This window comes from Eleutherodactylus coqui, chromosome 8, assembly GCF_035609145.1.
Source record: "Eleutherodactylus coqui strain aEleCoq1 chromosome 8, aEleCoq1.hap1, whole genome shotgun sequence".
In the NCBI taxonomy this organism is placed as follows: domain Eukaryota; kingdom Metazoa; phylum Chordata; class Amphibia; order Anura; family Eleutherodactylidae; genus Eleutherodactylus; species Eleutherodactylus coqui.
In genome coordinates, this window is record NC_089844.1 from 135202791 (window position 1) to 135329348 (window position 126558).

The 126558-nt window shown below is 45.4% G+C and overlaps 2 protein-coding genes across 2 annotated transcripts; one reads left to right on the forward strand and one right to left on the reverse strand.

The window, feature by feature from the left end:
- Window positions 1-7912: 7912 nt before the first annotated feature.
- IFT140 (intraflagellar transport 140) lies at window positions 7913-104325 on the reverse strand. The gene is made up of 30 exons (XM_066576472.1): window positions 104233-104325; window positions 98459-98626; window positions 98077-98295; window positions 96425-96546; window positions 91869-91990; window positions 88774-88949; window positions 86343-86434; window positions 84027-84133; window positions 83713-83858; window positions 82237-82440; window positions 80937-81009; window positions 77811-77902; window positions 74027-74154; window positions 73018-73135; window positions 62962-63080; window positions 60735-60897; window positions 59391-59522; window positions 53170-53372; window positions 23718-23895; window positions 23256-23446; window positions 22658-22753; window positions 20612-20744; window positions 20346-20489; window positions 19823-19951; window positions 18483-18665; window positions 15194-15400; window positions 14501-14713; window positions 14257-14423; window positions 11231-11372; window positions 7913-10102 (listed from the first exon to the last, which is right to left on the reverse strand). Exons 2-30 carry the CDS (start codon window positions 98603-98605, stop codon window positions 9902-9904), a joined length of 4347 nt encoding a protein of 1448 aa, XP_066432569.1. The 5' UTR covers window positions 98606-98626; window positions 104233-104325; the 3' UTR covers window positions 7913-9901.
- On the forward strand, window positions 33092-49162 carry TMEM204 (transmembrane protein 204). The gene is made up of 3 exons (XM_066576471.1): window positions 33092-33950; window positions 42104-42259; window positions 48321-49162. Exons 1-3 carry the CDS (start codon window positions 33689-33691, stop codon window positions 48563-48565), a joined length of 663 nt encoding a protein of 220 aa, XP_066432568.1. The 5' UTR covers window positions 33092-33688; the 3' UTR covers window positions 48566-49162.
- Window positions 104326-126558: the final 22233 nt, after the last annotated feature.

A 126558-nucleotide genomic window follows, 5' to 3' on the forward strand; every position in this document is an offset into this window, starting at 1 on the left:
GGATGCATTGCGGATGATCTTAAGAATGATTTTATAACGGGTCATCACGGATTGTGTGCTTTCATCTCCCATAGGGATGAATGGAGCCATATCTGCATGGGATCTGCGATAAAATGGAGCATGCTGCGATTTTAGATCTACGTGGGGCATGCGCAAAGCACCTAAAAATCAAATCCACAGGGTTTAATTCAGTTGCGGACGCCCCATTGTTTCCTATGGGCGGCTAGAGCTGCAGATTAAATTAATCAAATCCGCATGTGGACTTTGGGCCTAAGGGAATGCTTAAACCACACATCGTCTCTTTATGATTTCCATCATCTCCAGACCCTCATCTATGCTCAATGTGGCCCTGCTCTCATCAGGGAAGAGAATGGGGCACCAATGATGGACTTGTAACTTCTGGTGTTCCCTGGCAAATTCCAATCAACCTGCCCGGTGTTGGGTTGTGAGCCCAGGTCCTATTACCGGACATTGGGCGCTCATGCCACCGTTATGGAGTCTGTTTCTGACAGTTGGGGGGGGGGGGGGGGGGTCAGTAGGATTGTGTGACTATTGGCAGCCGTGGGTGGATGGCGTTTCAGCTACAAGCGGGTTTTGCTGCATGGGAACGCAGCCATACTGTGATAGTTATGTTATCAGTATCCCTAGGAGGAGCAGCAGGAAGAACCTAATTATCATGAAATTCTTTGGTGTATTAATTAGAACGGTTGTTCAGAATCAGACAAAGGATCTACTTCTTTTTATTTGTCAGAAACGGCGCCACTCTCACCCATTCGCTGTGTCTGGTATTGCAGTAAACAACTCTGCCACCATGTGGTGATCTGCCTGCTGGACACCCCACACTGCCTAGAGCAGACAGCTGTTCAGCGTCTTACCTGAGTTGTATACTGCAATACCAGACAAAGCCAGTGGACAAGAGAGGCGCCATTTTTTGCTAAGGGGAAGAGCAGAAGCTTCTAATTCCTGCCAATGCCCATGAATACCCCTCAGGGAATCCGCACACGGCGTCTGTTTTATGACCGTCTGTATGTGCTAGGCAGAATACAGGCTGCTGTAATGGTCTATAGTGTACTGACTGGCAACAGCATTGTGAATGGCAATTCGTATCTCTCCAGTGTTTTATATGTGATATCTTGCTGTTGTGATATTTTATGGAGAAATTATTAAATGGTCTTGAAAAGAGTTTGGCCAACCACAAACACTGAGGACATATAATAATCTTTATTTGTATAGTGCCAACTTCGAGGCACAGAAGAGCTCAATCGAGACAAAATAAATGTTGGACAGGATGGGGTAGTACAGGAGGTACGGGGGCAGGAAATATACATGATAGGTGTATTATAGGGGCGGAGGACTAGATCAGGAAATGTGAAATGCCGTGCCTCATGGATTGTCTGGATGTCTTTGGGTAGAGCGTTCCATAGGGTCGGTGCTGCTCTGGTGAAGTTCTGCAGGTGAGCACATGAGGTTTGTATTAGAGGGGCATCTAGTCTAAATGTGTTGGAGGAGCTGCGCCCGGGATGGATGATGTACAATGGCGTGGTGCCATGGAGAGCTTTGTGGGTGAGTGCTTCAGCTTCTTCCCTAAAGTTCCCCAGAAATGGGGCTGAGTTGTAATTCTCTATATTGCCTCTGGTCGCTTCATTCTAGGATATTCTCTGCAGTCAGGCCCCCACCAATCAGAGACTAATTACGTATCGACTTCATATGTCCTAGGTCAGTGATGGCGAACCTTTTAGAGACCGAGTGCCCAAACTGCAACCTAAAACCCACTTATTTACCGCAAAGTGCCAACATCTCAGGGGGCGGGGCTTATCACGACGTATGATTTTACCCCGTCGTTCTAAAAAGGACAGGGCCGCTTCAAAATAGACAGGGTGAGGATTTTGACTGCTTTTTGGATGCGGAAATACTGCAGAATGTCCTCCGCAGAAATTTCTGTGGAAAATTCTGCAGCATTTCTGCATCCAAAAAGTAGTCAGAATCTGCACCCTGTCTATTTTGAAACAGCCCTGCCCATTTCCGCCACGTGTAAACATACCCCAGTGGTAATAGTGACACCCCCCCAGCAGCCCCAGCGGTAATAGTGACCCCCACCACACAGCAGCCCCAGCAGTAATAGTGACCCCCACCCCCAGCAGTAATAGTGACCCCCACCCCCCAGCAATAATAGTGACCCCCACATCACAGCGGCCCCAGTGGTGATAGTGACCCCCACAGCGGCCCCAGCGGTGATAGTGACCCCCCACCCCACAGCGGCCCCAGCAGTAATAGTGTCCCCCACCCCACAGCGATAATAGTGACCCCCCCCAGCGGCCCCCAGTGCATTAGGGACACCCCCCCCAACGGCTCCCCAGTGCAGTAGTGACACCCCCCAGTGTGATAGACATGATGATTAGTTAGTATAAAATGTCTATCGATTTGTACTAAACTAGACGTATTATGTGTGTTTTGTGACTTCAGCATAATGTGGAACTCTGCTGCATAAGGAAAGAGTTAAATCACAGTGTTATGTTATTGCTTGTATTCAATACTGAGTGTTTTCCCAGTCCTCCCCATCCCCCACACAGAATCTTCTTCAACAAAGCGATATCTACTTTCAGTTTCAGATTTGAGCACATGTTTGTAAGACAAAGACTTGCTTATACATTGGAGTTGAGAGAAGGTGGGCAGGAAGGAGGGGGGATTCTATATGATCTGACAAATGAGAATTCTATATGTTACTGATGTAATCTGTTGCACGCCCATTAAAGGGCAGGTGTTATGCTTTACAATAAAAGGGGCTGTCTGGGTGTTTCTGACCAGAGAGCCATTTTGGATATGAGATTGATAGCTTGTGTCTGATCTGCTCGATGATGTGTGCACACTATACAATTTGGAAGCTACAAAATACCCCGAAACCTGCTGGAGAAAACCATATCCGGTTCACCAGCGGCCCCCCAGTGCAGCAGTGACACCCCCCAGCGGCCACCTAGTGCAGCAGTGACACCCCCTAGCGGCCCCCCAGTGCAGTAGTGACACCCCACAGTGCCCCTCCCGAGACCCACATACTTACCTCCTCCTCCTCCTGGAAGCTTAGCTTCTCTTCTGGTCCCGGCATGCATATTAACTTTTTCTTACCCACTTCTGCCTCAATAGGTAATTCCCAGCAACCTGATTGGTTCTTTGGTGAATCAGCCAACCCAAACAACCAATCAGGTTGCTAGGAATTGCTGATTGCTGCAGAAGTGGGGAAGAAAGTGTTAATATGCTCCCGTCACACACTCTGACACACACGCTGCTGGACGCCTCCCCCCTCCCGACGGAACCAAGTAGCAGGAGACGTCGGGGCAGTGGGGAGAGGGATTCCAGCTGCAGACTGAAATCAGTGTGTGCCGAGATCAGCACGGCTAGCAGTGCCGTTTGTGAATGCCGGCAGGGGAGCCGCGGCCCCTGCTGGTATTCACAAGTGGTGAGCGGCCGATGGTTGCGCCTGCCAGTGGGGAGGGCTCTGCGTACCGCCTCTGGCACGCGTGCCATAGGTTCGCCACCACTGTCCTAGGTAATGGTAGATACAGGGAAACTCCTTTAACCACCCAACCCTAGGGTTTGCATGGAGTGAGATCAGCACTCACATGGAATATGGCTGTTTACTCTTTAACACCAGCGTTCAAGAAGCCTGAACGGCCTCTTCGTGATGAGATCATGAAATGCCTTCAGTTGTCATGGCAGCCAGGGAGCACCCATGAATGATTGCCTATCAAGGTGTGCCTGTGGCATGTCTTAATAGACTGCCTCTAAAAATACAGTATAATGCAAGATAATGCATAATATCAAAAAATCATAAGTTCAAATCCCCTTAGGGGACTAATAAAACTTTTTCTTGTGTTTTTCTTTTATTATTAAAAAATAAAAATATATATATTTGGTATTGCCGCATCCATAAAAATCTGATCAAAATAATGTATTATTTATCTTGAACAGTGAATGTCCTCATTGATCAACAATCCTGTCCTGTGAAAAAGGGATAACTTTCTATCTTTGTAGTCTCTATAGATCAGTGGTCTTCAACCTGTCAGGGTATGCTGGGAGCTGTAGTTTTCCAATAGCTGGAGAACCATAGGTTGGGGACCTCTGATGCCAAAACTCATCTATCGCAACCAATCAGATTACACATAACATCATGCAGTCCGTGTTCAGTCAGCTCCAATAATTTACCATAATTCTAGCTAAGGTGTCTCCCAATTGCGTGTATGCCAGGAAAAGCCGCCCAGTGTGCAGAGTCGTGAGAAGATGATCCCACTGAGTATTTTTAGCTTTTTTCTTTTTTTTTTTTGCACGGGATCAGCCCAGCTTAATATAGTGTGTCCTCTGTGTGACTCTTCATCTGCCAGTTCCTCTTTCCTTCCCCGGGACTTTTTGTTCAGGATGTAGAATTCAGTCAAACAACATGAAAAGGGAAGTTTGGTTTCCTACGAACAGCAAACATGGCTGCTGCTCCCATCGCTGCTTCTGTGGGGCAGAAACTATATGAGATGTTCTCTGTACCGCACAACAACATGAGGGGTCCCTGAAACAACCCTTTAAATGGTACAAACTGTATATATCAGGGAGATAGAAAATTGCCCACAGACAAGACTATTTTTCTGCAGGTCCCTCTAATATGGAAGGGTTGGATTGCTGACTATGGTCAGGAGTGACAAACACCACTCAAATAACTTAGGGCTACATTCACACGGGTGCAGTTTGGATGTGGCAAAAACTGTATCAAAAACTGCACTGGCAAAATCATGTGCAAGTTTGTCACAGTTCTGCGGTAAAAAGACACAAGGTTATGCCAACATGGTTTTTACTAGCTACAAACGGCACCCATGTGAAAGTACCCTAAGGGAACACTTAAAGGGGTGGTCTCGCGAAACCAAGTGGGGTTATACACTTCCGTATGGCCATATTAATGCACTTTGTAATGTACATCGTGCATTAAATATGAGCCATACAGAAGTTATTCCACTTACCTGCTCCGTTGCTAGCGTCCTCGTCTCCATGGTTCCGTCTAAATTCGCTGGCAGCTTGCTTTTTTAGACGCGCTTGCGCAGTCCGGTCTTCTGCTCCCCGCGAGCCGCTTCAGTGTGTTAGACGCTACAGCTCTTCTGCGCATGCGCAGACGAGCTGTAACCTCTCGGGAGCGCGCTGGAGCGGCCATTCTGTACCTTCCTCTGTTACAGAAAGGTGCAGAAAGTTAAGCAGCCGAGCGGAGACGAGAAGCCCAGCCGAGAAGCCGCCCATGTAAGTCGCCGGCCCCCGGAGCCCACCGCCTGCCCCCGGAGCCCACCGCCTGCCCCCGGAGCCCACCGCCTGTCCCCCGAGCTCACCGCCTGTCCCCCGAGCTCACCGCCTGTTCCCGGAGCCCACCGCCTGCCCCCGGAGCCCACCGCCTGCCCCCGGAGCCCACCGCCTGCCCCCCGAGCTCACCGCCTGTCCCCCGAGCTCACCGCCTGTCCCCCGAGCTCACCGCCTGTTCCCGGAGCTCACCGCCTGCCACCGGAGCCCACCGCCGTGCTGCCCGAGCCTGCCGCCGTGCCCCCGAGCCTGCCGCCATGCCCCCGATGCTGCCCGAGCCTCCCGCCGCCGTGCCCCCGATGCTGCCCGAGCCTCCCGCCGCCGTGCCCCCAATGCTGCCCGAGCCTCCCGCCGCCATGCCCCCGATGCTGCTCCCGATGCTGCCCGAGCCTCCCGCCGCCGTGCCCCCGATGCTGCCCGAGCCTCCCGCCGCCATGCCCCCGATGCTGCTCGAGCCTCCCGCCGCCATGCCCCCCGCCGCCGTGCCCCCGACGCTGCCCGAGCCTCCCGCCGCCGGGACACACAGACAGACAGACAGACATATATATAGACAGACACACACATATATATACACATATATACACACACACACATATATATATAATATATACACACACACACACACATATATATATATATATATATATATATATATATATATGTGTGTGTGTGTGTGTGTATATATATATATATATATATATATATATATATATATATATATATATACACACACATATACAAACACGTGTGGGTATATATATATATATGTGTGTATATATATATATATATAATGTGTGTGTATATATACACTCACGAATACGCGTATGCGTATACTCGTACACACGTATACTATATATATATCTATATATAGATATATAGAGATATATATATAAAAGATGTGTACACGCATATATACACACACACATTATATATATATATATCTATATATATCTATATATACACATACACATATATACACACGCATATAAAAAAAACACGTGTGTGTATGTGTATCTATCTATCTATCTATCTATCTATGTGTGTGTGTATATACACTCACGAATACGCGTATGCGTATACTCATACACACGTATACTATATATATCTATCTATATATATATATAGATATATATATAAAATGTGTACACGCATATATACACACACATATATATTTAGGTGAAAAAACTATTTCATCTAAAACAGTGGAAAGTGAATTGCAGGGAGGCATTACAGTACCTTCTGCTGAGAATTCAGCACTGGACAGCTCCCTGCTATTACGAAGCCTGGGTTACTTGTGCAGGGGGAAAGGATCAGCACTGGACAGCTCCCTGCTAATACGAAGCGTGACCGGCGTCTCGGGAGCGAGCACGTCGGGCTGAAGCAAGCGCAGGGAGAAGAAGCGGCGGCCATCTTTGGGAAACTTTTTATAAGTTCATGAAACGCCAGAACTGTAAGTAGGAACCGGCTTTAAAAGCCATTTACATTGGTACTTAGTAATGTATGCTGAAGAAGGGGGACTGGGCAAAAAAAATATTTCACTGCTGCCTCGAGACATCTCCTTTAAGCATCACAGTATATCCCCAAGTACCACAATATATCCCCAAGTCACTTAAAGGGGTTTTCTCATTACTTAAAATTGCGCCACAGCCACTCTGTATTTCCTGGTTGCTGCTGACCGGGACATGTGACTACTGCAGCCAATCACCAACCACAGCAGAGACCCTCTATAGGCAGTGATTGCCTGCAGCAGTCACATGTCCTGGACAGCAGCGACGACCCCAAAGAGGCACTGGAGACAATTCCTCTCCTTATCCTTCCTGGCTGATTCTTCTCTAGTTTTGCCTTTTGCTGATGTCCCTGTCACTACCGGTACATGAGGAGTACCTGCAGCCGGTAGTCCTGTCCTCCAGGATGGCACATCCATAAGTGCCATCACAAGAAGTATGCTATGTCCCCAGCACAATCTCAAGAGCATGGAGCCGGTACCAGGACACAGACTGTTACATGAGGAGTACCTGCAGCCCAATCAGGTTGTACCGATAGTCCTGTCCTCTGGGATGGTACATCCATAAGTGCCGTCACAAGAAGTATGCTATGTCTCCAGCACAATCTCAAGAGCATGGAGCCGGTACCAGGACCCAGACTGTTACACAAGGAGAGCTGGACAGGACTGTAGAAGTGCATCAACCCAGCATCAGGACCAGATGAAAAGGAGCACTGCCAGAGCCACTTGGTGCAGATTTTCCGCTGCTGAGTACCTCAAAGAATCCACAATGTGTGACCATACACTGAGCGACCCTACCTCAATGAACACAGAATTATACCAGGATGCCTGTACATGTAGTGGTTTTTGCTGCAGTTTTACTACAAACGCCTACTTTTGATGTGCTTCACTTGTCCAACCGCATGGCCAAAAGTTTACTTTGCAAAATCATGGTTAAAAAAAACTTCATGTAGAGGCACCTTAGTAGGGTAAAATCGGAGAACCCCTTTAAAGTTCAGTATATTGTACTTCCGCAGTCCTGTGCTATATCTTGGTCTATGTCCATGTTGTACATATAGTCATACCAGCTTACACCAGAGAATACAGTACAACAGATAATAAAGTCATTTTTATATACACATATAGAAACAGACAATAAAAAATAATTTACTTATATATATATAAAAAACAAAAACATTTCTCAGTTTTTTTCCTTTTGTTGTGAATCTTCTATAAAAGTTAAGAGCAGGCCGGTGATCTCGTTCCTGTGGTTTGGGGGACATGGTAGAACTTGTTACTGCAGATCATTTACACTCCACTGACAGAGAAAAGAGCTGATGGCCTCTGGCCATATACCCGTCACTGGGGACCAACTGATGTCATCAAGGCTTGTGTGAAGCTCCTCCCCTGCCCATATCACATTTAAGAGAAGTTATCGAGGTTTTAAAAAAATGAGGATAGAACATTAATTTCTGAAATTGGTGGGGAGACGAACCCCGGCAACCCCACTGATCAGCCGTTTGAAGGGCCTGCGGTATTTACCTTTAAAGGGATAATGCTGCAATACTCATAACAGTACAACGTACTGATGGCTGAATACACTGCAGCACCTGCATGAGTGCTGCAACCCCCTCAAACAGCTGCTGGGTGGGAGCGTCCCACGATCAGATGTTTTAAAACCTATCTAACCCCTATAATGGCTTGTAGAGTTTTGCAACCTTTTTTCATTGCTTCAATACATCTAAAGTGAAAAAAGAAGTCATTTGTTTTGATTAAAAATCTCCTACCGTTTTGTGTATACAGCTCTTATGCAGAGGTCAGTGTCTCCATGGTGACAGACTACAAGCAAAACCTAGTGTGGTCGGATCCAGCAGTCATGTCTAAGGGAGCGTTCCCACAGTGGTTTTCACCACACTGTGGGATTCCGTCTGGGGGTAACACACAGGGGCCAAAAACAGCAACTGTGACAGAACCCCTGAATGGAAACGAACGGAACCATTCACATTTAGTGAAATGAACACAACTTTGGTGTCTGATTGACAGGGTTTCCGTTCAATGGTTCTGTAACAATGCAGTTTTCAGCACCTCTGGCATAACCCTCAGACAGAATCCTATAGTGAAAAACGCTGTGGGAACGCTCCCAAATTCTCTTCCATCTGTCTGGGGGGCAGAACAGCGGCTCAGCGCTTGGATCAAATCCGACCAAGGACAATATCTGCATGGAGTTTGTATGTTCTCTCTGTGTTTATGTGGGTTTCCTTTGGGTACACCGATTACTCCAAAAATATACTAACAGGTGATTCTAGAATGTGAGCCCTAATGAGGACACAGCCCAATATCAATTGGGGATAATCTCTTTACAGCGCTGCAAAATATGTATGTGCTATACATGTTTTCTCCTCCACTATCTGTAGTGTGCAAGAAGATAGGGAATGAGGGAGTGAACAATCACACAACTGCAAGGCTAAACTATACAAGTTTTGTTTTGTGGTATATTACCATGGAGACGCATAGGTCTGCATAGGTGCTGTATACACAAAATTGTAAGGACCCATTCTTACATGCATATGCAAGGTGCAGGCTCAAGTCACAACAGACAGCACATGGATGCGCATATGTGCAGCGGACATAGCATGTCCTACTCTTGTCTGTGACACAGAACAGAACAGGACATGCAGCATTTTTTCATGTGAACCATTGGTGTGTGTGAATAAGTGCTCTTGTGAATTGCCTAATTGGCTATGATGGGTCCGTGGGCTGTCTGTGAAATATATACACGGATGGGATATATGCCGGTCTGAATGGGCCCTAAGGCTGTATGCAGAAGTGTTTATTTCTTAAGATGCATTCCAGCAAGAAATAAAACTTTGTTGCAAAATGATGCATATTATAAATGCATGCTTTATGGTGTGGCCAATGATTTTCTTACATAGCAGGATACCATGAGTTATGTTACCCTATTGGTGGTGTCATATGTTGTGTGATTCAGGGGAGGCAGCAGTACTGGGACAGATGCAAAGGCCACCCGTGTATTGTAAGGATACATGTCACACATGCTAACCATGAAACAAAAGACAGGAATTCGTGACAGGTAAAGGGTTAACCGTTATAGTCTATGTCAGGCGCTTCTTCCACCTCCTCGCCGTCTTCTACGCTGTTGTGTCGCACATGCTCAGTAGACTGGTGTGTGAGTGGGATGGAGAGGGCGCGATACACGGCTTCCACTGTGCTCTGTGATACGTAGTAGCTGAGGTTGACAGAGGGCATCTTGGATCTCATTTCTTCTAGGCAGCGGTACGCCTGGTGAGAAAGGACAGCATGAAGATGGGCACCACAAGAAAGAAATACACATCCAAACAACATAATGCCAGGTGATCAGTACAAGGTAGGAATGCTGCAGACCGCCTACACCCCTTTCTGACCCCATAGCGTAAATATACGTCATGGGGTCATGAAGGGTGTATGGAGTGGGCTTGGGAGCCGAGTTATAACTGCATACCCAGTGGCAAACAGCTGTCTCTGACAGCCACCAGCAACTGCCGCAATCAGTCAGCTCTAATCACGGAAGTTAAGGCCGGCCTCACACAGGCGGATTCCAATTACAGAATCCACGATCGGCGTCTGCTTGGAAGATTCGTGGCCAAATGTGGGCATTGAAAAGCATGTACTTACGCTTTTTCGCTCACACTCGCAGATACGAATTGCATATTCCGCGAGCATAGGAAACATTGCAAAATGCTCTATTTTGCCGCGGATGGAGGCCATCCGACCCACAGCCCAGCTTAGCTGTTTAATTAAATGTCTAAACAGTCAGCGGGAGGGTGGGATCCCTTCCTGCACCCCAACAACACCCCCTCGCAATGCAAGATCAGGGGTTGCTAATGGTCTAGCATGGCAGCCCAAAGCCTACTGAAAGCTCCTTACCATACATAGGTGCCTATTCAAGCCCTGCCCATGTCAGGTTTTTGTAGGCAACATTAAAACATGTCATATACAGCAATATTGAAGTATTATAGTATGCAGTACAAATGATCAAATAATCGCAAGTTCAAATCTGCTGTGGGCACTAAATAAAAGATTAAAAAAAGGCAAAAATATTTTTTAATTATAAAAAAAAAGTAAAATACTAAGAGTTAAAAAAAAAATTCCCATAAGATCTAAACATTTAAAAAGCTGACATATTTGGTATCACCAAATACATAAAAGTCGGAACTATTAATATCACAATATTTATTCTTCATGGTGAAAATATAACTCATTCCGCAAAAAACAAGTGTTCATACGTCTATGTTAGTAGGAAATTAAAAAATTATGGCTCTTGGAAGGCTGGGACAGAAAACAAAAAAGAAAAGGAAAATATCTAGTCCTGAAGGGGTTAAAGTGGTAATAGAAAGGAAGACAATGAACAAAGTTTGAGGTCTACGGTACCTTCTGAAAGTCTCCCTGCTGCGTGTAATGTTCCACCAGAAACCCGTACACATCACCAATGCGGACGGCACCCTCCAAATCGGGCTCTTCCAGGAGCAGCTCACACTGTCTGACGGCCTCCGGCTTGTCTGTGGAGTATGCCCTGTGACAACAAGGGGCAGAATGAAGCACTCAGGCTGTGCGGTACTGCTCCTGGGCAGCAATATTCATGGCCTGTCCTTATGAGAGGCCATCAATAGCTGATCAGGGGTGGTCTAACTCCTGCCGATCTGCTGCCTAAAAGGGACTGCAGCACCCCAGCCAGTCCCGTGCCCCCTTCATTGTTTACCAGACACCACTGCATACTCTTGGTAAGAGCTGTTCCTGGCACTACCGCTCACTGCTGCTCGCTCTGACACAAGCGCCACAATCTGACACTACTAAGTTCCAGTGCTGCAGTCCTTTCAGTCAGCTAGTCAAGCGGGATACTAAATGTCAGACCCCCTCCAATCTGAGATTAATTGCCTATTCTAAGGAGATTGTAGTCCTCTTTAAAAGCTTTGCGCCAAGTTATCACCTATGCACATAATAGGAGATGACTTAATGATCGGTATGGGTCCAACCACTGGGAGCTCCACCAGTCCCGAGAAAGGGGGTCCTGTCAGTTCCAGAGTGAATGGAGCAGCCATAACATAGGAACATTGCTACTCCATTCACTTCAATGAGAAGCTGGGGATTACCGAGTTCAAGAACTTCGGAAATCTCGGGTGCTGTCATTAAAGACAATGGATCAGCAGTGCACCTGTACGACCTTGGCTCCATTCACTCGGGGACCAACAGAACCCTCATTCTCAGGATCAGTGGGGGTCTGCCGATCATAACGCTTTCACCTATCCTGTAGGATATGTTATTTTTGTAGTATATGGGTCAAATAGCATTATTTTCGGGAACGATATGAAAGTGTTATCTGGGTAGTGTACAGCGCTGTTAGGATGAATTCAGACATGGGGAACTGATTGCATGGTCTACAAATCCACATAGAAATCCACCATGAAGATTTGCTTTTAGGTGCGGAAAATGATGTGGATTTCATTATGCTGCTTATAGTAAAGACCTTTTATCCCCACTGAAGTCAATTCCACAGCAAATCTGCAATGAAAACTACATCAGAAATGACATCTGCGGATTGCATTGCAAATTTTGACTCCCCATTAAAGTCAATAGAGAAATTTCTCAACAAAGCCACAGAAAATCTGCAACAGAATGAGTAAGCTGCTGAACCTGAAAACCGCTCCGCAGGCTGCAGTGTCTGCAAAAGAAATGGCAAAGAATTTAACCCCATTGTGAAAGCAATACTCCTTTTAACCCTTTGCAATCCAATTTTGGATTTAGGGTTTCCTAGGGGGCTTTCTCTTTCTGCCATTATACAATGGCGCCATCTGCTGACTAGAGCCAGTACTGCGGTATTGGACATGCTGGAGAGGCCCCCGACAACAGAGCGGCCAGTAATATAGAGTAAGAATACCCTGCCAGACGTCTTCCAACATCAGAGCTGTACAGTCTTCAGTCAAAATGTCTTCAGACGTCAGACAGTGGATTGGAAAGGGTTAACTGACCTCACTAATGGGCTTTAAACCTGCAGATACATCTTTTCAAGGCGGTGGCTTGACTGACTATTGACAGCCAGAAACGGAGAAACCTCAGATCCTGGCAGCAATATTCGGACATGCTGAAATCAATAGCAACTACAGTATGTAAGCAGATAACAGGGGGAGGAGGCTCTTTTGTTACCTATTGGCATCCCGCAGTGTGATCGCAAGGTACCAATTGGTGCCCATGGCAGCTAGAAGCCTCACAAAGGCCTCTTTGTCTGCCATGTAACTCAGCCAATTAGGACTTGCCTCCGGCAGGCTGCTGTCGTAGGCTTAGTAAAATGAATGACATAAGTAATGCAGTGTACTATTCTAGCAATCGAATGGTTGCATCTTCAAGTTCCCTTCAGGGGCTAAAAAATACTGTTAAAAAAAAACATAAAAAGCAACATGTACCAAGTATGACCGCTTTCTTAACGACCCAGACAATGAAAATATTTTGTTATTTTTCACATACAGTTAAGGAAATAAGTATTTGAACCCTTGCTGATTTTGTAAGTTTGCCCACTGTCAAAGACATGAACAGTCTATAATTTTTAGGGTAGGTTAATTTTAACAGTGAGAGATAGAATATCCCAAAAAAATCCAGAGAATCACATTGTCTACATTATGCATATTTATTTGCATTTTGCACAGAGAAATAAGTATTTGATCCCTCTGGCAAACAAGACTTAATACTTGGTGGCAAAACCCTTGTTGCCAAGCACAGCAGTCAGACGGTTTTTGTAGTTGATGAGGTTTGCGCACGTCAGAAAGAATTTTGGTCCACTCCTCTTTGCAGATCATCTCTAAATCATTAAGGAGTAGGCACTGTACATTGGTCATTCTGTATAACAGTACACTATATGGGGGTCACCAACAACAGATACAGCAGAGCACCTTTCATGATAAGGCCCACTAGCGTATGTGGGTCCGTGTGCTGTCCGTGTTAATTCACAGACAGCACATGGACATGTTCTATCTTATGGGGCTATTCACACTCCTGGCTTTTATCTATATGACAGACGAGAAGTAGGACATGTCAATGCGTAGGCAGTCCATATATCAGACAGCACACGGACAGATGGTGTCTGATGCAAGTTGTGCACAAACCTGTTGGACACAACTCGCACACACGGTAAGTGTGCACCCGCCCTAAGGCCAACCCCGGCTACATCCAGCCGATGTAACCATTTTGTAGGTGGTTCCTATCATAGTGGATATTCTAAAAATGACTGATTGGGTGGAGTAGGTTGTAGTACCCTCTTTCCAGTCCCAAGTATAGGCAGATATCTATCACAGGAGAAGGGGTAATGTATACACAGCATCTGTCTATTGAAATGAATGGGATTATGAAAATATCAGTTTTCCATTGGCACTAGGACTTCGACACCTCCTGCAGTATGGATACATTACCTACGAGCCTGGATAAATCTCTTGACCAGAGTAATTTTGTTCTGGATATCAGACTGCCGTCTTTCTTGTTCCTCTGGGCTCCGCATCTTGGCTTTAGACAAACACTTGTAAGCCTCAGTCAGCGCTCCGATGGCCTTCTCGTAATTCTGATATTCGTCAATCTCCAACTAAGACAGAGAAGAGGTCAGAAAAAAGGCAATGGGGACTTACAATTTACGGAGAAGTCCCGGTATCGATCACTCACCTGAGCACAGGCATCGTAAAAACCAGCCAGAAGGTCAAGGGCTCTTCCTTTGGTGTAGAAGTTAATAATGTTATTGACTATATTGGGATCTTGTCGCCAATCTAGAGACTGTAGATAATTGGCGGCCATTATGTAGATTTCCTTCTGTCGGGAGACTCCAGCAAAGAACACAATCTTCTCAGTGTCACCCGACTTCAATAAAGATCTCATGGCCTGGTAAAAAGAGACATAAGTCACAATCGTATGGAGAGACCTCCTGCTTGTTTCTGCCTCTGCACTGGTGAAACTCCGACTGCACTGGAAATACATTAACCTCAATAGAAGGGTTCTATACTATACTGATATAGGCTAGGGCCACACAGCGGCATCTCAGAAAAGCCTTGTCTTGTCTTTGACTTGCTGTTGTGCGATTATTAAAAAAAACAGCCAAGTCGAAGACAAGTTGAAGGCAAATCGCATGAAACTTACATTGATGTTTATGGTGGAAAAGTTGCTTGAGGCCAAAATCCAACCAATTTGGATTTCCCAAGACTGTCGTGTCGCAGTAAGTCGCAATGCAACCCATTTGCCAATCATTACATGCAACATTGCACATGACACTGAAAGCTTTATGTCGTGCAACACATGTGACCATGCAGCCTTGGCCTTGTATCAGGATGGAATGAATGCTTCCACCCAAATGTCAGATCTTACCTTTAACTTGTTCCCAGCCTGAGTGTATTTCTTGGTTGCAAGGTGATAATTCCCTTGTCGCATGCAACAGTCAGCAATTCGTTCCAGCAGTTCCCGTCTTGCTTCCTCACTAAGCTCCTTGGAGTTTTTGGATACAGTCATCTTTTCCGCCATGTCTTCGGTGATGATGAGATTCTGCTCCAGGCACAGCTGCAGAGCATCGTAGTACTGCAGGACAAGTATACAGCAAAGAATGGCAAATAAGTTATACATACACACAACCATGTGACTGCAATGTATGATGGCTCTAGTGTGGTACTCTATGGGGGACATTATCAAATGTGAGCACCAAAGGTCCCCCCCGCATGTGTTACTGTATGTAATGTGTGATGTACCAAACACCCAGGCAGCACAGTGGCCCTGTAGTTAGCGCTGTTTTCTTGCAGCACTGGGATCAAATCTGACTAAGTCCCCCAGCGCACCAGTGTATTTGGCACCTAGGCTTCAAGCAATGGAGTTTGTTTGTTCTTCTTGTGTTTGTGTGAGTTTCCTAACAGATGTATTTTAGATTATGAAGCCGCCATGTGTACAGGGCCGAATGTACAATAATGTAGATCTCTGTAGAGTGCTGTTCAATATGTATGTGCTATATAAGGCTAATTACAGGGTTAATCCTGAATATAGCTATGAAAGCCCTGGTGCACAGACAGAGCACATTCATTTTGTGGAGCACAGAGTGAGCACATATATTTTGTGGGGGCGCAGAGTGAGCATATATACTTTGTGGGGCGCAGAGTGAGCACATATACTTTATGGGGGCGCAGAGTGAGCACATATACTTTATGGGGGCGCAGAGTGAACACAAATACTTTGTGGGGGCGCAGAGTGAGCACATATACTTTGTGGGGGCGCAGAGTGAGCACATATACTTTGTGGGGGCACAGAGTGAGCACATATACTTTGTGGGGGCGCAGAGCGAGCACATATACGTTGTTGGGGCACCGAATGAGCACATATACTTTGTGGGGCACAGAGTGAGCACATATACTTTGTTGGGGCACAGAGTGAGCACATATACGTTGTGGGGGGGGGCGCTCCCTCAAAGTACATGCACTCACTGTGCGCCCCCACAAAGTATATGTGCTCACTCTGTGCCCCCACAAAGTATATGTGCTCACTCTGTGCCCCAACAAAGTATATGTGCTCACTCTGTGCCCCACAAAGTATATGTGCTCACTCTACGCTTCCACAAAGTATATGTGCTCACTCTACGCTTCCACAAAGTATATGTGCTCACTCTACGCTTCCACAAAGTATATGCGCTCACTCTGTTCCCCACAAAGTATATGTGCTAACTGCCCCCCCCCCCAAACTATATGTGCTCTGTCTGTGCACCACCACAGTAAATGTGTCCCCTTCTGTACCCCTACAATATAAATGTGCACCTGAAATATCGAGTGCTACAATAACTATATTAAATAGTCTCAAACTATCACAGCACAACAGCTTGTGTAGCCCAACTCCATCCCCATTTCTTCTGTTTAGTGCTTCAGTGATTTTTGGGAGATAGAGGAACTCAATGAACTGCGGTCCTGTGACAGGCTGCAGTGTGAGACTTGGGGATCATTCATGTAAATACAATTTTGTTCTGTAAAAAAAAAAAAAAAAAAAAAGCGCACCATCCTTACTGCCTATGTGTGCGTTACCTGCGTTTTTACTACATATGTGTGTTTTTTGTATCTGTTGCATTGTCAACTGTTTTTTATACTGCTAACACCAGTAACCTTATAATACTAGTGATAGGGTAAACATTGTATAATTATTATAGCAGTAATCTGGTAACTTTATAAGCAATCTAAAAGTGATAGAATATGATAATAGTGATATCATAATAGTATAATGACAATACTAGTGATATGATAAAACAGGGATAGTAAAATAATAGTGGAATAATAATAGTGATATGCTAGTAGTATATAATAAAAATAAATGATAACATTAGCACTATAACCTGTATGCGCTCTCATTTTTTCTACTAAAAAAAGAAAGTACATGTATGAGATTTGGATGAAAGGTACTTTTTTGGTGAAACTGTGCCAGTCTTGTACGATATGTTGCATCTGGTATCACAGCTCATGCCAAGTCAGACCCTATATTCCCATCTCATACAAACTTTTATTCTAAAGAGTCTACATATATGTTATAGATCTTGTTTAATTCTGCAGCAAATGAACTGTATCAACATTTACATTTTGACCCATTATTAAGGCCTTCATTCCTTTAGAGTAAATGGGGCCCCATATAGAAATCTAAGTAGGGCCACCTAACTGCAAGTGCATTCATTCCCTGTCAGTATCCTCAGAGCTTCTCTATCCAGCTAAAAAGGACTGACAGATATGGAAACCATGTGAAATGGAGAGCAAAGAGGTGTCCATCTCACATACTGAGCCCTATAGTTCTGTCCCGCTTCCATCCTGCTTTCGGCCCCAATGCAGTTTTCTCCACTGAAGACGTAAACCTCGGATGGAACCGGCTCTGGACAAGAAAGCATAATGTGAAAAGAGCCTAAAGCTCAGTGCCATTTCTTTCTGTCAAAGGACTCAATTGACAGCAAATAATACTGGCAGCCATTATGGGGGTTGGGCTTACACTTGTGGGTGGGGTTTACCTATTAAAAAAAAGACCTAGTGTCCGGTAAATGATTCTTAAACCCTAAAAGGACGTGGCCATTTTTTTTTGTCTTCTCCTCGCCACTTTTCAAAAACCATAGATTGATAGAGCTAACATACTGTAGCAGTTGCAATCTACTGACTGATCGTATATATAGTAGAGAGCGTATATAGAAACGGATAGAGGTCTGCTGGCTGGATACACGCTGCACCTGGCTGAGGTTGGAAAGCCTAGGCATTAGTCCCTGCAGTTTTGAATATATATATATATTAGATAGGGCCCCTAATGAGATTTTTGTTGAAACGTGTAGGGTCTTTACGGACGATTGTTGGTTGTAGTACAGTAACAGAACTGTGGCATTTATCAAGCATCCATCCAGGCTTGAAAATGAATTTTTTTCTGAATGTTTTACTTGTATTAATAAATGTGCAGTTTTACATATTAACATAGTATGTAAGTCAGAAAAAAGGCATCTGAACATCCGGTTCAGCCTATTAGCCTGCAATGTTAATCCAGGGGAAGGCAAGCCCCCACAACTTCCACCCTCCATGAGTTGAAAACCAAGCCAAATTGCTTTATTAAGCCTTTTTTTTAAAGCTCATAGGCTATTTTCTATAAAAAGAGAAAAAATTGATGGTACCTTCTTAGCTGCTAATAGTAATTCCACGGCCTTATCAAACTGGTTGTGCTGGATGAAGAAATCAGAACATCGAGCAAGGAGGGCTGGATCAGACTTCTCATCTAAGTCCTCGGCTATTAGCTGAAGAGCTCCAAACTGTTCAGTAGCAAACGCCAACTCCAACGCCTTGGAGAGATGACCTGACTAAAGGAAATTTGGAAGAAAATAAAAAACGTGGTAATACTTAAAGGAAATCTGTCATGTACTTTTTTGCGGTCATCACTGACGGCGGCATAAAGTTGTGACAGCTATACAGTTATGTCAATTTCAGTGGTTTGCACCCATTCAAATCAATGGGGGCATAAAAGGATCAGTTTATTTCAATTTCTGTTCTGTTCCGGAATCAGACCTGCCACCACCCAGACACCCATACTCACCTGTCCAGATCCGCCGCGAGTGTCTCACTGCGGAAATATCGCGGGACAGATGGCTTCCATTGATAGCGATTTTCCACACAGAATAGAACATGCTGCGATTCTCCCCCGGAAGCTGAAAATCACAATTGTTTTCCGCTCGTGGGCAGGGGAAAATCTTTTAACCTAGCATGTCTATGGACAGACTTTGCTATGGAATTCGTGGCAGGCGTCTACCCGCGAATTCCACAGTGAAAATCTGTCGGTGGGCATTGGGCCTTTGTGTGAATTTTGGCATCAATTCCGTGCCAAAATCCACACCCAAAATATGTTGTGTGAACAAGGCTTATTAAATCTGTCTTCAGTAAGTTCCCTCTAGTGGTAGCTGAAAGTCAGCCAGAATGCTATCATTTAACTTTATGGCTTTATGAATGGATGGAGGGGATTTGGATCTTTGTATCAGAAATATGGTGGTCCACCCCCTCTGGAGATGTACTATGAATCTAAGAACACCATTTTGGACTAATTTAGAGGACTATATTGACCTGGTTACAAACAGAGAATAAAAGCAGTTGTCCCAACCAAAAAGCTATTCCTAGTCCACAGTACTGGTGGGAGTGCAACCAATGGGACCCCCACTGATCATGAGAACTGAGGTCCTGATGGTCTATGAATGGATGGAGCAGTGATCATGCTCGCATTGTACAAGCACACACCTATCTCTGGTAGACCCAATGAAATGAATGGAGCAATAATGCACACACATGACCCCCTGTTCCATTCATTCAAGGACCTCTCGAATTCCTGTTATTATGATCAATAGGGGTCCCATCAGCTGGACCCCAATGGATCAGTTAGTTACCCCTATCCTGTGGGCAGGAGTTAACTTTTTTGATGGCACGACCCCTTTAAACCAAATAATTTTCATCCAATCGGCAGCTGTTTTACCTTGTGATACAGCATAACGGCTCTATCCATTTGTTCTCCCTTCTCTTCATAATACCGAGCTGCATCCATCATATCCTCTGGCGTGCTCAGCAATGCCAGGTTCATGAGTTGGTCATCCAGATTATTTTCCTGTATGTAAATAAGTACTCAGGTCACAACTAGAGATGAGCGAACATACTCGGATAGGCACTACTCGTCCGAGTAATGTGCCTTATCCGAGTACCGCTGTACTCGTGCTGAAAGATTCGGCACGCGCTGCGGAGCGGGGAGCTGCAGGGGAGAGCGGGGAGGAACGGAGGGGAGATCTTTCTCTCCTTCTCTCCCGGCCGCTCTGCCCCGCTCCCCGCTGCGACTCACCTGTCAGCAGCGGAGCGCCCCGAATCTTTCAGCACGAACACAGCGGTACTCGGATAAGGCACATTACTCGGACGAGTAGTGCCTATCCGAGTACGTTCGCTCATCTCTAGTCACAACCAATATTAAGATTCAGTGGATAGAAAGTTAATAAAGCGTATGCATCTACCTTGCAAAGCCTGATTGCGTTATTATAAGCCTGGGCTCTGGTATAGAAATGCACTGCCTGTTTTAGATCCCCTTGACTTTCATACTGACGTGCCAGGTGGTAGGATGCCGCTAAGTTTCCAGTTTCATTGGCGATTTCTGCAGCCTAGAAAGCAGAGTAGCTTTTATTACTTGCCCACAAGAGTGAGTTGATATAAAAGTCAATGTAATGGAAAAGGGAAATTTTACACATATTATCTATACTGCTACATAGCTGTAGTCCCATACCTTCTGAATGTTGCGTAGGAAGCAATGTACTCGCACCAGGGACAGGTAGTCTTGTGCAAGCTCATAATATTTGAGAGCAGCATCCAGGTCCGCCTGGCTCTCCAGGTACTGAGCCCACCATTTCCACAGAATTCTGTATGAGGACAACCAGAAAATAAAACGAGGTTACAGAGTTACAAATATCATGGTAGAATCCAACCGTCAATGGTAGTAATACATGGTTGGGTGTAAAATATGCAACAGTATGTGAAACCCCAGGACTAGCAAGTGCCGAAGGTAGACTGAAAAGGTAAACATTAAAGGGGATCTGTCAGCTACTTTAAGACCTATAACATCAGCTTATGGGCTCAAAGTAGCTGATCTGCTAATTCCGGGGATGTAGGTTTTTTTTTTACTTACCTTTCCCATTGTTTTCCCTGTGTCAGTGTCATTGAGAGGCGTGCTAAGTAGTCCTCCTATTCATTTATCCCTGGACTCAATAGGTCAGCTACTTTGAACCCATAAGCTTAGCTTATACGGCTCAAGGTAGCTGACAGATACCTTTTAAAGGCTAGGAACACCTTTGACATAGAAAATATTTTTGAAATCTGTAGTTTTGGACTTTTCCCAGTGATACATGCTGAATGTGAGATCTGTGCGTCCAGGATGCTGCTGCCTTCACTAGCTCTCGTGTATCAGTACAGCTTCATTCCTGGATTGCTTCCTGCCAAGAGCTCGAGGTGGATCTCTTGTGCTAACGGACAATGATGCGGAGGAGAGTGTGATTCTCCCTGAAGAGTTTGCTGTGGGTTCTCTCTTCAATCTGTACACAGATTTGCAGCCTATGTGAATCTGATCCTCCCCCTGCAAACTGCATTGTGTAAGCTTTCCTCCCTATGTGTGATCTGCCTTCCTCCATAACACTGGTCAACGTGACTTATTTTCACAAGAATCTTTAATGGCGATTCTAGTAGTATTTCACCTCCTGAATTCAAATACGTTGTTAGAATTTTTCCATCAGGCAGGTTTTCTTGTGACACTTATTTTTTTTTTCTAATTTGGGTGTTCTTTATGGTTTGCCATTGGATGAATTACCTTTATATTTAGTGTCCTATTCAGTATATGATCAATACATGTAGTGCATGCTGCTGATATGTAAGAGACATACGAAAATATGAAACTGTTGTTAGATAAAATCCAGTATGAAAAATATAACAGGAATATCTGTGGAGATTTGAAGGTTATTGCTGGGAATGCAACTTGGGTCACTAAATTCTGCTGCTACTTATGTGAATTGGACAGCAGTGATAGGAAGTCTTACTATATTTGAAAACAATGGCATAAAGACAAATTCCTGGGGCCACCCCTCGTCTTCTGCATCCTCCACTCGGAGCGCTCGGCTATATAGCAGCCGTGCACTCCCAGTGGGGAACAGCTGGATGCAAAAGACAAGCAGCCCCGCTTGTCCTCTGCATCCCCCGCTCAGAGTGCAGGGCGATCACTCAACGTCTGAGCGATCACCTTGTGCTGTAAATGGACACAATGATTATTGCTCAAAAGACATCTTTTGAGCGATAATTGTTGTGTCTTAATGGGCCTTAAGTATGTAGTGAGCACACAAACATCTTGGAAAAGGTGGAATCCTCCCGGTTTATTCACCACATGTAAAATATGTAAAATGTTTCACCTCATTTGGTAATTGAGAGCGTGTCCTCTTCTGTTAGGGATTTTTGAGGGTTTAATAGGATGAAGATCCTGCATGGGGTCGCCCTTGTCAGGGCAGGTGCTATATAGGGCATGTAGGGATTTCGTGAGGGATACATTATATTGTTCCCATACATTCCCTACCTTGATCTACTTTATATTTTGTACTCCTATTGACGCTACTCTCTGATATTATTCACCTTTTGGGTGTGTGGGCCATGGATTATACTGTATGATTACATATTGACATTTTATGTTTCAAGGGTTTCAAGGGTTCATGTTTTTCAGTAACATGTGGCTACACCTCATGACATGTCTAGTTCATGTTTCTTATATTGTCTTCCCCACAGACAATTATCTTACTTGTCTTTCTTGTTGTTAATGTAGGTCTCCAAGTTCTGTGGGTTATCTAGAAGCATCCTTGGAACCTCAAAACGGTGCGTGTCCGACTTTTCATAACTAGAGAATACAAAAAGAAAGTTCAGCAACATGTTTTTCAGATCTATGGTTCTACCTTATGATTTTTCTCAAAAGCTAATAAGAACTTCCCCGGAGTATTATTAAAGGGGTCTTCACAAAGTAAAATTCTAGGTCCCTTGCATGGGATCTCTACTTGGGCCTCTTATGATGTTCAAAGCTGCATCAAGGTTGCTTAGACTTTCCTTAAAAGGGTTTTTCTGCCCTCTTTTTCACTGATGACCTATCTTCTGGTTCTCTCCTGGTCAGGACTAGATATGATGTCCTGACCAGCAGTGAAGCAGGATGTGCCATAGTAGCGCACTTCTTGTGCTGACGGCCAATAACAATGTCTGACCGGCAGTCAACTGATGGATCAGGGTATCGAGTAGAGGACCTCAATCAATCAACTGCTGATAGCCTATCCAGAAGCTAGGTTATTATTGACAAAGAGAGCAGACAACCCCCTTATTGCAAAAACCCAATGGATCATTAGTGCACTTACTAATTGAGTGATATGCTACGGTCCCCCATAGCTTCCGAGTGCTTTGCATAGTGATAATAGGTGGTTCTCAGGTGGACCCGATCATAATTCTCCGCAGTCTCAATAGCTTTTTGCCACTGACCCCAAGCCTGGTATAGTTTATTCAGAAGATCGTAGCGTTTGCAGGTTTTGTATAGCTGCTCTGCGTCTTCCTGTAGAAGAGAACAGATGTTGTAAATACAGAATTACAGCAAACCCATCTAAACATGATCTAAGGATAGTGAACACAGCTATACAGGTTACTTCGTAATAGTAGTAATGGTGGCAGGAAGAACAAGCTTCATAAGCCACTATAGAGCCTCATACTTTTATGCAAGCCCCAACCCCGTCATGCCTTCAATATACCAATCCCTAGCTGATGTTTTGGTATGTGCCCATGGTGAATACCCAATTTGTCTTGACCAAACATGACCATTAACCCACCAGCATTCCAAGCTGTATGGCCAACATGGCCACTCTGGCTTCTATCTCTGGCTCTTGCTCCGCCTCTCGCAATGCTTTGGCACCCCTTGCATGGCCCATTTTGCCCAGGCACACTTTGGCAACATCCAGCCTTCTGGTCTTGACACACATACGCGCCATGTTTTCCCAGACCGTTTCACTACAAAAGAAATAAAAATAAGTAGTTCAATAAACATTACCACATAACAAGAAAATGCTTGATGACAACTGAAGTGGCTGCTATTACAAATTCCTCAGGGGTTGCCACCAATTTCTGAGTGGCAAATCAGTGTAGCTAAGCAGTGATACATCCTCCACCTGTAAGCTAAGCAAATCTGTTAATATTTCTGTACTGGTAGCCATATTGGATGTCCCTTGACTCTTCTACTGAAGTGAAGGAGTCTGGAGACACCATGGTAAACACAAGTTCCCTTAATTGTTTTTAGCAGTGCAGATTAGTAGATTTATACTGATAAATGTCCCGTTTCTCCATGGAGAGAAGAGATCATTCTCTGTTGGTGAATTATCTTCTGACCCTTGGCTCTTGGCATGGCCTCGTAATTATGTCTTTGTCCGGGATTCATAATAGATGGGGTAATGAGTGTTTATGAATACATCATAAAGTGAAACACAAACATGGCTCAACAAGAGAGCACGTACACAGAATCCATTCCCATCAGCAAACACCTTCCTATTCCCACCATGATGTAGTAGGAGGATTTCCTGTTCCTAAACCAAGATGAGTGTGCCCAGCCTCCAAGACCCGCTGGGCATGAATGACAGGAGGTGGCGTGTGGAATGTAAGGGAAAAAGCGAGAGAGAGGGAGGTGGGTGCATCTGGGGTAATAAAGTGTTAAATTAGAAAACATGCTTTATTGTTTAATTAGGGAATGGCCCGACGATGAGAAAACCGCATGCAGCAGAGACCTCGCCTGCCCACAGCAGCCAATGGCTGCACAGCAATATCAGTGAGAGAATACAGCCACGGGTCCCGGTGCCATCATATTGTGGTTACTGCACCTTTAGGAGAAAAGCTTCCTTTTACCTTGCAGCACCTGCATGATTAAAGTGACCCTTGATGCCTGGACAAAAATATCAGCGTTTCCTTTTTCTTTGGGTGATCCAATGCAGATTCACATCAGCCAACAATCAGCCAAACAAGCGTTCCTACAAACGCACGTGCCCAATTGTCGATCCGTGTAAAAAGGCCTTGGCATCAGTTCTTATAGATACAGTTGCACATGGTTTTTGAAGGAATTCAGCAGGGAGGTTGTTCCAAACATCTTGAAAAACTAACTGCAGATCTGCTGTGGATGCCGGCTTGCTCAAATCCTTCTGTACAGTAATTCTAGACAGACTGGATGAGGTTGAGATCAGGGTTCTGTGGGACCAGATCAGCACTTCCAGGATCCCCTGTTCTTCTATACACTTAAGATAGTTCTTAATGACATTGGCTGTATGTTGGTGGCCATGGTCCTGCTGCAGAATAAACTGGAGCCAATCAAACGCCTCCCTGATGAAATTGCATGATGGATAAGTATCTGCTCTATATTTCTCTGCATTTAGGACACCATTAATTCTGACCAAATCCCCAACTCCATTTGATAAATACCAGCCCCAAACTTGTAAAGGAGCCTTCACTGCTGCCTGCAGACACTCATTATTGTACCGCTCTCCCCAATACTTCACTGCTGCCTGCAGACACTCATTATTGTACCGCTCTCTCCCATGCTTCACTGCTGCCTGCAGACACGCATATACCATTCTCCAGGTGAATAAACTGCCTTCCATTACAGTCAATTAATTTAGATTTTAACTCAGTCCAGAGCACCTGCTGACGTTTTTCTGCACCCCAGTTCCTATGCTATTGTGCATAGTGGAGTCACTTGGCTTTGTTTCTACATAGAAAATATGGCTATTTGGCCGCAATTCCTCCACAAAGACCATTTCTGGCTATATTTCTCTGAACTGTATATGCTGTATCTGGTCCCACAGGTTTCTGCCAGTTCTGAGCTGATGGCCCTGCTGGACAGCTTCCAGTTTCGAAGGGAAGTAAGCATGATGTGTCTTTCAGCTGTCGCACTGAGTTTCCTTGGAAGATCACTACATTTACGATCTGCAATGTTGCCTGTTTCTTTCCTGCTTCTTCACAAGAGCTTGAACAGCACATCTTGAAACCCCAGTCCGCTTTGAAATCTTTGCCTGGGAGAGACCTTGCTGATGCAGTATGTGCTGAGACATTGTGTCTTGTTGCTGTGCTCAGTCTTGCTTACTTTCTAGTTCTTACTTTGCATCATTTTTTCCACCTACCTAAAACTTTTGCACAGTAATGTATGGGAATGTCCTTTATTAATGAAACACTAACACCAAAAAACACAAGCAGCACCTATTCCCACCCCTTGCTACTGCCATAAGGATCCATCGGCAAATGAAGGAATGTTTGCTGATGGGTATTACACTTCATCAGGAACAAGTGGGCTAGCTGCAAACAAAGTAAAGCCATTCTATCTTATATACTTACACAATGACTACAAGTGGCAGAAGAGTGATGATCAATTAGCTTGTTGCAAGCCTAGGACTTGTAGACCCTGGCTGGTTTACACTATGGGGCTAGGAGACGTGCGGATCTGTAACTCATGGACAGTCTCACACAGCATCAGTGTGTGACACAGAGAGGATAAGGTGTGTACCCCGGCCTTCCTCTGGACACTCATCACGTTGGTAGCTCCTGACAAGCAGCTCATGATAACATTTTCCTGCTAACAGAGTGACGCAGCTATAAGGTGGGGCCCATCCCTGTGGGTGAGACGTACGTGACTACAGGAGGGGGTTTAACAGCCTGGTAAGAGGACTTTGTCAGCTCACATGACATTTCTATTTTAGTAAAGAATTGTATCAGACGCATCTTTCTTTAAAACGCTGAATTCTGCCGTTCCTCTGTTATTCCTCCTGGAAAACGAAGAATTGATTTACAACTGGGCATTAGCAAGTGGGGCATGGGATGTCCTTACATAGTCTGATATTATCCAATCAGTGCTGTCAGTTTCAGACACACCCCTAAAATAAGGGGTATAGTAACAACCAACTTCTACAAAATTTTCAGGAGGAAAAACAGAAGAACGGCACAAAAGCAGAGTTATGGGGAAATTCATGCGGAATGTCTTGTGAAACAGACAAGTCAGGGGAAGTGATGGGTCCTCTCTAAGGGCCCTTTCACACTTGAGTTAGGGCTTCCCATCTCTCTGTTCCGTTTTTGGGGCAGAGAGACTGAATTAAAATAGAAAAAAACTGTTCCATTTTTTTGCCCTTTCTACGGTATTTCAAAGAGTTTTCAAAAAAATGGAAAACAACTGGAAAGCTTTCAGTTCTCTCTTTTTCTGGAGCGCTATTTGTTTACTTGACCCGAACCAAACGTAACGAAAGCAAACTGAAAGCTTTCCGTTTGCCTTTCGTATTTTTTTTGAAAGCCCAATGAAATCTATAGGAAAAAATTTATCAGTTTATTTCCATTTTAATTCTTGTTTCTCGGCTTCAGAGACGGAAAACCCTAACACAGGTGTAAATGGGCCCTAAAGGGATTTTCCGGGCCCTCAATATAAGGTTATCAATTTCCGATTAGTCTGCCACTCAGGATCCCCACCAACCATTTGAAGAGACCATGGAGCTTGGGTGAGCGCCACAGCCACTTAACTATCTAACAAGCACAGCGCCGTACATTTCATAGTGGCTGTGCCTGGTATAACAGGTTAGTCACATTCAATTGAATGGGACTAAGCTGTTCTTAGGCCATATGACAAATGAATCTGACTTCACTTGCCTTAGAAAGGGCCGCGGTGCTCACCTGAGTGCCACAGTCTCTTCAAACTGCTGATTGGTAGGGTCCTGAGTGGCGGGCACCCCCAATCACATAGCGATGACCAATTTTGAGGATAGGCGATCAATATTTAAGACCTGGAAAACACCTTTAAGTTCCCATTCTAGTGTTTAAAGGGCACATATCACTGGTGACTATATTGATACATTTTATTAAAATTCCAATAAGACATGTGGAAAATTGTTCATTTCTGGATAACCAGATGCTAGATGTTCACAATGTCTTTGTCTGCATAATGTGCACAGAATCAAACAAGCCATTTTCAGCAATACTTTTCCTGGGACCTGGCAGAGTACAGAGTGAGAAATCGCTCATTAGCCGTTAGTCGCTTTGTTTCAGTTCGTAGAAATGAAGCAACTAGTGAGAGACTTCTCGCTCAGCGTAAACAGACAATCCCAGAAAATGGAGGGTGGCAGCCGGAAGAGATCTCTGGGGCGCGCCACCTCCATTCAATCTAGACTATCGTTACTGTGAAACCACTGGAGACATTGGGACAACTGGCGGCTGCTTCTGTGCCGATAGGGTGGCTTTACACAGGACCACTAAGACCTACCTGTATGAACTTGTGAAATCTGCTCAGGGGTCTGACGTACTAAAATGGTCTATAAAAATAAGAAAGAAGGGCATAACCATACATATCGCTGTTTAATCAGGGGTGTATTATCACTAGTTTGCAACCTGTGGCAGCAGTATCATCATGCCCATCATCAAATACATTCATTAACCCACCCTTGTCTAATGCGCTGCTCTAATAACCAATGCAGTGACTTTTGGAAGCTCACTATGTATATATTAAAAAGGGGGACATAATACCCTGCCAGCGTATACAGATTTTAACAGCCTACAGCAGCGCTATCATGATGGATGTATTTTTATGTAAGCCCAGACCTACCTGCTGCACTGCTCTAATATTAATGCAGCAACTTATTAAAGGCTTTATCTGTCCTTGAGTTCTGGAAATAGTGAGTTCTCATTAGCGCCCTCTTTTGGGCTTGTTCCTAACTGCTAAAAATGGTTAAAAATGTACCTCTTCTATCCTCCTCCAAGTTCATCATAACAAAGGATACTCTTCAACAAAGTTTTCTTGGTCTTATAAGTGTTGTCTGATGACTGACTTTGATGCCAACTCTTAGGCTGGGTTCACATGGGGCGGAATTGCCGCAGAATTTCCGTGCAGACTTTCTGCACGGAAATTCTGCCTGCAAATTTAATCCCGAGATTAAGCAGTAAAGTAGATGAGATTTGCAAAAATCTCGTCCACACATTGCGGCCAACCCGTACTGCAACTGACATGCGGCGTGGAACTCAAAGCTGCAGCATGTTAATTGCATCGCTGTTTCCGCTGCTGGCTCTCTCTTCTCTATGGGGAAATACATGCGGACAAGCCGCTTCAAAACCCTCGCCAAAGCTGCCTCTCCACTGCAGAAATCTCGCAGAATTTCCATGCGGTCCCGTTGCGAACATTCCGTGAGATTTCCGCCCCGTATGAACCCAGCCTTACATACCATCAATCTCCAATCAATGACAGTCTAACTGCTGCCACTTAATTCTAGCAATCAGGGGGGAAAAAGTAACAGTTGGTGGAACCTCACCAATCAGATATTGATAGCAAAGCCTAGCGATACTGCACCAGTGTCTGTCCTGAGTTAGGCCAGTTTCGGAGGATCGTATTGTATACAGTGCTGGCTTCGATATTAGCTGTCATTGGTTTTATTTGCTCTTGCACAAATACTGATGCGTATTAGTCCAGTAGACAATGATAGCAATAGGTAGCAAAAACAAACAAAAATAGGTCATGCTATATATTTAAAAAATATTTAAAAAAACATCTGTGGAAATACTGCCATGTGAATACATTTATAGATTTATATATCTCGCAACGCACTCGTGTGATTTTCATGCCAGTGTGAAGGCAGCCTAAGAGTGGATTCAGACGAACGTATATCGGCTCGGTCTTCATGCCGAGCCGATATACGGTGTCCTCATCTGCAGGGGGGGGGGATGGAAGAGCCAGGAGCAGGAACTGAGCTCCCGCCCCCTCTCCGCCCCTCTGCACTATTTGCAATGAAAGGAGGCGGGGCTGGCTAAGTTTCGAGAATTAGTCCCGCCCCCATCCCGCCTCTCCTCATTGAAAATAGTGCAGAGGGGTGGAGAGGAGGCAGAGAGGGGGCAGGAGCTCAGAGCACTGCTCCTGGCTCTTCCAGCCCCCCCCCCCCCTGCAGAGAGAGATGACGTATATCGGCTCGGCGTGAAAACCCAGCCGATATACATTCGTCTGAATCCACCCTAAACGTAGGAAAGTAGGAGGAAAAGGGGCAGAAAAGGGAAAAATGAAACGGGAGGAGTGAAAGATGGTAAAAACAAAAACAATTGACACGTAGATCTCTCAAACCTTCAGTGCTTCACAGCTCAAAGTCACACAGTGTTGCGTGTCTTTGGTTAAAGAAAGCCTGAGAGTCGGCAGTATCTACAAGGGTCTAATATTGCATGTTTCTATAGGTGTAATACCTGCTACCTCACATTCAAGATATCGTGGTTTGCTTGAAAACATTCCTTTACCTGTAATCTAATACGATCTGGAAGGATATGGAGAAATGGCGTCCATATGTCATAAAATTGTTGAACACTTGTTTTCTTCTAAAAGTATTTGCAACATGGGGGCATTTGGTGTCAGACAGTTTTGCAAGATGACCTTGCGTGCCAAGGCAGATATGTGGAATTTTTTTTTACTGCCACGAGGGATGGGCGCACCAGTTGACCAAAGATAGCCCAGACCGGTGTTCATGCAATATCATGTCCAGAATGTGTTTTAGCAAAAGTGTGTATTCATCATAAATCTCCCTCAATGTGTACAGCTGCACTAAATCATGTATGATAAATATAATATAATATATATAAGGTTCATTAGTTCATATATAAGAAGCTATGGCCCTTTTACATGGGACGACAGAGGGATAAATTACTGCAGGAGCGCTGACGTCACCTCTACTGTTGTTAGCGCTCTTGCAGAGTTAGGGTGTGTTCACAAATTTCGGATTCTGACGCGTTTTTATTAGAAGATCCGCTAGCAGAAGACTGGGGCTGGTATTCAGATTTTTGCTATGAATGTGAAGCGGATCGACATGATAATTAGCTCCATTATCATCCAATGGGGCCAATCCTAGGCTTTTCCATGTGGAATACGTAGCATGCTACTCATTTCTGCTTTAGATTGTTTTTGCACACCACATCCAGAAATCCATAATTTTCTATAGCCTATGAACAGGTTTGTCGAAACCCCATTAACATGCACAGGATTGGTCAGACACAGTGGACACAGAGTCACTTAAAGGGGTTGTCCCGCGCCGAAACGGGTTTTTTTTTTTTTCAACCCCCCCCCCGTTCGGCGCGAGACAACCCCGATGCAGGGACGTACAGAAAGCTCACCGGAGCGCTTACCTTAATCCCCGCGCTCCGGTGACTTCTATACTTACCTGTGAAGATGGCCGCCGGGATCCTCTGCCTCCGTGGACCGCAGCTCTTCTGTGCGGTCCACTGCCGATTCCAGCCTCCTGATTGGCTGGAATCGGCACGTGACGGGGCGGAGCTACACGGAGCCCCATAGAGAACAGGAGAAGACCTGGACTGCGCAAGCGCGGCTAATTTGGCCATCGGAGGGCGAAAATTAGTCGGCACCATGGAGACGAGGACGCTAGCAACGGAGCAGGTAAGTATAAAACTTTTTATAACTTCTGTATGGCTCATAATTAATGCACAATGTACATTACAAAGTGCATTAATATGGCCATACAGAAGTGTATAGACCCACTTGCTGCCGCGGGACAACCCCTTTAACCACAGACTGGTCTGGGACAAATCTTGATATGAAAACTGAGGTCTCCCAGGTTTCACCCTTTAACTCCACCATTCGGGATGTGGACTTCGCTGCAGGGCCCCCAGGATGTTGGTCATGAAGTGGTCCCAGTGCTGTACTAACTGAAGCCGAAATAGGCCTAGGTGCGGTACCTGAGGATGTGAACAGGAGCATGGTCAGACAGTCTTGTTCTGGGCAGGCGGCAAACTCCAGTGGAACAAAGCCAGAGGTAGGTCACAGAGAGCAGGTTCAGTACTGAGAATCAGGCCAATGGTCAGTACAGAGCACAGACGGAAGTCAATTCAACAAGCACAGATCAGGAGCGCAGACAGAAAAGAAGTCAGAGAAGAGAAAAATGTCAAGAAACCAGAGAGACAGACAAAACTTGTAAGTGCACCTTGAGCAAATGGACCACAATATTCAGGCACCCCTCAGAGGGGAAGGACGACTGATATGCCCAGGGGCGGGGGAATGTAAAGTTTGGGTGCACTAGCCCTTTAAGACCACGACCGGGTGCACGAGCTAGCATCCAGTAAGAGGAGAGGACTGCGTGCGGCAGCCGCACATTGTAATAGGATGCAGATTGTTATCAGATTTTATGTGGACTCTAATCTGACATGTGTGAATGGACCCTTAGGTCAAGTTCACGATACATAATTTCTGCACAGATTATGTGCCCAAATTCGTACCGTATTAGCATTCTACTGAATACTAAGGAAATCCGCTCCGTAGTTCATACGGCACAGACGTTTGCAGAAAAAAGGGATTGACGTGAATTAGAAACTAGAAACTAATTTGGGCAACTACACACAAATTTGCGCCATTCACTGGTGTTAAATCCAAGGGCAGATCCGCAGGGAAATCCGCGGCAGAGCTCTGATGCTCATCCTATGGACTTCTGATGTCAGAAGAATGTCGGAAAAACACAATGTGGATCTGGATCTGATAGTTCCAAAGGCCGTGTGAACAAGGTCTTAGACTTTCAGCTTCATTGTACAATTACTTTCAGCTATGACATGCCCACAAAGGGGTAATCCCCTCCAGAATGGCAAATCTGCCAAATTGTGCATGTTATTACCCAGCTTTCCTAGAAACCTATAAACAGAAGATGATGATTCAAGAAGTCAGACTGTTTTTATGTTATTTAAAGGGGAAATACCCTAAATCCAAAACAGCCGTTTTGATTTTAAAAAATGGATAACCCAGAAGGGGGTTAGCCGCAGGTCCAATCTATTTAGATAAAATGAATGGAACGTTGGATAAATGCTTTCCTTATGTCTTGGAGGGAAGGACAGGGCCCTTTCTACTTCTTCAGCTGTGCTTCTTATAAGAAAAGGAATACATAACACACAGAGCTGGAGGGGAGGGAGGTGGTATAGGTCTTTGGACGGGGAAATCTGCCTTCCAGGAAATGCATCCTGCTTTGAGGTTCTTTGCAGAATATCTATCTACACCCAAAAAAAACCTCTCCAATGAGGAGGGGTAATGCTAGGAGGAAAGGGGGGTGGGAAACACAGCGACAAAAAAACAACCATTTCCTCTGCTCCGAGAGAGACAGTTAGGAAACAAATTAACAAAATCCCATGCCAAAAATATACATATCCGTAAAACAAAAACTTCCTATCAGCTGCTGCCTTCCCATCCCCTCTCTGTTGGGCTTGCATCGCCTGCACACACGCTAACAAGCTCTTACTGAGCGTTCATCATCCAGCAGCTTCAAGAAGAAACGCTGCTTTCTGCTTCCCAAATTTACTTTCTGAGAAAACCCTCCCCAGATTTCATTCCCTTCTTATATGGAAACTGTTGCCCCACTGCTCCTTAAGTGACTTCTTTTTGACGCCCACTTTGGTTGTGAGTGGACTGAGAAGGGCCACATCTGGAACACATCTGCCTTTTTTTTGAGCGTGGGAAGAAAAGAGTCTGATTTCCACTATTCGTGGGGGCTCTTCGCTTGGTGGGCTCCAGAAGGGAATGCTGTTGCATCTCCCAGTGCAGGAGGTGGGGGTTGCCTTGCAGGAGTGTGGATAAAGTGGAGACAGAAACATCTTGGAATTCTTTGCTGAACATCTCCCTTTCATGGGACTACCAAGCCGGCTTGCCTGGCTCTACCATTTCTGGGGGGCTTCTACCTCTCAAAATGAGCGGAGATGTCCTCTAGCTGCTCCTGACCCTGTGCGGTGCAGCAGGGCTCGTCCGGTTTAAGTGGAGGTCCAGTGGCAACAGGCGATGGGCATGCATAAACTTGTGGCTGCGGCTGTGGCGGTAGCGTTGGTATCACTTATTCTCAACAATGTGGCTGCCTTCACTCCAAACTGGGTATACCAAACGATGGAGGAAGGACGCAAGCGCAGCGTTGGTCTATGGAAGATGTGCTTGGCTGGTAGAGGAGTAAGCACCAGGCCAGGACAAGGGGATGAAAGGGTGTGCCAATCTATTGGTTGGGGGTCTGAGCCATCTGGCTTACAAGAATCCCGGAACACGGTCAAGCGTAAGTATGAGCGAAATTTTTTTTTACCTGCATGACTCGTGCCCAAAGACTATAAATGGGTAATTTACATCTTAACACTTAAGATACTTGCGTGTATTCTGTATTTAATGAACTTCAGAGCAATAGGTCTTAGAAATGACAATAATATGATAATATAATTTTGGGGGGTTTGTTTGCGCACCCAATAACTTGGGTGACTGACATCTGAGAAAAATCGGACCAGAATAGCATGTGCTACGACTATTTGTTAGTTATTTAAACAGAACATAGTTCCATGTAAAAAAAAAAAAATTCATCTCTGTATAGTCCAATTGGCTGTAATGTGTCCATGTGCTATGCGTATCTACAATGAGATGACAGCCATGTGCGGTCCATATTTCATGAATACAATGCTAAGAAATGCAGAAAAGAATTGTGTCAGATTCCTTTTGCAGACATAAAAAAAAAAAAAAAAAAATCACAAAAATGTCAATTTTTTGTTGATGCAACATGGCCAAGTTTTTACATGGATGTGAGCCTTTGGCTTTAGCTTGGTTCCCATACACCACTTGTGTTTGGTTAGTGCTTTCATGGTGGAGCCAGACATAATCAATGACATTTCGGACTTTGTGCACTGGTCCGGCATTCATAGCCAGACACAAAAGTGCTGCATGGACCCTTTCTCTGTCTGGGGTAGGGAGGCATTGGGCATCAAACCTGATGTGTAAAATGCCATGAATAACCCCCAGAGAACTACGGAAGCAGTTCTGGCATAAGGATAAAATCTGGACTGCCAGATACGGTATATGGGAACCTGCCCTTGCATATTCATTACGCAAGGTCAAGGTCTAATATTTCATTCAGATTTTCTCATTCCCATAAATGGAAAATTCCTGGTTGGTTGGTTCCTGGACTGTAGCGTAGTGTAAGACGTTTTACAGCCACAGCAATAGACTAAGTATAGCTCTGAGCGTTCATGATCAGTGGTATCTGCTCGATTATCAGCCTCTACGGTAGATACATGGCCACCTCGACAACGCTAATTGTACACGGAGGAGAAACTCGTCCTGACATCATGCTCGGGAATGTGCGATTTACTCGCTGATGTGACGTTTTTGTGTCAAATTGTCTCGCATCACGTCAGTGAAGTAGCGAATGGCAAGTGTTTCCCATTGTTTGCAATGTGGAACATCGCAATGCACCCGCGTGTACCTTGCACACCGTGCAATGTTTTTGCCAGCTCCATTAAAAACAATGGGCGATGCGTTCCGAAGGAACGTCCAAAGATAGGATGTGCCGTGATTTTTTCCTGCAGCACGATGCAATGTAGGTGAAAAATTGCTTATGTATATGACCCCATCTTACAACACACAAATTTTCTAAAACTAAGGGTGCCGTCACACTTGCGATCACGATATTGCTGCATTTTTTTTTAACGCAAATGTAAATGGGACTTTCTAATGTAAAAAAAACACATTGCACAAAAATCGCAAAGCACAAACTTGCGATTTTTGTGCAATGTGTTTTTAACATTAGAAAGTCCCATTTACATTTGCGTAAAATAACTGCAGCAATATCGTGATCGCAAGTGTGACGGCACCCTAAAACAATTAAGTAGTTTTTTGACATTTGCAGTGGATTATGTCCTACCGATCACAAGGTTTCCCCCAGTAATTTGTGAGAGAACCTAGCAGCAAGTGATCAATTTTCCAACAGCGCTTTCACAGGGCAAATAAAGTATTACACTGTTCTCATTGAAATCAATGTTGAAATGTACAGTCTGTGTGACGCACAGATGTGTTGGGTCCTCCAGGGCAAGATGCACTCTTTAAAGCTGTTGCCCAGTTTCCGAATCCAATTTTCAAATACCCCATCGGGTGATTCGGAGTTACTAGAGGGGGTCCTCTGTTCAGAATACTCCTTGGTGAGATTGAAGAGCAGCTACAAAGTGTTTCTCGCTCTTTAGAACCTGCCCTGAATTACAAAGACAAGCTATTGATATGAATTAGCACTGTGTAATACTTAATTTCCCCTGTGGAGGTGCTGTAGGAAAACAGAATACTGGATTCACATGAGCGCATGTGTATTTATGCTTGCATTTGCACCGCATTCTTGCAGAATGGGCATTGCATATTTGCACGTGCAAGTGGTTTTTATTTACTGTAACTTTGTGTGCACAAATCGTGCATATTAAGCAAAAAAACATACAATGATGCTCCCAGCCATTAAAAAGGCCAAGTAATGTAATGGGCTCAATATGTGTTCTTCCCATGCACAAATGCACAAGAAAATAGAGCATGCCACATATTTATTGCGAGACTGAAATGCGAACGCAAAATTTGCGCATGTGAACGAACCCATTGAAATAATGGGGTTGTATTCTTTGCATATTGTGCGCGTAAATACGCTCGCATGAATCTGGCCTAAGGATATGTTCAGATGGAGGAATTCAATGCAGGATTTTACAGATTTTCCACGCCTAAAAGCCACGTCAAAAGTGACAAGCCCCTACTTAACGTGAAAATGCTCCTTCAGAATTCCTCATGCAGAATTTGACGAATGACATGGTACATTCCGCATGCGGATCTGCGCCACAAAACACGAAAGACCACTGCAGGTTTTGTCATTTTTTTTTTTTAAATGGATTTTGTCACAGAAAATTCTGCCGTATCAATGTACCTTTTACTGCCAGCTTTCTCAACTGGCTTGCCGAATTCTGGTGTTCGCAACAGTAGGATATTTTGTGATCAACTCTTTGGCAAGGACCCTTCTAACAAATAGAGATTGTCTAAAGTGAAGAACCACTTTAAAATTGCACGTCACAAGAAGACTAGCTCAACGAAGGGTATTATTATTGGCCAAAGTGTATTAAGGCTCATTTACACGCAAAGACAATCTTTCAAACGATCATTTCGCATAAAGTACTAATGGGCACTAATGCCCATTAGTACTTTAGCAGCATCATTTGTGTGCAAATGAGCCTCCTGGAGCTGCTTGTAGAACTGTTAGAGATGGGGTTACCACTACGGCCGCTTGTGTCCAGATGAGGCGGAACGCTTGTCCTGGAGCTGCAGGGGCCCGGCCATATCCGAAATTTTCCTGCTCTGGCAGTTGGTCGCGGCTCTGGTCAGTGCGCGTCTACAGGGTGAGGCGACCTTGTGTTTCCCTCTGGTGTCATGTGACTTCTCCCCGCCTCTCTGGGCGGGGAGTTCTGCTTATGTACCTGGCTGGGCCAGACACTGGTTGCCAGTGTTTGGTTCTGACTCCCTGTGCCTACACCCGCATTATTGACCTTACAACCTGTGTTCTGACTTTGGGTTCTATTCTGACTCTGTTTTTTGTTTGCCCTCCTGTATTGCGCACGTGTCTTTCTGGTTTGACCCATCCTGTTTCAGGGCTTCTCTCTGGTTGCTTAGTTGTTTGCATCTTGTCGGCTACGCGGTACCCACCTGCCGGTCTCCCTGTCTCTTTTTTTTCTTGGGGTCCCTGTCCCTAGTGCAGCGCAGGGACCGTCTTCCAGTTGTCGCCCTGGGGCCTAGCCCAGGGGGGCAAGAAGGTAGGGACGTGGGAGAGGGCTGGTATAGGGACCCCTGTCCACCTGTCCCGGCCAGCCATAACAAGAACTCAGCAGGTGGTCTGAGCTCTGCAATCAGCTCCTTTGTTCTCGCATGGGCTGCAAAGAGAATACAATGTAATCTCCTGCTCCCATGGAGAACACAGTGTGCGTTCTGAAGGATGGTTTTTAAACTCACCTAAAAATCATTGTTCAGACGAAAAGTGAACGATACTAGCATTTACACACAATGACTATCGCTCATATGCCATTGTTTAACGAATTTTGAGTGATAATCGTTGAGTGTAAATGGGCCTCTAGTCTTCTTGTAGTTGGATCCAGCAAGTTACTGAGCTGCAATGACCTTTTTTTCGCAACGCAGTCATAGAGTCCCAGAAGCTTCACAAAAATGCATGGCTCCTGCTTTCTTCTCCTTATTCCCTGTCCCTCAGTAACTCCTCCTGTTAAAGATGTTGTCAGACTTAATTTTTTAATATAGTTTTAAACCTCCCTAAGCCAAAAACTATATTTTGCCAATATACTTACCGCGATGCCAGAGCGTCTTTTGGTTTTCTGGGACCATGGCATCTAACCCGTTACACTACTGGGTCTTCATGCCTGGTGACGTCCTATAAACATATCACGTGGGCTTCTATTGTAGAGGCTCATGTGAAACGCTGCTCTGTTTACGGGACTTCTCCGATGATGTCCTGTGTCAGAGCCTCCTATTGGCTGAAGCCGAAGCCAACAGAAGACCAGAGTGACAGTGGGGGAGCAGTATGGTGGTGGAGAGGGGGGTATTGTTTTTATATATAATACATTCCCTACCTGCCATCAATGTATTGGTTAATTGGAAAACACCCTTAAGTATTAGTCTTCAACATATTAATTAAAAATAAAATCATAGCATTTTAGTGTGGCATCCTGGGGAAAAATCTCCATATGCAGTTTTATGACAATAACCAGAGATTCGTTATAAACCTTGTGCAATAAAATAAAATAAAAAAAAAAGTCTAGGAACCCTTCACACTTAAGCATACAAGTTTCTTTCAAGCGTTTTCTTGCAGTTCCAAGAATTAGGATGCTCTTCTCGCCAGCATGGAAATGGTTACACAGAAAATGCGCAGTGTGTATTAGGTCACTGGTAATAAAACATTCATCATTCGCTTTCCTTCCCCCTCTGCTGTTCTCCGAAAGGTCAAATACCACATGTAGAACGCGTCGTGTAGAACAGCCTGCAGCTCTGTGAAGTGCATGTTACAGGATAGTCTGCGGCAGCGGCCAGCGCACACAGCCAATTCTCCGCCTGGATGTTCATTAACAATCCACTATAGTTTATAACTTGTGTGCTCGCGGCTCTGGAATTATTAGATCTGTGTAACATCATGTGCAGACTACAGTAACCCTCTGTAATCCCATGAATAACTAATGACATTGTCATCTGTGGTAATCCCACATGAATATAGGGCAGTGGTATACATAGAAGAGAGATGGCTGCATAAGCAAAAGTTATAGTGGGCAAACTTTTGCCACCCAAGGCGAAAAGGCTGGAGTTTGCCAACTCCCTACCTACTCTTTGTTTGCCTCTGAAGAGTTCTACACAAGTTCTCGCCACCTAAGAGCAAAACAGATGGATCAACCTGGACTGAACCCCAAACTATATGATCCAGAACCACTAAACCATTGTCTTGTACTCTTGTAGACTCAAGCCATTCATTCTCATAGGGTTGACCCTTTTTTGTGAATGACTCAGGATGAGCACAGGATAAGTTAATGTATGTAACATAGTGACTCCATCAGCAGAATAGTGAGTGCAGCTCTGGAGTATAATACAGGATATAACTCAGGATCAGTACAGGATGAGTAATATATGTACACAGTGACTCCACCAGCAGAATAGTGAGCACAGCTCTGGAGTATAATACAGGATGTAACTCAGGATCAGTACAGGATAAGTAATGTATGTACACAGTGACTCCACCAGCAGAATAGTGAGTGCAGCTCTGGAGTATAATACAGGATGTAACTCAGGATCAGTACAGGATAAGTAATGTATGTACACAGTGACTCCACCAGCAGAATAGTGAGTGCAGCTCTGGAGTATAATACAGGATAAGTAATGTATGTACATGGTAACTCCACCAGCAGAATAAAGAGTGCAGCTCTGGAGTATAATACAGGATGTAACTCAGTATCACTACAGGAGAAGTAATTTATGTACACAGTGACTCCACCAGTAGAATAGTGAGTGCAGCTCTGGAGCATAATGCAGGATGTAACTCAGGATCAGTACAGGATAAGTGAGGTATGTACACAGTGACTCCACCAGCAGAATAGTGAGTGCAGCTCTGGAGCATAATACAGGATGTAACTCAGAATCAGTACAGGATAAGTAATGTATGTACACAGTGACTCCACCAGCAGAATAGTGAGTGCAGCTCTGGAGTATAATACAGGATGTAACTCAGGATCAGTATAGGATAAGTAATGTATGTACACAGTGACTCCACCAGCAGAATAGTGAGTGCAGCTCTGGAGGATAATACAGGATAAGTAATGTATGTACATGGTAACTCCACCAGCAGAATAAAGAGTGCAGCTCTGGAGTATAATACAGGATGTAACTCAGTATCACTACAGGAGAAGTAATTTATGTACACAGTGACTCCACCAGTAGAATAGTGAGTGCAGCTCTGGAGCATAATGCAGGATGTAACTCAGGATCAGTACAGGATAAGTGAGGTATGTACACAGTGACTCCACCAGCAGAATAGTGAGTGCAGCTCTGGAGCATAATACAGGATGTAACTCAGAATCAGTACAGGATAAGTAATGTATGTACACAGTGACTCCACCAGCAGAATAGTGAGTGCAGCTCTGGAGTATAATACAGGATGTAATTAGGGATCAGTACAGGATAAGTAATGTATGTACACAGCAACTCCACCAGCAACAGAGTGCAGCTCTGGACTATTAAACAAGCTGTAACTGAGGATCAATACAAGATAAATAATGCTGGACAGGATATCCAGAACCACATGTGCAGGATACAGAACAGCATGTGCATTTTACACAAAGACTATGTAGTATACTGTACTGAGATCCTTATCATGATACAGAAGCTTTTAATAGTAGAAGTTACCATAGCAGAATGCACAACACTCATACACAACACCAGTGAAAGGACGCTACATCCGCTGTCACTAAACAGGGACCTTTAGAAATCTCTACAGTGGCTCCATCATCAGTATTCACCATATCACGGCTCCGTGTGCGACGTTAACAGACATCCATAAATCACTGGAAGCGGTGTTAGAATAAATTAGGAACTTCATACCGGTTATGCATATTATTTATATCATAATATATCTTTATAGCAGTTAAAAGAGTTCCAAAACCCTTGTTTTAGGGGAAATTTACTAAGCCTGGCATCACCGACGCTGGGCTTAGTAGGATTGTCCCTGGCACGCAATGCACTTGATACATGAAGTAGTGCATGCCTTCTGAAAAGAGTCAAGCATGCTGCGTGAGTACGGACTTTGCTGGACGACACCGCAGGAATGGGGAACCAGGTGAGTATGAATAGAGTTTCCCCTGGACTCATGTCACCTAAACTACCATGTTTCCCTGAAAATAAGACCTACCGTGAAAACAAGCTGTAGCCTGATTTGTCAGCATTTTCAAAGAGGCTTGAAAGATAAGCTCTACTCCAAAAATAAGCCCTAGCTACATTCCATAAAAATATAGAAATACATTAACCAACAGGCTTAGTCCAGGTCCCTCCTGCTGCTCTCCAGAGCCCAGGCGCAGTTCCCGCAGTTCTTGACCGCCCACACAAAATCACTTCTGGTTTGGGTATTTATGAATTCTGCCCCCATGAAGCAATGACTGTGATTGGTTCTTCGAGCGCTGCATTGATTGGCTGAGCTGTGGTGCTCAAAGAAGCAATCACAGCCATCACAACATGGAGGCGGAATTTATAAACTGGCTGAGCCGCGGCTTAGCCAATGCATAAATCCCACCTCGATGAAGCAATGGATGTGATTGGTTCATCGAGCTATGCATTGATTGACTGAGCAGTACTTGAAGAACTAATCACAGCTATCGCTTTGTGGAGACGGGATTTATGAATCCCGTAACCAGGAGGGGATCCTGTGTTGGTGGCTGAGGACTGTGGGAACCACGCCGGGGCTCTAGAGAGCAGCGGTAGGGACCTGGACCAAGTCTGCTAGGTAAGTAAAATAAGACAATCCCCCAAAATAAGCCCCGGAACCTCTTTTGGGGCAAAAATTAATATAAGACAGTGTCAGGGACAGGGAAAACATGGTATAAGCACCTTAACTTAGTTCATGGTGCTTATAATTGACAAGTTCCTATTAAAGGGTCTGTAGTAGCCAGCATAAAGCCTGGTTATGGATGCATGTTTGCTGGACAGGCTATTCCACCCTTAATGGAAACATCACATCTTTCCGTTCATGTTGGCTCCTAATGATACTATTTTAGTCCTCCTCTCCCTGAAATACTCCTTTGTAGAATTTTTTTTTTGCCTAAATTAAGAAAATTGTGTAAACATAAAATGGGCGTAGTGACATAATGTTTCCTGTTCTGTCTCTCCCTACAGTACAGTTTGACATGATGAGGGCGTGCAATCTGATTGCTACAGTGGCCTTGACTGCTGGGCAGCTCATTTTCCTCATGGGTCTAGTAGAACTGCCCATTATTACCCAGGATTCTCAGTGGTGGGAAGAAGCCATAGCTGCCGTTTTTCAACTTGCAAGTAAGTATGACATCTACAGAGTAAATTGCACATACAGTATATCTCATTAGTCACCTTTTTAATCATTAGGTAGTAATAAGAAGCAAGTAGAGTTATACCAATAGAAGCCAAATGAGCAAACCTTGCATAGACTATACTGAAAAGGTTTCTGGGACTGAACGGCTGGCTTGTTAAGAAATTTCCAGTCACACTTCAAAAGAAGTGAATATTAAATGTTATCTAACTCTAATAGGGTAAAAGTAAAGGCTCATTTAGACACACTGATTATCGCTCAAAGGCAATCTTTTGAGCGATAATCGTTGCATGCATTAACACGCTTAGAGAACTGTTATGTTCTCGGAGCGCTCAGCTGGTATCCAACTGAGCGCTTCGAGCGGGGTATGCAGAACACAGCTGGAGCGCAGTCTTCTGCATACTCCTGCTGTGTTCACGGGGTGCTCAGCTGGTATACAGCTGAGCACTCCGGGAGGGGTATACAGAAGACAGCTGGAGCACTGTTTTCTGTATACAGCTGCTGTGTTCTCAGAGCACTCAGCTGGTATACAGCTGAGCGCTCCGAGCAGAGTATGCAGAACACAGCTGGAGCACGGTCTTCTGCATACTCCTGCTGTGTTCATGGTGCGCTCAGCTGCTATACAAGTGGGCACTCCTAGTGGGTTAAACAGAAGACAACTGGAGTGCTGTCTTCTGTATACAGCTGCTGTGTTCTCAGAGCCCTCAGCTGGTATACAGCTGAGCGCTACAAGTGGGGTATGCAGAACACAGCTGGAGCGCTGTCTTCTGCTGTGTTCTTCAAGCGGGATACTAGCTGAAACAATAGTATCAGTGGTATCCCGCTGAGAACTCAGCGTGCAGTCCTAATAAGACTCATCATTGTCTTTCAGCTAGCAGAAAGACAACGATGAGCTAATCATGCATGAATAGTGCACAATGGCCACGCGTTTAGACACAACGATTATTGCTGAAAAGACGGCTTTTGAGCGAATTTTGAGCATTAATTGTTGTGTCTAAATGGGGTTTAAGATGACCAGACATCCTGAATTACGTGCTACAGTCCCACTTTGGGACCCTGGTCCCGCTTTCCCCAGTGTCTCAAGTGGGACAGCCATGTATCCCACTTTCAGGATGCAGGGTCACCATTAAAGTGATCAACCGGGGTGCTGCGGTAGTGTGCGCATCTGGAATCTTCCTCCCTCGACCTCTCCCTGAAGACCAAGAGGTGAGGGTAAGCAGGGGGTAAAAATAATATAATTATTAGGTAAAGGTTAGCAGGGGGTAATAATAATATAGGTGTCACTACTACTACTGGGGCTAACATAGGGGGTCACTATTACTACTGGTGCTAATATAGGGGGTCCCTATGACTACTGGAGCTAATATAGGGGTCACTATTACTACTGGGGCTAATATAGGGGTCACTATTACTACTGGGGATAATATAGGGTTCACAATTACTACTGGGGCCAATATAGGGGTCACTATTACTAATGGGGACAATATAGGTCACACTAATACTACTGGGGCGATATAAGGGACACTATTATTATTGAGGCCAGTCAGCAAGTGGAAGCATACCACTCCATTCTACTCTTTATACCACATATGTAGATTTATCTCTTACATCACACAAGACCGTACGGGTTTAGCTCCACCCTTCGCGCTCTTTTTTTCCTCATCCATTGTCATAGCAGGGATTTCCAACAAGTCGATTTGTTAACTCCTGCCCTGGTATGTCTAACTTTGCTAACGTGACCAGCCCCAATCATTCCAGCGTTTGCCAGGTTCTTGCCAAGTACTATCAAAATTGTTGAAAAACACAGCAAAAGTCACTTCCCTCAGAAATCATTTCACATATCATTATTTGACAGTCCATCAGTCAATGTTGTCAAAATACATAGTGGCAACAGAAGGTTTGAGGAGGAACAAAAAAGGTTTTGGAGTTCGTTAGCAATTTAGATCCAGTGAAAAAAAATCTTACAGTGTACAGTGAGATGTTACAGCCAGGTGTCTCAGGTTTTCTCTACCGTGGCCTTACCAGTGGTTATCGTCCATGTTAAAATTACAAATAATAACCCAATTCCTTGCTGAACCACTGGTGTACACCAAGGGTTACTTGGCTCTAGTCTATTCCACTTAATGACTGATTAGATATTATACCGACGGCTATATCCAAAAAACCGATCGGCTCAACAGTCAATGTGGATGTTCGAGGGGTACACCTAGCCGGAAGAGCAAGAGTTGGAATGCATAACTATATTTTTTGGCATTCTTTTAACAAGATACCGGTGGCATAATCCATCGAAAAAACAATTTACTTTTGAGAAATTCTCTCTTTCACCTACCCTGGTGTTGAATGTATTGATGGTATACGTACCTTTTGCTCCTGAGGAACTATCCAAAAAATTGGATAGGGAAACGCGTCGAGCCTATCTTTGAGCATAAGTCTACTTTCTAGACGCCACTACATGACTTTTTGGCGAACGGTTAACCGGTAGATTTCTACCTACCGTATGCCAGAGCCAATCTTGGCATTTAAAGGGTTTGTTTCTGTGGGATCTGGTTATTAATATCATCTAAGTGCACCATAACCAGACCCCGGGTAAAACAACCTTTAAAGTATTTGGCATCACTGGGGATCCAGTATATAAATAGAGGTCTTGATTGATATTTTTTCCTCAATCATTTAAGGGCATATACACACTTGGTTTGAGGATATTTCAGTGCGAACTGTGTATCTAGATCTGACGTACTGACTATCATTCATCCCTCAACAAGTTATGTCTATACTAATCCCGCAAGGTTACTCAATTATACATCATAAGGGATAAATATACTTACCTCTTTATATCATCGAAGAGCTGAATCTCCCAGTTTACTATAAACCAGGGTCTTATTCTTTGGTTTCTTCTTGTTTTTGTTTTTCACTTGTGTGTGTTTTTGTCAGTGTAAACCCATGTCCTTTTAAATAACTCAAATAAACGTTACTAATTTTTATCTATATCTGTGAAGAATAACCCATGTGCCTCTTACTTGTCTCCTGAACTTAGTAAGGCACTAATGTCCAACTTGTGGCTTTCCAGCAGTTGCAAAACGACACCTCCTGCTGCTGTCAGAGCACTGCTGAAGAGCCACAGGTTGGAGATCACCGTAGTAGAGTATTACATTAACAACAAACAGAGTTAATCGTGTTGCAAAATCAGAGAGGTTTAACCCTCAGAGCAGGCCTTTACCATCCCATGATCAGGCAGTGATCATGTACTTCACCAAAAAGGCCAGCCTCACAGTTTGACATATTCTTATCTAAGGAACTGTCTACTTCCTAAGCAATCGCTTGGGGAGGGTCCTTTCCTTGATGTTGAAGAACTTGGCTGGTGCACAGCTTTGACCCATCAAAAGACTTTCAAAATTTTAATTTGGTCTTCTTAGCATCTCACCTAAAGGCCACATTAGAGATTAGTCATCCTGGTGGGTCCAGACAACTCTCTAATGTGTATGGGGGAGTCTCAATTTTTTTCCAACAGAAGGACTAGGAATGTTGAATTTCAATACCCGATCCGTTTGTTCTCTGAAAGATAAGCCTTCACCAGAGCATTCCGGTTGCAGTTTAAAGCCCCATTTAGATGGGACGACTGTCGAGCAAATGACGCCCAACACTTGTCCCCAAATGTACTCGCTCCCATGCTGTTGCACAGAAGCGAATATCCTCGGCTCGCAGCAGGACAATCATTGTTCAGGATTTTATGCAGCTTAAAATCCTGACCGATGATCTTCAGTGTAAACAGCAGCCGTTCAGTGCTGAACGGCCGCTGTTAAAGTGAAGTGAATGGAGAGGCGCGGGGGAGAGCAAGGAGAGAAATCTCAAGCCGCCTGGCTGCGAGCCAACGATACTCGCTCCTGTGCAACAGCACGGAAGTGAGTACATGCGGGGACGAGTGTCGGGCATCGTTTGCCTGACAGTCGTCCCGTGTAAATGGGGCTTAACTCCTTAAATACACGAACATTCAGCTGAACTGTCATGCATATGGGGAAGCCGGGGTAAACGACTGTCAGAGGAATGCTTGTTCAACAGCTGTTAAAGGTGGGGTCTTTATAGTCCAATATCTACTGGACACTCACTCCAATATCTAACGGAAATACTTACCAAGAGGTTGTCATTACCCTTAATCTCCGTATTCTTTGAATGAGATGCTTGATGAGCTGGTATATAGATGTGATATTTTGCTGTCTACCTACTTTTCTACGGACTGTATCCCTAAAATGACCGCATTTGTCCTTCATGTGGAAGGCCAAAGGTTTTGGCTTCATTTGGTCAAGCAGTCATTGGTTTTTCTTGCTGGTCGGGGTAGTCACACATATTTGAGCAGTGTAACTTTAAAGGGGGTTTCTACTTTTTATATAAGCAGAAAAAAAACAAGAACACGATGTTCCACTAAATTGCCATGACATAACCCCATGAACACCTGCAGAGCTATCACAGCCCTAATAGTTTATACAGTGAAGCATTTTCCATTATCTCACATGGCATGCTACGGGACTACCCCTTTAAGCTGCTTCCTCAACAATTTTTCTCTTCCAAAGCCCCCCTTATGATTTTTCATGTCCCAAAGTTTCAAGGCCCAGTTTGCATAACAGGTAGTAACAGGCATTTCCTCCTCCTGTGAGGGGACATCCTGGCGCCCTTCAGTCTCTGTCCCTTCGCCCAATGTTCGGAGCAGACTGCAGCACAAAAAAAGGAAGCTAGGGGCAGGCTAAATATAGCGGCGGGGAGTATGCACGCCGCTGTGTGCCATGGGAGACTAAATAACAACACACTCAGCTTCCTTCCCATCCAAAGCAGGCAGAACGGCAGCGGCCACAGCAAAGAAAGATGCCGATCTCTATTGCTACCGGTTGGCATTCTTACAGTAAAGAACGGAGAGAACAGTACGGCTGATATATTCGACTACGACTAGTCATACTACCAGATATTACAGAGTAAAGTATAAGCCAGTGATTCCCAACCTATTCCTACCAACTGGGGCTGGCTCCAGAAATACAGAAAACTTCTGCCATGTATTTGCTGCAGCAAATCCACAATAAATTGTCTGCACTTCTGGTAAATTTGCAACAAATTTGCATCAAAATCTACACAAGTTCTATGCAGATTTTGCCGCAGATCTTGCCACGGATTGTACCCTTTGTATTGAAAAAGGTAGAATCCATGGGATTTCAGCAACAAAATAAGCATGGATTAGGAAATCTTCAGCATGCTCCAATTGTAGAAGCATAAATGAGGATTTACTTACTAAAAAAATTTGGTCAAGCCCCTTTTTGTTAGGGCGCCTGACAACTAAGCAGACCACAGGTTGCCCCACGACTCAGACACCTCCCAGTCATTAACCTAAAATCTGTAGGGGAACTTGGAACCAAGTGTTCAATTCCCCTACAGGGCCATCTCTCAGGAGATATGAAGCATTACACGATTCCCATTAAAATCAGTGTGCTGGTCGTGTAATGCGTTGACATGCGGGATCCTCCAGAGACAGACGCTCTATGTAGCCACTCACTGATCTGGCTAACGGAGGAGGCATATGAAGATGGAACTGGCTTATAAATTAAAATAGAAGTCATTTGTTAAAGGTGGAATCCACAGATAACAGATGTCATATCACAATGACATCAAAGGTTTCAATGGAGCGATAACCCAAGAATTTGCAGGTTTACCAAATGCTGCAGGCCATTTGCATTAAGATAGGCGAGCGTCTGACCTCAGACCTAGAAGACGCTTTTAAAGTGTACTTACAATCTAAAATCAAGTCCAAACGCTTGGCTATCTCTGGCATTCCCACTGAAGTGAATGGAGAGGCAGCGTGCATGTGCAACTGCTGGTGCCTACACTTGAGGATGCACTGGGGCCACGTTCTTTGGATTGGTAAGGGTCCTAGAAGTCAGGCTCCCACGGATCTGCAAGTAATCCCGTATTCACAGGATAGGAGATAACCTGCAATCATGGCTCAACCCCTTATAAATAATTTCCAACTATGAGACACACACTAATAAAGCTTATTCCATTCTTTTTCAGGTTTTGTTCTGGTCATAGGTCTGGTGACATTCCACCGAATTGGACCCCACACAACACTATCCTGGTCCTGTTACCTAGATATTGGTGCTTGCCTACTGGCAACCTTGGCAGCTGCTATACTGATTTGGAATATCCTTCACCGGCGAGAGGACTGTATGGCGCCCCGAGTCATTGTGATCAGTCGTACGCTAACGACCCGCTTCCGCAGAGGCCTGGACAATGATTATGTTGAATCTCCATGCTGATGAAGGCACAGAGAAAAACAACATTGATAGCCCTCATATGCTATATGAATCAACAGCAAGAAGAAGTCCATAAGTATTAGATGCGTAGAACTGTATCACACTCTTATGTACATACAGAAGGTCTGTTCAATCATTTTAGACTTTTCCTATTGATGGATCCCTCACACGGTGTATGGATACAATATGGAGGACGACCATGGCTGTACATCACTATATATAGGTTGTGCAATACAAACTGCTCAGTTCCTTGTTGGTACCAGTAAGTAGCCACAGCAGTTGCTCTATCTTGTGGCGGAGCTTCTATGAGGCTAGATTTTGGTGGGGAAAAAAGCCAACAGTTGAAAGCAGCACTTTTTAATTAAAAAATCTCACTGTGAGATTACAATATTGCAAGACCAAGTTGCTCAAGATTCTCCATGTATGAAACTAAAGGGCAACGAACAGACTAAACCAACGCTCATTCTCTTTATTATGCATCTGAGGATTTGCATAAAGACCAATTTTATATCCTATTAATGTATGAAAATAACCAACAGCAGTATATTTTAATGTTTTGTTATTTATCAGCATTTTGCATTATAAGTATATAAAAAAAGAGATTACGTTGATGTTTTTTTTATGACACCATATACATGATTCATGCATCCACCAAGCAATCTGCTGATTTCAAGACCCCCCAGCTAGGTAGTTTATTAAGTGGGAGTAAAGCTGACCAGACATTCCCCCTGCAGAAGCTTAAATGGCTTGCCAGTGATTAGAGACCCCTCTAAAGGGTTATTCCTATGCTATAACGTGATGGCATATCATTAGGATATACCATCTCTTTATTATCATGGGGGTCTGATCTCTGGGTCCCCCACTGATCCTAAGAATAAAGGAGCTACAGCACTGCTTATCTAAAGTGGCCATACATATTAAATAGAGGTAGGTCGATGGTTGTACAATTATTTCCCAGATGCAACCAACACACATATTTTAGCCCGTATTGGCTGTTACAGACCTTTAACTGGTGGTATATGTTCAATAACACTGGAAGATGGATGAACCATCTGTCTCGAAAGATTGTTCGTCCAACTATCAGCCAAAATTTCAGACATAGCTTTTCCAGACAATGAATGTCTGTCAATGATTTGCTGAAATGATTGCTCGCTGTTAAATTTCACCCAACAAACAATGATTTTGGTTAAAATCGTCCATTTTCATCAACTATAGTCTAATGTGTATGGGTACCTCAAGCACAGCGGTGCACCAAGCCACATGTTTGTGTAGAGAACTGCAGCTGGTCCCAAAGGTCAAACCCCCATAACGTGATGACATATCCTAGAGACTAGAATACCCTTTAATCAAATAAACTAAAATCACTGTAATGAGGAATTCTGAATATGATACATATGAGCATCACAACAAACTGGCCACAGCGAAAGTCACTTGGGAAGATATCAAGAAGGAAGGAAAAGGAGTTCACCATCGTCCCTTTATGTTTTAAGCTGTCCACGGGCAGATTTGATTTACGGAATCCGTGTGGGGCACCTGCGCAGAAAATCCACAACTGAAGTCGCCCATAGGGAAGCATGGGCATCTGCACCTCAATTAAAGCATGTAGATTTGTTTTCCAGATTCCGCATGCGGAGAACAAATCGCAGCATGCTCCATTTTAATGCAGATTCCGTGCGGACGGCTTCCACTGAAGTCAATGGAAGCTCTCTGATCCGTGGCCCGCCTGCAATTGACATTGTGGACGAGCCGCGGATTCCGCAGGAAAGCAGGAGTTTTTAACAAAACCAAACTATTGAACTGTGCAACTTCCACACACATTCGCAGTATAGAAAATAGAAGACCCGGACAGGTACGCAGGGTCCTTGGCCATCGACAGGGTCGGCTTCCACTACGGGCTCCCGCATGCGGAATCCGACCCGCTCGTGGCCTTAAGCTGTTACATAGTCCAATTGGGTCACTATTACAAGTTGGGCACCACAGGGGGCAGTATTGGGCACTATTCTTATTAATATAATTATTAATGACCTTGTAGAAGAATTATATTTGCAGATGATACAAAACTATGTTACAATTAACACAAAAGGACAGAATGTTGTTGCAAAAGGATCTGGATAAGTTGGGAACTTGGACAGAAAAATGTCAAATGAGGTTTAACCCTGATAAATGTAAAGTTCTGCACATGGGCAGAGGAAATACATGTCAGCATTACACACTAAATTGGAAACCACTGGAAACACTGACATGGAGAAGGGCTTGGGGATTTAGGTAACTGTAAGCTTAACTGGAGCAACCAGTGTCAGGCAGCTGCTGCCAAAGCAAATAGAATCATGGGGTGCATCAAAAGAGGTCTAGAGGCACATGATGAGAACATTGTTCTTCCTCTTTACAAGTCACTGGTCAGACCACACATGGAATATTGTGTACCGTTTTGGGCACCGGTACTCAAGGTGGACATATCAGAGCTTAAGCGGGATCAAAACCGGGCAACTCAAATACTAAATGGAATGGGCGGACTACAATACCCAGAGAGCTTATCAAAATTGGGGTTATTTAGTTTAGAAAAAAAACATCTGAGGGGCAACCTAATAATCATGTATAAATATATCAGGGGCCAATACAGAGATCTCTCCCATCATTTATTTATACCCAGGACTGTGACTGTAACAAGGGGGCCCCTTCTACGTCTAGAGGAAAAGTTTCACAAAAGAGCAGTGAGACTATGAAATTCTCTGCCTGAGGACATGGTGCTGGTAAACACGCCAAAAGAGTTTAAGACGCCTTTCTTGAGTGTAACAATATTACATATTATGGTCACTGGTTACTTCAGAGGGGTCGGTGATCATTTTTGCAGTCGTGAAGGAATTTTATCTCCCTAAAATTAGGAAAATTGGCTTCTACCTCATTGGGGTGTTTGCCTTCCTCTGGATCAACAATGGTGGGATAATAAGCTGAACTAGATGGACATGTTTCTTTTTTCAGCCTTTTTTATCGTTTGAACGAGCGATCGAGAAGATCTCTGGCAGCCTGATACATCGTTGGCTCATTTAGTCATTCCCATTTACTGTGTAAGTGAATGAGAACAACTGAACAATCAGTATTTAAACCGAACTATCAGTGAACGAGGCAACAATGATTCTTATGCCAGCATAAAATGAATGATGAAGGAAAAACGAACATTTTATCGTTCGTCATTCGATTGTTGGCTGCGTTTACACTGAATGATAATTCTCGTTCATTTTCACCCCTTTGAATAATTTTTCAAACAAAAATAGTTCCGTGTATAAGGGCCTTTACTCACAATCTTACTCAGTTTTGTAGTGTCCTAGAGGTCTCCCTTTTCTTCGTCTTGCTTCATTATTACAATCTTCTCTAGATCCTCAATACAAGCAAAAGCTACTTCCCTTTCAACTCATCCTTTACTGAGCACTTCCTAAGCGGTGTGAAAATGTCTCTATTAAAGAAATAACTTACACCATAGTGTGGACTTCCTTTTGAAGTCACAGCTTGAGTGAATTTCCTTTGTCAAGTGAGAGAAGCTTCAGTCTCCTAAACAATCCCTGTCCTCAGTGAAGAGGGTGCAAGGCCATTTCCCTTTAAATGTAATGGTGACATACTCTTTCAAGAGACATCCATGTAAATGTAACCTGTGCACTTTGTCTCAATGTGAGCTCAAACTGCTCAGCAAGCCAAAAAGTAATACTAAAAAGAGGATGCATCATATAGACATTGATAGAGAGCGGTGTCATCCCTCCTCCTTAAGGAGAGCACCCAAAAAGTGTGTGGAGACACCTAGGGGGGCGAGTGGGTCGAGGGATGGCATCGTCTCTCCCCAAGGAGGGCTCCCAGAAGGGGTGTGAGAAGACACCTGAAAAAGTGAGTGAGGAGACTTATAAGGCCATGCACGCTCCTCTGGGTAATTTATGCAAATAAGGAAGATGGAACAATACCTCCGCAGCGCCACCTATTGGATGACAGCATTCCTTCAAATCAATGTAAGACTTTTTAACAAGTCTGTAAACCAATGATTGGGAATAGGAAACCAAGCCAGAAAACCATAACCCACGTTACAGGCCTCTCACCAGCCAAGCTAGAAACCTACTGCACATAATGAGGGGCAAACACCCCGAAACAGCTGTCTGTATGGTTTTCTGGCTTGGTTTCCTATACCCAATCATTGTTTTACAGACTTGTTAAAAAGTTGTACATGGATTTAAAGAAATGCTGCCATTCTTCCTTATTTGCATAGGCATTGATGACATATCACTAGGGCATATGCCATCAATGTATGATCGAGGGAGTCCAACCACTGTGACCTCTTGGAACTTTTAGGAATATGAGCTGTGCCTGCAGTACCAAACCAGGGCACTGCAATGTTGTCAGCGCTATCTACTTCCTGCACTGTCATAGTACTGGGAATCAAATGATCGTTGGGTATTCCAAGCAGCGGACACCAACCAATCATCTATTGATGATGAATAAAGAGAGGGAAAAGAAAGTCTCGGACAACCCCTTTAAGAATGTGGCATTTCCTAACGATTAGTGGAAATTACTAGAAAAGAAACCGATGTACATGGTTTATGTAAATGTAAATATACTGTTCATCCTACCTCTTAATGAGCTTGATTGACTTGAAGGCTTCATCCATGTCTCCTACAGTAAGGTAGAAACTGAAGTTCAGCAAGGCATCTCGTGTTGCCTTCTCACAGTCCTCTAGGCCAATGAAGTCTCGCAGTGGCTTCTTGGCCACCATATGGGGGACCTGCGGTACGACCACTTCTGTACTTTCAGATTTGTCTTCATCCTCACCAGGCTATAAATGTTTAAATAAATGAAGACAAATTTCGATATTGTAACACAGTGAACAGAATGTGCATCGGGTCAAAATTACAACAAGTGTAAGGCTACGCGGCTTTTTGCACGTGAATTCACAGACATGCTTATGCGAGATAAAGTAGTGAACATGGGCACAGCATGGCAACTTCATGGCACTAGTCCACTAAAATGTAGTTGGTGTCTACCTAGCCTGGGACAGCTAATTCATCTAGTTTTATCCAAAGTGACAAGTGTACCACATCGGTCACACAAGGCCCTTTTACATGGGCTAATAAGTGGGCACAAACGTACAAACATAAGCTTGTATGTTATAGTCACTGATTACTGCAGAATAGAGATGAGCGAGCGTACTCGGATAAGCACTACTCGCTCGAGTAATTTGCTTTATCCGAGTATCGCTGTGCTCGTCCCTGAAGATTCGGGTGCCGGCACGGAGCGGGGAGCTGCAGGGGAGAGCGGGGAGGAATGGAGGGGAGATCTTTCTCTCCCTCTCTCCCGCCCGCTCTGCCCTGCTCCCCGCTGCGACTCACCTGTCAGCCGCAGCGGCACCCGAATCTTCAGGGACGAGCACAGCGATGCTCGGATAAAGCAAATTACTCGAGCGAGTAGTGCTTTTCCGAGTACGCTCACTCATCTCTACTGCAGAAGAGTTGTTGATCCGGGGTTTATTCTCATTGCCAGATTGGAGTTGGGTAGACATTATTTTCCCCTAAAATGAGGAAAATTGGCTTCTAACTTATTTGGTTTTTTTTCTATCTCCGGATCAACACTGGGGGGTGTAACAGGCTGAACTAGATGGACATACGTCTTTTTTTCAGCCTTACACACTATGTTATTATGTAATATGCTTGCAATTAGTTGGAAAATAAGCAAGGGCTGCTTGCATCATTTATGCCAGCACATCTCCCCATGCAAACAGAGAGATGTACTTCCCACTAAAGCAACCTGTATGGGAAGAACAATTGTATTAACCCTCGTTCATCCCCATACTACCGATCACATAAATGGCTATAATAAGTGATGATCAAACATGTGATATTGTCGATAGATGCTTGTCAAATGGGCAGGGAAATTACCTAAAAAGGACCTTCCTAGTTATCTCTATTCATTGCCATTGTTCTTGGCTGTTCTGTTCTTGCAGGCAATTATAATCAGCAGTGAAAAGCATCCCCTAACAGCTATACTACGTTGTATCCTGTAATGTAGCATGTCACCATCTAGCTAAACTTTACTCAGATACAAAGAAGACTGAAACTACCTCCTGGTTTTTTGAGCCATAGACCAATCCATGAGGCAATGGAAATTATGTGTCATCTACAGGATTGGGGAACGAAGTACGCACTCTTCTCTAATGTAATATAGTTATTGTGCTGACATACACACAAAACATAACCAACCTACATAACATTTAGTAGCACTCAAATCAAGAAAAAAAGACTAAAGAGCTACGTCATGGTGACATTTGTGTACTTACAACAGGCTGATAAACACAGCCTCTCCGGTATAACAACTGAAGGCAAATGGCAAAAAAATACAAAACAGAAATTAAAGATACAATGCCAAACAAACAAAAATACACAGCAACGCATAGCCAAAAGTAACAAACAAGCAAACAGACAGACACGTAGACAAGAGACTGAAGACATGAGAAAAAGAAAATGCAGGTCTTTTTGGTGTTTGTGTCCTTAACCCTTTAATTACGTGGCTCTTTTTTCCCCCTATTTATCGTTTTTCGTCCCGCTTTCAAAAAAACTCATAACGCTTTTATCTTTCCGTCGACGCAGCTGTCTTGGAGCTTGTGTTTTGCGGGACAAGTTGTATTTTTCAAGGATACTATTTAACCACTTAAGGGACGCATTTTTTAGTTATTTACGGGTTAAAAGAATGTCACTTTTTTAATTAGCAAATTAAATTCTATGATTTTTTCTGAATTTGGGAGTGTAATATTTTTAAAAATATTTAGTAAAGTTTAGGAGATATGATGCTACAGCCACTGGCCCTTCCCTGAAAATCCTCCCTAGCTTGTGTAAAAAAAATACATATACACTCACCAGTCCGTCGCTGTTCGGGTCTGGCGGGTCTTGCCGTTTGTCTCTCTGCACTGTTCTGAAGATCCTTCAGCCGGCAGGGATTTAAAATCCTCGCCTGCTGAAAGCACTGTGTCTGATTGGCTGAGCGCTCAGCCAGTCACAGGCAGCGCTCTGCCATTCATTAATAGACAGCTGAGCGCTGCTTGTGATTGGTCGCGCTCAACCAATTATAGGCAGCGCTTGGAATTCTTGTGATTGGCTGAACGCTGTGACTAATCACAGGCAGCGCTCAACTGTCATTTAATGAATGGCTGAGCGCTCAGCCAATCAGACACAACGCTTTCAGCCGGCGGCGATTTTAAATCCCCGTCGGATGAAAGATCTTCAGTACAGAGCTGGGATGCCAAGCAGCAAGACCCGCTGGAACGTGACAGCGACGGAGAGGCGAGTATGTATATTTTTTATTTTTTACACAAGTTTGGGATGATTTTCAGGAAGGGCCGCAGGGAATCCCCTCATCACTGAACACTGTGACAACACTGCGGGGGTTAAGGAATTCTTTGCCACTGCTGTTACAACAGTGGCAGTGGATAATGATCATTGCCCATTGATTTTAATGGGTCCTGAGCCGCTCTCATGCGTCGGAGGAAAATTTTTATTTTTCTCCTGAACGCATGCCTGAGAACGAAGTTAGGCAAGCGGTTAAGGTAACCATGTAATGTACTGAGAGGCTTTTAAAAATTTCTAACCAGTATAAAATGGTGGTGGTGGTGGTGGGGACATGCAATTGCACCATTTTTGGTGATGTCTTTTTTCACAACACACACACTGCGGCAAAAACTACATGATAACATTTTTCTTTGGGTCAGTATGATTGCAACAACAACAAATTTATATAGTTATTTTAAGTTGTACTACTTTTAAAAAATAACATATCTTTGGGAAAAAATGAAATTTTTTTTTGCCGCCATCTTCTGCAAGCCATAACTGTTTTACTTTCCCATCAGTATAGTTGTAGGGGGGGCTCGTTTATTGAGGGTTACCCTGTAGTTTCTATTGGTACCATTCTGGAGTTCATATAGGTGACAGTTTGAGTGATAGTTTTGAGCGAACATCTTTGCATAACTTTTAAGTAGCTAATTAGCTACTTAAAGAGTTAAATCCAGGCGGAGTGGACACCGCTGATAACTCAGAATAAAGCAGCTGTTTTGTATATGCAAAGAGCTGCTTTGTTCTTGGAGTTATCAGCAGTGTCCTGCTGAGATGATAACTCCTAGAAACAGCAGACGCTCTGACAGCTCCTTTGTTCTTGGAGCTTTCAGCTGGTATCCCGCTGGGTAGTCCCGCCTGCTGAAAAAAATCAACCTGTGGTGAGGATAAGAGTCATCGTTGATTTCTACCTTGCTAGAAATCATCGATGAACGAATAGTGCAAGAACAGTGCATGATGGCAGCACATTTAGACAGAACGATCATCGCTCAAAAGACGGCTTTTTAGCGAATTTCGAGCGATAATTGTTGTGTCTAAATGGGCCTTAAGATTTTTTGACACTTTTTATTAAATTTTTTCTTGGAGACATGGTAACCAAAAAAGCACAAACTGTGTTTTTTCTTTTCTAATAACATTCACTATGCAGAATAAATAACGCGTTCCTTTGATAGATTGGACTTTTACAGATGCAGCGATACCAAATCAGTTTCTGGTGTTTTTTGTTTTGATTTTGTTATTATAATTATAGGAAAGGTTTTTTGTTTTTTTTTTACTCTTGTTAACTTCTACTTTTTCTTATAATTATTAAAAAAAATTTCACTCATTTAAAAGAAAAATTTCCATGGGGGACTTGAACTTTTATTTGTTTGATCGCTCATTCAATATAATGCAATACCATAGTACTATACCACATTCTGATAGGCAGTCTATTAAGACAGTGTTCCCCAACTCCAGTCCTCAGGGACCACCAACAGGTCATGTTTTCAGGATTTCCTCAGTGTTGCACAGGTGATGTAATTATTGTCAGCGCCTCAGACATTGCTACAGGTGGTCTTACCATAGGATATCCTGAAAACATGACCTGTTGGTGGTCCCTGAGGACTGGAGTTGGGGGCCCCTGTATTAAAGGGGTTGTCCCGCGCCGAACGGGGGGGCTATTGAAAAAAAAAAAAACCTGATGCATGTGTTGAAAAAAAAAAACGGATAGTACTTACCCGAATCCCCGCGCTCCGGTGACTTCTTACTTACCTTGCGAAGATGGCCGCCGGGATCTTCACCCTCGGTGGACCGCAGGTCTTCTGTGCGGTCCATTGCCGATTCCAGCCTCCTGATTGGCTGGAATCGGCACACGTGACGGGGCGGAGCTACGAGGAGCAGCTCTCCAGCACGAGCAGCCCCATTCAACACGGAGAAGACCGGACTGCGCAAGCGCGTCTAATCGGGCGATTAGACGCTGAAAATTAGACGGCTCCATGGAGACGGGGACGCCAGCAACGGAGCAGGTAAGTGAATAACTTCTGTATGGCTCATAATTAATGCACAATGTACATTACAAAGTGCATTAATATGGCCATACAGAAGTGTATACCCCCACTAGCTTTCGCGGGACAACCCCTTTAAGACATGCCACAGACACACCTTGATAGGCAACCGTTCATGACAGATCCAGGGGCCTTCAGAAAACCCCAGGCTGCCATGGCAACTAAGCAACACCTCGCAATTTCATCGCTGTGGGGCTATTTGGAACCCCCCCCAACAGTAATAAAGACATTTAAATGCCACTGTCAGAATTAACAGCGGCATTTAAAGGGCTAACAGTCACAATCAGCACTCACACTGATCATGGCTGTTTCCCATAGTCGTCAACTGTCAAAGACAGCTTACACCTACCCTGTATACAGCGGGATCAGCTCCCAGTCCCGATCTATGCAAATGACACATGCATAAATGTACACCCTGGGGCGTTAAGGGGTTAAAGAGGTTGTGCCAAGATGCCTAATAGGGCATATGAACATCATAAAGTGAGTTCCACCACTGGGGCCACCAATCTATGTCCCAAAATGGAGAACCATTCAGTAAGAGCAACTCCCGTCTTGGTGGACCTTGTGCTGTCCTGTAATACATTTTCCCTGCTGCGGCTGCTACAGAGGAAATATCAGGCTGGCTGCAGTTCCCCTTTGCTAAATCAGCTATTTGCTGGGGATGCCGAGAGCTGGACTCTAAGTGATCAGCTTATCGCCTTGAGCCACATGTTCTCAAAGGGATTTTGTGCATCTTGGTAGAACCTCTTGAAGTCTTATATGTAAATTAGTGCCACCCTCTCCCACATTAAAGTCATAGTGCACAGTACAAGATGTTATGTCGCAGTTGTATCTGTTGCTTGTACCCTGGCTGTGGCACCCATGCACCAACTGTGGGACAACCATGTTTTTGGCTGTGTTTGCAAAAAATTGCTCTCAGCTGTGAAAAGTTTGGCACTAGTGCCATCTTGATATCTGTAAAAAAAAAAAATCAATGGTGCACTTGCATGCTTTATTTGTGCCGCCATAATACATTCAATGCATAAGGGAACCATCACTTCATCAACAAGAGGATGAGGCTTATATGTAATACTTCCAAATAGTAACATAGCCTAGCAGAGTAACCCCCAACTTCTTCACAATTCATAAGTGTTGTAGCATGTTGAGGATATTGGGAAGCACTGCAGCATGTCGCCATCTAGCTATGAAATAGCAGAATGCAAATGAGACTGAAGTAAAAAGACAGCTGCGGAGTAAATACGATGCATCCGAATGGCAAAGTCTTGTATACAAGGTGCTGTGACCAAGAATGAGAAATTGTGGGTCACTCTTACTGGGCACACGCACATCTTTCACCCACCCTCTCCAGTAAGGGAACAAGAGAGAAATAAATCCCCTTCTATATGCTTACATACTGCATCATATACACAAAATGCACAATAACTGCTCACTCACCTTTCTTGTGAAATAATAATGTGGGACCTCAATACCGAGAAGGGACTGCAATGAAGTAGGTCGTGGAAAGCTTTCCTGAAGTAGTAGGCCATGCTCCTGGGTGCTGAAAAATGACATAACCAGCACGTCTTCCTGTAAGTAAAGGAATCGGTGCTGATCAGTGATCCAATCCATTAGACTTAGTCAATTTGATATGAAACAATCTAAAAATGCTAACTAATACTAAATATGTGCAGTAAATAGAAAGAAGGATTATGATTTGTAACACCTGTGTTGATCTAATGCTGCAACCCCTTAACTGTGAGGTCGGACCCCCACCAATCATAAAGTGACGACATATCCTAGCTATATGCCATCACTTTATAAGATGGGAATACCCCTTTAACCCCTTGAGTGGCACGCCTGGAAATTTTCCGGGACAAGCTCCACTGCCCATAGCGATATAGCCTGGAAGATTTCCGGGCTATGTATCACTATGGGAGCTGCAGAGCACAATGCCACAAGCTGTGACAGTGTGCTCTGCCTGCACAGACCCACAGAGAACAAAGCAAGGGCTTTGAAAAACCAGCAGAAGATATTGCCGATATGCCGGCAATCTCTTGCACTGGTTTGTTTACAGGTTGCCATAGAGACCATCGGCTTGTCAGAAGCAAGCCGATGGTCTCTGTGGCAGGGAGAGCTGGTTGTTAGCTGTCAGAGGACAGCTAGGTACCTGCTCTTACAGCAGAGATCAGAGAAAACCTCCGATCTCTACTGTGTTAACCCTTTACATGCTGCAGTCTATGTGACTGCAGCATGTAAAGGGCTGTCACAGCAGCATGTAAAGGGCTGTCACCATCAGACCCCCGGAATGTGATCAGGGGTCCTGATGGGTCCCTGTGGAAGTCCCCTAAAGGGACAAAAAAAAAAAAAAAAAAGTAAAAAAATAATAAAAAAATAAAAATAAAAACACTTGTCTCCCTTTACTTTGTAAAAAATCAAAAATACAATCACACATGTGGTATCCATGCGTCGTAATGACCCAGAGAAGGAAGTTAATACATTATTTAACCCCTTAATGACACGGCCCCTTTTTTTCTTTTTTCCCCATTTCTTTTTTTCCTCCCCCCTGTTTAAAAAATCACAACTTGTCCCGCAAAAAGCAAGCCCTTATATGGCCATGTCAATGGAAAAATGGAAAAGTTATGGCTCTTGGGACGCAACTGCAAAATTAGTTGAAATTCAATGATTAGACCATTTTAAAAAACCTGCCCTGGTGGGCACGACAGGGTGGTAGGAAACCCGCCACTCAAGGGGTTAAGCTTGCTACCTTTGATACTGATTTTCTAGAACTGGAAGCATTACCATTCCATGGGGAACCTCTACAAGCTGGTTGTGTTTGGGCGATGGGTGCACTGAATTTGGGATGGCCAACATCGCTTCACATACTAGTAGCCGGGGTTCATTTTGATCCCAGAAGTGACTGATAGGGATGCGGTCAAGGAGTTTAGTGCTCTCCGGAACGTTCCTGTTGAAGAGAAGTAGATCAAAAACTTACTTCACACAACAATATTCTTGGATCTTCCAATATGTGGGGTGCTATACTCCAATTCAAGTTTTATGAATTTGAACAAACATTAAACTAATTCTTGAATTGAATGGAGCTGTAGTATACATGCTCAACCACGGCTGTTTAAACCACAGGGCAAAAGGTGCATCTGCATGGGGACACCTGGCAGCAGCACCACTTTCAACTGTATCCTCAAGACACAGATAGAGTTGAAAAACTATTGTCAGGAGCCCAATAACAATCAACGACAAATACTCACCTCTTGAGCACCCGCTCCAGTCCTGCAGTCTCTGATCACTCCTAGGTCCAGCAGCCACGTGTCTATCTAAGTGCGTGACCACTGCATCCAATGCCAACAGTTAGTAACATTGATACAAGTGATTGGCCGCAGCGGTCATGTGCTTAGATGGACACGTAATAATGAATCAGGAAGGGAGACTGCAGGGAAGTCGCATGCTGGCGTGCAGCCTGCAGGATTTGAACCCCAACCCACGGCTGGGTCGGATTCCGCTGGCAAAATTTTGCAGCAGACCTGGCGCCCCCCAGAAACCCCATACTCACGTGTCTGGATCAGCCACGAGAGTGTCAGCTGGCGAGCATGCACAGTGCAGCACATGATGCGCCGCTGCTGGGGTATGACGTGGACTCCCGCGATACTTCCACTGTACCCACAGAGTGGAGTATCGCGGGACGGATGGTTTCTATTGACTGCAATGAAAGCCGTCCGTGCGTTGTTCCACATAAGTTAGAACATGCTGCGGTTCTCCCCCCACGAGTGGGGGGGGGGGGGAAACGCAATCGATTTCCACTCGTGGGCATGGGAGAATTGTTTTACACAGCATGTCTATGGACAGACGTTGCTGCGGAAATTGTGGCGGGTGTCTGAACGCAATTTCCGCAGCGATAATCCGTCCGTGGGCATTTGGCCTTAGGAGAGTATATTTGTTTATTATTTAGCTTCCAAAAACTTTGGGGATGGAGGGGGCAGGGCGACAGCACTGAGAGGGAGGAGCTATGTTGGGTGGGACACACAAGGATATTGGATGAGCATAGTGAAAGATTCGACCAGGACATATATGCAATTGAAAAATGGTATGAAGGAAAGTAGATGCCTGCGATGCTGACTGATTACTGCTGGCATAATCCAAGAGAGAACACTGGCGGACATAAAAGAATCAAGTGATTTATGCAAACATTGCATCTAACTTTCCATATTTTCGTACCACTTATGGAAGTTCTTTGGTGTTATACATCTGCCACCTGGTGATCCTATGTCCTACTTATAACTGTATGTTACCCTATTCAGGATTTACTGTTTATAAGTACAGTTTTAAAACATATTTCATTGCAATCATATCTAAACTTTATTCTATGGTTAACGTTATTGTCTGTAAATGTGTTCCTGACGGTCAAAATTGTGAGTACAAATTTGGAATCAACACCCAAAACTCTGTAAGAAACATTTTGTGCACTGAAAATAAAAAAACTTTTTCCTGGTAACACAGTGTAAATAATCTGGTTATGTCGGTTACAGGAGATGGACTTCATGTGACAGCAAGCAGTGGGCAGCAAATTAGAAGGAAGGGCGACCCCTAGTGGCCAGTACTTTAGAGGGATTCTTCAGCACAAAAACATACTTTTAGATAAATGTAGAGAATTGTACTTTTGCTAGTTATCACAAGATGTTTGTAAAGTTAGTGATCATTTAAATTTAGAGATTCTGTTGACTCATAGCCATGGCAGACTGGCACATTTGCTGCCAACCAAGCTACACTCTGCCAACAGAGTGACTCAATTTATCTTTGTATATGCAGTCTAATTCCAGCACTGCAGGGCAATGGAATCTCCCCAGTCTAAATGTCACCACACTACACCACAATCGGACACTTGACATTTCTGTAGCACCAGCAGTTAATCTTTACCCCTCCAGGAGTCTTCATACCGTCATACAGGGAAAATCAGACACTATATGAAACAGGAGTAGAAAAGAGGACAGTATCTATCCGTCCCAGAATTCCTTACGTGTCCATATTGGATGGAGACTCTTGTTGATCTGCTTGGCCATTCCAGAAGTCAAAGAATGACATGGTGTCCAAGTCAACATCGTAGAAGTACATTTTGGAGTCTAGGTGACCGTCAGCCTGGAGAAAGAAACCGAGGGCTAAATGAGATGGGATGAAATGTTTTAATTATGTGCTCAGAGTACTTTATAGATGCTTGTGATGGACAGCCAGCCCATGGGCAGGACATTGATGGAAGTGGGAAACTGTATGGAATGAGGCGATGCTTATTCAGACACGCCAAACTGACAGAGAGGAGGTAGAAGAAGCATTATGAAAAGAAAGTTTTAATCGTGCTATATGCATTTCAAAGAGCTGAGGTGTAAAAGTCCCAAAACATGATGCAACTGTAAAATGCTACATTGCAGTATTCCACAAAGTGCACCTTGGACTTCCAATTTAGAGACTATTTTAGCCTTACATTAACAAAAGCAGAGTATCTAATACAAGGCGAGAAATTGTAAAAACTTGTGTAACTCATTTTTATTTTACAGACATTGGACAACAATAATGCTTTCTCATAGTTGATATACAAGAAGGGTGACTGACCCTGGTCATAATGGTCTATTTCACTATTTCAATGCCATTTACCATTGTGAAGATGAAAATATGAGAATAAGCCTGCACCAAATAAGCTCACATTGTCCGAACATTCAGGTGACAGCTCGTTTCTTAGGTAAACATTGTAAAATAAGTACATGGGAACGAATCACAGTAATTCCTTCAACATGTACAAGGCATATAAAATCAATGTCCCCTTAAATTCAGTAGACCACTGTGCCACTAAAGGCTTATTTACATGAGCGTATATCAGCCAGCGTTTTCACAACCGGCCGATATACACTTCCATCTAAGCAGTTCCCCCCCCTTTCCCTTCCCCTTCCTGGCTCTCTGCCTCTCGACTGCGGCGTTTGCGATAGGAGTGGGTGGGGCAGAGCTAAGCTCCGCTCTGTCCCACTCACACCCATTGCTGACTGCGGACAAGGGGCGGGAGCTTAGCTCCACCCCATCCCGCCCCCTCCCATTGCAAATCACTCGGAGGGAAGGAGAGAGACAGAGAGCCGGTGAGGTGTAGGGAAGGGGGGGGGGACTGCTCAGATGGAAGCGTATAGCGGCCAGCTGTGAAAACGCCGGCCGATATACGCTCATGTAAATAAGCCCTAAATCCTCGAGTTTTACTTAAGAGGTTCAACTCTGTTTGATGAACACATAGCAAAGGCTAAAAGTTTTACTGTACATTACAAAAGGTAATAAAATTTGCATATTAAAGCCTTGATTACAACAAATTTAAAGTGGTTTTCTCATTAAAGATATTCATACTGTTAAGGTTGTACATCTGGGACCTGTGGTTCTACAGGGTTCCTTGTGCACACCTTCACAGGTAGGGGTTAATTGAGCTGGTGGGTGTGGTATAGAGATGAGCGAGCACCAAAATGCTCGGGTGCTCGTTACTCGGGACAAAATTATCGCGATGCTCGAGGGTTCGTTTCGAGCAACGAACCCCATTGAAGTCAATGGGCGACCCGAGCATTTTTGTATATCGCCGATGCTTGCTAAGGTTTCCATTTGTGAAAATCTGGGCAATTCAAGAAAGTGATGGGAATGACACAGCAACGGATAGGGGAGGCGAGGGGCTACATGTTGGGCTGCATCTCAAGTTCACAGGTCCCACTATTAAGCCACAATAGCGGCAAGAGTGGGGCCCCCCCCTCCCAACAACTTTTACTTCTGAAAAACCCTCATTAGCAATGCATACCTTAGCTATTTATAAGTGCGTCTGCCATGAGGAGGAACCGCAGGCACACACTGCAGAGGGTTGGCATGGCTAGGCAGCGACCCTCTTTAAAGGGGCGGGGTGATAGCCCACAATGCTGTACAGAAGCAATGAGAAATCCAATCCTGTGCCACCTCCATCAGGAACTGCAAACGTGGGCATAGCAATGGGGAACCTATGTGCCACACACTATTCATTCTGTCAAGGTGTCTGCATGCCCCAGTCAGACCGCGGTTTTTTATAACTAGTCACAGGCAGGTACAACTCTGCAATGGGAATTCCGTGTGCACCCACAGCATGGGTGGCTCCCTGGAACCCACCGGCTGTACATAAATGTATCCCATTGCAGTGCCCATCACAGCTGAGGTAACGTCCGATTAAATGCAGGTGGTCTTCAGCCCACACTGCATGCCCCAGTCAGACTGGGGTTCTTTAGAAGTGGACACATGGAGTTACAACTCCGTGTGGACCGACAGCATGAGTGGGTGCCAGGAACCCACCGGCGGTACATAAATATATCCCATTGCATTGCCCATCACAGCTGAGGTAACGTCAGGTTTAATGCAGGTGGGCTTCGGCCCACACTGCATGCCCCAGTCAGACTGGGGTTCTTTAGAAGTGGACACATGGAGTTACAACTCCGTGTGGACCGACAGCATGGGTGGCTCCCTGGAACCCACCGGCAGTACATAAATATATCCCATTGCAGTGCCCATCACAGCTGAGGTAACGTCAGGTTTAATGCAGGTGGGCTTCGGCCCACACTGCATGCCCCAGTCTGACACTGGCAGGTACAAATCCCTAATGTGAAGTCCCTGTGGACCCACAGCATGGGTGGCTCCCTGGAACCCACCGGCGGTACATAAATATATCCCATTGCAGTGCCCATCACAGCTGAGGTAACGTCAGCTTTAATGCAGGTGGGCTAAAAATTACTAGGATTACACTGTAGGCGAGGGCCCAAAAAATTGGTGTACCAACAGTACTAATGTACCTCAGAAAAATTGCCCATGCCCAACCAAGAGGGCAGGTGAAACCCATTAATCGCTTTGGTTAATGTGGCTTAATTTATAACTAGGCCTGGAGGCAGCCCAGTTAAAATAAAAATTGGTTCAGGTGAAAGTTTCAACGCTTTATTGAATTGAGAATTGAAACGTATAAACATTGTTTACAAAAGTTTATATGACTGAGCCTTGTGGGCCTAAGAAAAATTGCCCGTTTGGCGTGATTACGTGAGGTTTCAGGAGGAGGAGCAGGAGGAGGAGGAGGAATATTATACACAGATTGATGAAGCAAAAAGGTCCACGTTTTTGATGGTGATAGAGAACGATGCTTCCATCCGCGGGTGCAGCCTACGTATTGTTTAGGGTGCCGCCTATGTATCGCTGCTGTCCGCTGGTGGAGAAGAGAAGTCTGGGGAAATCCAGGCTTTGTTCATCTTTATGATTGTAAGCCTGTCGACACTGTCGGTTGACAGGCGGGTACGCTTATCCGTGATGATTCCCCCAGCCGCACTAAACACCCTCTCTGACAAGACGCTAGCCGCAGGACAAGCAAGCACCTCCAGGGCATACAGCGCGAGTTCAGGCCACGTGTCCAGCTTGGACACCCAGTAGTTGTAGGGGGCAGAGGCGTCACCGAGGACGGTCGTGCGATTGGCTACTTACTCCCTCACCATCCTTTTACAGTGCTCCCGCTGACTCAGCCTTGACTAGGGAGCGGTGACACAGTCTTGCTGGGGAGCCATAAAGCTGGCAAAGGCCTTGGAGAATGTTCCCCTGCCTGCGCTGTACATGCTGCCTGATCTCTACGCCTCCCCTGCTACCTGGCCCTCGGAACTGCACCTTCTGCCACTAGCGCTGTCGGATGGGAATGTTACCATCAGTTTGTCCGCCAGGGTCCTGTGGTATAGCATCACTCTCGAACCCCTTTCCTCTTCGGGTATGAGAGTGGAAAGGTTCTCCTTATACCGTGGGTCGAGCAGTGTGTACACCCAGTAATCCGTAGTGGCCAGAATGCGTGTAACGCGGGGGTCACGAGAAAGGCATCCTAACATGAAGTCAGCCATGTGTGCCAGGGTACCTGTACGCAACACATGGCTGTCCTCACTCGGAAGATCACTTTCAGGATCCTCCTCCTCAGGCCATACACGCTGAAAGGATGACAGGCAAGCAGCATGGGTACCCTCAGCAGTGGGCCAAGCTGTCTCTTCCCCCTCCTCCTCATGCTCCTCCCCCTCATCAATGCGCTGAGATATAGACATGAGGGTGCTCTGACTATCCAGCGACATACTGTCTTCCCCCGCCTCCGTTTCCGAGCGCAAAGCGTCTGCCTTTATGCTTTGCAGGGAACTTCTCAAGAGGCATAGCAGAGGAATGGTGACGCTAATGATTGCAGCATCGCCGCTCACCATCTGGGTAGACTCCTCAAAGTTTCCAAGGACCTGGCAGATGTCTGCCAACCAGGCCCACTCTTCTGTAAAGAATTGAGGAGGCTGACTCCCACTACGCCGCCCATGTTGGAGTTGGTATTCCACTACAGCTCTACGCTGCTCATAGAGCCTGGCCAATATGTGGAGCGTAGAGTTCCACCGTGTGGGCACGTCGCACAGCAGTCGGTGCACTGGCAGATTAAACCGATGTTGCAGGGTGGCAGCGTCCGTCTTGGACTTGCGGAAATGTGCGCTGAGCCGGCGCACCTTTCCGAGCAGGTCTGACAAGCGTGGGTAGCTTTTCAGAAACCGCTGAACCACCAAATTAAAGACGTGGGCCAGGCATGGCACGTGCGTGAGGCTGCCGAGCTGCAGAGCCGCCACCTGGTTACGGCCATTGTCACACACGACCATGCCCGGTTGGAGGCTCAGCGGCGAAAGCCAGCGGTCGGTCTGCTCTGTCAGACCCTGCAGCAGTTCGTGGGCCGTGTGCCTTTTCTCTCCTAAGCTAAGTAGTTTCAGCACGGCCTGCTGACACTTGGCCACCGCTGTGCTGCCACGCCGCGCGACACTGACTGCTGGCGACGTGCTGCTGCTGACACATCTTGATTGCGAGACAGAGCACCTCGGCCTCTGCAGGGTGGCATGGCGCGAGGGGGCGCTTTGGGAAACAGTTGGTGGATTATTTGGTCTGGCCCTGCCTCTACCCCTGGCCACCGCACTGCCTCTTCCAACCTGCCCTGCTGCTGCACTTGCCTCCCCCTCTGAAGACCTGTCCTCAGTAGGCTTAGCAAACCAGGTGGGGTCAGTCACCTGATCGTCCTGCTGCTCTTCCTCCGAATCCTCTGTGCACTCCTCCCTCGGACTTACTGCAATTACTACTACCTGAGTGATAGACAACTGTGTCTCATCGTCGTCGTCCTCCTCACCCACTGAAAGCTCTTGAGACAGTTGCCGGAAGTCCCCAGCCTCATCCCCCGGACCCCGGGAACTTTCCAAAGGTTGGGCATCGGTCACGACAAACTCCTCCGGTGGGAGAGGAACCATTGCTGCCCATTCTGGGCAGGGGACCGAGAACAGTTCCCGGGAGTCTGCCTGCTCCTCAGAATGTGTCACTGTAATGGAGTGAGGAGGCTGGGAGGAAGGAGGAGCAGCAGCCAGAGGATTCAGAGTTGCAGCAGTGGACGGCGTAGAACTCTGGGTGGTCGATAGATTGCTGGATGCACTTTCTGCCATCCACGACAGGACCTACTCACACTGCTCATTTTCTAATAAAGGTCTACCTCGTGAACCCATTAAAGTGGTTGTCTCGCGAAATCAAGTGGGGTTAAACACTTCTGTATGGCCATATTAATGCACTTTATAATATACATCGTGCATTAAATATGAGCCATACAGAAGTTATTCACTTACCTGCTCCGTTGCTGGCGTCCCCGTCTCCATGGCTCCGTCTAATTCTGAGGTCTTCTGGCGTTTTTAGACGCGCTTGCGCTGTGCGGTCTTCTCCCTTCGGCTCCGCTCGGCAGTATCGGCGTTTTGGCTCCGCCCCCTTGTACGCGTCATCGCGTAGCTCCGCCCCATGACGCAGCCGGTTCCAGCCTTCTGATTGGCTGGAATCGGCATGTGACGGGGCGGAGCTACGCGATGACGCGTACAAGGGGGCGGGGCCAAAACGCCGATGCTGCCGAGCGGAGCCGAAGGGAGAAGACCGCACAGCGCAAGCGCGTCTAAAAACGCCAGAAGACCTCAGAATTAGACGGAGCCATGGAGACGGGAACACCAGCAACGGAGCAGGTAAGTGAATAACTTCTGTATGGCTCATATTTAATGCACGATGTATATTACAAAGTGCATTAATATGGCCATACAGAAGTGTATAACCCCACTTGATTTCGCGAGACAACCCCTTTAATTGTGAGATTAATCTGGGGACGCCAGAAACGTGCCTCTCTCCTAATCCCGCAGCACTCGGCTGCGATACACCTGGATCAGGAGCTCGGCCTGTGCCGACACCCTGACTTGGGCCTCCGCATCCTCGCCCGCGTCCATGTCCTCTAGGCCTACCCCTACCCCTCAGCATGGTGTATTACCAGTAGTGCAGAAACAGAACGCTGTAATTAAATGTGCCGCTTATTGGCCTGTGGTTGGAGGCTGACTTCGCTTACGGAACGCACAGCAGAGCCAGGAAAGAATTTTGCGCAAGCCTGTAGTGAGACGTAGGTGCGTATGACTGAGCTAGTGGAATTCACAGCGCAGAAGCAGTCAAGTGTCCAAAGGCCACTAGTAGGCCTTAAAGGGGTTGTCTCGCGAAAGCAAGTGGGGTTAAGCACTTCTGTATGGCCATATTAATGCACTTTGTAATATACATTGTGCATTAAATATGAGCCATACAGAAGTTATTCACTTACCTTCCCTGCGCTGGCGTCCCCGTCTCCATGGCTCCGTCTAACTTCAGCGTCTAATTGCCCGATTAGCCGCGCTTGCGCAGAAGGGTCTTCTGCCTTCGGGTCTGTCCGGCAGCAGCAGCGTTCTGGCCCCGCCCCCTTCTAAGCGTCATCGCGTAGCTCCGCCCCGTCACGTGTGCCGATTCCAGCCTCCTGATTGGCTGGAATCGGCACACGTGACGGGGCGGAGCTACGCGATGACGCGTAGTAGGGGGCGGAGCCAGAACGCCGCTCGCGCCAGACCGAGCCGAAGGCAGAAGACCCTTCTGCGCAAGCGCGTCTAATCGGGCGATTAGACGCTGAAGTTAGACGGAGCCATGGAGACGGGGACGCCAGCGCAGGGAAGGTAAGTGAATAACCTCTGTATGGCTCATATTTAATGCACGATGTATATTACAAAGTGCATTAATATGGCCATACAGAAGTGCTTAACCCCACTTGCTTTCGCGAGACAACCCCTTTAAGTATTTTGCTTCTATTTTTTTAAAGGCTGAGCTGAGACAGCAGACAGATACTGTAGGCAGCGTATATATGTATACTGTTTCCCTCTGGACGGGATGACGGCGGTGATGTAACGGGCAACGCAGAGCCAGGAAAGAATTTTGCGCAAGCCTGCTGTAACACTTGTGTATTAATTAGGACTACTACCCCCAGCAGAGACGCAGTACACTCAAGACGGTCACAGGTAGCCCAAAGATAGTATTTTTCCCAAATTTGTTTGAAAAAGCCCACTGCCTATATAGACAGTATATCTCTTTCACCTTTCCCACTGTCCCTGCCTCACCACTACTGGCCCTATACTATGTAAAATTACTGCAGACTGTTTCCCTCTGGACGGGATGACGGTGGTGATGTAACGGGCAACGCAGAGCCAGGAAAGAATTTTGCGCAAGCCTGTAGTGAGACGTAGGTGCGTATGACTGAGCTAGTGGAATTCACAGCGCAGAAGCAGTCAAGTGTCCAAAGGCCACTAGTAGGCCTTAAGTATTTTGCTTCTATTTTTTTAAAGGCTGAGCTGAGACAGCAGACAGATACTGTAGGCAGCGTTTATATGTATACTGTTTCCTCTGGACGGGATGACGGCGGTGATGTAACGGGCAACGCAGAGCCAGGAAAGAATTTTGCGCAAGCCTGCTGTAACACTTAGCTGCGTATTAATTAGGACTACTACCCCCAGCAGAGACGCAGTATACTCAAGACGGTCACAGGCAGCCCAAAGATAGTATTTTTCCCAAATTTGTTTGAAAAAGCCCACTGCCTATATAGACAGTATATCTCTTTCACCTTTCCCACTGTCCCTGCCTCACCACTACTGGCCCTATACTATGTAAAATTACTGCAGACTGAGGATGCAATGCTCTGCACGCCCGATATACAAAAAAAAAAAATGTGCAACACTGCCCACAGCAGCCTTAACAGTACTGCACACGGTCAGATGTGGCCCTAAGAAGGACCGTTGGGGTTCTTCAAGCCTAAAATCACTCCTAACGCTCTCCCTATAGCAGCAGCAGCATCAGCAGCACTGTTCCTGATCTCTGTCAGAATGCATCTGTGGCGAGCCGTGGGCGGGGCAGATTTAAATACTCGGTTGACACCTGATCTCCCCAGCCACTCACTGCAGGGGGGTGGTATAGGGCTGGAACATCACAGGAGGAAGTTGTAATGCCTTCCCTGTCTTTCTATTGGCCAGAAAAGCGCGCTAATGTCTCAGAGATGAAAATGAAAGTAACTCGAACATCGCGTGGTACTCGTCTCGAGTAACGAGCATCTCGAACACCCTAATACTCGAACGAGCATCAAGCTCGGACGAGTACGTTCGCTCATCTCTAGTGTGGTATTCTCCACCAGCCAATCCCCCTTGTCTGCTGCAGATAAATATCAGCAAACTCTTGGGACAGACTGCTGGTCATTTTAGTGCTTTACTGTTGTACCCTGTGTTAATCCCACTCAGTGCTGGTGGTTGCATGCTTGTCTGTAGTGTCCCTCTCCTCCCCTGAAGACAGTCTGGCCAGACATGTGCTTTATGTACAGTCCTGTTCTGTGTTCAGTGTGTGTGAACAGTGGTGTGTCCTATGTATGTCTAGTGCATCTCTCCAGGTTCCTAAACAGGGATAGCTAGGTCCCAGATGAAGACAGTGGGGCTGTCCTTATCAAGACAATTACCCTGCTTTTAGGCAGGGGTTCCCCACTTTTTCTGATTAGTAAGGGACAGGGGTCCTTCCATCTTGCCTGGAGAGGTGCAATTGGTCTCTGTAACACTGTGTGAGTGATCGCGGTTTTAAAAGGACACAATCTTGCATCCACACGGAGGCGTGGCGCTTTAGTGCGCTGCACGGACGTAACATATACCCTCTCCACAGGACGGTATAATTGTCTGAATGTTACAGGTCTGACTGCAGGGCCTTTTACAGGGGCAGATTTTTTTTGTCCGTCATCGAGCACTGATCAACAATGTAGCATATTGATCATTGCTCGTTACTGCCATTTATATGCAGCAGCTAATTTCTAGTATGCGAATAAACAGTCTTTTTTATAATATCTGTCCCCATACAGTTTGCATTAGTTGGCAGCACATCTACTGTTTAAACAGGGAGATGTACTGCTGATCAATGAGCATTTTTTGGCCCCCATAATGCTGGCTTCAGATGTAGTGTAATTGCTGTGGGCATTCTGCAATGGTAAATCCACAGCAATTTCACAATAAATAAGCAGTGACCCAATCCGCACCTAAATGGTGCATATTTGGCCGTGCATTTACTTGTGGAAATGCTGCGGATTTTAACCCTCGTATTTCAAGGAAGCTGGGCACTCTAAATGGAAGAAAACATCAGAGGAAGGTGGTGACTCTGTGGGTGGCGGCATCACATGACTGGGCACAAAATGGGGGAACTAGGCACATTCTAAAGTGTAACTATATGTATGGGCAAAAGGTGGACAATGGAATTGTGATGTTTATAACTGGAAACTTTAAAGGGAACCTGTCAATCCCTTCAGTACCATAAACTAACGTTATGGTGCTGTTAGGGGAGGTGACAGGGAGCTAAGTGATGTTTTTTTTATACTCATCTGCTTCTACGATCCAGCGTCACGCAGAAATCTGACTCTTTTCAGATTGTTTTGTGAGAAGTCTCCCATAGATTTGTAGAGGAGAGCGCAATCCTCAGATTTCTATGCGACGCGTAATCTTAGGTGGGTGACAGTGCAGGAACCAGGGAGCAAGTGAGTATTAAAAAATACATCACCTCGCTCCCTGTCAACTCTTCTATCAGCAAAATAACTTAGTTCATGGTGCTGTAGGGAAGTGACAGCTTCGCTTTAAGGGATGCACTTCATGTTTGACAATACAGATGATGACCAAATCAACCTTACCCTATTGGCGAGGATGCTGACTTTGCTTCCATTGGCGTTGCACCTGATAGACACAATGCTACCAAGTCCTGGCATCAGCTCAGAAAGGCTCTTACAATTGCTGTGGGCTTTGGCCTCCCTTTAGATAAACAAAAAAATAGTCAGCACAATCACACTGCAGCAATCCGAAAATGGGGACGTGATGAAAAGATGAGGACGTGATGAAGAGAACATGTTACTAGGGTATTTTCATTGTCATGGGGAGTTATTTATATACACATTCATGGTGTGCCAGCTCCTGCCCTATCCTCCTACTTAAGTGTCTGTATATTTGGATCTGCCGAGTTGGCAGCAACGACAAGATCATTGATGTGTAGTCTATTAGCAGAAGATTAAGGGCTCATGTCCACGGGGAAAATAAGAATTAAAATCCGCAGCGGATTTTAACTCTTCTCCCGCGCGCGGATCCGCACCCCATAGGGATGCATTGACCACCCGCGGGTAGATAAATACCCGCGGATCGTCAATAAAAGTGATTTAAAAAAAAAATGGAGCATGAAAAAATCTGGACCATGCTCCATTTTCATGCGGGTCTCCCGCGGGGACGGCTCCCGCGGGCTTCTATTGAAGCCTATGGAAGCCGTCCGGATCCGCGGGACACAAAAATCATATTTTACTTACACGCTCCGGTTCTTCTCTTCGGCGCCGCGCCATCTTCTCTCAGTCGCGGCCGGATCATTTTGCTTTGGCCCGGCGCATGCGCGGGGCACGTCACCGACGTCATCGTGCACATCCGCCGAGCTGAAGAATGAAGATCCGGCCGCGACGAGAGAAGATGACGCCGCCGCGAAGAGAAGAAACGGAGCGGATGGGAGGTAAGTTTATTCTCATTTATTGTTATTTTCAGCGCTCATGTCCGCGGGGCAGGAGGGACCCGCTGCAGATTCTACATGTAGAATCCGTAGCGGGCCCGATTTTCCCCGTGGACATGAGGCCTAAGAGGATTATTCTTCCAAAGCAATTACAGTACCTCCTAGAAAGGTCAAAAAGCTTGAAGTGGGCGGCATCAGTGGCAACCACAAGGAATGTGCCGCATATGTCCAGCATACATGGGTTTCCCTCCAACACAGAGAATGACAGCAACTGCTTCACTGTCCCCTGGAAAATAAGAAAGAGCGACATCAGTGGAGCGGACGAGGACTGAGGTCTACGGTCACATAATACACAACTATGCATAACGAAGAGCTAAACACTAGATCAAATAATAGATTACAAAGGAAGGAATGTGGCAAACTAAAAAGCTTTGGTGGAAGAATTATACGATTTAAACCCTTCAACCACCAGCCATTTTTCAGGTTTTCGTTTTTGCTTTTTTTTTATCCCCTTTTTTGTTTTTCTATCAACATTGTTCTATGAGGGCTTTTTTTGGCAGGACAAGTTGTAGTTTTTAATTACACCATTTAATACACCATGTACTGTATTGGAAAAGGTGAACATTTTTAAGTGGGGTGAAATGGGGAAAAATATGATTGCGTCATTTTTCAGAGGGTTCTTAGTAGGGATGAGCGAGTATACTCGCTAAGGCACTACTCGCTCGAGTAATGTGCCTTAGCTGAGTATCTCCTCGCTCGTCCCGAAAGATTCGGGGGCCGCCGCAGCTGACAGGTGAATTGCGGCGGGGAGCGGGGGAGAGCAGGCGGGAGAGAGGGAGATCTCCCCTCCGTTCCTCCCTGCTCTCCCCCGAAGCTCCCCGCCCCGCGGCGGCACCCGAATCTCTATGGACGAGCAGGGAGATACTCGGCTAAGGCACATTACTCGAGCGAGTAGTACCTTAGCGAGTATACTCGCTCATCCCTAGTTCTTAGTTTTACAGTGTTCATGGAGCGGTACAACTGACATCCTATCCTCATTCTATGCCAGTCAGTGCCAGTATTACTTTACTATGGTTATAGATTTTTTTAATATTTTACTACCTTAAAAAAAATTAAAAACCCTTTTATTAAAAAGAAAATGTTTTTTTGTTGTCATTTTCAGAGCACCATAACGTTATTTTTCCATCATTGCGACTGTGTGAGGGCTCAGTTCCGTGGGGCGAGTTGCAGTTTTTACTGCTAGTATTTTTAGGTACACACAATTTTTTTTATAAGTTTTATTGTGGGATGGGCTGAGCAAAAATAATGTAATTGTGGCATTATGTTTTTGTTTCTTTTTTTACAGCGTTTACTGTCTGAAATGAATATTGCAATATTTAGATAATTCAGGCTTTTACAGACGCAGCAATGCAAATTATGTCTATTCTTTTTATTGTTTTTGACAGTTTTGTGGGGAAAATGGGAAAACACAGTTTAAAATGTTTTTAATTTTTACAAATATTATCTTACTTAAATTTTACATATTTTTAGCCCCCTTAGGTGATTTGAACTTGTGATTGTTTGATTGCTTCCATAATCTACTGTAATACTTCAGTATTGCAGTATATTCTATTTTCCATGTTCCCATGTTAAACCTTGCCACTTGCATCACAGAGGGCCAATGGCAAGTTAAAGTGAGGACACTGCAGATGTAAGCTTTCAAACAGAAACAAAATCGAATCCAGCTCTGACCGCGGCTGTTTGCGACTGGTGTCAGCAAACATAAATAGCTTGAGCCCACTTCATACCTACCCCCTATCTCTGTGACATACATGTATGTCACAGAGGGAGAAGGTGTTAATAACAGATAATATATGATCTATGATGCAATCGATTTATCACATGCCTATGCATATAGCAAACATGTATAAACACGGTGGGAGCAGAACAGCTGAGCTCTGGGTTACCATAGGTGGTTAGAGGGATCATCTAGTTCTTTAAAATTAGTGGCCAATGTTTAAGATAGGCCATCAATATTACATCGCAGGGGGTCTGATACCCCCGTTGAGCCCCCTTCATAGTTTACCAGGTACAACTTTTTTTAAATTCGTTTTATTTTTTAAAAAGGCATTGCAAAATACAGAATGAAGAAAACTTTGTTAGGTGCATCCTTATTCATGTATACATTTCCGTTGTGCATAAATCACCGCAAATCTTATTACTGTATTTTCTAGAAAACTTAACAATAAACTTTACAACTTTTTTTCAACCGGTTCTGCTCTAACTTATTACGGCCTTAGTGGAGAGACTAAAGTGTAGGTCTGCTGACACTTATCTGGGGGGGGGGGTTGTGTGTATATATCGGGCCTCGAGGTTTATTCCATGGTTAAGGTAGAATGGGAGTCGATCCATATCCACCATATTTTCCTAAATTTGGCCGGGCATCCTCGGTTTTGGTAGATGATTTCTCATAGGAAGTTACGGTATTTACCAGTTGGGTCCAATGTAGGATTGAGGGGGTTTCCACAGCCATCCACCTCATGGCTATTGCCTTGCGGGCCAAGAACAGCACTTTTTCCAGAAAGGTACGGGTGTGGTGTGGCCACACCTCCTTCTCCAGTAGGCCAAACAGCACCACCCTGGGGTCTAGGTCAATAGCTAGTGGGGAAGGCAATAGTGCGTTTATGAGGTCAGTAATTTCCGACCAGTATTCGTTAATTGGAGGGCATTCCCATATCAAGTGCCAGAAGTTCGCCTCTGGTTGGCGGCATCTGTGACAAATATTTGAAGACGCTGTGCCCATTTTGTATAGGCGGCTAGGGGTAAGATAGGCCTGGTGCGTTATGTATAGTTGGATTAATTTATTGTTTACGGCGGGGGAGATGGCCAAATGGGATTCGGAAATGTCCTGCCATTCCTCGGGTGTGAGGGATGGGATGGCTTGTTTCCATTTGTCATATGCTGAAGGCGGGTTGAGGGCTATTTTAGCCGAAAGGAGATGTGTGTATAGGGCCGAGATTAGCCCCTTAGGTCCCTGGGACTTGAGGATGCCAATTGTGGGGAACTTGGATATGTGTGTTGAGGCGGGCGGAAATTGGGAGTTCAAAGCGTGTCTTAGTTGAAAAAAACGGAATAATTGAAGATGTGGGGACTGCAACCTATCGCGTAGCTCTATGAATGTAGGGAATGTTTCGTCTACGTATATGTCTCTTATTGTATGTACCCCCCGGGCCATCCAATATTGTGGATCTGGGACTAACTGTAGGGCGGTGAGACCAGGGTTATTCCAGAAGCGGAGCTCGGGTATTATGTCCTGGTATCGTTGCAGTATCTTCACCTCCTTCCACACGCCAAGGGCTAATCTGTGAAGCGGGACCATGTCGGCGGAGTTGGTGTATTGCGGGAATTCTAAGAAATTTAGGAGGTTATTACCTTTTACTTGCTTCGCCAGCTGTTTATCTGCTATGGGTAATTCCCCGTCTAAGACCCAGGCCCGTATGTTCGGTTTACCAGGTACAACTTATTGGTAGTGGCCATGCCTAGAATTACAGCTCAGTCCCATTCACCTCAATAGAACAAAGCTGTAGTAAATTGTAATATTAGGCACAGTATAGAGCTGTAGCAGCCCTTCAAAAAACTGATTAGCAGTCTATGGTCTGAAAAGAGTCAAATTTTCAGACTATGCGCAGACTTCACCAAACAGTGCAGGAATGGATGAGCGGATTAGTATAGAGAAAAATGTACATCCCCCGACTCCCATTATGTTCTGAGCAGCACCATAACTTAGTTTATGGTGCTGTTCAGTGAGGACAGTGTCCCTTTAAATTCCTGTGGTGCTATAATCATAGATCCGAAGATCATTTTCACAGAATTTCCCCTGGACTCTGTACATTGAAAGCTCTTTACATTACATAACCATGCAAAAAAATCTGAGATTCTTCTAAAAAAATATTCTGCAGTTACCTGCAATGTACGGATTTGGACTCTGCTAGGCTCTACAGTGTAGATGTTCTCCTCGTGAACTGCCAATACAGGAGACTCACTGGCAAAAGAACCTGAACAAGAAATTTTGAGAAAATGACATTTATGTATACTGTTCATTGATCACAATGCAAACATTGGAAAAAACTGGATTTTTCTTACTTACTGTAAAATCCATATCTCATTGCTCATTGGGGGACATAGCAAGACCCTGGGTATAGCTGCTACCACTAGGAGGTGGACACTAAGCAGAAAAGAGTGTTAGTTTCTCCCACCAGCTATGCCCCTCCTGCAGGCACTGAGCTAAATCAGTTTGAACATAAGCAGTGGCAGAAACACATATTAACAAATAATACAGACCATAATAAAAAAACAATGGTACTGTGTAAGATTCAGAAAAGACTGAGTACCCCTTCTGGAAAGATAACCAGGGCTCATGAAACATGAACATTGGGTGAGTGCTGTCCCCCCCAATGAACGAGACAAGAAATGGATTTTACGGTAAGTAACAAAAATCCTGTTTCTTGTCTGTGTCATTGGGGAATACCAAGGTTTTACCGTAGGTTCCAAAGCAGTACCCAGGGGTGGATAAAGGAGAAGGCGAGTATGGTCAGTATGCTGGCACCTGCTGACCCACGTGATCAGAATGGAATGCATTAAGTAGAAACTAAGAAAAAATGTGAAGCCTTGGAAGTGTCCTTATGATCAGGGTGGCCAAAGACCTTGTTGATTGACGAAGAAATGCTATCGTTCTAATAGAATGGCATCTACCAGAGGAGGTGACTCCCTTGGCTTTCAGTGGGTAGGCCCTGCCAAGAACGTCAGCATTGACAACTCTAATGGGTGGAACTGCAGAGGTAAAACCGCAATAACGATAATTATGGAAAGGGGGTCATTATTAATGAGGGAGCTTGGTGCATGCCGTACCTGCATATTTGTGATTGATACAGTGTCATAGCACTACAATTACTTGTCTTATGGAAGGGGTTAATGAGGCAGATTGGGCTTGTCACAATTGCGTAGTCATGAGAGATACAGGGTCTCGCCATTCTAGAATTACTTGTCTTATGGAAGTGGGAAACAAAGCGGATGATGCCTGCCATAATTGCGTAGTCATAAGAGATACAAGGTGTCTCCCTTCTAGAATTGCTCCACCTATGAAAAGGGGGTAATGAGGCGGTTGACGCTTGCTATAACTACATAGTGTGTCACATACAGATGCTTTCAGAACTACAACTACCTCTCCTATGGAAGAGCAGTTAACTGGGGAGAAAGAAGGACCAGGGCAGAGGGGAAGGGGGTGTAGCAGGACCTGGCCAACTGCCTGTATACTTTAGGGAGGAAGTCCCACCCCTGCCAGGGTACCAAAATGAAATCCTGCCCTCCAGCTTTAGGCTGTGTTGGTTTGCGAAGCCAGGAACTAAATTTAAAGTACAAGCCCACAGGGAAGGTGCTGTTAGCTCAGAGATGAGCCCTGAGGAGGAAGACGGCAGGAGAGGAATCATAGGTGTAGGAAAGAGGGGAGGCTATGATAGGAATGTGCCCTAAACAGTTGGAAGAAGAATGAGGATGATGGGGCATCCTGAGGAAGACCTCCTCACCAGATAACAGCCCAGGATATAAGGAAACGTTAAAATACACCAGAAAGGAGGGAGGAAATTGTCCCCGACAGAGGACGGGAGGGAGGTTTCTATGTTTACCTAGCTTTGAATACTTAGTTTCTGAAATAAGGAGATTGGCCTGGATAATTAAGTCCAGCAGTGTTCCCCCTCTGACTCATCTTCCCTTGGCAAGGAAGTGGTCCAGCCAGAAGCTCACCATATTAAGGGGGAGCCTATAGCTGATGGGCCACAGAGAAGTTAGTTGCCAATGTGAAATGGACAGCACTACTTAAGTGCTGTGAAACTACAGAACGTTGCTCCATAAGTGACAGACCGCTGGAATCAACTATGCGATCCTCAGTGAGGCTGTATAAAGCATGTGAAAGCGCCTGTGCCTACTTTCTTCTGGAGGTAGGGCAGGCAACAGAGAAGTTCTCGTGTGGAGAAACAGGGCGATCTAGAGCCAGCCCTGTATTCCCAACCTAAAAGGGAAAAAAAAGAAAAATAACAAATGTAAGAAAAGTAAATAGGTGTGCCTGATATAGCCCAGTGCCTGCAGGAGTGCTATAGCTGTCAGGAGGAACTAACACTCTTAGTGGCAGCAGCTATACCCAAGGTTTTGCTGTGTCCCCCAATGACACACATGAGAAAGAACATTTTATCGCATAACCCCTTTAAATGGGTTGTACCACAATTGCAAGTTATCACCCATCCCCATGACACTCTTTGGGTATTGGACTGCTGCATTGGCAACTGCCCTGTCCAACATGCAGTGCATCCCTCTAGGTCAGATCAAGCAGGAATGCATGTTTGGACAACCGCTTTGATTAACCCCTTAAGGACATGGCCTATTTTGGCGTTGAGGACCAAGCAATTTTTGGTATTTTTCCATCTCTATTTTTTAAAAGCCATAACTTTTTTATTTTGCCGTATAAGGCCTTGTTTTTTGTGTGGCGAACTGTAGTTTTTAATCGGTGCCACTTTTATTATTTTTTTTATGATAACAGGGAGAGAAAACGCATCAATTCTGCCATAGATTTTTTTTTTTACAGTGTTAATCATGCAGCTACTGCCCTGCCATGGCTTATCGCTTATACAGCGATCATAGGCATTGGCACTACAGGACGCCATGGCGACAGGCCGGGCTCTCGTGATAAGATCGCGAGAGCCGGTCGGAGACACAGAGAGAGCGCGCTCCCTCGGTGAACTCTTTCCCTCCCGCGATCTACTTAGATTACAGCAGGGAAGGGGTTAAGAGCGGGGGGGGGGGGGGGGGAGCATCTCCAATGCCCCCCCGCTGTTGCAGCGGGAGGCCGGCTATGACTGACAGATGGCTCCCGCTGGGGGATAGCGCGAGGTCAGTCATGATCTCGCGCTATCCCGATGACGTACCGGTACGTCATGTTGCGGGAAGTACCAGGCTTTCATGACGTACTGGTACCTCATGGAGCGGGAAGAGGTTAATGTTTAGGTTTAGAATATAAACTGGTAGCGGGAAAGCATATACCTGCATTCCTAAGGGTAGGTCCACTAAGTTCATAGACTGTCACCAATTTGCCATTCCATACTGCAACCGAATCCTGAAAATTATAGACAAAAAAAATTAACCTGCACCAAATATTCTGAAGTTCCAGTTATGATGGCAATCCTCCAACAAAGCCTAAAATATGTATATTTAAAGCCACCCGCACACACGCGGGTCGGATTCCGCATGTGCAATCCCGCAGCAAAATCAGGCCCTGGCAGCAGAGGCTTTCGCGTGTAACTGCTTTTCTTTTTTTTCATCTGTACTGCGGATGGTCCGCACGGCTCACCTTCAGACATGCGCAGTACAGATTATTTTTTAAACTCCTGTTTTACCTGTGTCATCGCCTAGCAATGACGTGGAATCCGCGACCTTTCCGCAATGTCAATTGCGGAAGGACTGCTGATCGGACAGCTTCCACTGACTTTAATGGAAGATGTCCGCGCAGAATTCACGCAAAAATGGAGCATGCTACGATTTTTCTTCCTTGAGGGGAAACCGCAACTGGTTTCCACTTGGGTACAGGAAGAAACATTTTTCTATAGCATGCTATGGACGGTACTTGCTGTGGAACCTGAAGACGGAAGCCAGCCCCATATTCCGCAATTCAAATCTGCCCGTGTGCAGGCAGCTAAAGAATAGAACAAAAAGATACAACATAATACGACTAAGTTCACATTTGCATTCTCCTTTCGGAGATGAACAGAAAAACCAGAAGTGCTAAATCCGGATATCGAAGAATGAACCTCACTGACTAAAATGGCAACTGTCCATCTTATGGCTGAGGGAGGAAATTTTCCTGGATGAAATAGTGCAGCATGCTGTGCTACTTTGTCCAGGATTTCATGTCAGATGTGTATTGGAGGCTCCAAGCTATGGTTCTCCAGCTTTTTGAACATGCAGGGAGTTGTAGTTTCATAGCAGCTGGAGAGCCATAAGTTGTTGACCACTGGGCTAATGCATTCTAAAAAGCGAGTAAATAAGCGTATATTTAGCTTCTGGGCTATCAAGAAAAATTTAAAAAGGCATTTTATATAGAACAAGCAATGATTTATGTAAATTTATAAGTTGATCAACAGATTGCTTGATCATATATAAAAAAATTGTTAGCATTTGTTAATTCTCAGCATGATTAAACTAGCTTCAAAATGTTGTCTAGTACTTACAACAGGTGTATTGATCTAAAGCTGGCCTCTATAGGATGTGAAGAGTATCAGACATACAATAAAGTTACAGTAAAAGAACAAAAATGCTGAAATCATATACTGTGCAGTCTGCTCACCTTAGTCACAAAGACCCCCTTTATGTACATGTCCGTCTTCAAGCTGTGCCTGGTTCCTGTGCTGAAGTAGGTCAGGCTGAGCTGAGAAGGCGCCACCTGAATTGCAGCAACTTGCTGATGGAAATGAGAGGACATGACGTGTTCACTGAGGACCAGCACCGAGCTGAGGTTGTTCACAGCTAATAGATTCTTAGAAGATCCCCACTGTGTCAGGAAAAAGCAAAATATCTTAGACGTAAATCAACAATTTAAGAGACATCGAAAACAAAAAAATAACCAACACATGAACAAAGAAAGAAGGCCTCCTGTCCACGGGCGATTTTTCACTGCGTTTCCCATGAAATTGACACGTGGGTAACGCAGTGAACACTTACCATAGGACAACTATGGAAAGCGCAGCCCAAATGTCCACCAGTGGAAGATCGCTTGTGATGTTCACGTTAAAAATTTCGGCATGCTGCGATTTGCCGCAATGAACCTATCATTATAGATAGGTTCATTGCGGAAAATCGCAGTGCCAAAGTGGTCCCCAGTGGGATATCACTACGCCCATGGACAGGCGGCTTAAGACTGAAAAGATTACATAAAAATGGCATTACACTGGGCTGGCCATAGGAAAATAAGATCATGGAAGCTCAACAAAAACAAAACCAAGTTTCAAGCACTTTAAACTATAATGCATAAAACAATAGTACAGAGGCAAGCTTACAAAATTCTGCTAATTGCTAATGTCAAATGGGTGGTCTCCTACACAGTGGGTCTGTTTGTTTTACTGACACTACATTTCTAAGGATGCAAATCACCATAGCAAGCACTGTGCAGGCATTGAAGGTAGCAAAGCATGCTGGGAGGAGACTTCAGCTCTGAAGACTAAAGGGCCATTTACACGGAACGATTATCGCGCAAGATTTACATTGTCAGTTGGGGCTCCTTAGGGCAGAAATTCTGCCTGCGTAAAAGGGACACCTATGTAATGTATTTACAAACTTAAGGTTCATTCACACAAGCGTGCTTTTCACACTCTAAGAGCATCGGGTGCGGGTATCGGGCAGCACATGTACGTGTATCTGTCTGCTGTCCGATACAAGTTGTGCCAAAGATTCTCGGGCACAACTTGCAGGCAGCCATGTAAATGGGCCCTAAAATGGTGTACAAAGGCTAACATATACTTTAAGCATGCCCATACACATTCAACAACTGCTGCTTTTCCTCACTGCCCCGTTTATGGGGGTAAGTCACAGCTAGACAGCTTGTCTCCTTAAGAAAAGAAAAAAAGATCTGAAGTTGAAATTCAATGTCTCCAATCTTTCTTTCTCCCAACATCATCTGTTATGGAAGAACTGAGCTGCTTTACACACCAGAGAGTCATTTACACCCACTGTTATCTGTGAGTTTGGACGATTGAAGTCTAATGTGTATGGTGACCCCAAATCACTAGTTACGTGTGATTCAAAAGGCTACGTCAAAACTACTCACTTTGATCTGTGTGATGTTGCCTTCCAATTCTGTTGGTGTGTTAAGTTTCCAGCTAGCTTTTCCTTCAGTCCTCAAGGATTTTCGTCCATCGGAGACTTTGCTCCACATAGCCACCTTGCCCTTATTAGTTCCAGCTGCCAGAATTGCTGCAACGCAAACAAATCTAAGTGTGGAATGATTTCAAAGTGGATAGCTATATACACAATACTCTGGAATTAAATGCACATTATGCCTGCAGCTGTAGTGAAAGGGCCTGCTGTGCATTTCTGTGATATTAGTTCAGAATAACAAGAAGCAGAGAGGGGCTGTGATACCTTTGGCATGGCAGTAAGTAATACAGTTTATGACTTCTTCTGCCTCAAATCCCAATTTCTCATCCAGGAACAACACATAATTGTCATCTCGCTCCAGATCCCAAAATCTGAAAAATATATCATTAATATGATTTATTGTTTCTTACATTAAAGTAACAATATAAGCTCCCCAATATGGAATAACATGCAACTTCCAAAGTTCTGAAACCGCAAAGCTTTGATTTCTGGTGGCATTGAGGTGTGGATAGGCTATCAATACTGCAAGGAGTTAAATACCTGTAATACCCCTTTAAATACAAATATTAGGGGGCATGGTTTAGTAGATGACGGGTTAGGATGGTGCTCTTGCAACCCTGGCATATTACCAGCTCTATTGGTACCTTTCAGTACCTATCTTGGAACATTGGTTGGCGCATGAGACCCTCTGCCCCAATGTCAGTTGAGGAAGAAAATTCGGGCTCAACAGCACTCTTTTTCGGTGCTCACCGCCAACTGCACAGCATGGCTCAGTCCCCCAAGTTGACGCTGTTGGACGCACTCCATGTGCGTTGAGGGGAGCTGCGGGAGTCTCTAGCCTTGGTTCCCCCGATGAGTGGGAGCGGGACAGTGGAGAGAATTTCTGTTGGAACCCTGCAGGCCTCCACACAGAAAGTGGTAAGCGTGAGTCTGCCGGGCTCCTTACACACACCAGCCCTTCAGCACACTTCTAGTATGCAGTGATCCCCTTCCTCCTCCAGTCCCTATCCTCTTTATATGCCCTAGCAGGGAGATATTACTCCTGCTCCCCAACCACTGAGAACCTAGATGGTTGGGATTGGAAGGCCCATCTAAAGGCCATCCCCACCAAAAAGGAGCTGGACGGCCTGTTTGCCCACCGTGAGTCTTCTAATAAGCAGGCTTTGGAGTCTCTACAGAAGGAGGTACAGTATATAGGACATCATTTAGCAGGGGCTGAGGTAATTCAGAATCAGATAATTATACTTATAAACGATCATCATGCTGGATGATACTGAAAACCATCAGACGCAACAATATCCTCATTAGGAGGCTGAGTAGGAGGTAGAGCCAGGACAATTGAAAGAATAGGCGCAAAAATGTTTCAGTGATCTACTGCAACGTCCCACGGGAACGCTTAGTGCCAAGCACGAGTGCAGATCAGCTGTATTTAGGTGCCTAGAGATCTTCCTAAATTCCTTGCCACATTTTAGCTACCCATGATTACACTACTGGATTGGCCAAAGTCACTTACGTCTCCAGCCGTGCTGGCCTGCTGACTTTATAGCATATACCTGGTTTAGGATAAGATGGCTACCCTGACATTCTGTACCTATAATAGCAGAGGTCTCAATAAACAGGAAAAACGTAGCCAAATCCTATATAGATGATTGAAGAAAATCGTGATAGCCATGGTTCAGGAGACCAAATTGTGGCTTCTGGCATTACTAATTGTAAAAATAAATATGACCACAAATGGCAGCATGCTCCTCTACAATGTCACAAACTTATCTCTCTGTTCTTGTTATCAGTGAAGTTCCCCAGGATACTCTTACTGATCCTAGCTGAGAAGTTTGGAGTTTTAACAGGTTTTTGGTTTCCATATTTTCAAGTACGCAGCTATATCAACACCCTTGTACCCATTTCCTTCTTCTCCCTCCCAGCCTAGATTTTCCCTTTGTTCTACTACCCTAGTTTAAGGGTTAGCCCTACGTTGTGACCAGGGGTTGCTGCACGGGCAGGGTTGATACTTTAGGAGATAAACCCCACTAAAGAATGGGTCCATCATAAAAGAAGGACTTATTTGAGTGCGATGGCCTCACGAGGTGGCAATTCCTGCTCACGAGGGTTGGTTGCTTACTAGAGATGAGCTAACCTACTCGGCCACGCCCCTTTTTTGCCCGAGTGCCGTGATTTTCGAGTACTTCCGTACTCGGGCGAAAAGATTCGGGGGGCGCCGTGGGTGAGTGGGGGGTTGCAGCGGGGAGTGGGGGGGGGGGAGGGAGAGAGAGAGGGCTCCCACCTATTCCCCGATGCTACCCCCCGCTCCGCCACGCCTCCCCCGCCCCCCGGAATCTTTTCACCCGAGTAGTGAAGTACTCGAAAATCGCGGTGCTCGATCGAGTAATTACTCGAAACGAGTACGTTTGCTCATCTCTATTGCTTACATTTCTTTGAAAGACAACTTTGACCGACAGAAATAGACGACAAGTAGTTTGTGCATGTATTGTATCTTATACCCGTGTTCTTTTTGTACAGGTAATGGCTTTCAATAAAAACTTTTTCAAACAAAAATACAAATATTAAAATCAGAAAACTTACCTTATGACACTTTCTCCTGTTGCAGTAATCAGTAAGGCGTTATTAACACAGATAATATCAGCTGCTTTACCTATCCTCCCAGAGAGCTTCACCTGCACAAGAAAACGAATGTAGTCAATCAGATAACCCAACAAGTAGACAGCAGCTGCCATCACCATTCCATGTGTTGTTCAACCACTTGCTCTCCTGCTCATTCTTGTTATTCATTGGTAAAATGTATATCTCGGTACAGACGGCTTAACCCTTTCCAATCCACTGTCTGACGTCTAAAGACATTATGATTTAAGGCTGTACAACTTTGATTTTGGAAGACGTCTGTTGGGGTTCTTTTACTGTATATTGCCAGCCTCTCTGCTGTCGGAGCCTATCCAACGAGTCACCTCGTGCAGTACTGGCTTTAGCCAGCAGATGGCGCCGTTGTATAATGGCAGAAAGAGTAAGCACCCTAGAAAAACCGGGATACAAATTGGATTGGAAAGGGTTAAAGGAAACAAAGCCATTTACTTAAAGGGGTTATCCCACCAATAGAACATATCTGCTATCCACAGCATAAGGGTTAATTTGCAGATCGGTGGTATCTGATCTTTTGAATCCCTACAGATCCCAAGAATGGGGATCCAGTGCATCCAAAAATGAAGGGCCTGGCAGATGCATATCCGCAGCTTCATTCATTTCATATGGGATTGGCCCATAAAATAAAAGTTCTCAAGCATGTTGTCGTATAACTCTGTATTGTGCCGTTCCTCTGTTATTCCTCCAAGACATTTATGAATATATTAACAACTGGTGACTAGCAGTTAGGAATCAGAATGTGTAGGGACACCCCTCTTTGACAAGGGGAGAGGCAACACCTAGTTGTCAATGTATTAATACATTGCCAGGAAGAATAGAGGAACGGCATAACAGAGTTCTAAGAATTGTTATTTTATGTTGAATACAAGTATTTACAAAAACAGCCATGTTTTGAGCGATCATTTTTGTGTCTAAATGCACCTTTAGATCCTGGAGATGGAACTCGTATCTCTCAGACACTTATGGCAAATCCTGTGATTATGCTATAAATGTCCAAGATGGGGAAAGACTTTCCCTCAACCACTTCTTTCCCCCAAAACAAGCAGTGCTGGATTGGAAGAGCAAACACACTTGCTATGATAAGGAGAGGGGGAGGTTGTAGGTGCCGCTTATCTCCCAGTGGAACAATGGATCGTGCATGTTAAAATGCAACAGTCTACAACCCTGTTTACATGGGATGATTGTCGTGCAAATCACTTGTTAGATAAAGCAGTTTGCATGATAAGTGAGCAGTGTGAATGCATACCTTGAAAAACCGGATCAGTGATAATCGCTGACCAGATCGTTAATGCAAATCTAAAATCATTGCTGGGCTACCACTGCATCATTCAGTTTAGACAGGCAGTCGTTCATCTATGAACAACTGCCCATTTACTGTGAATGGGGGCAGGCGGGCCGGAACGATCCCTGGCCGTCTCCAATCACTGAGTGATGATCCTGTGTAATAGCACTCGCCAATGTATAATGGGCTTAAAGCTGCCCATATAACTTTAACAGCTATCCAATGATCGCTTGTTCGTTCGGCTCAGCCAAACGTTTGTGTGTTTAGGGAGTTAAGCCGCAGCTAGACAGCTCTTGCAGCCGGTCAACTCCAGAGCAATAAAATCAAAGATGGAATTCAATGTCCCGATCCTTCTTTCCCCGGACATCATCTGTCAGAAAAAAGTTGAGCCTCCGTCATACATATTTGAGAGTTAGCGGGTTCAGACAGCTAAACTCTAAAGGTCCATTTACACGGGACGACTGTCGGGCAAAAAGGAGTGGCCAGCAGGGGGGCGGGGCAGTGCAGGAGAGTTTTCTCCTCCCGCTCTCCTGCCCCTCTCCATTGAGATAACATAACGGCCTTTCACTACTGAATGGCCGCTGTTTAAACTGCACGATGAGCTTCATCACTGATCTTTTATGCTGCATAAACGATGGATGATCAGCTCATCGCTCATCGTTCAGTGTAAACAGCAGCTGTTCAGTAGTGAACAGCCGCTGTGTTATTTTAATGGAGAGGGGCGGTGGAGCGAGAGGAGAGGAATCTCCTGCACTGCCCCGCCCCCCCTGCTGGCCGCTCTGTGAGCGAGCCAGCTCTGCTAGCTTCCGTGTGACAGCACAAGAGCACAGACACACAGGGACGAGTGTACATGTAAATGGACCCTAATGTGTATGGGTGATTTGACTTCACAGCAGCACTAAATTAGTTACTGTAGTCTGCAAATATTGAAGATGTAAATGCCGCACAATGCAAAACAGATAAAGTTCAAATCAAAAGTGAAAGGACAGAATCCGAGCAGGAAATCCATCACTGCTGCGTTTTCTTGAGTACTGGGAAACTGACTTAAAATACAAGCAAACCATCTACATTTCCCACCTTGGATATCTCCTCAGCGTCTCCTTCTGGACTCACAAAGAACTGCAACAGCAGCAAATTCTCAGTGACCACCACTAATATGGATTTCTTCTCCAAGAAGTGCAGTTTCCTTGCAGGACTGTCCATTCCGATTATCTGGCAGTTCTTTGCTTGCTCATTCACCCAGTGTATGGAACCTGACAGCAATAGAAAAAATGTATGCTGTATAATATAATACTTCGTATAGAGCACAAAATGGGTATTATCAGACAGGTTTACAATAGGAGAACTATATGTACAACACCAAATTGTCATGTAATGAATGACTCTTGTGTAATCTTAACTGTAGCATGTGTCTCTAAAGGCCCATTTACACCAGCCGATGATCGCTAAAAGATCGCTCAAACGACAGTTTGAGTGGCAGCTTTGAGCAATCATTTTGCATAAACTATTTAGTAGTTACTCAGCTACTTAAGTACCAATTAGGTGTTCAAATGAAGCCTTAGCTGAAAGGAGTTAATAGCCCGAGGGCTCTTATCTGCGTTTAGATCCTTTGTTCTCCAATGCTATCAGCACTCCGTGGAAAACTGCTGATAAGGCTGAAGGACGATTTTTAGGTTGGACTGAATTTAAAGATCAGGTAGCGAAGCCCGAAAAGTGCACGTGGGCGCACATTTAGACGCAACCATTATCGCTAAAACGATCGGCCTTTTTTCGATTTTTTTTAGCGATCATCGGCTGCTGTAAATGGACCTTAAGTAAAGCTACCTATAGTCGCATATTGCAGCCTAAGGCTGCAGTCACACGAGACGGAATTTCAGTGGATTTCTTGTGGAGTGGCTGCACCGAAAAACTGCGAGAATTGGAAAAGCGCAACTTCAAAATCCGCAACCTTTAGCCGCGGATTTCGGAGCGGTTTCACTGTCGGCATTCGCTGCGGCTTTCTCACCCCATAGACGGGGAGAGAGGCCGCTGCGGAAAAGAGAAAATAATTGACATGCTGCGGAATTGAATGCCACGCCGCACAGCAGTTTTCATGTGGCTTGGCCACAACGGATTGGCCGCAACGCGTGGATGAGATTTTTGCAAAATCTCGTCCACTTTGCTGGCTAATCCCAGGATTAGGAGTTGTGGGCGGAATTGCCGTGCGGGCTTTCTGCACGGAAATACTGCGGCAATTCTATCCCGTGTGAACCCAGCCTAACAAGGATCAGGCATGTTGCATTTCAACATGTCCAAACCTTTGTCCTATCAGGAGAGAACTCATACATGTTCCTGTTTTGTTTCACTTTTTTGGGGAAAATCTGTCAGATAGGAAACTACCCTTCCTTTATTAAGCTGTACACTTAGCAGACAGTGAGGTAGCACAGGCAGTTATATAATGAGCAAACGTCCACAGGGTTCTAGACTAAAAACATTACCTAGTAGCCACTATCCTAAAATGAAAAATATTGGAGCTAAATAACATTAAGTTGCCAAATTTAAATAGAATATATACATATATATATATATGCTCTATTTGCCGCGGGTGTACGCGCGGACGGCTTCCATTGCGGAGCCCATCACGGCCGTGTGCAGCCGGCCTAAAACTATTTAAAATTCAGGGCTCACTTTCTGTACAGCCCAGCGCCCATGTTTGTGACTCCATCACTCTCCTGTCACCCCAACGTCATAGGAGAAGTGCTGTCCACCAATGAGTGCTCCAGGTTGACAGTGCTCTGACGGCACCAGTGCAGGTTGGTGCCCCAACACAGAATTGCTATAACTTGCTGTGTGTGTACGGTAATAACCAGCATGGTGCCATCATAGCCCTCCGCTAATTCCAATTCTCATCCAGGTCTTCTACCCCATCATCCCAGACTCCGCACATATATGTCTTGTGCATCAATGAGCCTCTGTAACCATGCACATGCATGCTGCAACCTGCGGAAGTGATAAGGTCCCATAGTGCCATATATTAGGCAACTTCCAACCAGACTGTTCATCTCTCCCTCAGCTCCATCTATCTCCATCACACCCATAACAGCACAAGACCTGCAGAACAACAGCTGATTGTATGGTTGGGGTACGTTCACTGGCGTAACTATAGGGGATGCAGTTGCATCCGAGTCCAGAATTCTCACAGCCGGACCCGACCCGAGTGCCTGCAGAGAGCACCGCGGACTCACCGGCTCTCGCAGCTCCGGCTCCTTTCATGTGCCGGCTGCCGACATGCGCAAGAGCGGAGCTGGCGGCCGGTGAGCCCTGCACAGAATTAGAACATGCCGTGGTTTGTTTGCTACGGTTTGTCTGTCCGTCATACCCCAGCGCCGGCCCGTCATGTTCGCCGGCTCGCCAGCCGAGACTCTCGCGCGGATCCAGACAGGTGAGTATAGGGTCTCTAGGGGGTGCCGGGTCTGATTCCACTGCGAGGTTTCGCAGGCCTTAGTTGAGATGAATCTGTGCTACACATATTCAGTAGTGAAGCTCCTCCTCTACAGACCAGATATTTTGTGTTCTATCTTAATAACTTGAATATTTTATCATAATGGTGGTCAAAAGCCTGATTTTACCATTTTAATACTGTAAATTTATCACTTAATCATAAGTTGTATATGAAGGAGTTGGACTTAAGAGTCTGGGAAAATTGAGGAGGCGGGTGCTTGGCTAACCGACTCCACAGCCCAGCCCCCCCAGACCACAAGCTTCTTCTAAATGTTCAGCAGTCCTGACCCCCCAATACCTTAAGAGTGCTCTACAGTTGTAAGTGGGATGTAACGGCACTCGTCTCTACCTTATTCAAGTAGCTTCCATACACTCCTGTTGTAGCTGTAGGAAAGCAGGGGGGGTGGGCAGCGTACAGTGACATAAGTAGGTCTAGTAGACATCCCTAGTGTTCAGAGCGTGTATACATAGAGACAGGATTGATTTTTTTCCCCCCTAAAGTTAAAATGCAGGGCTGATGGCAAATGGCAACAAGTCTACAAAGTCTTGTCGCCATTTACAAATTGTTGGATGCATTGGTGACCATTTTAATCACCATGTGGAGCCCTGATCATTAAAACACGTTGGCAATGTTAAGAGCTGGCATTATAGTCAAAACTCAGATGTGTATACTCCATTTTACTACCACATACCATCGCCTGTGCTCAGGAAGAAGGAGAACTCCTGTTGGGCAGCTGCCTTCATTTTCCAGTTAAACATATCCAAAGCCTTTTCATCCCCGCTCACTGCAGCTTTAGCCAGCTGTGCCATATCCCTAAAAAGGGTAATAACAATCACAGAATAGGGTCAATGCATAAAACTGTTTAAGGGTGTATTTAGACAATACAGGCGAAGTGTGATCCAAACCATAGTTACAGAAAAAATACAAAATGCACATTAAAAAAAAACAAAAAACGTATGCTATTTCACAATGATTTGCAACAGTTAGACAAAGTTGCTGCAACATGCAACTACATAAAAAAACGGAGCAAACTGCATGCACTTTGCGGTGTGACCTTTTTATGTGGTTTTATCTGCAGTATCCGAACGCAAACTAAGGGTTTTTTCACAGTAACTAATTATATATAACGTTTTTCTTTGCACAGGGAACTTGTCACCATGTATGAGCACCATATACTAAAGTCAGCCCGGATCATGCAGCCGGACCACTGGCTGTACACTGTGCATGTGCGCTCCCATTGATTGCTATGGGCTAGTATGCGCATAGCGTGCAACCAGCGGTCTGGCTGCACAGTCTACACTGACTTTTGGGGGCAATAGCACTGGATCAGGGAGTCAGGTAAGTATAATAAATACCTCCCCAGACTTGAGGGAACCTGCCATACGAGCACTATAGTTTATGGTGCTCATACCTGGTGAAAGGTTCCCTTTAAAACCTGTTTGGGAAAAGTGAAAGCAGAAATTGGTTACTATTGGTTTTTGGTTATATTCAGACGATTATGCAAACTGATGCAGTTTTGGGCCAATCACATAATCAGGTAGTGTGGTAAAGGGGAAAACCAGTCTGTGAAGCGAACTTTGGAGACCTTGTCATGCCCACAGAAGCTGCTCTGTGTCATTAAGGAGTGAAGATGCCTCTAAGACGCAGATGAAAGCCATTCACCAAATGGACAAGTTTACTAAAGGTTTCACAAAGGGTTACATACAGCCAGTTGACCTTTTTGTCGTAATGCGGCAGAAACCCAATGGGATGCCACAACTGGGGTCGAATTTGGAGGTGCTGGTCAGCAGAATGAAATGTGCATCATCCTATTGGGATTGGAGCACTGAGATGAACATCACAATGTACAGATGGATACATCTGGCGTCATACAGCGATGGTGCCATAATCCACAGCTGGTGACATTCTGCAGAGCATGCGAACAGCTTTGGATGTTCTAATATTGATGACACCAGTTTCTCAAAGACTGGCTGAGGCAGGTATAGTGTCAAACCGCCTGTTGCGAAGACTGCTGTCATTATGCCCCATCATTGTGAACACTTGGAGTGTTGTCTCTCCAGAGCTACCTGGCGCGATGAATGCCAAAGTGTGGGGTTCAGTAACAAATCAAAATTCTTTCTTGGCAATGATGATCGCCGTGCAGGAGTCTGGAGGCAATCAGGCGAATCCTTCCACCATTATGGAGCGCCGCACTTGTCCACGTTATGGTTTGGGTTGCCATCTGCATCAACAGATCGGCATCCACACACCGTTATGTTGATGAGATGCTACAGCCTGTCACATTACCATATCTTCAGTACATACTCAACACCAGCAGGATAATGGAGTGACCCCACACAGCAACCATCAGCAGGTAAGCTCTGCAAGGTGTCCAGGTAATTCCTTGTCCAGGATGTCAAGTGAATGCTCTCCTACAGCCACGTAATGAAGATGAACTTTGGACTATGGTTAATACCACATGGTCAGCACCACCCCCCAGGACAGGATTCCAGCACTCATTAAATCGATGCCACGTCACATTAATATCTGTATCACCCAACATGGCAGCTCCACTACTTTCTGATCCTCCTGCTTATTGGGCCGCAGGAGACGTGTAATTGTTTGGAATTAAAATCGACTGTTGAGAACTTCGTTCTCTGTGTATTGAGTTGCAACTTAATTTGAGCCTTTCTTCATGGTGTGGCATTTTCCATGTGAGACTTTGTATTTTTATCATTCAAAATAAAAATAAATTTTGATGAATCCACTGAAAATTTGCAAGTGCAACAGACCACTGGGGGTCCAGATACCTTGAGGATAGGTTATCACAATATCTTATTCTTAGAACACCCCTTTAAATATATTTCTGTGCGGCAGGGGTCCAGGAAAAAATGCATTTTATTTTACTTTGGGCACCTTTGACTCTTAAAGGGGTTGTACCAGAATCACAGTGAGGAGGAGTCTGAATGGATCACTGGTCACGCAAGCGCACTGTTGCTCCATTAATTTTCAATATGACAGCCGAAGATAGCAGAGCGGAAACCACTCAACCCCACTGAGATGAATGGAACACCAACAGGGCATGCTCAGCCAATGCACCATTCTGCCGTCACTGCGGAGGACAGGCAGAGGGGGACACATGTGCCCTATTCTCAAGATCAGCAAGTTATCCCTTATCCTGTTGATAGGGAAGAGCTTGCAGTTCTGCTACATCCCCTCTAAAATTTAGAAATAGTTTTTGATGCACTAAAATCACAGCAACCAATCAGACATTTAAGTCCCCAACTAATTTCAACTAAACAAATGAAAGGGAATTCCATCACTAGATGCCATGAATTCTACCCCACAATGTTTGAAGGCTGAGGACACACAGGCTGCAGTGTCCCATATAACATCATGATGTTGCATATTGTAGCTTCCTGTATATTAGAAGGGAAAGATCTATGAGGGAAACATCTGTTGCTGGCAAGAGGTTGGTCCCATAGGGAATAATGAAATCAGTCATGCAGATCAAACAACGAAAGTTGTCATTTACATACTAGAGTAAATTATCTTTATTATATAGAAATATAAAGCCCTGTACGTGGTACGGCTCAGTTCACATTTTGAGCCATACAACTAAATGGGTTTTCTAGGACTTTTATATTGATGACCTATCCCTAGGAGAGGTCATTAATGCCAAATCGGTGGGAGTCCAGCTCTGGGTCCTCAGCCTCCTTCTATACTAAGCAATGTGCCGTACACTCCATAGCGGCTGTGCCAGGTATTGCAGCTCTATCCCATTAACTTGAAAGAGATTGCGCTATAGAAAGGCCATGTGACCGATGAACATGATGTCTCAGGCTGCAGCACTCGCCCGAGCACCACAGCCCCGTCAAACAGCTAATCAGCAGGAAACGGATTCCCACCAATCTGGTATTCATCCCCTATACTAAGGATAGGTCATCAATACTTAAGTGTCAGGTAACTGCTTTAAGAAAACATCTTTTGCAATGCATGGTATGAAATTATACATTTTAGGGTGGTTTCACATCTGCGTCACAGATGCAGCTGAGAATACCAGATGAAAAAGCGCTCCCGTTCAAAAACTGGCCAGTTGGGCGCAAAGTGGGTGAGTCTCATTATAGTCAATGGGAACCATTTGGCCATGGGGATTCCCCTTTCCTTCTCCCCAAACGGAGCAGAAAAGTGGAATCCCCAGCGTAGATGAGAAAGCACCCTTAGGGCTTATTCAGACGACCGTATATCGGCCGGGTGCACTGAGCTCCTGCCCCCTCGACACGATTTGTAATGGGAGGAGCGGAGCTAAGTCACGGAACTTAGCTCCGCCCCTGCCCCTCTCATTGCAAATAGTGCCGAAGGGCGGAGAAGGGGCGAGAGCTCAGTGCACTGCTCCCGGCTCTTCCAGCCTCCTCCCCCTGCAGAGAGGGACACCGTATATCAGCTGGGCGTGAAAACCCAGCCAATATACGGTCGTCTGAATAAGCCCTTTGGGTGCATTCACACGAACGTATATCGGCTCGGTTTTCACGCCGAGCCGATATACGTCGTACTCATCTGCAGGGGGGGGGGGGGGGGAGGATGGAAGAGCCAGGAGCAGGAACTGAGCTCCTGCCCCCTCTCTGCCTCCTCTCCGCCCCTTTGCACTACTTGCAATGAGGAGAGGCAGGACGGGGGCGGGGCCAATTCCCAGAACTTAGCCTCGCCCCCGTCCAGCCTCCTTTCATTGCAAGTAGTGCAAAGGGGTGGAGAGGAGGCAGAGAGGGGGCGGGAGCTCAGTTCCTGCTCCTGGTTCTTCCATCCTCCCCCCCTGCAGATGAGGACGACGTATATCGGCTCGGTGTGAAAACCGAGCCGATATACGTTCGTGTGAATGCAGCCTTAGGCTTATATTTCCCTTACGAAGTTCTGTTTTGCCTTTTTTCCCCATAGTGTGCCATGCAGTAAAACCACACTTGCTTTACTGCACATTGCCATGGTTTTGCACTGCATTTACTGGCCATGCAGGTTTCACAGGTGACACACATTTTCTTTCAAAAGTTTCACCTGTAAGGAACATGTGGCCAATTCCCTTGCTACAATACTGCAGCAATTTGTGGCAAATCACATGCAGTTTGCCATGCGACACACTACCAAAATGTGTGAACCCAAACTAAAATAGACAGACAACCAGTGCAAGGTTAACGATGGAGGGATACAGCTACGTACGGCATAAACAGAGAGGAGTCTGGCTAGCAATATGCTGACAGTCTCAAGACTAGTACGTACTCTTCTGGGGCTAGTGGCTTGAAAAGGCAGTGAGTCAAAGGCTTGTGGTACTCCAGCTTCAGCAGTGGTGCTCCCTGAACTCGGCCTCGCTGATCCAATCTCCACATAACAAGTAAGCCATTCTATAGATAAAAAATACATCAATTACAACAGAATTACTATACAGTATATATTATATATTTTTACACATGTAAAAAATTCTAAAACATTTGTGGAATTTGTGATGGATCATTACAGTCTCAACAAAATGAAATTATATAATTTTCCAATATACTTTCTGTAGTAAGAGATGTACAGCTCTTCATACATAAGGTGTATCTTGGGCTGTCCGTGCGCCTACACAGAAATCGATGTGATCAACGCTGAGGTCTGTAATGGGCTGCAGTATCCTGTAATGTCCCATCAATAGGCTGTCTGCAACCTGTAAAGCCAGCGCTGCAGGGACTCAGAATAGGTGAGTATTTTTATCCCTTGGATGTAAATAATGAAAGTTCCCATTCAGTGATTGCAAGCAGAGGTCATAAAAGCCACAAAGAAATTCTAGAGAAAGTATACTGGAAAATGACATAATCTTAGGAAGCGATGGGTAACAGAACTGTATATAAAGAGCAAATGCACTTTTAGAAAACTTTTGACATGTCACAGTGAAATGTTGGACGTTTTGATCAGTGGGGTCTGGGTGCTGAAACCTTCACCAATCGTTAAAAAGAAGGGGCAGAAGCGCTCAACTGAGTACTGCGCCCTGTTGGCACTTCTCTGCTCTTCTCATTGGTTGAAGACATGCTCAATCTGAACTCCACCAATGAAATTTTCTTGACATGTTACTATGACAAAAGTTTTCTAAAATTGCTGTTACTCTTTAAACTTCAACCCCAAGCATGCAAGTTGATGTGTAGTCACTAGAGATGAGCGAGCGTACTCGGAAAAGCACTACTTGCTCGAGTAATTTGCTTTATCCGAGTATCGCTGTGCTCGTCCCTGAAGATTCGGGTGCCGGCACGGAGCGGGGAGCTGCAGGGGAGAGCGGGGAGGAACGGAGGTAAGATCTCCCTCTCCCTCTCTCCCGCCCGCTCTCCCCTGCTCCCCGCTGCGACTCACCTGTCAGCCGCAGCGGCACCCGAATCTTCAGGGACGAGCACAGCGATACTCGGATAAAGCAAATTACTCGAGCGAGTAGCGCTTTTCCGAGTACGCTCGCTCATCTCTGGTAGTCACCATTAAGTTAATGGCAGTTTAACCTCCCACGCAGCCCTGATCCTTCAGTAAGAGAAGGTAACCTATTAATAATATCATACATCTTTGGAACACAAACTTAAAGGGGTATTCCCATCTCGGCTTTTCATAGACGAGATAGGACACAGCTGCCATGGCTTCCGGCCACCCGGTCAAAGTCTACAGAAGGAGAAGAGCATTTAGCGCTCAGCTCTTTCTGTAGCTCTCATTGAAGTCAATGGGAGCTACAGAAAAAGCGTAGTGCGCGGTGTTACACTGTTTCCAGAGCTCCCGTTCACTTCAATGAGAGCTACGGAAAGAACGCAGCGCTAAGCACTCAGCTCAGATGCTCAGAACAGAGCTTTCGAGTTTTCACGTCTTGTCTATGAAAAGCCAAGATGGGAATACCCCTTTAAAGCCCCAAGACTTATAATACTCACAAGGTCTCCTGAAACGAGGCGGCTGTTACTGCTCCACTCCAGCAATGTGATCTCTGCACTGTGTGTTGATGGTACGACATAATGCTCCTTGTCTGGCTCATTTAAAATTAAGATTTCTCCCATTGTCCAGCCGACAGCAAGTAACCTTTTTGTCGGATGCCAGCTCAGGAGGGCCGGCTGGTAGGACCTTTCAATATGTGAACCACTCACATGGTCACCCTAAAACGCAACCAGCAACACAAAATGATATTGATGAGATAATACACGGTATGAAACCAGGGAGAAAATATAAATGCAGGTTTCTGTCATCTTCCATCTATAAGGGACATCTCCCTACTTCGTACGCCTCACATTCACTCACTGTGGAGCATGAAGTACCTACCAGTTCACTATAGACATCAACACAACCACCAGAAGTTGGGCTGACTGAACCCACAGCCAGTGAAGTGTGAAGATTATGCCAGGAGATGATACACGGCGATGCTGCAGGATTCGGAGTTTCGATACGATGGTCAAAATACACCGCCATTGTTAACTGCACCCTGGAGACCTGTGTGATACACAAAAACACAACCTCGTTACAAAACTTTATCCTGCTGCTTTTACACTACGTTTTACAGTGTGTTTGTTTTCCATATGTAATGGTAAATCTACCTGCGCATACATTAAATGTATCCATAGAACACCCCCCCCCCCCCCCCCCCGTTAACTAAAAGGCAACTAAAAGTGTCCTCCTGGCATCCATTGGCCCCCCCATTCACTAAAAGGTGACTAAAAGTGTCAGATCACTGTACGCCTATACAATGGCATACATCGGAGGTATAGATTAGGAAATTGTCCTGACATACACCTCTAATGAACACTTCAAGAACACTTAGTAGGCTTCTACAAGGTCACACAACTAGATTTCTTGGGTGTTGTCCCACTTTAAAGAACATTAGCATAATGTACCTCTTGGAGCACTCCTACCATTTTCGTAAATTATCTTTCTGCATTATTTTGTTTCCTGATGTAGTCACGTCATGCTGTACCAGGCCGGTTTTGAAGATAAGCTGACATCGCGTAATGCATCCAGTAGTACTTCCGGGCAGGGCAATGTATGCTAATGATGTAGCGTGCATTGTTTTGCTTGATATGCATAAGTAGTGGTTGCATCATCCGCAAGATGCATGTGCGGTTCGGGGCAATACCCACAAATGCGCTGTGTGTAAAAGCTCGTACGCATGCATACCACCTTAGGCACAATGCCGGTTAGTCATCATGCATGCGATAGTCTTTTAGTGTATATTTTGCTATTAGCCTATGGGCACAGCAGAGTATATGCCGGGAGAGATTTCTACCTCAAATGTCATTCAAGTACCACAGATGTGGGGCGAATTAAGCCTCAATGACAACTGGGCATGGCTGCAACAACAGCCTCAATTCTCCACAAGTTTCTAAAGAAGATGGAGAAAGTTCAGGGCCTCTTATTGTCATCATTATTTTACTTTTCACATGGGCATAGTGAGGTACAAGTAGAATTAAGGCTGACGTCCATGTTAAGGCTACAAGATCGAGACTAGAGATGAGCGAACGTACTCGGATAGGCACTACTCGTCCGAGTAATGTGCCTTATCCGAGTACCTCCCCGCTCGTGCTGAAAGGTTCGGGTGCCGGCACGGAGCGGGGAGCTGCAGGGGAGAGCGGGGAGGAACGGAGGGGAGATCTTTCTCTCCTTCTCTCCCGCCCGCTCTGCCCCGCTCCCCGCTGCGACTCACCTGTCAGCAGCGGCAGCTCCCGAACCTTGCTGCACAAGCGGGGAGGTACTCAGATAAGGCACATTACTCGGACGAGTAGTGCCTATCCGAGTACGTTCGCTCATCTCTAATCGAGACCCCTCATGGTTCTATTGAAGGGTAACTAAACTTTTTAAAAACTTCCGACATGTCAGAAGAGTAGATCGCTGGGGGTCCAGGTGCTGAGACCCCCAGTGATCACTAAAATGAAAGGGCAGACAGAAGCACTCAATTGAGCACTGTGTCTTTTCGGCTAGGATCTTCCAGCTGTGCATGCGCTTATAGATTTTCTACTGGGCCTGCCCAACGCTACGACTAAGGACAAAAAGAGCTGAATGGACACAGCACTCAGTTGAGCACTTCTGCTCGTTTGCCTTGGCAATCACTAGGGGGTCTTAGCACTCAGACACCCAACCAATCAAAACTTCTGACATGTAGCTTCTCTTCCCTAATGCGGTCTTCATCTTTTCCCCCTTCTCTTCTTGTGCCTATAAGGAAATCGCCCTATTTTATGATGAACGTTTCTCAATAACTCCAAGATAAGTCCTCTCATATGATCCTCTGGGAACAAGGATTAAAATAAAGAATTTAGATTAGTTGAGTGGAGAAGGGCTCTTCTCTGGACTATCGCATGGTATCAAACACTTGGTCTTATTGCGCTGGTCTCTAGCCCCTCCCAGGCTGGCCAAGATGAACCAATCCTTGTCTGAGACATGTCGGAGAAGGTGTAGATCAAAGGGCACATACTTCCACATGTGGGACCCTGCCCAGTGGTTAGATCCTTCTGGAACATGATCTTCAATTTGATATACATGGGGACACAAATTCATGTGGCCCCGGACCTAGCACTCCGTTTTCTAATAAATTACCCCCCTATTACTCTGTCCCACATAATCCTGGAAGAACGCCTGGTAATGGCTAAACATTGGAGAGCATAGGTAGCACCTTCCCATGGTAAAATAACTAGCTCCATTAAGGCCTCATGCACATGAGCGGATTTTTACTGCGAGTGGACGTCCGCCTCTGGGTTCCACAGCAAATACCCTCCATAGCAAGCCATGGAAAAGTGATTTTTCATGCACATGAGCAGAAACCACTTGCGGTTTCTGCTCGCGGATGAAAAATTGTAGCATGCTCTATTTTAGTGCGGTGTCCGCACAGATGGGTTCTATTAAAGTCAATGGAAGCCGTCCGACCCGTGGCCCGTCTGCAATTGACATTGATGGTGGGCCACGGATTCCGTGGGAAAAGCAGGAGTATAAAAAAAAATCTGCACTGCGCATGTCCACGGCGAGCCGTGCGGACCATCTGCAGTATGGATGAAGATTCAGGAGAACAGCTATGCGCGGACGCTGCTGCCAATCAATTATTCAAAAAAACTTCTGATGTAACTATTATATGTCAGAAGCTTTTTGAAAGATTAATCTCACTTTATATAACTTTCAGAAGGAGCACCAAAGGGTTTGGAACTCTTAGGCTGGGTTCACACGCTGCGGAATTGTGGATTTTCCGTATAGATTTTCCACACAGAAATTCCGCCAGCAACCTTAAAGGGGTTGTCCCGCGCCGAAACGGGGTTTTTTTTTTTTAACCCCCCCCCCCCCCGTTCGGCGCGAGACAACCCCAATGCAGGGGTTAAAAAAACACACCGGGTAGTACTTACCCGAATCCCGGCGGTCCGGCGTCTTCATACTCACCTGCTGAAGATGGCCGCCGGGGTCCGCTCCCTCCGTGGACCGCAGGGCTTCTGTGCGGTCCATTGCCGATTCCAGCCTCCTGATTGGCTGGAATCGGCACGTGACGGGGCGGAGCTACACGGAGTCGGCATTCTGCACGAGCGGCCCCATAGAAGACTGCAGAAGACCCGGACTGCGCAAGCGCGGCTAATTTGGCCATTAGAGGCCGAAAATTAGTCGGCACCATGGAGACGAGGACGCCAGCAACGGAGCAGGTAAGTATAAAACTTTTGATAACTTCTGTATGGCTCATAATTAATGCACAATGTACATTACAAAGTGCATTAATATGGCCATACAGAAGTGTATAGACCCACTTGCTGCCGCGGGACAACCCCTTTAAGGCTGAGCCTAATCAGCCAAGTGGACGAGATTTGCAAAATTCTCGTCCACACGCTGCAAAGAAGCCGTTGCGGACAAGCCTTACTGAAATCGACATGCCACACAGAATTCAAAGCCGCGGCATGTCAATTGTATCGCCCTTTCCATGGCGGCCTCTCTCCTCTCTATGGGGAGAGTTGGCCGCAGAGGAATGTCGTGGAAATGCGTGGCGCTTTCATGCGGTCCCGCTGGGGTCATACTGCAAAATTTCCGTCCCATGTGACCGCACCCTTATACACTGTAGAACCCCATCATTCTGGAAATCAGTGGCAGCTCAAGATCACCTAAGTGATCAGATGATCATTTTCACAGAATTTTCCCCTATAAACATTGATCAAATCACATGGGATACGACCTTGACAGTTCCAACTAGTTCACTATCAAAAGCCATAAATCACGGTCTAGTTTTAAAGGGGAAGGCCACTACGGCAGAAGTATCCAACCAAACGTAATTGGACGCATGAGCAGGGATCGAAAGTAGTATTTATTTCCATATGTTAAAGGGGTTTTTCAGGCAGCGCTGACTGTCAGTGCCGGGCTTCAACGAAGTCGCCAACCTGGTTAGTGGCCGGCGCTCCTAATTGTAGAAATCAATGGGAGCTATGCAGGAAAACCCTTTAATATGTAGGGAGGCCTCCTTTGGCCATCTCATACTTTCTGTGGTATACTTTCTACTAATGTCTGATAGACTACAACTGCTATTTCCCTCCATTCACCCTGCAAACGTCTGGTGAGTTCTCTCAAAGAAGATGGTCGCTGTTCATATTTCCTGACCCGACAATCCAGTTCATCCCAAAGCTGTCCATTAGGGATCAGGTCGGACTCTGTGCAGCCGGTTCAATAGTAGAACATTCATATCCTCAAACCAACATAAAACAGCGCTGGATTTATAACAAGCGCCTTGTCTTGTTGGAAGTATGACCAACCATTCCCAGAGTATTACCACATTGTCGGCAGCACATTATTGTCTAGAAGGTTAGGGTTCACCTCCATGTTCATGGTTCTTGTCACTACAACCAAAAGGACCAAGACCATACCATGTAACACATCCTCAGAGTATAACAGAACCTCCGCCATACTTACCTGTTGGCACAATACAGTCAGGCAGAAGCCGTTCCCCATCATCCTCCACACCCGGGTACCTCCATCTGATGTGAAGATGGAGCAGTGGGATTCATCACCCCATAGAACGGTTTGCTATTGATTAACTGCCAGTGATGACGCTTCTTGCACCACTGTAGACGACTGATGCTTCTTCTCGATTTTCCTGCACATTTGCACACCCAAAATCCCCATAGAAGTCAATGGGGGTGCGCACATGCGCAATACGCTGTGCATGAGATGCTGCGGAATGGTGCAGGAAAGAGAACACATCCTGAACTCATTAGGCTAATTAGCCATTTCCATGGTTGGGAGCAGCGCAAAAAGTACAGTAAAATATGACGATGCGTGCGCAAAAAAACATTCGTTCCGCAAAAACTCTACACTCATGAGTGTGCAAATATGAATTCACTTCTGTAAAGGTAGCCTAAGGCCGCCTGCAGACGAGCGGGTCGGATCTGGCAGCGAGAATTCTCGCCGCGGGACCCGACCCGAGAGCCTGCAGGGACGAGCGCGCACTCACCCGCGCCTGGCGGCCCCGGCTCTTTCATGTGCCAGCTGCGGCGCAGCCGGCGCCGGCGGCCGGGTGAGTGCGAGCCCCGCACAAAAATAGGACATGCCGCGGTTTGTTTGCCACGCGAGATTTCGCAATACGCAGTGAATAGAAGCCCACTGATTTCAATGGGATCTTTCACATAAACGTATTTTGCGCACGCACTTTGTTCGTGCATAAAAAAATGTATGTTTACTTTACTGCGCCTATTAAACTAATTTAACTTCATTGCCCAGTAAAATTAATTGCAGCGTGTTTGCATGTTTTTTGCGCACGCAAATACACAAGACATGCCTGCGTAAAAAAATACAGTAAGACACACACAGGCGCACAAAAATGCCACGGCCATCGCGCAAATGTGCTTACAAGCGTGTGAAGCCAGTGTTATATCTTATAATGGATCAGAAGCATTATATACAACCGAGCCCCCCACAATAACAAGGGCAGGTATAATATAACAGACTGACCAATACCTGCAGACACTGAACTAATATGTATATAGCACTGGTAGAGCCCGCCAGCCGATATACTATATATACATGTCTAGTGATTATCCCTGGGCCTGTCACGTATAGTAATCATCCTTCCTCCGTTACGGGATATTTCTTACCCTCCGCCTCCTCCTTCCTTTCCTCCGTTCTCCCGTTAGGCTTCAACTCCAGGACCAGGCCGCTTCGCTTTCCCGTTACCCTGACAACGAAGCACACACCCACGTGTTCAGAAAGATCCAATCATGGCGCCGTATCACTACAGCTCCGCCCAGTGACGAGCGACGGGCTGAATGAGGGTTCCTATATTATGGGGCGGGTTGACGTGGTCACGTGATTCCCCCTCCATAGAGCCCAGTTTAGCTGCTATTGCTAGGAGTCTTTCAGAATTCCAAGCCCCTGCTTTTTAACTACTTTATTAACACGGTTAATTTAACCCTTTGGACTACCTTCACACACAGAGAGATTCTGTCTAAAAGAAAAACTGTCTTCGCCTATAGTAACCAATCACAGCTCAGCTTTCATTCTTCCTAGCGCTCTGGAAAAATAAAAGTTGCTCTGTGATTGGTTGCTATGGACAACAAAGGCAGTTTTTGCTTTTAGACCGTTTTCATAAATTTGCAACATAATTGTTTGGAGCTTTTTTATGACAGTATAGTCCTTGTTGAAAAAAAATCAGACATGGGCCGCCTGCACACGGGCGTATTTGCATTGCGTAATTCGGTGCTGGCGTCCGGTAAATACTGCCCATAACATGTTATTAGTAGTCATGCTATGAATTTTGAACTTTGTTGTAAACATGTAAGTGCAAAAAACTTTTTTGGAAGATGTTTTTTTTTTATCCCTGATGTCTAAATAAAATACTGATTTTATTCCGGTATCCACGGAAGTGCCGGAGGTTCTGTGTTCTATTGCTGGTTTAAATATGGGGCGCTTCATCAGTACTTCTAGCCAAATATTGGAGAAAGGGTCAAAGTCCGGTTTAACACATTGTATGCTGGTTGCATCAATTTGGTTGCTTAATTAGCAGCGAAATTCCCATTACAGTGGTCCTTTGCTATATCGCGGTTCAATGATTGTGGCTTCAGTGCATCGCGGATTTTAGATAGACCACATATAATTCTGTTTTCGCAGAATTTTTCACTATAGCGTGGAATTTTGCGGTACATACAGGAAATACAGTACGCCACTAGCGCTTGCCAACGCTAAATTGTATACAGCACACTATTAGCTGATGGAATGTGTTCTGTATTGGGCGCTGATTGATTCACTGATCGTGGCCTCGGTCTGTTTGTTGACTTTTGCGATTCTTTGACAGTTCACCACGCAGATTGATTTATGTAAATATAACGCTGTTACTTCGCTGATTTTTACGTATAGGGGGGTCTCTGGAACGTTAACCCCGCGATAGATGAGGGATCACTGTACAGTCAAATAGGGGTGAATGGAGATTTCACTCACAGCAGAAAACATCTGCCGTGGATTGGAGTCTCGCTGTGGATTCTCACATTCCTGGCAGGCTCTGTATGTTGCGGATATTTTAAGGCGGATTTAATTCATTTTAATAAGTGTAAAATCTGCATCAATATCTTCACCAAAATCATGTGCAGAATTTGTTGTGGATTATTCTGCAGAATTCCAGTATGGATTCACATATAATGTGTGAAATTAGCCTAAAATGTGTATAGAAAATCCCTGGTCTAAGGGGCCTCCGGCCGGTCCTGTCCCCTTGTGCAGGTGTATGTATGTACGGTCTTGTGGGGTCACAGCGGTTTCCAGTTCTAGATGCAGATAGAACCCGTCCACACAGGCAGTTCCTGCAGCACCGGCACTACAACAGTCACCTGAGGTCTGCTGCCTCTGCTACACCTTAACTTCTCCTTGCATCTACATCCCTGTCCGAGAGGAGCTTCTGGACGCTCAAGGTGGACCTTACATGGATATAACTTCTCCTCGATATTCGCCAGGTACATCAGCATCCCTGTCCGATAGGAGCTTCTGGACTTCCGTCTTTTTGGCGGGACAGACCCTGTTTCTGGTGACGGTCCTCCGCTTCCGTCCGCATCCCTGTTTTTGGCGGGACCGGTCCTTTTTCTAGCAATGGTCCCCTGCTTCTGTCCGCATCCCTCTTTTTGGCGATGGTCCCCTGCTTCCATCCGCATCCGCCTTTTTTGCGGGACCGGCCCTTTTTCTGGCAACGGTTCCCCGTCTTCGTCCACATCCTCCCTTTTGGTGGGACCAGCCCTTTTGGCGACTGTCCCCCGCTTCTGTCCGCATCCCTCTTTTTGGCAGAACCGGCCCCGGGTCCCGGCTTCCCCCCGCATCCCTCTTTTTGGTGGAACCGACCCTGTTTCTGGCGACGGTCCCCCGCTTCCGTCCGCATCCCTGTTTTTGGCGGGACCGATCCTTTTTCTAGCAATGGTCCCCTGCTTCTGTCCGCATCCCTCTTTTTTCAATCCAGCAAACTGCCTGCACCTCATAGGTGAATTACAGTGGCAGTAGCACCTTGGTCTCCTCCAGCGTTCAAAGCCGCACTGCATGTTAATGATAAGTACAGGTAAATACGAGATATTGGTTAATATTTTGGCCAAAATACACAAGCTCACAGGCCCTCGTCAAGGGTCCTTATTTCCTTGTGGGTCCCTACACTAATATAAATAACATCTGCAGCATTTACAGTACAAGCCATGTGCTGGTGATTTCCTTCACAAGGTGTAGAAGCTTACTACAACAAACACAACTTTTTTAAAAAGCTGCAGATTCTAAATCCACAACATCGCTAATTATGCTGGGGATTCCAATTGTTAAAATCCGCGACAGATCTTCTTCAAGAAGCGCAGCATAATCTGCATTATTGTGGTGTGGATTTTGCAACTGTAGTTTTGCAACATATTTGCTGTGGGTTTTCTGTTGTGAAATATTGCCCATGTGAAGGCAGCCTGAGGGTATGTTCACACGCAGCGAAAATGCTGAGGATTCTCTGCAATGAAAATTTCTGTGACAAAATCCACAGCATTTCCGCAATAATGAACAGAATCCTCAGCTGATTTCAACAGCCACAGCACCCTCCCTCACCGTGGGAGCCCTCGCCCTGTCAGTTCACCCCTGCACCCAGTACCCAGCGGCCTTTAGTGAGCGTTGCATCACTAGTCACATGATTCTACTTCTGCATTACTGACCAGCGACTCGGCGATCACTAGAGACCGCTGGCGGGGGGCCTATGCTGGGGTGTGTGGGGAGCATAATGTATTGCCAGGTGAGAGGAAGTGCTGTGGCTGCTAAAATCAGCTGCAGATTCACAGCTGATTCCTGGTTAAATTCTGCACCTACAGCGCAGATTCTGACATGTTTTTTCTATATGGAAACATTACGGAATTTGTAGCTGAGTTTTCCACAGTCGAAATTCCGCTCCATTTCCTCCCCATGTGAATCCACCCTCAAGGTTTTCATTGCTCTCAGCCAGCAGAGATCTTTAAAACAGGAAGGAATTGATACGGAAGCAATATTGGAAAGTATTTTTTTTTTCCCACCATAAATATTAGGTGAAATTGCAATACTCTTTCAAGCACTAGTTCCTTGGTTGCTTGCCACTTTCTTTGCCTGTAGTAGACAAAATAATTTTACAGTGATTCAGTCACATCTTCAATTTATGTTGTAGGACCATCTCTCTAATGATTTTATGGTCCTACTATGGTACTAAGGGCTCATATGCACTGGCACAGAGCCTGTATAGCAGCACTCATATGGGGGACCCTCACATGCAGGTGGATTAACAGACATTGTACAGTATCAGATGAACAAGAACAAGCTTTACTTCCCAGATGCACCAGTGGTACATTCACTTTAACTGGAATCAACAGCACATTCACTTCAACTTGATACAAAGTCAATCTTGTGAGTTGTAACACCGATTCACAGGCAACCCCATTGGCCTCAAGGTGCACCTGGTAGGCGGTCAGTCCATATTTGTGTGGAATGCTGGAGTATAAGGATTCCACATCCATGGTGGCCAGGATGGCGCCATCGGGGTGGGGACCTACGGTTGACAGTTTGTTCAGTAGGTCCGTGATGTCCTGCAAATAGCTGGTTGTATTTCTCACCAGTGGTTTGAGGACACCTTCTACCCATCTTGAGATTTTTTCGGTGAGGTTTCCCACACCTGAGATAATTGGCCTCCCTGGGTTGCCACTGCCCATGGCAGTTCTGGTGAGTTTCAGGAATATATCTTTGACTTAATTGGCCTCCCTGCGTTTTAAAAGGCAATTTTAAATCCAAACGTCACAAAAAAATCTGGGAGTACAAATTTATAACAACCTTTGGCGCTGTCGGGACCGGAAGGAACCTCCTCGGAGGTTTCTTGCATCAGTGGAGAATATGATAAGTCTGGAGCAAAGATAACACTGCTGGCCTGGTTACCCCCTAACAGAAATTCAGAGACCATAAAACTGTCACATTCCTATCAGTGGACTAATTAAGTATTTACTCCTATGCTCTTTCTGTTCAGGTATTGTTTTAAGTGCAAATTAATCAGGCCATCCCTGGCCTTGTCATATGTATGTGTGTGTGTATATATATATATATATATATATATATATATATATATACCTCTTTTGATCTATTCCATTTAAGCCTGAGGAAGAACCCTGAGTAGTTTTGAAAGCTCGCTATAACATCATGTATTTTTGTTGGCCATTAAAAGGTATCATATCTACAAGATTACTTGATTTCTCTTACTGAGAAAAATCACCTTGTAAATCCTATTATAGTTGTGGATCCACTAGGATATTCATTTCACAGCTTCTCCTACATCTTGTTGCAATGCCAGCTTACTTTTTTACTTTATTATAACTTAAAGGGCAGTTCGCATCCTGTAAAGATCTAACCTCTGAGACCCTGCTAGTCCTGAGAATAAAGGGGCTGCACTGCTGATTTAGTTCTGTGTTCCTTGTGTTTCCTGCACAGCAGCGCTCCCGGCCACCAGTCTGTGAGCGGAACTGCAGCTGACTCCATACTCCTAAACAGGGCTGTGTTAGGGATTTATTAATTCATTTCTTTATATAGTTTTGAGCCCAATATGCTCAAAATTATATAAAATCAATATACTCACCATGGAGCACCGCCGTGGCACCATGGCATCTAATAGGTGATATCACCAGGCCGTTTGGCCTGCTGACTTCCTGTAAAGTAGTCACATGGATTTTTGACCGCTGAAGATCGAATAAACAAAGTACCAGAATATGGGGGCAGCGCTGCAGCAGGTAAGTAAGTTTGTTGATTTATTTTATTATTTTCTTTTACTATGTGAATCACCCCCCACCTACTCCACGGCCACCAGTGTTAAATAACTAGGAACATCCTCTATTATATCTGGTGGCCAGGTAGCTAAAATGCACTGTACACATCACACTGGGGAGTTCATGGCCTGCAGATGGATTCAGCTTCCAATGTAATCTGCACTGTCCATATTTATACTATATGTCACCAAAGTGTTTGTCTTTTATGATTAGACTTCTGTCAACTTTAACATTGGTTCTGTCACTTTTCAGTTCTTTAAATCAGAATACACAATGACTTTGTCAAGTTCCTTGCAAAGCTGTTACAGAAATACTCCTACTGAATGGTACCAGGGCTGCCACCAAAAAGAATACTTAGCGGTCTCACTATTTGTCTTTGCCTTTGCCCACGCTGATTGTATAATTACATGTACCACATTTCTACAGGTTAAAACTGGCATGCAAGTCTGTACCTACAGGGGATGATTAACTAATTGTTTTTCCTCGGATCTTGCTCTTTGGCTGCTTTTTAGTACTGATCTATATGAGAGAACTGTGATCTGTGACTTAAGTTTACCTACAGTCCCTATTCTGAAGTAGTTTGGGACACACCCCATCTTATTATTGGTTCAGGCTGTAAAGGAGGCAGGGAGTATGTCTCACTGAATCAATGGTGAGACAGGGGGTGTGTCCCAGACTACTTTAGATTAGGCGCTGCAACTAAACTATAGCGACACAGTTATGTCCTAATAGAGCTAAAGCTAAAAAAATTATCCACTGAGCAAGATCTAAGGAAAAGAAATAGCAGAAAATCATCCCGCATCAATACTGACTTGCATATCAATTCTGATCTTCTGACTGGAGGGTCACTTTAATGTTTCTGTACAGCTGCCCATGGCCGTAATACCCTGTATGTTCAGGTTCAGTTCCAGAATGGCAGCATATGCAAATCTCTGCAATTTATAGAAGTAAACATTTGCGTGATTTTTTTTTTCTTCTTCTTCAATCGCCTCTTATTTACTCCAGGGGATCTAAATAGGGGATTCCAAAAATGTTTGTTGTAGATACGACTGTGTATACATGTAAGTCTGTGGGGTGTAGTGCATACACAATGGTGTATTACTAAAAAGTATTACATCTAATTTTGAAATGCTACACTTGCTACTTCTAGAGATGAGCGAGTATACTCGCTAAGGCACATTACTCGAGCGAATAGTGCCTTAGCTGAGTATCTCCCCGCTTGTCTCTAAAGATTCGGGGGCCGGCAGGGGGCGGGGAGCGGCGGGGGAGAGCGGGGAGAAACGGAGTTTTGGGTGGTACCACCTGCTTAAAATTTTTTTTCCATAGATTACGGTTACCACTTCCTTATTTCCATACCCCCAAGTCTCGGTTGGTCACTTATTGCATCGTGGATGTATATAAATTGATGCAAAGTGGTGACCCCCCCGGGGTTACAAAGTATCCTAATCCCCAAGGTCTAGAGGGTTTCGAACAACAGGCGCGAATAGTATAGTGCCCGTTTGTTTAGGCTTAAGATAGGTCTATCTGATGCGCCCGTATATTTAGGCTGAAGATAGGTCTATCAAGTGCAGCCCCCTAGTGGCTGATATGTCAAATAGTTCTCTGCAGTCCTAAACAGTCTGCTGATGCATAGATTGAAATGATATCAGTCTATGTATATCAGGGGATAATACCCAGTATAGCTGGTGGCTCAGGTCGTAAGTAGTAAATGCCCCAGTGCCGGCCGCTCACCATCAGAGCCGCAGGCACCACTTCTCTCTCCCTGTCTCTGTTGCATGCCCCTGTCTAATCCAACTTTGGGTAGACACTAAGGGGGCTCTGTCTTTCTCTGCCGTCAGGCATCTATCACCAATGGGGTTCTTTTCCCCGGACCTAACCCAGACAGGTGTACCTCTCTCCCCTGTCTAAGACAGCTGCTGCTCAACTGACGTTTACCTGTGAGTGAATGAGAAAACTATAGCAATCTCCTCAAAATATACAGGAGACGTGTTATCCTACATGATCACCAACCAGGGTCGATCCTGAAACACCTTTTTGTTATCTTTTCTGTACTATTTCAATGTTTGTAAGTGTTATATGTGAGCCCACGTTTTTAGAATTATTTAATAAAAGTTATTAAGTTTTATTTTCTATATCTGTGAAGGGTCTGTGTGGAGCTAGCGGTGAAGGCAGATAGGAGGCTCAGGTTTAGGAAGCAGGACAGGCAGACCTGTAGAGTCAGGGAGGTCGGTTGCCCTGGTCCCTCTTCCTCCTTACCAGTCTCTGTGCCTGAGCCGATGGAGGTGGATCCGCTGGACCCCAAAGAGCGACGCCGGATCCGTTTGTTGCATTGTCTCTGCCTCTACTGCGGGAAAGCTGGACATCGGGTGATAACCTGCCCACTGAGGTCTCAACGCTCGCAGCCGGTACTGGCGGAAAACTCCGAGTCCTAGGCGATTGCAGGGAGGATCGCCTAGGACTTCAGGTACTTCCTAAACTTTTGGTACCATGTCATGTTAGATTCCGGGATTTTTTCCGATCAGGGCGGGCGTTTATTGATTCCGGAGCAGCCGCTAACTTGATAAGTCTGTGTTTTGTCCGTTCTCTGATGGCGGAATTTGTGGCGCTGAAGACGCCAATTCATTTTACCAGTATTGATGCTACCCCTCTCTCTACAGGCCTGGTACGATGGAGGACCCCAAGATTACAGTTCACGGTGGGGATCCTCCACTCGGAAGAACTGTCTTTTCTGGTTATGGAAAAAATGTCGGTTGATGTGGTGCTTGGTATGCCCTGGTTGGCACTGCACAATCCCCAATTTGATTGGTCCACCCGGGAATTGACTCATTGGGGATCATCCTGTCATAATCACCTGTCTACCATAGCTGTGTGCTCCGCAGATACGGTGCTCATTCCGGAGTATTTGTCAGACTTTCAGGATGTGTTCTCCAAAAAACTATCTAAGGCTCTGCCTCCTCATAGGGAGTGGGACTGTGGTATTGATCTGATTCCCGACAGTCCAATCCCTAAGGGAGCCATTTTCAATTTGTCAGGCCGTGAGCATGAAGCCCTCAAGTCCTATGTCTCGGAGGCTCTGGCCAACCGATATATCCGGCCGTCCAGGTCCCCTGCCGGGGCAGGTCTCTTCTTTGTAGAGAAGGACGGGACACTAAGGCCTTGTGTGGATTATCGGGCCTTGAATAAAATCACTGTGAAGAACCAGTGTTCCTTGCCCCTAATTCCTAACTTGTTGAATCAGGTGGTAGGGGCCCACTGGTTCTCCAAACTGGACTTGCGGGGGGCTTACAATTTAATTCGCATTAGAGAGGGAGATGAATGGAAGACGGCGTTCAACACCCCGTTAGGACATTTTGAATGTCTGGTCATGCCGTTTGGACTTTGTAATGCCCCCGCTGTGTTTCAGGGTTTTATGAACGCGGTCTTCCACGACTTCCTGGGGGTATTTCTGGTCATCTATCTTGACGACATTCTGGTGTACTCGCCTGACTGGGACTCACATGTGCGGCACCTGAGGTTGGTCCTGACCCGTTTGCGCGAGTATCAACGTTTTGTCAAGTTAGAGTAATATTATTTGGTTCTAAACAAGTATCCTTCCTTGGTTATGTAATCTCTCCCACAGAGATTCAGATGGAGTCTGATAAAGTAGCAGCAATCTCCCAATGGGTCAGACCAGACAACCTCAAGGCTCTCCAGCGATTTTTAGGTTTTGCAAATTTTTACCGCAAATTCATTAGGAATTACTCAGTTATTGCTCAACCTCTGACCGACCTGACTAAGAAGGGGGCCGACTTGGGTAAGTGGTTGCCTGCAGCCTTTGAGGCCTTTAGCCGTCTAAAAAAGGCATTCACGACTGCCCCAGTGCTAATACAGCCGGACGCATGACTACCCTTTTTTATTGAGGTAGACGCGTCTGAAGTGGGGACAGGAGCAGTATTGTCGCAGGAAGTCAGTGGGAGGTCTGGGTATAGCCCATGTGCGTTCTTTTTGCGGAAGTTCAATTCAGCAGAGCGCAACTACGACGTGGGTAACCGTGAATTGTTGGCTATCAAATGGGCTCTGGAAGAGTGGCGACACCATCTTGAGGGTGCTAGACACCCAATTACCGTATATACTGATCACAAGAATCTGGTATATCTCGCCAATGCGAAAAGACTCACAGCTCGTCAAGCCAGGTGGGCGTTGTTCTTCGCCAGGTTTAATTTCGTCGTAACATATATCCCAGGAGAGAAGAACGTGAAGGCGGACACCCTGTCACGACGTTTCGGGGTACCGGATAGTGAGACCATGACTCCCGAGAATATCTTAGCCCCCGGCGTGGTGGTGGCAGCTGTAGAATCTAACTTCGTCCCTCAACTACAGGATGCTCAGCAGGACGCTCCTTCGGGGGTGCCGGAGGGCAGATGGTTTGTGCCAGAGACCCTACGCCCTAGAGTCATGGATGAGTCTCACTCGTCGGTTCTCGCCGGGCATCCAGGGTTCCAGGGGACCCTGGAGCTTTGTTCCAGACACTTCTGGTGGCCAGGCATGTCTCAGGACATCCGCAACTTTGTGAGGGGTTGCTCGGTCTGTGCTCGCAATAAGAGTCGGCGGTGTCCTCCGGAGGGTCCTCTGAGACCGCTACCGGTTCCTTCCAGTCCATGGTCGCACTTATCAGTAGATTTCATCACTGACCTGCCAGAATCCCAGAAGTGCACCACTATCTTAGTGGTGGTCGACCGGTTCTCAAAGATGGCACATTTTGTGGCGTTAAAAAAGCTACCCTCGGCAAAAGAATTCGCCACGATTTTTGTAAAGGAAATAATTCGCCCACATGGGGTTCCCCAAAATATTGTATCTGATCGCGGGGTTCAGCTTGTGTCGCAGTTTTGGCGTGCCTTCTGCAGAAACCAGGGAACGTCGCTTTCCTTCTCTTCAGCGTTCCACCCGCAGACTAATGGTCAGACTGAGCGGAAGTACGAAGATTTAGTGCAATATTTACGGTTGTTTGCTAGCGAAAAGGCTCATCAGTGGGCAGAGTTTCTGCCGTTGGCAGAGTTTGCACTAAACAACCGCCTTTGTTCTTCCACTGGGGTGTCTCCATTTTTTTATGTATACGGTCAGCATCCTCGCTTTTTTACAGCAATCCCTACTCCGTCGGTCTGTCCTGCAGCTGATGTCGCCACAGATACACTTCGGAGAGTATGGAAGGAGGTACAGAGAAACTTGGAGGCAGCGGGGACCCGTATGCAGTTGCGTAGTGGGAAGAGTCTGTCTGTGTCTGAACCTTACAGGGTGGACAGAAGGTATACCTGTCTTCTAAAAATCTCAAATTGCGGGTCCCGTCCTTGAAGCTGGCGCCACGTTACGTGGGGCCGTTTGCCATCACACGTGTGGTGAACCCACTCGCCTATGAACTGGGATTGCCAGCCACATGGAGGGTTCACAGGGTAGTCCATAAGTCGCTATTGAAACCTTTTGTCCCTTCGGTGATTTTACTTTACTCTATGTGTCAGTATGATTACTACGATACCAAATTTATATAGTTTTTTTTGGCTGTAATATTTTTATTTTTTTCCAAAAATTTTTTAATTTTTTAAAATGATTTTCTCCTGCCATCTTCTGACAGCCAGAACTTTTTTATTTTTTTGTCGATATAGTTATGCAAGAACTGATTTTCTACGAGACGTCCTATATTTTCTATTGGTACCATTTTGGAGTACATACAACTTTTTGATCATTTGTTATTACATTTTTTTCTTGGCGACGGAGTGACCAAAAAAGCACAATTGTGGTGTTGTTCATCATGCGGAGTAATGTGTTACCTTCATAGATAGGACCTTTACAGACACAGCGATATCAAATATGTTCTTTTGTTTTTATAATTAAGATTCTTTTATTCTAAGCATGGCAAAAGTTTTTTTTTTCAACTTTAATTACCTTTTACATTTTTTTCTTAATCCCCAGATGGGACAAGAACTTGCCAAAATTTGATTGCTTCTGCAGTATGCCAGAATAGCAATTGGGGCATTTAAATGCTGCTATCAGAATTGACAGCAGCATTTAACGAGTTAACAGCGCTGATCAGCGGCACAGCTAATCAGAGCTGTTGTGGGCTGGTTTCAGCTGCAAGAAACAGCTGGCAACCACATTGAATGGAGCAGGATGAACCCCCAATCCCTCTCTATACGAATCTCTAATCTACAGGACATAACTGTACATCCTGTAGCGTTAGGGGGTTAATCATAAAAAAAGCGGAGTAAATTAAACATGCGTACCAATACAGTTCATAATCAATCATACAAAAAGTCCCCAAGTAACGTAGATTTTAAAACAAGAGATAAACATATAAAGGGCGAAAACCCTCACTGGCTCACTGACTGACTGACGCAACACTAATTCTCTAACTTCCTACTGTCGGACTTTTTTCTGGCTACAGTCCCCCGCTTCCGTTCGCCTACCTCTTTTTGATGGGAACGGCTCTTTTTCTGGTGACGGTACCCCGCTTCCGTCCGCATCCCCCTTTTTGGTAGGACCGACACTTTTTTTGGCGACGGTCCCCCGCCTTTGGCCGCATCCCTCTTTTTGGTGGGACCGGCCCTTTTTCTGGCGACGGTCCCTCGCTTCCGTCCGCATCCCTCTTTATGTTGGGACCAGGCCTTTTTCTGGCGACGATCCCTTGCTTCTGCCCACATCCCTCTTTTTGGTGGGAATAGCCCTTTTCTACCTCCGTACGCATCCCTCTGCATTCCACGGCCCTTTTTCTGTACGTTTTTATTATAGTAGATTACAAACTCTTAGAAGCAGGCTGCATATTTCTCTGCCTTTACAACATCAGCTCTCCTGAGCCTATAATTATATGTGCAGCAGGACAGATTAGATCCAGGGTGAAAGCCGAACGCCACATCTGGGGTCAGAAGATTTCTCCTTACTATGATGAGAGTGATCACTGCTGTCCAATATTCCTATACAAGTGTGCAACACCCCACAGAGGTACCCTGGACACTTAACCAATGTGGAGAGCTCGGAGGGTTAAGTGCTGGCTTGTCACGGCAGCACTTACCAGGCTCTCCTGTGTTCCTGAGCACTAAAGTGCACCTTTACCCCCGGGTCCTCAAAATCCCGCAGGAAGGGATGCAACACGGCAGGTATAATTGCTCGGGCTAGTTGGTTGTCTCTGTGGACCCGTATCTAGAGAAGCGGCGGCTCCTCTCTTCCCTGTGGCCACAGTCGTGGTACCCGTTTGGGTCGCTGGATATCTGTAGATGGAATTGCCTGCAGCAGTGCAACCTCCTCTGCTGGCTTGGGCAGTCTCCAGGGTGAAGGGTCCCCGGGGGAATCAATTTCCTCTTTGGCAGCTGCCATGGGGTAATGTCTTTCATTTCCTGTAGGAGCTCCGACACATAACCCCAACAGAACCGAGGCTCGGGTGGTCACCTGACTTTCTACAGAAGTTGGTGGAGACATCTTGATCTCTGCCAGGCCAAAAGTTTTCTGAGCCCAGGAGTCTGCAGTGGCAGTTAACTTCTCCTACTTTGGGCTCCAATAAGTCCATTCAGCAGGTGTAGTCCCCCCCCCCCCCCCCACACACACACTTTGCGCCAGGCCAGGGTGTAGTCCTTTTGGCGCCAAGCAGCTTTAGAGGGAGTTTCTTGGTGGGAGTGAGCCATAGAGAAGAGCATTGTGGATTGGGCGCCATCTTGGGTGGCCCCATTAAAACTTAAGTGGCAGTCCACTAAACTTGTATAGAGCAACAGTTCAGATCCTGTGCCAAGTGACGCCAGAAAAAGGGGTTCTGCAACACCACAGAGGGGTACCCTGGACACTTGACCAACGTGAACAGCTGGGAGGGTTAAGTGTTGGCTTGTAACAGCAACACTTACCAGGCTCTCTTCCCTGTGTGATAACACTCAGCTAAGGCCAGAGCAGGACTGCAAGCCACCTTCAACACCCCTAGGATAGGGCATGCCAATAAACAGGATGATGGGGGTAGTAGTTATCACTCATGACGGCACACTTGTGTATGGTACCTCGGATCCCAAGGAATGGTTATGGCCTGGTATAACTTTACTTGTAATAAACTTTGGCAAAAACAATTATTCACAGTAATGCAGGTACAATTCTTCACAGTAAAAGTAGAACATAGCTCAGAGATCAGGAAGATACACAGAATGAAACCGGTCCTACAGTCTGTGTTAGCTGTCAGGTACCGCTCCTGGATTGGGAGCACTCCAGAGGAGGAAGGGGGTAGGGGTCACTTCACAGAGACTCTGGTAGCAATTATTTACCTAAAGGATTAGCACTAACTTCCCGCATGGGAGCCGCGTGGGTGTGACTAGTAGCATACTTCTGTGCGGTGATCCTAACGTTGGACGGCCGCGCAGGAACAACTTGTGGATTGGAATTAGAACCTTGGCGATGAGTCTTTCTATGCAAAATTACTTATGAATGCTCTCTCTTACAGTTTTTAGGATTTCAGTCGCCACACGATATCTCTCCTTCTCCTCCATCTTTACCAGAACGAAGCTGAAGGTGCTTCCATGTGGCTCTGTGTTAGGTTATCAGCAGTTGGAACTCTCTGAAGATAGATTCTTTTCCCGCTCTCGATCACTCTTCTTTATACCTTCACACATACCACATGACATGACACACTGATACATTTAAATGCAGGCAATGATTTTAACAAAGTTAACCTCTCGAACACTGCAGCTGTGCAACACACACACTGGAAATAAGCTTTGCACAGTGCATCCACACAGGACAAACATGTATGACGATTATGGAGGGGACCAGGATGATGTATTGGGCCACTAAAAGTGTACAAAAACACTCACGTACAGGACTCTGAAAGGAGTCAGATTTTCGTGCCATGCGCCAACTTCAAAAGGGGATACAATTGAATCATAAGAGCGGGTGAGTGTTAAAAATATATCACCCAGCTCCCAGTTACCTCCCCTAACAGCACCATAAGTTAGTTTATGACGCTGTGGGACAGGTTCCCTATAACTGAAAAGGTTTCTTGTGATGTAATATTACATTTGCCCCTGTAACGGTTGCAGAAGGGTAAATGACCAGCACATGGCAATCAACCTATCAGCATGGTGTCTGTCATATTAAAAGGGTTGTCTGTGATAAGACAAGCCCATTTAGAAGAAAAAAAGGATGATTGTAAATTTGAAGCTAGGCAGCAGTCGCAGCTCTGGTACAATCTGTAGGCTCCCAGTGTAACATAACACTTGGACTTTATATGATGGTTTATAATGATAATTGTACGGGTCCTATACAGCACTGTGGGGTCACTTAAGGGGCATTTAGACAGAACGATTATTGTTCAAATGAGTGAAAGTAAAAGATAATTGTTCAGTCTATGGTCGCTCTGACACGCAGTGTTGATTTCAAACTGCATTTTTGAACGCATTGCACAGCATTCAACAGCATTTTTTAACACACCCAATCATGGTGATAATCGTTCGGTCTATGGCCGCTCTCACACACAGTGTTGGCGTCTTTGAAACACAGTGTTTTACCACAATTCCGAACTGCATTTTCGAACACATTGTACAGCGTTCAACAGCATTTTTTTAACGCACCCCATCATGGTGATGGGTAATGAGGTGCGTTAAAAAGCGCTAAAATGCATGAAAATAGAGCAGATAGCTCTAGAAAATCGCGATGTAAAAAACGCTGCATCAAGCACTAGTCTAGTTTATGAATTTGTCCTCCACAAGATTCCCAATGTAGCCAAAGCCCCACCCAAATTGCATGGGAATACAGCCACATCTGGGGAACACTGTGCTCAATTGTATCGCACAGGTGTTATAGAAAACAAAATAATGCCCATATAGGGTCTCCTAGATCAAAAATTGCAACAAGGAAGACAGGAGTGCTGCTTGTTTTAAAAGCAGTCAGAGCAGTCATAAATTTTACAAGAAAAAATTCTGCCTGGTGAAGGAACACTCAAGCATAGGCCTTCTCCAAGGAAAAGCAGTAGAGCTACAGCTGTTTCTTTATAAAATTTTCATTTTGGAAAAAGGAGGAAGAGTAAGCATGATAGAAGCAGGAGAAGGAGAGCCACAGTAGTTCCACCACCAGCAACAACAACTTGAGCACACAGTGCGGTCTTTAACAGAAATCTATGCTCAGTCATATCTGAGTAAAAATTGCCAGCATGCTAACTAATCAGTGGAATCTGCCATGGGGCTGCAAAAGTCAGGTGTATTCCAGGCCTGGTTCATTTTTATAATTATCAGGCTATCCACATTGCTTGTAGACAGGCAGATGCTGTGCTGAACACCCTTTCTGATAGCACACTGGCAGCGGGTCAGTCAAACACCTCTAAAGCATATTGTGCAAGCTCTGGCCACTCATCCAGCTCAGACAACCAGAAGTTAAAAGGGCCAACACATCCATGTGGGAGCTGACATACTCTTGGACTATCATGGCTAAGTGCTGCCTGTAACTGTCAGTCCTACCCTGTGCTTTTGCTGCAGGCTGCAATGAGCTAAAAATATATGCTATATATTCTACTGAACTTCCCCTGACACCAGTGGTGGTGCTGCTGTAGTGTCTTCCTGTTCTTTCACCAGGAGATGCAGATCTGTTATACATTGCAGATGCATTCCTGCTGCCATGGGGAGATTTTCTGCTAAAGCTGATTAACAGTCTATCCTGATAATGCTGCATTTTGAGGTCCCTTTCTACTGCCAGAATGAAATTTACCTTGCAGCAGGGATCAAGGAGAGTGGCCACCTAGTAATGATCTAATGTTTTGATGTGGGCTATGCAACGGTCCTTCTGCAAGCAATGCAGCATAAAAGCACCCATATGCCTCAAAGTGCCTAATGGTGATGGCCCACATTTCTCAGGGGCCAAGCCTAGGCCTTCTAGCTGGTGCTGCCATCCACGTAAAAAAGCTAGGGTTAGTGATGGATGGAAGGAACATTGTGTAGCTCCTCCCCTGTCTCTAGTCCTATATTATCCCCTCCTCTTCTTCCCCCTTTATACGTCTCCCATGGGTAGAGAAATGTGTTGGAGAAGATTCACCCTTTTCTTTCACAAAGCCATCCTCTCTGCAGTGTTGAGTACTGGCGGACTGGCCAAACAGTTGGGAAAATGGTATTCCTTCCTCCTCCAGTGACAATAACACGTTATTGTTCCTAAGGCCTTGTAGCATCTGTTCCAGCAGGCAGAAAACAGGGATTGTCATTCTGATCAGTGCGCCATCATGACTGACCAATTTGGTCACATCTTCAGAGTAGGCTAAAATGACACACATCTTTGATCTGCAGTCACTCCACAGGCGTGAAGTGACCAACCTCCATACAGCATCTACTAACCGCATACACCATCTGGTACTCTGTGATTGCTCTCTACTGCTGGCTTAGCCTCTACAACATATGCAATGTGGAATTGCACTGTGTAGGCACATCAAAGAAGAGTTGGATGGTAGCCCGAACTGTCGCTGCACCGCTGCCAGACGAGATGTGGCTGCCTGTGAAGGCCGAAAATGTCAGCATAGTTTCCTGGCCTTTTCCAGCACTGATATAATTGTTTAGGAAGCACTGCACTACGAAGTTCAGCACATGGGTCAGGCAAGGTACGTGTGTGAGATTGCCGAGATAAAGGGCTGTCAGCAGGTCGGCCCCTTTGTCAGATTGTTTGGGGTCTTCCAAGTATCAACCTGGACCTGCAAAGCTGTCAACAGCTTTTCGGCCATGTGGTTGCACTCCCCTAGATACATGAGTTTTATAACAGCATTTTGGCATTTACCACATGCACTGCAGTATGGAGGTTGGATTTTGGTAGATACAGATATCTATGCCGATGTGGAGGGTGTAGAAAAGTGATATAAAGAGATGAAGGAAGAGAAGGAGGAGGGGGTGAGGAGGGGACAGAGAAGGATGAATGTTCCACACTCTTAGGGGTTCCATGAAAGATGTACCACCACTTTTGGCTTCATGGCCCATTTGCAGGACATTGACCCAGAATGCTGTTAATGATATGTAATGACGCCAGCCATGCTTTCTGGACCACATTTCTGTGGTCAGATCCACCCTGCCACTGACAGTGTTTTTCAACACCAGGAACACATTATCACTCACATGGCAGTGAAGGGCAGGGATGGCTTTTTGGGCAAATAAATGGTAGCTGGACATCTGTGTCCACTAGCCTGAAGGGCAGCCTTTCCATTGCAAGCAGCCGTGCAATGCTTGTGTTCAGGCTCTGTGCTCGTGGATGGTTGGCGAGACATTGTTTTGCCCTCCCATAGCTGGGAGTTAGAGGGCTGACTAATGAACTGGGATATGCTGGAATATGGGGTAGATTTCAATGTCAGTGAAGGTGGCTGCTCAACGTCTCCTCTCCATTTCCCAGTCCTGGCTCTGAAGCCTGCAGTCCGATCATCAATTGAGGAGGAGAGGCCCGAAGTAGGCATGCTACTACCCCTACACAAAACTTCCTCTCTGTGCTCAGAGGCTTCTGCATGAACAGGGAGGGCGATGGAAGAAGAGACAGCTACAGCAGCGGAAGAGGGAAGAGGATGAGGCTGATTCTTTTTCCCTTTGGCCTAGGTTGGCTCTACAAGGCAGCGGGTGATGGGAGTTCATATGACTGTTCATACACACTGTGTTGAGGTTGTTTACATTCTTGCTGTCTTTTCAATGCTTACCGCAGATCTTACCGATGGCCACTCTACTGTCATCACCTGCAGTTTCAAAAATTCCCAGGCCGCACAAGTCCTGTGAGCAGACCTAGCTGTGGGCCTAATAGTGCTGCTGCGACTAGTAGTAACTGATGTTGATGGTACAGCCCTTATGTTTGTCTGTGACATCCTACTCCCTATCTTAACATGGTGCTGCCCTGCAATGTCTACCTTCCCCCTTCCTTTCCCCACAACCTGCTATCATAACTCTCTGTGTCTGTCCATGTTGGGTCGACCCCCTTATCATCTTTCACCTCCTCTTCATCGTCCTTCTCCTCTTGAGTGGACTCTATGTCACAGTCAGCACCAGGACCTGGCATCTCCGTTTCCATATCCCCCTGAGTACACAATGCCTGTGGAGGGCTAACCGCATGCACTGACCTATCCTCATCTTCCTCTTCGGAAGAGAAAAATGGTTGGGCACCAGTATATTTAATGTCTTAGTCTTCTTCCTCTGTTGTTTGGACTGCCCGGTTGACATCCATGACACTGAATGATGAAACAGCTTCTCAGATTGATCCATATGGACTGTTTTGGAAGGTGAAGGGGATTTGGCACAGGGTGGAGTAGAGGGGGGGAGCTGGCCCTCAGCCGAGGAGACAGCAGGGTAAAGAATTTACCTTGTCACAGGGCTCTACCGTCTCCTCCCTAAGGTTGGCCAAGAACCTGACCTCGTTACTAACAGGGAGAGATCACATTTAGTAACCTGGGTTACCTTAAGTAATGTTTTGTCACCGTGACAACAACGTTCCTTCTTCAACGGTGGATCACCCAACTGGGATAAAATAGTCCACACACAGAGAGTACTTTTCAAACAAGAACTGAGAAAGTTTGGTCCCGTTCCTTTACTTCAAATAACACTTATGATAACAGATGATTGACTTGCGTGCAAATAACGTAAATCTTCCCAACTTGGTAGTAGCAGTGGGTTTACATTTCTTGTCTGTTTCCTCTCACTCGCACAGTTCGTGTCTCCCAAGGCATTTTTTTCACAGTCTCAGTTATCTGTTGGATCTCACTCTCTTAGTAGAAACTCTCCCAACTGGACGGAAGTCTTTCACTCTTGACTTGAACATCAGGCGGGTACTCACTATTCTCGCTTGGCCTGCGTTTTTTGCTGACTAGTTACATGCGGTCCTTTTGCTCTCACAGCCATGCGTACTCGACATGTCCTGGGTTCCAAAACCCCTGAAAAGGCAAATTTCCTTATATGGAGACTTTCCAGCATGGCATTTCTCCGGCAATGATGTCATTGAATGGCTGTGAGTGGTTAATCGAGCGCCGGCTTTCTTTGGCTGATGTGGCGCTCGATTAACCAATCAGAGCATTAGCTTCCTGGAGGCAGGGTATTCAAGCCCCGCATCCAGGAAGAATTGCTCTGTCGGCTTGAAGGAGGACGCAGCAGCCAACAGCAGCGACAGAGACTAGCGCGAGGACCGGAACGTCGGCGGTAGGTGAGTATTACTAGACACCCCTTGAAAATAAGACACTGTGCCTCTTTTGAATTAAAAAAATTTATATGAGACAGTGTCTGTCTTATTTTTGGGGAAACACAGTAGCAGCATTACTGGCTTTTACACTAATAAATACTGGTATTCTGACATTATCCTATCAGCAGCCTACATTCTACATAGTCAAACTAACTAAACCTTATAAAGCAAGACATTTTTCCTAAGTATAAGGTGTTAACATTTTCATTTTCCTTAGGCCTCTGGCACACTAGTATATTTGGGGCCGTGTGCTGTCTATGTTAATTAATCGTCAGCACATGGCCCCATTATAGCCTATGGGGCTATGCAGATTGCCATTTTGTCACGCAAACAAATGTATAATGAATATACCCAAATTATACTGTCAACTACCTATACGGGAGAAATGCATTGGATGGGATGCATTGTTGGTCTTATAGTTTTGTAGGGTACAGCAGGGTTAGGCTTAATTGAGTAGGGGCGCCCTTGTCAGGGCGATTGCTCACAGATAGGCATAGTGATCGCAGGGCCTCTATATGGATAGTGTGCTATCAGAACATTTCCTTCAACTTGGGCTAATTATGCCTTGGAAATCATCTATTTATGCAGTACCACGAGCAACAGAGATTGAATCAACAAACCGTGAGTACTGCACTAATACCTGCTGTATAACCCTTGACTCTAAGACGGCATGCATATTTTTTGTTCATTATTATTTTGTGTGTGTGTATACTAGGGTAAATAATGTTTTTATATATTTCTAATAAAGGAGTATATTTTAAAAAAGGGGTATCCTTTTGCAGTCATCGGTGCCTTGTTGTTGGTCCCTGTCGTTTTATAAAATTTTTGCAGTGATATTGGTTCGTTTTTTGCTGGCTGTTATGGCAGACTTTTTGTCCAGGCCCGTTATACTTATCAATGGCTACAGGATGCTGAGAAGGTATTTACTGATGATGAACTGGAGGGTGACTGTGCAGGAATCACTAGTTGAAAAACTATTTTTAAAACTTTATATATAGCATATAAAAACAACTTAAAATCCTGGTGGGAAACTCAATCCATTGAAAACCATATCTGTGAAAGAACAGTTCCCAGGGGTTTGAGAATCTCCATTACGCCAGTGCCTTGTTTACAATCTCTTGAACTACTAAATAAGGGCGCCTACCCACTGGCGTTTGCGATTTTCGTGCGTGAAAAACGCAGTGTTTTCCGCGGCATTTTCTCGGCTTTTTCGCGCCTTTTCCGTTCATTTCCATTGACATTCATGGGTGCATTAAGAGAAAAATAAGGACACATATGCAACTGACAGTTCCTATGTTAAAAATTGCAACGGACCGGAAAAAAAAACGCAAGTGGACAAGAACACATTCTATCCTAATTGCTCTTCAGAAGAAACGCAAAGGAAAAAAAATCGCAAGTGGGTAGGCGCCCTAAGTGGGAAGAAGAACTTGTAGACAGTTCTATGCGTCTTATTAAGGCATCTTTACCATGAATGTATATCGGCCGGGCACGCGCTCCTGGCGCCTCGCTCTGCTCTGTGCCGGCTGCCTCCCAGCCGGCGCATGCGGGGAGTGGAGCCAGCGAGTCACCAGTTACATTTCTGTGCGGGCCTCAGGGAGACCCGCACAGAAATAGAACACGCCGAGATTTATTTTCCGCGCATGTTTTCACGCGAACAAATTGCGCCTGTGTGCATAGGATTGTATTATGTAATGCAATCCTATGGCAGCGGGCAAGGGGCAGAAATTCTGCGTGAAACCCCACCACGGAATTTCCACCCGTCTGCAGGAGGCCATAGCAAGGAAGAAAATATTGCCCTAACTAGGTTGGAGAAGGATACATGTATTATTATTAAACCCTCAGATAAGGGTGGCAATATAGTCATCCTTGATCACAAACAACATGTAACCATGTATCAGGACTTACTAGAACAAGGATTGTTATGAGGTTCTTAAAAAAGAAAGGCCACTGAGGAACTTATCATAGGTCAGAGAAATATACTCTTGACTGCATCGGAGTCACATTTGATCAATAAGAAATTATTCTATTTTTTGATACCCAGTTTCTCGCAAATGCTCACTTTTTAGCATTATGAAAGGTGCATAAGGGTTTGCATAAATTAAAGGGGAGACCAATAGTGTCAGGGCTGAATTCTATCACCCTGAACATCAGTATCTATGTGGATAGGATTCCCCATGACTGACAGATAGGCTTACTGCGGAGAATCATGGCTAATTGCAGCATGCTGCGATTTAAAACCCATGAGCAGAGAATCGCTATGATTCTCCGCTCATAAACAGCAGGGCTGCGCTTTCCATAGCAGTCTATGGAAAGCATTCACTGCGTTTCCCGCAGCCGGATTATCGCCGCAGCTTACGCAGTGAAGAATCGCCAGTGGACAGGCAGCCTTAGGCCGCCTGCAGACGGCGGGGTGGGATCCAGCTGCGAGAATTCTCACTGCGGGACCTGACCCGAGCGTCAGCAGAGAGCAGCGTGACACTCATCTGCTCGCGCGGCCCCGGCTCTTTCATGTGCCAGCTGCCGGTGCATGCGCAGAGCGGAGCCGGCGAGTGACGTTTCTGTGCGGGGCTCGCATAGGGCATGCCGCGATTTGTTTGCCGCGCGACATTTCGCGCGGCCAAATCGCGGCCATCTGCCTAGGATTGCGTTCCTTAACGCAATCCTATGGCAGCTTCCAGGGGCGGAAATTCTGCGGGAAATCCCGCTGCGGAATTTCCGCCTGTCTGCAGGCGGACTTACTCCTCAAACTTGAAGAAATTTTGGTGGGTGACAATCTGTTATTGGCTTCCACCGGTGCTGAAGCATTGTACAGCAGCATCCCATATGGTTTAGGGGTTGGGGCAGTTAAATACTGCTGTAGTGGCCCGAAATACATATATTTGGCCCCTCCATAAATGTCTATAGTTGTCCCATATGTCATGGATGCACTGTGCAAATTATCTTGTCAGTAGTTATGTGTATTGCACAACTGCAGCGAGCAAGAGGTTA

Excerpts from the sequence above, each read along its gene's own strand:
- TMEM204 (XM_066576471.1), top strand. The coding sequence starts at position 33,689 with ATGGGCATGCATAAACTTGTGGCTGCGGCTGTGGCGGTAGCGTTGGTA. Across the intron at positions 33,951-42,103 it reads ATCCCGGAACACGGTCAAGC|TACAGTTTGACATGATGAGG; the intron begins GTAAGTATGAGC and ends CTCTCCCTACAG. Across the intron at positions 42,260-48,320 it reads TGCCGTTTTTCAACTTGCAA|GTTTTGTTCTGGTCATAGGT; the intron begins GTAAGTATGACA and ends ATTCTTTTTCAG.
- IFT140 (XM_066576472.1), bottom strand. The coding sequence starts at position 98,605 with ATGGCGGTGTATTTTGACCATCGTATCGAAACTCCGAATCCTGCAGCA. Across the intron at positions 98,296-98,458 it reads TTGATGTCTATAGTGAACTG|GGTGACCATGTGAGTGGTTC; the intron begins GTAGGTACTTCA and ends GTTGCGTTTTAG. Across the intron at positions 20,745-22,657 it reads ATTAACAACAAGAAAGACAA|AATTCTGTGGAAATGGTGGG; the intron begins GTAAGATAATTG and ends GTCCTCATACAG.